The sequence below is a fragment of the Tiliqua scincoides genome, chromosome 4, assembly GCF_035046505.1.
Source record: "Tiliqua scincoides isolate rTilSci1 chromosome 4, rTilSci1.hap2, whole genome shotgun sequence".
NCBI lineage: Eukaryota > Metazoa > Chordata > Lepidosauria > Squamata > Scincidae > Tiliqua > Tiliqua scincoides.
Window position 1 is genome coordinate 25,119,589 of NC_089824.1, and position 120,009 is coordinate 25,239,597.

The following is a 120,009-nucleotide window of genomic DNA, read 5'->3' on the forward strand; positions in this document are numbered from 1 at the left end:
AATACTGCTCTGGTGGGAATGTCAAATGAGAAGATGGTGCTGAATTTTTGTGTATTCAGGTTTGTCAACATTTTTTTTTTAAGGATTTCTGCATGCCTAGTAGTGATCAAAGATGTCATTAGATGGCTGGGCACAGGGTTCTGTTGCTCCACCATGTTGGAAGAACTTTCTAATCTCCAGTTTAAACCTGTTCAATTGCATTTTTAGTTATCTGTCTCAGGGCAGACCTCAAATAACTTTTGTTGCTACTCTTTGGATTATTTGCAGCGTTCGTCCTGTAGTGACCCAGAAGTGAACCTAATACTCCAACAGTCATCTTCACCAATGCCAAATAGAGCAGGAAGACAACCTCCTTTGGATTGGCTGCAATTTCCCTATTTGCAGTGATCTGCCACTGCTAGCTTTGTATCCAGCTTTTCCTAATCCATGAACTTCAAGTCTCTTTCCTACAAAGTATTCCACATGCTTCAGCAGGAAAACGTCACTGTTTTCCATGTGTTCTCTTCTATAGTATCTCTCCTGTGATGTTTCCTAGTGAAGCATGGAAAATAATTGGAACAGCGGCAGGAGGGGGAGATTGCAGAGAAGACGCAACAGGTCAACAGGGAAAAAAATAACACACATTTCTCCATGCAGCTGCTCCCCTACAACTGCCCTGTCCAATTTGCACTTCAGTGACAAACGTGGGGTTAGGAGTCCCATGCTTATTACTCCATGCTTATTACTCCATAAGAGTTAGCCAGGTTGTTCTGATAAACCTCCCCAGTGTTATCTGTTGTGGTGGACCAGCTTTTACAGGTCTTACGAGGAGTCAAGAATCTGCAAAAAATGGTTAGATCCATGCAGCGGATTGATCTGCATGGAGCATATTTGATCTGGAGTGAGCAGCAAGCACTGATAACACCTTGTCTCTTATTAACACCTTGTCTATATTGTGGTTACATAGGGACCCCAACCTTCAATTGCTTGGTGGGGGACTAAGGCAATGAGAGATGACAATTTATATGGTTGCTGTCCTATTGAAACCATCTCCACCTTTGGAAGAAGTAATAAAAGCAGGTTGGTAGATACATGGCAAATGGCACTTCCTTCAGCATATATGGGTACTGTGGAGAGCCCTGCTCTATACAGACATGCCCGGTATCCAAAGGGGTTCCATTTCAGAACACCCCTGCTGCTAACTGAAATGGAGGATACCAGGGAATGCCCCCCCACCCTCCAGAGGCAAGGAGAGCTCTGGTCCCCTCTCTTCCAGAGGGTCCTCTGAGCCCAACAGAGGCCATGCATGTCCATCCACGGTCTCTGTCAGGCTCTGACTTAACAAAGTCACTTCTGTTTTTCTCTGTAAAACTGGAAGTTACTTTTTAAATGCCTTATAAGCTCACTGAGGGCTTCCCTGGGCCTTCTAATGCTATAAGGCAGTGGTTCTCACTCCTTTAGCACTGGGACCCACTTTTTAGAAAGAATTTGTCGGGACCCACCGAAAGTGATGTCATGACCGGAAGTGACATCAAGCAAGAGCATTTTTAACAATTCTAGGCTGCAATCCTACCCGCACTTACTCAGGAGTAAGTCTCATTTGCTGTCATTATTAAAAGAATATACATAGTAGCTTGTCAAAAATACAGGTCTGTAACGTTTTCGCAAATGCAGTCACGTACCATGGTACCATCAAGTCTAAATGCTTCATGCTTCACTATCAATTCTAAAGATAAAATATTGAAATGAATGGCAACCCACCAGAAATTGGCTCGCAACCCTCAGTTTGAGAAAGGCATCTACATAAGGCATTAAAGACATCACTTCTGGTTTTACAAAAAAAACACCAAAGTGACTTTTTTACCTCTGCGGCTCAGTCTGAGCCCGGCAGAAGCCATAAACAGACAAGTGCAGCCTCTACTGGGCTCAGAATACCCTCTGGAGGAGAGAAGAGCTCTGCTCCCCTCAACTCCAGAGGACGGTACAGACCTGATCCAGGGATATGGGGGCCTCCAGTATTTCTTCAGTGATGCATTATGGCCATGCAAAAGAGAGGGAAACTGCATCTCAATCTGCTTTAGTTAAATGTAAACAGGATATGGTTCCTATTAATCCTGCAATAAAAGCCCAAGTATTTCTTTGAAGGGCTCCAGGTGCTTTTACTGCAGGTAGCAAAAGTGTTGCATTTGCCTAGCACAAGACGGCAATATTTCTGATACCAGAAAGTATACTCTCCCTAAGCTTGCTTGCTATCACATTCCTTCCAAAAGTATGGAATAGGTAGCTTTCACATAAGGGTGATCCAGTGTGCACTACCATACCATTTTGTAAGCTTAATAGGTATTTTCTATCAAGTTAAAGACCTAATCTTCCTGTCTACTGTTAGACAAAGGGAGCATTCGGATAGCCACTTATCATTTTTTTAAATTTGGTGGTAGTTTCCTTCCCCAGCAAGTTTTTGACTGTGGACATGGGTGGCATGAGCAGGTATCTTCATTTAGTTTTGTAAGACTACGTGCAGCTCCTGTCTTTAGGTGAGTACCTATCCTGATTTTTTTTAAAGTAGTGAATAAAGTGTATAATTATTATTAACTTTATTTATATCCTGCCTTTCTCCCTTCAGGGGCCCAAGGCGGCTTACAAAAATAGTTAAAAACATTAATTAAAAACATAATTTTAAAAAAAGTTGTTGCTAACTTGGCAAAACCACTTCCTGTTCTTTTTGTTACATGTTGAAAAGGGGGCTTGTATTTGTCTGAAGAGGTCTAAAACAGAACACAGCTATAACAACTGTTATAACTGCATCTTGCATGTGATAAAATTTGTGCAGGTTCAACTTCACATGGTCAGTAAAACAAACCAGCAGTTCAAATAGTGCAGGTCATCATTTCCTAAACTGTGGCTCACAACCTGATTTTTGGTGGATTGTGGTTCTGCTGAGGGCAGGACACTGAAGGTTAAATGGTGAACAGTCTGGAAATCATTTCTGGGTTGTCTGCCAATTTACCATGTAGTGCCCTGGTCTCAGTGGGCCCCAGATCTACCACAGACAACACAGCGGGTCACCAAGTAAGGTGTTTGGGAACCTTTGTGTAAGCAATTCAACCCACCATTTTACTTACTAAATAGAGGCCCTGGGGCAGCTTGAGATCGGAGAATGAAATTGCTGTTCCTGCCTATGTCTTGTCATTTTAAAAGAGGCAGTATGCATTGTCTGTGTGTCAGGGGTTTTTTGTTGCACTTTTGAGTACAGTGTACCTGATCCACAGCCTCCACATCAGTGGGTTTAATCAGATTGAAAATGTATTTTAAAAAATTCACATACCCTAGCGTAGCTTCATTTGCCTCACACCTACCCATTTCCACAAATTTTTTGTGTAAATTTTTGCAAACTCCCTAACTTACATAAATGGGTGGGTGCGAGACAAATGAAGCTAAAGCAGGGATAAGGAGATTTTGAACATCCACAGAATTTCTCATCTGCTCAGGGTTCTGGAACCAAATTCCAGCGAATAAGGAGGGCCCATATGTGATTTTGGCTTTACTTTCAATCTTCTGATCTTAACCTTTGCATACGATGTGAGCTGCCCATACTCTCTTTTTGACTATAATGTGAGAGAGGGGAATAGTGGATGTTGATTCAGTTGGCCATCGATTCTGGGAACAGTGCCATCAAACAACATTGGGGCTAGCAGGGAGTCTGCTAGGAAAAGTGTTGGGATAGAGCCTCTGGAAAGACTTTGAACTCTTGCTATTAAGAACATAAGAACAGCCCCACTGGATCAGGCCATAGGCCCATCTAGTCCAGCTTCCTGTATCTCACAGCGGCCCACCAAATGCCCCAGGGAGCACACCAGATAAAACTGCTGCTTATCACCAGATAAAAATAGCTGCACAACTGCTATTGTGGTTTTTGCCATTACAGTGCTGCAGTAATGGGGAAGTTCTGTCTTTCTTCGACTGTGCATCTAAAATAATGCAAAATCTTTTCCAGTCCATTTATAATGGGCTAGAGCAGGGCGTCTCAATCTGGGGCATTGTGACGACCCAACCAGAGGTCCCTGGCCTCTGCCCCCTTAAGTGTGGGGGCATGGAGGAGGCAGCGACGTGATCCCCAGGATTGCATCGCTAAGGGGGGGCGCAGGGACTGGACTCTTAGTGCAGGACTTAGTGCAGGACTCCCCGCAGGTTAAAAAGTGAAAGCGGAGCGATCACATTCCACTTTCGGTTTTGTGGAGGTGGAGTGCGATCGGTCCACTTTCACTTAAAGCTTCGGGGAGCCCTGTGGACAGTCTTGCAGGGCTCTCTGCACCCCCGGGAGGCTGCAGGAGGCTCTGATAAATCTGACCAAGCCCCTGCGCCCCTTCACAGCAATGCGATCCTGGCTATCGTGTCACCACCTTTCTCCCCCCCCCCCCACAAGGACTTACTGCAGGGCTCAAACTCTTGGAGTTTGAAAACTGCTGGGCTAGAGCCATTTCCACAGAAAATGCATTTTGGAGCTCAGTTGAGGAGCAGCATGTTTTAGGCATGCATTTGCATGGACTGAGATCCAATTACAAATTGTTATACAGCTTTTTTCATATGAATCCCTTCCCTGTTGTCACATCAGACAATTGGTAGTGGGGGGAGGGAATTGTGTTGGTTCACCAAATGATTGATTGAACAGTCACTGCCTTGTCCACCAATAAGACAAAGAGCAGTTTGGTAGTTGGATTATTTCATGTAACTAGGATCCATCTCTGAAATGCCAGTCTGTTTTGGGCAGATATTGAACTAACCATAATTGTTCAAGGAAAGAGTGGCCTTTTTGGTACACAGCTGCTCAAATTTCCTGATGCAGTCTGGCACCACTACACATAACCCAGTTTTTCAAACATTTTAAGAGCTGCTTCTGTTTGCCTCTTGAAGATGTGTACATATTTCAGAATCATGCCTGACTCTAGAAGACAAATTGCAGGCTCTTTAGAGGATTTCCCTATACTCTCTGAGCTGTACACAATTCATCTTTGCTGTTACACTTTGAAAAATGCAGATACAAGAATAGGCCCCAAAAGTGCATCCATGTACTGTATTTAAAAAGAGATGAGAAATGCAGCCATAATTCTTTTTTCTTCTTATGTCAGTTCACCCAACCACTACAAAGTCACCATTTTCAACTCATATATAGCACTATCAATGTAGTTATCGGGCCCTTTGTAAATGTGCAGTTTCCTTTAAGAAGGGCAGTTTAAACGTGATTTCCCACAGAAGGTCTGAAGTAGCACAGGCAAGAAAGGACAGTATCCCATGCTTCTGAGTTATGTGCATTCTTCAGAAGTATTGTAAAATGCTTTTTTCCTTTGTTGAATTTGGGGAGACGTTTTACTGTTAGTCTAGCAGAGAGTTGGGAAATTTTCATGTATTTTAATCTGTTTGGATCTTAATTTTTTCCTGTTTTAATTGGCTTGTTTATGTTTTGAAGCAATAATTAACTGATCTGGCTTTAAATAAGAAAAAAAGAGTCTAAATTCACTTGGTATTTTTCCCATCTCACTTTTGGATCTCTGCAATTCTCAAGTTTTTGAAATCTTTGTCTATATTGCATTCCCAGACTATTGGAATGAATGAGCTTGTACTGTTTGGGACTAGAGCTGCTTGAACATACACAAGGCTACCTTTATACTGAGGCAGATGATGGATCCAGCTAGGTCAGGACTGTCTGCACTAATTTGCAGTGGCTCTCCAGGGTTTCAGACAGGGGCCTTTCCCAGCCCTACCTGGAGATACCAGGGACTGAACCTGGGATCTTCTCCAGGCAAAGCAGATGCTCTGCCATTCAGATATGGTCCTTCCCCAAAACTAATATTCAGGACAACTAATTACTAAAACAAGAAAACCTCAAATGCCTTGATTTAAAAAACTGAACAAATGTTCACTGCTCTACTTGCACTAAACTAGTAGCTGGTGTTCAGTGCCTTCCAGCCATCAGAGTTACATAATTGTTCCTCAGTTATTGTTCCTCTGAGCAATTGCATGTTGCGGTATTTCCATTGAGCTTCACAGACATTCTGTTAGGTAATTCGACAAGGCTTGTCCAATCCCCTACATGTGCTTTGGAAACTATTAGTGATAAGTGAAGTTGGAGGGGAGAGACATGTGCATGGTCAGCCATAGTGGATTCCACAGTATTAGAAGGGCTGTAATTCAACCACCTTTTAACTGCAGAAGCTGAGAAGCATCATCTAATGTGATCTGATTCTTAGAATGATACACATGGTAAAACTATTCCTCTATTGTCCCCCTACATATTGTAGGTGGTGGGAGTCATATGATTGAATGCTCTGTCTAAACACTGCCAAGCACAGAAAAGCAGAAAAATGTTAATAAAGTTTTTCTCCAGTGTGCTGATTGTGTATGTGTCGGGAGTGTTTATTGTATGAAACAGTATTCAATTAAGCAATAGGAAAGCCCCATCTGAACGCTGAACTGGTACAGTCCAGGAACAGTTGTGTCACTGTAATACTTAGTATTTGCGTAGCTCTTTCTATGGAGTTCTGCCCCTGAGGGCTGACACCTCAACCATCGGTAATGGTAGTAGCACTTGATGTGCTAATAGGATAGACAAAGTGTTCCAGTGAAGGGCTTTGCCTGTAAGGTAACAGCCTTCGATCTATGTATGACTACTCATAAGTAAACCCTATTGAATTCAGTGGGACTTATACCTAGATAAGCATTTACAGGATTGCAGCCGAAGTATGATTATCCCATATTTCAGCTAATGCTGCAAGGGAGTTGCTTTCCTAAGACCACCTAATACGTTAATAGCAGAAGTCAAATTTGAACTGGGGACATTTGGGATTCATTATTCAGTATCTCAGCCACTATCGTACCTCAGCTTTTCTGAGTTTTGGGGAAAGGATTTGCCTCATTCAACTCTAGCTCCACTAGATGTTGAAAAAGAGGAATACAAACAAACCACTTTTGCTTGTATCAGCAGCTCAAAGTGAACCAGTTATTGTGGCTGAGCCATCAGTGATTAAAGTTCAGGAAAATTAACAAATGCTACTTTAGAGGTGTGGGGGCTTTACAGTTGCTGGGGGGAGCAGTCCTCCTTTTATGCTTAAAGAAGCACATTGGCCTTTGCTATGCTCTGCTTGCATATGTGTCCATAAAGCAAATATTCTAAAGACATTGTAAGTCTTGAGTACTCTCTCAGCCAAAGGGGAAAAAATCCCATGGCACTCATCTGGAACTTCTCACTACTTGGAGAAGTAGAGATCATACAATACAATAGGTAGGATAATTCATTGACTAGCTAGCCCATTATAGGCAAGTTGCTGGAGCTCTGGCAGAAAAAGAGTCTGAAGTAAACCAACTTGGGCAATGGGTTTTAGAACTTGTATTCTGCCATGCTCTAAGGCAGTGCTCCCCAAACTGTGCCTTGGCACCCGAGGGTTCCACACCAAACTCACAAGGGCACCACTGGATGTCCCCAGCAGCCTCTTCCAGCTCTCCTTGGCACCACTGTGACAGCCACCATGGCAGAAGGGGGCCATGACTGACATGAACAAGCAATCTTTTTCCCCCCTTGTGCAATCCTCTATCTCGCCACCACCCCAACTCTGAATCAGATATATCAGTGAAGACCAACTACAACCTCAGTTCAGCCTTTTCTCTTTCTGAACCAAATCAACCCAATGAGTAACATTTGAACAAAGTCCAAAATTGTATGGATATTCTGTGAAATCAGTTATATGCCTTGGAAGAAACAAGATAAGAACTTGATAGGTTCTTGACAGTTGTGGGTAAATGAGAACATTAGGAATACTTTTCCTTCAACTTCTGGCTTGTTTCCAAGAGTTAATATGATTAAGATCACTTAGCATGCTCCTGATACTCAGAGAGCTTTCAGATTTGTCAAGCAAATTGCTTTTTGGTTCTTTTATTCTGCAACCTGCATGCCTCATTACAGCTTCCAGTGCATGCCGTTTTGACAAAGCAAAGATAGTTTATTTTTTTAAAAATTGCGTTTCTATCTAGGTAAGAAAGCATCCAAATTATTATAGGCTTTTTAAAAAATTTTCACCCCCTTCCTTCCTTGCAGAATGAACAGGCTTTTTTGTCCTGAGTATTTCCTACCCCAAATCCACTGCTAAATTACAGCAGTTAGAAAGGCATCTACCAGTGTTATTCAGTCCTGACTCCATACTGTGACTGAACTATTTAACATTTCCATTTCTGGACACTGACGTGTGTGATTCTGCCGTTTGCAACCTCCCTGCTCCCAGATTTTCAAAGCTCTGCACATTTAGGCACATGGCTCCCATTAAAGAGAATCAACTGGAGCCAGAAAAATAAAATTCCATCTCCTCCACCCCTCCTTGGCTCAGGGAAGCCCACAGGGAGATAACAAGAAATTCTCCTTTCCCCACCAAAAACAGCACTGGTTGCCTTAACAGTCTTACCCTTTCATTGCTAGCTTGGATACATCATTGTGCTCTCTCCCTCCCGCCCCCCATTGGTCCCTTACCATTTTCTGATCTGACTACCACTACCACCAGATGTAGAAGTAATGGTGCACCAGGCACAGGGCCAAGCTTCCCATTAAAGTTGACTGAAAGGCTTGCTTTGAGTTAACAGCACATCTGTCCACTGCCCCTTCCAACTCCTACCACTGGAGGTGCTCTGATCTGCTTCTTGGAAATAAGCAGGAAGAAGATCTGAGCAGTGGCAGCCCTCTTCTTCCTCCAGTACAGCTAGAGGGAGGAAAAACCCAAAGCCTGTCACAGATGCCCCTCTCTCTCCCTGCCCACCTGGCTGCTTATGAAAGCAAGAGAAGGGAGGAGCTTCTGCCCACCTACAGCACCTCCTTTGGGCAGGTGTGTTCATTTGGATTCCCCTGGGGGCTGGGGATAAGAATAGGCCCTCAGTTTGGCTGTACTTGTCTGTAAGAGGCAACTAAACAGCCACCGGGTAGATGGGACTTGTTAGCCTGGGAAGGCAGAAACTCATCTGAGAGAAGGAAAACTCTGATCCCAAACCTCCACTGCCTTGTGTGGCTACATCCAGTTATGGAAAAGGCTTCAGGAGTCAACCTTGAGGAAATCATTCAAAAATGGCATTTTCCCCCCATCGTCAAAGATTACAGTCCACACTACTGCCTCATTCTGCTGCATGTGTGGATCAGGCCAGAGCCTAGCAGTGTGGCTCACTCATTGTTCTTCTAGTTTTAAAATATTTTCCTCTCCAGCCACCAGATTATGAGCCCTCCCTGGCCAACTTCTGAGAACTTCATTTGTTAAAATAGTAGTACAATGAATGTGTGGAGTATCACCCTAAGTTTAGTAGTGGCAAGAATACCACAAAATGATTTGTTTATTAAGTTAGTTTTTAAAAACACCACTTCGGGGTGAACTTTGTTCTCAGCATGCCATCAAGGGTGATGAGGCTGAACATAATGTTTAAGCAGAAACTGCCAGGGTTCAGGGCTGTGTGGGCCTTCCTGCTGCATACCATGGGACAGGCTGCAGGTACTCAGGGGTGGAAGGAAAGCACTCTGTACATGTTCACTATTTGATTATCTCTTGACAAGAAAAGGCATAGAGAAGGGTGGATGCTGGATGATGCTAACCAAGCACGGTGGAAAGACAAGTCCAAAGTCAGCCACAGGTGCAGGAGGTGCTTTCAGGAGTACCTTCAGCAACCTTATACTGAGTCCGCACACACTCAGTGCTGTTGGCAGCAGCTCTCCAGGGCACACTGGAGATGGAAACTGACCTTCTGCAAACCAAGCAGGGATGCTGCCACTGACCTACTGCCCCTCCCTAGTTTGCTTCCCTCACTGCTCAGAGCCTGCCAATTTAGCCTTTGCTATAGTGTTGCCTAGAATAGTGATTTTCAACCCTTTTCATTTCACAGCACACTGGCAAAGCACTAAAATGCTCAAGGCACACCATCAGGTTTTTTGTTTTTTTTTACAATAACAAACCACACTGTGTTGCCAATGGTGGGGGGACTCACATCCCCAATAGTCTTACTAATAAATGACCCTCTCTCAAATTCCCATGGCACATCAATGTGCCATGGCACAGTGGTTGAAAATGGCTAGCCTAGAACAACAGACTCTTTATCATAAACAAGTGTGTGGTTAAGGAGGTGACCCTCCCTTCTGCACTCCTGTTTCACCACACCCTTTATGATCCAATCAGCATCTTCCTCCCCCCCCCCCAACAAACCACAAACACATCCAGCTATGGAGGAGTGACCAGTGTCTCAGGAAGGATGTCATGGCTGGTGAACTTCCTGTCAGCTACATAGTCCTGTTTCTCACAACAAAATTCTTTTCCTCCAGAAACCTCAGCAGTCACTTCATTTCACATCTCTGAAAGCAGCTGCTGTTATTGTCAGCCTTGGTCACTGTGCAGATATTACCTTCCAGCACTCATGCAGCTGGTTATGTACTTGCTCCACTTGCTGTGACCTTCCAGCAGCAACACTACCTGGACATTACTTCCAAAGGGTGGGAGGAGCACAGTAGATAAGATTACTGGGAGATTATGGGCCCATCAACCTAACCTACCTCTCAGGGTTGTTATGAAGACAAAAGCAGGAAGGGGGAGGTGTGCTACGTGAAGAATGAGATGAATGGATGTGGTGTTTCTGTATATTTGGCTTCTTTCCAAGTGGACTGTCAGGTGGAGGCAAGCGGCATGTGGTCTCCCAGCAGGCAGCAGCTCTGCCACATCACATCCACATGTGGGTAACAACATGTGGGTAATCTGCCACATGTGGGTAATTTAACCCACATCTCTGTGGGTTAAATTACCAGGCTTGTGCAGCAATGTAATACTGGGGGCGTGCTATCGTCCTCCAGACCAGAAATCTGATGGGGACCTTGAAATGAGGAAACAGATCAGGGAGGTGACAAGGAGGGAAAGGGTTGTAATCATGGGGGATTTCAATTATCCTCATATTGACTGGGTCAATTTGTGTTCTGGTCACGATAAGGAAACCGGATTTCTTGACGTGCTAAATGACTGTGGCTTAGATCAGCTAGTCACGGAGCCCACCAGAGGACAGGTGACTCTGGATTTAATATTGTGCGGTACGCAGGACCTGGTTAGAGATGTAAACGTTACTGAGCCATTGGGGAACAGTGATCATGCTGCGATCCGTTTTGACGTGCACGTTGGGGGAAGAATACCAGGCAAATCTCTCACAAAAACCCTTGACTTCCGACGGGCGGACTTCCCTCAAATGAGGAGGCTGGTTAGAAGGAGGTTGAAAGGGAGGGTAAAAAGAGTCCAATCTCTCCAGAGTGCATGGAGGCTGCTTAAAACAACAGTAATAAAGGCCCAGCAGAGGTGTATACCGCAAAGAAAGAAGGGTTCCACTAAATCCAGGAGGGTGCCCGCATGGCTAACCAGCCAAGTTAGAGAGGCTGTGAAGGGCAAGGAAGCTTCCTTCCGTAAATGGAAGTCTTGCCCTAATGAGAATAAAAAGGAACATAAACTGTGGCAAAAGAAATGTAAGAAGGTGATACTGGAGGCCAAGCGAGACTATGAGGAACACATGGCCAGCAACATTAAGGGGAATAATAAAAGCTTCTTCAAATATGTTAGAAGCAGGAAACCCGCCAGAGAAGCGGTTGGCCCTCTGGATGGTGAGGGAGGGAAAGGGGAGATAAAAGGAGACTTAGAGATGGCAGAGAAATTAAATGAGTTCTTTGCATCTGTCTTCACGGCAGAAGACCTCGGGCAGATACCGCTGCCAGAACGGCCCCTCCTGACCGAGGAGTTAAGTCAGATAGAGATTAAAAGAGAAGATGTTTCAGACCTCATTGATAAATTAAAGATCAATAAGTCACCGGGCCCTGATGGCATCCACCCAAGAGTTATTAAGGAATTGAAGAATGAAGTTGCAGACCTCTTGACTAAGGTATGCAACTTGTCCCTCAAAACGGCCATGGTGCCAGAAGATTGGAGGATAGCAAATGTCACGCCTATTTTTAAAAAGGGAAAGAGGGGGGACCTGGGAAACTATAGGCCGGTCAGCCTAACATCCATACCGGGTAAGATGGTGGAATGCCTCATCAAAGATAGGATCTCAAAACACATAGACGAACAGGCCTTGCTGAGGGAGAGTCAGCATGGCTTCTGTAAGGGTAAGTCTTGCCTCACGAACCTTATAGAATTCTTTGAAAAGGTCAACAGGCATGTGGATGCGGGAGAACCCATAGACATTATATATCTGGACTTTCAGAAGGCGTTTGACACGGTCCCTCACCAAAGGCTACTGAAAAAACTCCACAGTCAGGGAATTAGAGGACAGGTCCTCTCGTGGATTGAGAACTGGTTGGAGGCCAGGAAGCAGAGAGTGGGTGTCAATGGGCAATTTTCACAATGGAGATTGGTGAAAAGCGGTGAGCCCCAAGGATCTGTCCTGGGACCGGTGCTTTTCAACCTCTTCATAAATGACCTGGAGACAGGGTTGAGCAGTGAAGTGGCTAAGTTTGCAGACGACACCAAACTTTTCCGAGTGGTGAAGACCAGAAGTAATTGTGAGGAGCTCCAGAAGGATCTCTCCAGACTGGCAGAATGGGCAGCAAAATGGCAGATGCGCTTCAATGTCAGTAAGTGTAAAGTCATGCACATTGGGGCAAAAAATCAAAACTTTAGATATAGGCTGATGGGTTCTGAGCTGTCTGTGACAGGAGAGAGATCTTGGGGTGGTGGTGGACAGGTCGATGAAAGTGTCGACCCAATGTGCGGCGGCAGTGAAGAAGGCCAATTCTATGCTTGGGATCATTAGGAAGGGTATTGAGAACAAAACAGCTAGTATTATAATGCCGTTGTACAAATCTATGGTAAGGCCACACCTGGAGTATTGTGTCCAGTTCTGGTCGCCACATCTCAAAAAAGACATAGTGGAAATGGAAAAGGTGCAAAAGAGAGCGACTAAGATGATTACGGGGCTGGGGCACCTTCCTTATGAGGAAAGGCTACGGCATTTGGGCCTCTTCAGCCTAGAAAAGAGACGCCTGAGGGGGGACATGATTGAGACATACAAAATTATGCAGGGGATGGAGAGAGTGGATAGGGAGATGCTCTTTACACTCTCACATAATACCAGAACCAGGGGACATCCACTAAAATTGAGTGTTGGGCGGGTTAGGACAGACAAAAGAAAATATTTCTTTACTCAGCGTGTGGTCGGTCTGTGGAACTCCTTGCCACAGGATGTGGTGCTGGCGTCTAGCCTAGACGCCTTTAAAAGGGGATTGGACAAGTTTCTGGAGGAAAAATCCATTATGGGGTACAAGCCATGATGTGTATGCGCAACCTCCTGATTTTAGAAATGGGTTGTGTCAGAATGCCAGATGCAAGGGAGGGCACCAGAATGAGGTCTCTTGTTATCTGGTGTGCTCCCTGGGGCATTTGGTGGGCCGCTGTGAGATACAGGAAGCTGGACTAGATGGGCCTATGGCCTGATCCAGTGGGGCTGTTCTTATGTTCTTATCCCTTGGGAGACACTCCTAAACCCCAACATGCCTTTGGGCCTTTCTATCATTCAGTTCACCAACTGCTGTTCCATCCCCTCCTACACACACAAACACCCTCCCTTGGCTGGAGGGTAGGAGGAATGTAAAGTGTCCCCCAAACTCTGATGGCTTCCCCCATGTGAAACATTCCAAAGACATCCCTGTACACAGTGCCTTCCTTAAAGAAACATCTACAGACCAATAAGGCACACATATGGGGGACAGACACAAAACTAGGAAACAAGGAAGCTGCCCTTTCATACTGTGGGGCAGCTGACTCCTCTAGAATAGGCTTGCACAACCTGCAACCCATCAAGCCACATGTAGCTTAGCACCCATGCAGCATGGCCCTCTGGGGTTTGTCTGCCCAGTATTGCAAAATGGGAGGTTGTCCAGCACTTAATGGGCCTCAGTACATGGCTGATAGAATGCATCTGACTTGTGAGTCACATGCTGCATTGGTACAACTTTCTGAATTCTTGTGAGCATTTGCCTCTTAGCAGCTACATCTGCAGAACACCAAAACTGCTCCTAAGGACCATCTAAGTGGGGTATGTGTTTATCTCACAGATTTGTTTCCAAACCCTCCTCAAAGAATCCATAGGCGACAAGTGGGCTGATCCTATCTTAGCCTCACAACAACCCTGTGTGCTGTTCTGAAGTAGGACAACTTGCTCAAGGCCATCTAGCAGGCATCCTAGTTGAGTGGGAATTTATACCTACATACACTTGCAGTACTCCATTCAGTACATCACCACAAAAAGAAATGTTCCAGAGTGCATTTGCATACATGTACCCTACTTTTCAACCTAGATAGGCTCGAAAAGCAGCTTATCATTTAAATGATTAATGACAATCTTGAGGTCAGGTCTTCATGGGAATCAAGCTGCAGGTGGTCTCAAGAGGGCTGGCTGATACAGCAGCTCCCAGAAGCAGCCCCCTGTAGCTCTGCAGCATCTTCTGGTGCCTGGCAAGGAGCTGCTTGAAAGAGAACATCAGGGATACTAACTATGCTTGTATCCGGCAAAAACAAAACTTGTGTAAAAGCAAAACTCTTACATATGCACTTCTCTTAGGACAGGTCCATGCATACGTCTTCATCACTTGACCACCAGGTCAAGCAATGTCTGAATTGTCTGGGCCATCCCAATCCCACAGACATAACCTACACCTCAGACAAAACACTTGTTAAAGGAGCACAGTCAGTTCTCTTTATACACAAATTTGCCCTGCACAAATCTGAGGGGCAGAATCGCCATCTAATTATTTGTGACTATGTTCTTGTTATCCACAAATACTGTGCTGGTGTGCTCAGGGCAAGGCACAGCTACAAGCAGGTAGGTAGGAGGAGGAGGAGGAGGAGTGACATTGGTCTCCTCTCAAGTTAAAGTCAGCACCAGTGCCATGTGGGGGGGGGGGGAGAGGAAGAGATGCCTAGGCAGAGGAGGAAGGGGTTGTAGTAATAGCATCAAGCCAATTGTACTCCTCGTTTTTTAGAAAGTTGTCTGGATTAGGTCAGTTTTCCACATCAAAGAGGCATTGGCCCATGGAGAATCATCTCACTCATTTGTGTGCACTTCCGCCATCTTGGGCACCATCTCAGGGACTCACATCTGAACCTTCACAACCCTGGCACTTATGAGAGGTTTCTGGAACCTCAGAGCTACCTGGGGGCTGCTCTGGGGCAAGTCCAGGGAAGGAGTCAAGAGACAGGTGGTGGTGAAGAATGGGTAAAGCAAGCCCCTTGCCGCTGCTGAGCTCTGAGGCCTCATTGTTGGGCCAGCATCCTTCAATGAGTTGAGGGATAGCCAGCACAGAAGAAATCACCATCGCCACAACCTTCATCAAGGGATAACCAGCATGGAGGAGGAAGCATCAGATGTTGAAGATGTTGATGAGCCCTTGATTGTCACCCAGCCCCACAGACTTGAGGTTAAGATTCAGGCCCATAAAGTTCAAGGAGTGGCTGCAAATCATCAACTTACTGTCCCTAGATGTGTACTGACCCAAAGTAGGTCATGATGCCACACTGCAGCCAGCATGTTCTGCATTTAGCACAGAGCCAACCCTGCTGTGTGACAGCTACAGGGTCACTGGAAATGTGATGTGTCCGGCCAGCCAAGGTGCATTTGGGACTCCTGGTTGCACTGTAGTTCACTTATTAAGTGCACACTAAGCATTAGGTCACAACAGTCCCTGCTTCCCCTTCCCTTCCCACTTATTTTATGTAAATTTAAGATCAGCATTACTTTTTCAACAAAAAGAAAGCCTTGCTTAGTATTACAGATTGGGAAACAATTACAAAGCAGTCCATTGGCTTGTGTGTGGGGGGAGGGGAAGGAATATTAGGTTTGCATAGCCAAACACTGATGTTATTATCTCATCAGCATGGCACAGGCTGAGGCAGAATTATAAATAGCAGCCACAGTAATGCCTGGGAGTTGCATCTTGGCAATGCTGGAGCCGCCCGGCCACTTCTTTCTGGCTCCAGCTCAAGCAGCTATGAAAAGAGCTGGGATCACTGCGGCCTGCGACGGAAAATACCCATCAGCTCATTCATTCTCTACTCCTGCCGGGGTGGAATGCAGGCCCCAGAGCATCACTCCTAGAATCAACAATCCTATTAATATCATCATGATCATTATTTGTTTTTTTAAATGCATGGTTAAAACCGGGCAAAACCATATCAAATCCCAAGGGGAAGTTGCTTCTGTGGATTTAAAATTCAACAAAAAAAGATACAACACACTTAATATTTTGTGCTTTTTTTAACTGAATTTTAATTGTTGCAGAGCTGCTTGGAGAGCCTATTTGAGCCGACAAGGTCAATTATGCCATGTTTTTAATCAGTTTCTGCATGCTATTTTTAAGCTGTTGTTTTTAGCATAGAAATGTTTTTCATTGCAGTATTTGCATTTTGAAATGTTCTGTTTTTACATTGTTAGTCATGTTGGGTTTGTAGACCCCAGGAAAGGCAGGATACTGTATAAATCCTTGAACAAACAAACAAATAAACAAATGCTGGGAATAAAGACAATAAGTAAGAAGCTATTTTATATTGTATAGCTGAGGATAAGCCTGTGTTGGCAGGGTATTCTAACTCTATGATTCCGAGGGCGCAATCCTAACCAATATTCCAGCACTAACCTAGCCACAATGCAGGCCCAAGGTAAGGTAACAAACATGCCCTTATCTTCAGGAGGCTCCCCTTGACTACCTCCCACTGCAGGATGCAGTGCACACCACATTGGCACAGCTATGTCAATGCTGGGAAGGTGGTTAGGATTGCACCCTATTACAGCAAGGTCAGTAAGGAAGTTTTACTTACCTCTCCTGGGCTGTCTCATTGCTGTCCCCATAGCATGCAGCATTTGTTCCATCAACAATGCTGCATGCTATAGGCTGGTGGGGAGAGGAGTGGGGCCTAAGGCTCAGTTCCTATGCAAACTGACTGACAGTACACTCCATTGCAATTGGTGAAACTGAGTAAACAAGCATTGGATTTTAGTTGTGCTGAAAAAGGCAAAGACTCTGGCTGCAATCCTAACCACACTTTCCTGAGAGTAAGCCCCATTGAACAAAACAGGACATACTTTGGAGTAGACGTGGTTAGGATTGTGCCCTCTGTTGAACTTGTTCACCCATTATTTATCATTACTATGCATTTCTGTATTGCTTCTAATGGGCAAAGTGTTTTATATTTCCTGTTTCTTTGCTTTGACACATTGCAGGCAGGGCTGGACCCCAGTCACAGCAATGTAACATCTTCCATGCTCTCTCTGTCTTCTTGTGTTCTGAACATCTAGCCCAATGGTTCCCACACTTTTTCTCTTTCCCCCCATTTTTTTATTTTATTAAACACAAATACAAACAAAAAAAATTAAAAATAAAGATATTACAGTTGTGTGGCAAATGTGGAAATCTCAAACGACATTTCTACATTGTTCTATTTTAAAATCATACAAAAGATTGGTTATCAGATCTTAAACAATCTCACTGTGTGAGACCGACACAGTGGTTAAGGTTGGATTCCCATTTCATACAGATTAGTTACTGCTTAGAATGTTTCCGACACAATGCTCACCATCACAGTGGTTAAAGGGACCATTAGATGGACCAGCCGGGAGAACTGTTTTGGGAGCACAATGGGAGAGGCAGCATAATAAAGACGTACCCCCACTCGGATGACAGAAACTTAGTATTGCTCAAATAGTTGGTCAAGATCCTAAGGTAAATAGGGTGACAAAATTGTGACATTTTTAAAAAAAAGAATTTCTCTCTGATGACCACCTGAGCTGTTTAATCTCCTTGTTCATGATTACACAAACACATCTCAGTATCACACAGTTCCTGCAATATCAACAAGGCCAGACACAGGCTGGTATGCAGCATTTTTACAAATGCTGCTGGAACGTCTTTTGCATATCCTTGCTCTGCATTGGACCTGTAAATCCTACACTGATCTGAGTGCAAGTTTTAATTTCCTGCATTGAGCAAGAGGTTTAATGGCCTATTGGACCCCCTTCAACTGTATGACTTTATCAGTGGTAAAAATGGGGAGGATTCCACTTTCTATCCCAATGTCAGCAAATTCACACTTCTATTCAAAAAGGCAGGGTTAGCCTGGCCCTCTAATAGGCGCAGGCCCTTCAGTGGACAGTGCCCAACCTAGTCCCACCTCTGCATACAAATAGCAGGAGAAAGGCTCACAGGTGCATTGAGTGATGTGTATGAAAATGCCATCTGGCTAGTAAACTCCAACAGAGGGCCTGGAAGATGTCTTTGAGTTTCGTCATCACATCTGAGCTTTCTTACACAACCCACAGACACATATCTTTGGGCATTTCCTGGTCACTTCCCTGTATGTATTATAAAAGGCGAATGGAGAACTGAAAAGTCAGAAGCTGATCCTTACCTTTTAAGGCTTCAAACCACCTGCTACAGTCCCATACTAAAAAAATTCTCAGCAACCATGAGGATTCACGTGGGCTAGAAGCTATTACTAGCAGTGCTTTAAAAACTCATAACAGGTACGCACAGGGAAAAATAATGTGCCGTGATCCTGTGTGGAGGCCAATAGCACAGCTGTATATTTCGGCAGGGAAAGAAAAATTGAGGTGAGGGTGAAAGGTGCAAAAAGAATTTATTTTAGTGCCCAAAAGCAAAAATTGGGGCCTAGCTAAATTAAGTCCAGTTGTTTTGCCCAAACAGTTGTTTTGCCCAAATTTTTGCCCAGACTTTGTCCCGAGGACATGGCTGTGGTCCAAATATGCTTCTCCATCACAATCTAGAGCTGGAAAGCTTTATCAGAATTTTGAAGGTGTGAAAACTCTATTTGAATTTAAGGAGTAAACAAGTCCCCATTCAAATTTGGAGCACTGAACTCCATAGATCAATTAGCAGGCGTGATTACATGGTTCAATCTAAAGTATGGCCTTTGACTTGCCATTCTGCAAATAGCCACATTACTGGCCCGACCTTTGCTCTCCAGTAAAGCACTTAGCACCAAGTACATGTGCTCAAATACCTGTCTCTTGCATACCTTGAATTAGAAGGAAATAAAGAGAGATAAAATATTGACTGTGCAACAAACTTTTTTTTTACCTAGAAGACAGGCAGTAGAATGTTTGTATTATTTGATCTAGCACCCCAATACTAAACTGGGTGCCACCAAGAAGTTCCAGATGTGCAGCTAGAAATACCCTCTTCAATTAAGAGCTCCTCCAAGTCCAAAGTAACAACCCATAGAAGAAGTCGCCCGCAGCATGGCTCAGTTCCTTAGTCCTATAATCAGTCTCCTTTGAGAGCAGGTAACTCCGTGTTGCTCTTGCACTGGATACACATTTGGAGGGTGTAAGAGTGAGGAACATCTTCCATCTTAGGACCCAATCCTATTCAATTTTCCAGTGCTGGTACTGTTATGCCAATGGGGTACGCAGTGCTTCCTATGTTGGGGAGGCAGTCACATAGGCTTCCTCAAGGTATGGGATCATTTGATCCCTTACCTTGGGGCTGCGTTGTGGCTGCACTGGTGCTGGAAAGTTGGATAGGCCCTTAATAAAAAAGAAAAAAAAAAGAGTGAATCCTCGGCTATCAGAAATGAAGGAATGCTGCCTGGATGCTGTTATGGTCTGCAAGCTATGTACTCCTTGCTTGAAACCAGCGTCAAAATGAAAGCCACCCCAGTGAATCAATGACTCCAGAAATAGCCATTGGCTTGAAATGCAGCAGTTAACTTTGGCAGGTAAAGAAAAACAGAGTCCAATAGAAAGAATATTTTACAGTCCATCTAGAGCAGGGGTGCTCACACTTTTTTGGCTCGAGAGCTACTTTGAAACCCAGCAAGGCCCGGAGATCTACCAGGGGGGAAGGAAGCGTCTGACAGACACCCCCTTTAATGTATGGAGCCCCTGCTGGAGTCTAGTCAGTTTCGTCAGTTTTGTTGCTGCATGCCTGAAGAGCAGCTAAAGTGTCAGTTTCAGTGTCAGTTTAGTGTCAGCTAAATATGTCAGTTTCGTCTAGTCACTAGACGAAACTGACATATTAACAGTTTGGAGAGACAGGGCTCCGCGATCTACTCATTTTGCCTCGCGATCTACCGGTAGATCGCGATCCACCTATTGAGCACCCCTGATCTAGAGGTTGTGTTTCAAAAAATGCAAGCTGAAAACCTTTGACCTTTTAACATGCAGCATCAAGAAGAGGAAAAAGGCGTGTGGACATTGCAGAGATGGTAATAGATGATGGAAAAGGTAGCCAGTTAATCAAATAAGAGGTGCAAGTGATATTCTTCTGTTCTGGAAAGCACAAGTCCAGAGGCCTATTTACCTCTAGAGCCCAATGGATGTGAAATGTGAGAGGCAGCGTTTATACAGAATGTTTTAATGCAAAGACATTACCCAGTGAATCACATAGTCTCTCCCCCCTCCCCCGCCGCCTCCTGTGGGACTGACAACAAGAAAACAGTCTGAAAATCCTAGGAATGACATTTTATTTTGCTGATTTTCTTCTTTTTGTTCATCAGCTTGGAATTGAAGGACTGCTCTCTGGTGGTGAAGCGACAATGGTGCAACTGAACTAACGCTAGTTGCACATTGGAGCGTCCTCATCAGGGAGGTTGTTTTGTTTCTCACTTCCTCATTCTCTTCCCAGTTGCAACACCACAAAAACTAGCACCCTGCACCCAACGTCTGAGTTTGTTTGTGACCTCAGATAAATATGTGAACCTAATTACCTTTGCGGAGCCTGACAATGTCTCTTCTCTCAGATTCTTCCCATTGACCTCGCCTTCTTCTCATTCCTCTTAGTCCTCCTTTCCCAAGCATATACTGCATTCCTTTCCCTGTTGTCTTTTTTACCTCCTCCTTTCCTTTCACTTCTTCTGTACTGCTTTCCCCTGGCCCTCATTCCTTCTTCACCCCTCTGTGCTACCAAGACAGCTCAGCCAATTTCTATCTGATTCACGGCCACAGCAAAATACCTGAATGTAAATATGGAACAATGTACTTCACCCCTGTGGGTGGCTGTGAAAAACAGAAAACACCTCCAAAAGTTTAGTGCCTCCAGAATGAAACACATTTTAGTTCTATCAGATCTAGTCAGTCCCAAGGGAACTGATCTCTCTGCTCTCCATCACTGTTAGAACAGTTCGAGTTTTGTCTCTGTGCTTCCAGGTTATATACTGTTAGTTCTCATTTGTTTGCTTTGCACCTGCTTCTGCTTCTAGCCATCTCACCATCCAAAGAGCAGAAGGGACTTTTTTTACAGTATTCATCATTGATATGGCACCTTAAGGTGATACGGTACCTTACAGGGGAGTCAGTGACAGTAACTTCAGTTTCCACAAGTCTTGGAAAATGCATGTTTTTGTGATTTGATTCAAGTCTGTTAGTCACGAGCAGCCATCCCTGCACTGCACCACTGTATACCACTATCACCTACCTAGTACATATTTAAATCAATTATATTTTATAATTATAATGTATAAAAATGAATTCTTGGAATAAAAACACATAACAATGATTTCTGCACTTTTCCTCCTTGGGGAAAAAACAAAATCTGCAAAAAATAAATATTTAAGAACACCTCTCTTTATGGACTTTACAAGACTAGCTGTGTATTTCTCAGACCCTTGTAGTCATTACCCTTTAAATTTGTCTCACACAACCCCTCAAAATCATGGAGATCTACAAAGCATGATGGAAAGATTTGAATGATATCTACTGACTTGTCAATATTTACGTTTCTGAATGATTATCAGCTCCCTTCACAATCCCTAGAACTCCTGCAGCCTTACAAAAGCCAGATTACTGCCAAAGGCACAAACAGTTCAGGAGTGAGAGGTACACTAAACTTTTTTCTACTCCTAATGCAGTTCAAAAGATAATGGAAAAAGCATTCACATTTAAGTAAGCATGTTGGCTCTTCTTTCTTTCCTTCTGCATCACCTGCAAGCAAGGCCCATTTATGAGCTGCTAACATCTGCACACACCCAAGCTGTTAACACGTCACCCTGGCAAAGTGGAGCAGAGTTACTGAGTAGTGCAAAGGTGAATTGTGCAATTTAGGGTGCGATTCTAACCCCTTATGTCAGTGCTTTCCAGCACTGGCATAGCAGTGCCAATGGAATGTGTGCTGCATCCTGCAGTTGGGTGTCACTCACCGAGGCCTCCTCGAAGTAAGGGAATGTTTGTTCCCTTACCCCAGAGCTGTATTGCCCTTATGTCAGTGCTGGAAAGCACTGACATAAGGGGTTAGGATTGCGCCCTAAGTTTTTGTTCCTTTCCTACAAAAAAATTGATCAAATAGCACAAAGAAAGTGAACAAATAGCACAAAGAAATATTCAGGATTATCAAATTGAATCAATAGACAGTAGATTCCCTTTTGTTGCAAAGTCTGTGTATGTGGCATGTAGCCTCCTTGGTCTATGCTATTTGAAATGAACAAGTGTAGGGGACCCTGAGAACCAGGGGTGTCACTGGTGGCAGTGGCATTTGGGGTGGTGACACTATGACATCATGTGATGCCAAGATGTCATTCCAGATTCGGAGGAGGGTGGCAGCAGCTTCACCATGTGGCCCGTTCCTTGTCCAGCAGCTTCCCAACCAACTTTTGACTTCTGCCGAACCACTGCCTCCCTTGGAGGTTTGTAGCAGCTTAGCAGAAGCTAAACCAGGAAACTGCTGCTCAGTGGCACCCTCCTTCACTGTAACTCAGTGGCACCGCTGCTGGGAGCCCAGAATACCCAGCTTATGCTCATTGCAAGCAAAAGAGGGGCAGAGCAGGGAGGATGCATGCAGCGATCTTCATGAGTGCAGGGAAGGGGTGGACAGGGTCCAAATAGCCTTTCCCTGATGACTTGGTGCATCATAAGCACAAACTAGTGAGGAAAATTATTTGGAGCAGTGGCATCTTTTTTTTCTACTTTGTCCTTCAGTAGTGTGGGAGGGAGAAGGAGGCTGCTGCTGTGACCTTCTTCCAACTTGCTCCCAGCAAGTCTGAAGAAAATCAAACAACCCAGTGGAGCAACAGGCTGGAGAGAGCAGTGGACAGTGCGGTACTCATCTGTTGACCACCCCTCCAAGGGTGACACTCCCCACAAACACTTTATGGGTTCAATCCTATCCAACTTTCCAGCAATGATGCAGCCATGCCAATGGGGCAAACTGCATCCAGCGGGGTGGGGGGCAGTCATAGAGGCCTCCTCAAGGCAAAGGACCATTTGTTCCCTTCAGGACTGCATTGCGGCTGCACTGGTACTGGAAAGTTGGATAGGATTGGACCCTGAGTAGCCTCATGCAAAAGTGGATTAAACAAATCCATGGAGGAAAAATCAACATCTACAAATTACGATGGCTGCATGAAACCTTCAGGTTCAGAGGCCCCATGCTGCTGAACACTGATGGCTGAGGAGCATCAATAGGAGGAGGCCAACTGCCCACATGTCTGCTTCTGAGCTTCCTGGAGGCATCTGGTTGGCCACCATGGAAGCTGGACCCGATGGATCTCTGGGTTGCATCAGCGGGGCTCTTATTATTTTGTGTTCCTTTCCAACCAAGCACAGTCATTGCTTAACTCTCCCCCCAGGAATGTTCCAATTAAAGAAACAGCAGGGAAATGGGATGTGGAGGTGCTTGGGGGAGTCAGGCTAGTTGTCCTTCACTGCTCCAAAGGATGTCAAGATGTGTAACTTAAGACTCTGCCAGATCAGTAACTAGAGGCAGAATCAGCATGGCTCTGCAATAGCTGTGGGATCCGTCATGTTGTGACACTGCAATAATAATTCAGATACTGATGCAATGCTTTGGATGGCGCATAGGTGAACATTAGGATTTGTCCACACCCAGATGAGCACACGAAGTTGCTTCATATCAGTTCAGGCTCTTGTTTCATCTAGCCCTGTATTAGCTGCTCTCCACATGCTGTGTTCCCCAGTGTCCCCAGCAGAGGGTCTTTTCTTTTCCGGCCCTGACACCCAAGATCCTTTAACTGCTCATAGCAGGAACTGATTCTGTGACTTCATTTCTCTAAAATATTTACAATATATCCTATTTTTCCCTGTTCAATGGAGGCATCCAAGACAGCTCACAACAATAAATAAGAAGAGTTTAAAATACAAAAAGAACCATCCATTAAAAATAGTCACACAAAGAGCAAACAGCAGCCAGCAATGAAATACCAAACAAAAACCCAGTAGCCCAGGAGAGAATGGGGGAAAACAAATCTCCTCAAACCTGTGTAAAAGGACGAAGATCTTAAAGTGTTATCAAAATACCTGCAAGGGAAGGGCTGACCTATGTTCAAGGGGGAGGGGATTCCACATAAATCCCAGCACTACTGAGGATGCCCCCCTCCATTGCTGCCAGCCTAGCTTCTGACAACAGTGGCAGACATAAGAGGGTTTCTCCAGATCACCTTAAGGAGAGGACCATTTCATCTGGGGGGAGGCAGTCCTTCTTGACCACAGAACAATGCCCCCTCTACCTAGTTTATTCAAGCAGGCAGAGTTAATGCTGCTAAATTTCTCTTAGCATTCATAAACCAGGACATGGCTAGCCCAGCTATGAAGCAACCTGACATGTCACTGACAGATGGAGGGAGCGAGGGGGCAGTGGATTCAGGGTGCCCCTTACCCCAAATCTGAAACCACCTCTGCTTCCTTCCAGCCTGCCATGGATGCAAGCCACACTGATCTACTACCCACAACTGGTTAGACATGAATGACAAACAGATCACCTGCTTCCCTCCCTGCACCCCCTCCTCTCATGGGGTTTAAAGGTTAAGAAAAATGAGTCCCTTAAAACCAGATGTCTCCAAACTTTTTAGAATGAGGGCCACATCGAATATTTAACACATTTTTACAGGCCAAAAGAAATCGGTTTCATAAATGAATGAATGAAATTTGAATGAATATATGAATAAGTTTTACTTGGATCTTTTTTGTAATCAGCATAATATGATTCAGAACAAAAGAGAAATGTGACAAACAAACAATTCTGTGCTTACACTGAGAAATGACATAATGAGTAAAAATATCAAACGTTAAACAACCAAACAAAACCAAATTGCTGCAGGCCAGTTAAAATCTTGTGGTGGGCCAGTTGTGGCCCCCAGGTCATAGTATGGAGACCCATGCTTTAAACATTAACATTGATGCATAGATGGAGTTCAGTGAGTAGGTATATACTTTGAACACTGCCCCAATAAAACAAACAAAAACAAAAATATCTGGAACATAAAAATTTTATCTCCACACCATTTGCCAGCCCTGTTGGTTTTCTATATGCAGGTTTTTCTATATTTAAAATAAAGAACTCCCAACCCTCCTAAGCAGTTGCTGATCTGTTAAAAAAATTCCCCCGAACACTGCAATCCTATCTAGACTTACCTGGGAGTAAGCCCCATTGATTACGCAGGCCTACAAAATTGAGGGTCAGAAAAGGTTTTCCCAGACTTTATGGTGGTTTGATATGAATTTGGGGTGCTGATTCAAAAACTGGCATCCATTTTGCCCTATCACCTCTAGTTTTGGAGATATAGTATAGCCTCATTAGTGAATGGTTCAAGCAGCTTCCTCATGAGGAAGCCATGGTGTAGGCTTCCTCATGAGGAAGCTGCCTGAACCATTCAAACCCACTGTTTGAGAAACGCTGCACTAGAGGGGAGCATTAAAACATGACATGGTGTAATCCATTCTCTTGCCTCAGTATTCTGCTACCTTGTTCTGCTGCATGCATAGACAGCCAGTTCCAAAGTGGGGTCCAATTGCATCAACATCTTCACTGCCTCCCAAGTGCTGTCTAGGCAGCGAGTGTATATTTAATCTACCCCCAGTAGGAATGGCTGTTTGTCTGCACTCATGCAAAACATGGGATCTGGGCCAAAGCCCAAGGGGCAGCATCAAGCAGGCTGCAGCTAAGGATTGCCATATTGGTGACTGGAGAATCAAGGAGGCAAGATATTTGCCTTGCCACTCTCTTCTTTCGAGTTGGCAGAAGCAGTGAGAGAGCTAGAGGCCTGGCAGCGGCCCACACACCAGCACAAGCTGCCAGGGCTTCCACAGAATGAACAGAGCAGTGAAGGATTTAACTGCCAGGGCGACTGAATGGCCAGCAAGAACGAGCTGAAGCGTGATGGCATCACCTGGAGGAGCCAAGGGGTCCCACAGCAATACGTGAGCTTCATTGTAACTCAGACCTCTGCACCCATGGGTGCACCCATGATCTCCCATGCTCCACAATGTAATGTTTTTCCTATAAATGCAGACACAATGTGAGGAACACTAACCCTTCCATTAAATTACAATACTTGGACATTTCAACAAAGATCATTGCTTGAGGACTCACTTAACAATGAATGGCTGTGAAGTACTCTCAAAAACACTTCAAGGGGGATTTCTTTTCAACAGGAAAGTACAAAATGAAAAGAGACAACAAATGATCAAAACATTTTATCTGCACAACCTGTTTGCAACTTTGAGAGGGTCGAGATATCAGTATATCTCCAAGTGCATTTGTGCTTTGCAGAAGAGAATTTCACAGTCACATGATTTAAGCACCACACCCCACAGCAAAAGCAGTTGTTGCTGAGAAAAGACCTGTTGGAAATGGTTTACTGCAGTGTTTCCCAAACTGGGTTGCAACCCTCCAGTGGATCCCAACCTGATTGTTGGTGGGTTGTGAAACTGACAAGGAAAATGTATTTTCCTTCTTCCACATTCTCTTCCCTGTCAGGTGGGGCAACCAACATGGTAAACAGCATTCCTAATGCAGCTGACCCAGAGATTTACATAAAGGTGCAGCAGACTGTGTGGTCAGTGTGGGAGAAGGGAAAACCACAAGTTACTTTTTTAGAGCAGTATACAGTATATTCTTATTAACAACAACAGTAACTAGAGTATTCATATACATGTGAAATGCCCAAATGATTGGTCATTTTCTCTTCTATATTGTGAGCAACTGGGAGTCAGGTGATGTTCCCTAGTTAATGTGTAAATTCTGAGACAGTTCAATAAAACTGCTGGAACACACTATCTGTTTACAACCCTCAACCCTCAGCATAAATCCAACCTTAGCCTCCCCCTCTTCCCCCTTCCTTTCACAGCATCACCATCTTGGAGTGGGCTAGGTTGGGCATGGCCAAAAGTCAAAGCCAGGTTAGGCCAGCCTCTGAACCTACCGGCTATTGGTGAGAGTGATAGTACCCAACCACCATCATGGGACTCAAGGAGGCTCAGTACAGAGCTTTGTCCCAGAGCCCCTAGCAACCTCGCACCAACACTGATCACCACAAAGGTCAACAAAATTATCAACACCACCACAGATTGCCATAAGGGTCAACCCCATTGGTCAACAACATGAGTTGAAGTTGTTCCAATACATTTTCCTCCTTGCTAGTGATAGTTCTGGCCAAGCAGAGGCTAGGAGTGGCTCTGTCTTCTTTCTCACCTCCTTGTACTGGATGGCTGCTGCATGATTACGTTCTTTTTGTTTTACGTACCATTACAAATCCACTACTTTACATAACATTTACTCAAAGGACCAGGATGGGAATTTGCCCATTGTGTATTTACTGAAAATGGCTTCCTTCAGCTCTGCTGAAGAACGGGAAACACACATCCCCATATATCTCATCACAATGGCACAGCATGTTTACCCCTGGCCATTTACAAAAGCAAGAGAATTCAGACTATGTGCATTGCTTTAGAATTTTCTCCTTTACAACATTACTTGGAATTGGCAATGCCAAAAGAGATCACCACAGAACAGTGTGTCCAACCTGAGTAAACTGGAGAGAACACTCTATATCAGTTGAAAGATGCTGGCACTCCCCTAGGAAAGCGACATGTGCCTTCCTTATCTTGCTGGCACAGATCTTCAGCCTTTTAACCTCCACAATAGCATTGGAGTGTATGGCAGAATACAGAGGATAATTTAAAAAAGCAGGGGGGAAGAAAACAGAGGATGAAGAATTGTGCAGCACTGGAGCTATGAACATGACAATTTTGTTGAAAGCTACTTAAAGGGCAGCACAGGAGAAAAAAAGTTCCCTAGTGAGAAACACAATCATAGAAGGCACCTTGGAGCCCAAGCTCCTGTTCAGTGTAGACAGCTAATAGGTGGCCATCCAGTCTCTGGTTCAAACCCCCCATACAAAAGATCCCACTACTGCATGAGACCAACTATTCTAGTCAAAGACAACCTGTACAGTTAAGAAATGCTTCCTCCTGTCTACCCTAAATTTACTTTCTTGTAGTTTCAACCCATTGGTTCTAGTTCTGCCCTGAGGGGCCACAGGGAGTAAGTCCTCCCCTTCTTTTAGAGTGAAATTCTTTTAGAAAGCTTTTAGAGTGAAATTCTAAAATTGCACCGAGCCAGCATAGCACAGCACAGCCCCTGCACTGACTCGGGAGTTGGGTGGGTCAGCACAGAGGCCTGCGCTGGCTCTCCCAGGCTGAATCCTGCAGCTGCATTGGCCAGAAAAGGTGTGTTTGTGCCAGGTAGTGCAGGGGATGGGAGAGGATGGAGGGAGGGTGTTCCTGGGATGGGGATGGGACATTTCTGGGCAGAGGGAGGGTGGAACAGGAGGAAGATCTGGCCCAGGAGGGGGTGGGATCAGTAGCAGCAGCGCCTGTTGAATCCTAACCCCCATCCTCGGCCAAGGCAATCTTACATGGGCTACTTGGATTTGCGCCAGCTAAATAGCTGGTGCAGATCTGAGTAGCCTATAGAGCAAGTTGGGGCTTGACATGGGGTAAGAGGAAAAATACCCCCTACCCCGAGGTGACCTCCAATCTGCTCCTAACCTGCATAGGATATAGTGCAAGCCAAGCAGCCTGTTCCGGTGCAGGTTAGGATTGGGCTGCCTCATACCTCATGGGACTTAGGCTGCAATCCTATACACTCTTTCCTGGAAGTAAGCCACATTGAATACAATGGGATTTACTTTTGAGTTGACGGGCATAGGATTGTGCTGTTAGTTGCCAGACCCCTCAACTTCTCTGTTGCCCTCCTCTGAACCTACTCTAGCTTTTCCATCTTAAATGTAGTGCCCAGAAGTAGATACAGAATTCCAAGTGAGCTCTGACCAATGTAGAATAGAATGGAGTGATTACTATTTTGGATCTGGACTCTAGGCCTCTTTTCATGAAGCCCAGTGTTGCATTAGCTTTTTTGCAGTTGCATCAGACTGCTGGTTCATGTTCAGCTTGTGGTCCACTAAGGTGCCCACATCTTTTTCATATGTGCCAGGCAGGCAAGGTCTCCCCCATCCTGTACTTGTGGAGGTGCAAAAAATAAGAGGTACAGCTATTAGCATACCTTGTATATTTTCAAAGGATTGCCAAAACCAGAACGTTGCAATGTCTGGTCAACATATGTCTTTTAAAATTTCAAAATAAGGTTTAAGAAGAAGATTCACCGCATAACTCAGAATGGGTTCAGATATTTTAGAAACAAGGAATGTGATTTCAGGACACATGGCTAAATGAAATCAAATGTATAGAATGGTGTACTGCACAAATAGGTCCATTACTCTTGGAGTACACAGGAAACATTATTGCTGTGTTCATTCAGGGAAGAGACTATAATCACAATCCAATATGATAATCATTACTCTATATCAGCAAGCACCAAACCCTAGCCAATGGGCCAGATCTAGCAACCGCCGCAATCCTTCCCCTGAGTGAACGAAGCTTACCATTCCATCCAGGGTCCTCTCCATTCTGCCACATATCACCCCCCCCCCAACCTTTGTAGCAGCCAGCCATGCATGCCTAGAAATCCAGGTGCAAATCCTGCAGGATGAGCAGAACCCAGAAGTGGCTGGCCACCACAAAGATCAGGGGCAATCTGCAGCAGAATGGAGAGGCCCCCGGGTGGAATGGTAAGCTCCGTCCACGCTTGGGATGCCTTTCTGGATGCACAGAGGTCTCCACTTTGGAGACTGCTGCTCTATATTGCCATTGTGCTTCCAGGAAGTAGAACAGTGATCACATTATTCACATGATAGCCTGGCAGTCTGAAGCTTTCATCAAACAGTGGCCTGGTTCAGATGGTCACTGGGCAATGGGATCGTGTCCTGCAAGAGCTTAAAGACCCTTACTGACTCCTGGTCCATTGCTGAGTACATCACAGTGCTTACCTTTCAAGCCCTATGGGGCCTAGGACCTGGGCACTGGAAGAATGTTCTTCCCCCAGATCAACCTGTCTAGCCACTCTGCTCATTATCAGAGTGAGGCCCTTCAAGTGGCCCTACAGGAAAAAGTACCATTTTTGTTACAGCATCTCATCTATGGAACTCTCTCCTTTGTGAAGAATATTTAAAGCTTACACCAATGCATTTATTTTCAATGAAATCTTTATTTTTCCATCTGTTACCCTGCACATGCCTGATCTCATCTGATCTTGGAAGCTAAGCAGGGTCAGGCCTGGTCAGTACTTGGATAGGAGACCGCCTGGGAATACTGGGTGCTGTAGGCTTATACCATAGTCTTTCGAGACTGAAGGTTGCCAACCATCTTTGTAATGCTGTTTTTGTATGTCCGAGTGTATATTTTACTTTACTGTGTTGTTTGTTGTGAAATCCACCTGAAAATCTTTACTTAAGGATGGGATGGTGTTGTGCTTCTGGTGTTGGACTTTGACTTGGAAGATCCATGTTCATATCCCCACTCAGCCATGAAGCTTCCTGGGTGACCTTGAGCCAGTCACTACCTGTCAACCTAATCTACCCCACAGGGTTGTTGAGAAGAAAAAAGCTGGGAAGGAAGCATGTACACTACCCTGAGCTCCTTGGAGGAAGGGCCATAGAAAAATGTGAAAAATAAACAAGTCTAAACTGGTTTAGAAGCAGGGGTGCAGCCAAGGGGGAACAGAGTTCTGGGACTACTCTTACCACCGGAGTGGTGATGTCATCAGCAGGGGTGCCCAGATGCTGGCTTTGAAATGTCTTTGCGGAGAAGCATCAGGCTTAGCAGGAAGCAGACCTTTCCTTAGGGGCATATATTAATGTCTAGGATATTGTCTTCCCCATGAGGGGGGAGGGGAGTTATATTAAGCTCCTGTATCTTAAAATCTACCACTACATCACTGTTTAGAAGATTATGAATAAGCCAGGCAAGCCTTGGACACCTGTGTTCCCCTCTCCCCCTTCTTCGCACATAAGGAGAAGAGATGGACAAGTTCCCCTTTCATTTTAGCATAACTGCAGTTTCCCATTATGCTCAAAATTCAGTAAAATATATTTCTGTGATTAATTAAGAAGCCAAGATATCAAACTGTACTTTGATCCTGATTTAACTAACCACAACTTGCCTCTAACTAACTGGGCTAAGAGGTACTTTGTAGGTGATGGTTCTCTCATATTTAGCAGGGAGAGAACAAGAGGATAGTATCTTTTCAGAGGCATTTTGCTGGTGTTTATCTCCCCCCCCCCCCGACTGAGCTCCTTTAGGGCAAAGAGCAATTTTTTTCATTTATTTTGCTATATAAATCATTCTGCGAGCTTTTATTGTTGTTGAAAAGTGGTATAAAAATATTCTAAATAATAACAGTTTTCCAGTTGTGGTTAACTAAAACAAACCCCGGCAGTATGTTCATTATAATCTAGGCCACGTTTCATCTGAACTGGGACCTGTGACTCAACATGAGATAGTTGTATTGGCCAACTGATGGATAACATCTCCTCTTATCCATCTGTTGGCTAATACAACTATCTCATGTTGAGTCATAAGGCCCAGTTCAGGCAAACTTCTGAAACATGGCTTTGATTATGGATCTTGCCAAGTATACTTCCTTCTTATTTAATTTTTATATTAACAATGTGGTCATGAACTGCCAGGGTCTTTCATTTTCCTCCACTATTGATACCAAACAACATCGTACACCCCAAATGATCTAATCATGTAAGCCTATGCACATTTGCTCAGAAATACATCTCATTTTGTTCAGTGCTGCTTACTCCCAGGTAAGTGTGTATACAGCTGCAGCCTAAGATGTGTAATGAAGAGCCGGGATTGTGCAGTGGTTTGGGAGGTGGATTTAGACTTGGAAGATCCAGGTTCAATTCCCCCCTCAGTCGTGAAGTTTCCTTAATTACCTTGCGCCAGTCACTTTCTCTCAGCCTCACTTACCTTACAGGGTTGTTGTGAGGAAAAAAGGAGGGGAGCAGCTGTATACACTGCCCTGAGCTTTTGGAGGAAGGGCAGTATAAAAATTTGAAAAATTAAATAAATGAAGGACTTCTGCTTAATCTGCATTACACAACACTTTATTAAAACTCTCAGAAAACAAAAAGCTGACTCTTAACACCTTTAAGCTTATATTTTACCTATTGAACATGTGGTCAAATCAGAGTTCAAAGTGAGTTTAGTATGGTTATCCCAGGATCAATCTGTACATGATTTTTGAAATTGCTTAACACAAGGTCAGTCTAACTTAGCAGTAACAAAGAAGGACAACAGGAGGGAAGTGGGTGGTGGAGGACCATGCGAGAGAATACATTGTGAGCCTGTGTGGGAGTGTGTGCCTGAGTACCCACTTATGTAGCTGTATATGTATATGTGTACATGTATCTGTGTATGCCATATGGGGGTGGATGCAGCTGGCAATGAGGTCCACCCCTGGAGCAAGAAATCACAATTGGAACAAACATTTTCACCCATGACAGAAAAGAAATAAGCACCCTCCTGACACTACTGTGAATACAATTGCATCTTGCCTCAGCAAATTCCAAGAAAATTCAGGGATAATTGCAGTCTGCAGCACTTGGAGACAGAAGGGAGGAGCTCTGCTTTAAAATTCTTTGCCCAAAATATTGTACATATATTTCCCTGGAAAGCCCATTCGTAAAAACTTCAGGACAAAGTATCTGAACTTCTCAGTTTGGCCAGCTTTTTACACTGCATCCAATGCAGCTCAGGAGATAGCTAGAGGTCTCCTAGGGATAAGGGGATTTATTTCTCCTTAACCCCAAGTAAAGCCTCAGTCATCCTTATGGGGATGACTCGGATCTGCACCAGCTATTTAGCTGGCACAAATCCAGGAAGTCCAGTGTAATGCTGGGCGGGCCGGGGGGGGGTTAGGATACGATGGAGGCCTGCTCTGCCCCCCCTTCCAGGTTTGATCTGTCCTCCTCCTGCCCGCCAAAAACTCCTCCCCACCTCCAAAATGCCTTCCTGCTACCCTTTCTCAGCCCCAAGTAACCTTACCTTACCTGTGCCAACCAGCACTGCTTCAAGATGCAGTGCCAATAGACTGGCACAGCCAGTTTACAAGTAGCAGCAAGCATGCTTCACAATGAATCTGCAACACTTGGAGCAACACAGGGAGCTACACTGGCTCAACCGGGAGACAGGACTACACCATAAGTCTCAAAATGGCATTATTTGTATGACATTTTTGTGTGGCGAACACAAGAACTGACTTATTTTCAGTAAAAATGGTCTGAAATGTTTCTGTTCAATTGCTACCCACATAACACACTTATACATTTTGAAAAGGAATCTAAACTCCTACTTTTCAAATATCCTCATTTTAGATGCAGAAGTCAGATAACAAGAGCAAGCAACATTATCATATTGCCCACAGCACGATCTGTGCAAGATGTTCAAACCAATTCCTCCTTCCTACCACCTGCCCCCAAACTAATTTGTTCTTTACTTGCCATAGTATCATGGTGGAATACAAAAACTAAAGAAGTAGCAGGATTTTTGAAAGTGACACAGAATGGCTCTTGAACCCACATCTTCAGTACTTTCAGAATAACAGTAAATGGTGATAATGAGAATTCTGTTCTTTGAACACAACATTCAACACCAGATTGATTAACTAAGTAGACTGAAGAGTGTGTCCAAAAAATAAAGTGTGATACTGCAGAACCTTTGATGATAGAATAAAAATCTACATGTTTTGGCAGCAGATTCATTTCTTCTTCTTTTAAGGTTTCTGAAAAAAATGAAGCTGTTGCCAAATTACTTAAACTCTAGAGACTGTTCAGGCAAGAAAATGGGCTCAAAAAGAAAAATCTATAGCCCGTAATTAGTCAAAATAACAATTCACTTTATTCTGAACAGCTTCATTGAATATGAGCACCAGGCCAGGCAAATAAATATTTGAGCCTAATTTTATCATCTGCATGTGAACAGTCTGACTTCCCTCAGACTATTACAATCCAACAGTTTGTGCTTTTACAAGGCTTTACCTGTGTTACAAAACAGAAGAGTTGGATACTCAGAGGGGCAAGTGGACTAGAACAGGGTCATAGATTGTAGGTTCTGTCCTGGCAGCTGCCACAGTGCACAAGGCTGTGGCAAGCCTACCACGCATCCTGACTTCCAGAGGTTTCCAAGTCATCTTCAAGTCCCTCCTGACAGCAACGCAACAAAGGTTGCATTATCTAGAACAGGGCTGCCCAAACCCCGGCCCTGGGGCCACTTGCGGCCCTCAAGAACTCCCAATCCGGCCCTCAGCACAGCCCCAGTCTCCAATGAGCCTATGCCCCCCCTGGAGACTTGCTGGAGCTGGCGCTGGCCTGACGCCTGACAGCCAACTGTTCAACCTCTCGCGTGAGCTGTGGGACAAGGACTTCCTCCACTGCTTGCTGTTTCACATTTGTGATACAGCAGCAGCAGCAAAGGAAGGCTGGCCTTGCTTTGTGCAAGGCCTTTCATACGCCATGAGCTATTGCAAGACCTTCATTCATTCATATAAGTTCCGTATCTAATATATTCATTTATGTAAATTTATTCAAATTTGAAATGTAAATTAATTCTTTTTTTCCCAGCCCCTGACACAGTGTCCGAGAGATGATGTGGCCCTCCTGCCAAAAAGTTTGGACACCCCTAATCTAGAAGACAGTCATGATCTTGCATAAGTTTTGTGTCCCACTGGAAAGTGATAGAATTCATCCCCCTTATGCAATCACTCAGAAACAGCAGGCAGTCTCAGTGTGCTGCAAAACTTTGAATCTGACAAGAGAGAAAGAAAAAAGTCCTGAGGCCAACACTGTTAGGCCAGGTAAGTTAGGCACCTAAATAAGTGGCCTAGTTTTCAGAGGTGCTGGGAACTGGAGATGTTCAGTGTCTTTCAAAAACAGGCCATCAAAATGTACCATGTTATAAACACTACCACTGTAGTAATTTTGATCTCAAAATATAGATACATTTTTAAGCTTAAAAGAAACTAGAGCCATGCAGACCACTGCTCGGTTCAGCTGATGTTCTGGGATCCAAACTAATTCAGGCCTGTTAATTTAAATGGGACTGGGAGTTCTAAACTCATGTATATAAGCAGTGGCATAGCTAGCGGGGGCGGAGGAGGAGGTCTGCCCCGGTACCACCCTTGGGGGAGGTGTAACACCACAAATGCCCCAACATTGCTAACATCGCAGAGGTTACGAGAAACCCCATCATGTTATATACTGTTGGATGTGGAATTTCCAGCGGAATGCAATGCAAAAACCCAGATTTAATTATCTCCTTTCCATCAAAAGTTATAGCCAAAAACCCAGAAACCAATAAATGCATGGAACCCTATGGAAAATGAAACTGATCCATATTGCATGTTTACTCGTGAGTAGGCGGACATGCCATAGTTTGTCAGAAAGGGTAGGCTGAGAGGAATCCAATGACACCAGAATGGTTCCTATCCAATGAAAGCAGCCCCCAAAAAGCACCCAAGAAAGAAGTCCCTCCCTCCAAGCAGATGAATGTATTGAGCCCTATGGAAAGCGAAAGTAAGCCACAGGGTCGCATTTACTCGTGAGTAAGCAAATGTGCCTTGGCTCCTGGTCAAGTCAGGCACAGCGGAATGCAAGGCTAGCTGCATGGTCCCAATCTGATGAAAGTGGAGCTCAACAAGTGCTCCAGAAGGCAGCACCCCGCCAAAGAATAAAACAGAGGCTTGAGTTGGTAAGGTGGGCACTGGGGAGGGCTGAAAATCTCACTGATTTATTTGTGTGTGGGGGGGGTGTTACTGCAGGCAGCAACCCCCCCCCAAAAGAATAAAACAGAGGCTTGAGTTGGTAAGGTGGGCACTGCAGAGGTCTGAAAATCTCACTGATTTATTTGTGGGGGGGGGGTGTTATTGCAGGCAGGCTACAGAGGAAATTCACTCGGTGAAACAGGGCTGGCTTCCCCTTATTTATCTGTCTTTCTTTAATTTAATTATTTATAATTATTTTATTTTGCTTAATTATGTCACTTCCAGCCATGACATCACTCCTGGTGGGTCCTGGACAGATTGTCATTCTAAAAAGTAGGTCCCAGTGTTAAAAGTTTGAGAACCACTGCCTTAACTCAAAACAGGCCAATGAGACATCGGGGGGGGGGGGTGACACCCTAGTGACCAAAATTCTGGAAATTGTGGCTTTTAGGAATAATACCATCATGTTACATATACCATTTGATGTAGAATTTCATCCATTGGTTGTGGGGAAATATTCACTGCATTTAAGTTCTGGCCATTATTATTATTCATTCCATGTCATGACTATTACTATCTCTGCCACACCTACCTCACAGGGTTGTTGTGAGGACAAAAGAAGGGGAGGAACCATGTACACCACCCTGAGCTGCTTAGAGGAAGGGTGGTATAAAAATGTTAATGAATTAACCAATATAATAATTAATAATTATATAGGGCATGAGGTCTGGTCTAGAGGGTAGAGCCTCTGTTAGCCGGAACGTAACATCAGAAGGTTGCCAGTTCGAGGACACCGGCAGCTCCCTGAATGGCTGAGAATGGCGAGCCCTTGAAGCAGCTGACAAGCCGAGCTGAGTGATTCCACCTGCTCTTGGTGTGAGCAAGAAGCGTCTTGGTTGCCTTCCATGTGAGAGATGGAGCTGCTTGCCAGCCTGTGTGGTTAGAAGTGAGACCAAACCAGGAAGATCCAATCTGAAACGTTGTTGGTTCTTGAAAGAGAGAACCTCTATGATTGTAAAAATCCCCTTGAGGGATTTAGAAACGCCTGCCTATGCAAACCGCCTTGAATAAAGTCAGAGGAGTAATCTGATGACCAGAAAGGCAGTATATAAATATCTAGTTATTATTAATTAAATTAATTAATTAATTATGTCATATGGGTGACAAAAATTTATGGGCTCCAGGTGTCAAATGACCTAGCTACACCTCTGTATATAAACTGAACTGGTTTGTGAATCATATGCAATTAGCACTGCTAAGTTAATTGTTCTTTTCCTGCATCCATTCTAAACTGCACTTCCCTTTCACGAGTCAACTTGATTTGCAGGCGTTAATGCTACATGATTATTTTTCTGTGCACATTCAGCGCATGGGCATTCAATCTGCAGAAAGGGTGCCTGAAGCAGCCCCAGCAGGAGGAATTTGTGGAATGCAAGGTCAAGAGCAGGAAGGCCCCTGGCTGCCTATGACCTACAGACCAGCCTGCCCTCCTGCTTGCCTTTTCTACATTGCTGCTGGTAACCCAGCTCACACACAAAAACCACATCAAGGCCTGGGAGGGAAAGGCTGCCAGCCAGGTAACTGCAGAATGAACCACAGAGGCACGCCTTATACTTTGGACTTAATATGGCCTGCTTGTTTAAAATGCAGGTCATTGCTACCTTAGTGCTTGTTTCACACAATTAGAAAACTTCTAGAAAAAAAGAAACATTCTTCCCATGTTTTGAAAACAAATGGCATAAAGGAACACAAGATGGAATCAGTGTGGTCTAGTAGGTAGGGCACTGTACTAGGGAAATCCAGGTTCAAACCTCCCCTCACCAAGAAACTCAAAGAGTGGCCTTGGGTGGATCAGTGGTATATTCTCAGCCTACTTCACACGGAGTTTGTGAGGATAATGGGGGAGGAAGAACAAGTTGTGTTGCTTTGAGCTTCTATTACCTTTTTCCTATCACACTTCCTTCATAGAGGTCAATACTTCATCAAAATTTCTCTCTCTCTCTCTCTCGCTCTCTCTCTCAGGTCTTTCTTTGAGATTCTGGAGGTCTTTCCCAGCCCTCTATGCAGTGTCTAATTATTGCCGGGGTTACACACAGGCCTACACACATTTTGCTGTCTTAAAAGTTAGACCTATTCTTGGGTATATTCAGGTTGCTGAATCCAAAAAATGGCATCAGTTTTGCCTGATTGGCTCTAGTTTTGGGGGGTACAGCATAGTCACCTTCAACGCTGTTTCAAGCAGCTTCCCCATGAAGAAGCTGGGGGGAAGCTTCCCCATGAGGAAGCTGCTTGAATCAGCATATAAGGTGGCTATGCCTTGCCCCCCAAAACTAGAGTCAATCAGGCAAAAAGGATGCTATATTTTGATTCAAAAATATCCTAAATTTGTTCAAACATCCTTGGCAGCTAAAAAAAAAGATTTTTTGGTAGGCCTGTGTAATGAATATTATTTGAAATTATAAACATTTCTAGGGCAGTGGTTTTCAAACTCTCAGGGAGAGTTTGAGCCTTGCCAACACACAAGTGCTTGCAGGGAGGCAGCGGGAGGCGAGTGGAAGGCAGCAGCACGATCCCCAGGATCACACCGCTCAGGGGGCTGCAGGAGCTTGGGTGCACTTACCCAAGCCTCCTGCAGCCTCCCCGGAGTACAGGGAGCCTGGTGCGACCTTTGGCAGGGCTCCCCACAGCAGTGAAAGTGAAAGCAGAGCAATCGCATCCCACCTCCGCTAAAGAGGAAGTGGAGTGCAATCGCTCCGCTTTCACTTTCACTGCTGCGGGGAGCCCTGCCAAAGGTCGCACCAGGCTCCCTGCACTCCGGGGAGGCTGCAGGAGGCTTGGGTAAGTGCACCCAAGCTCCTGCAGCCCCCTGAGCAGAGGGATCCTGGGGATCGTGCCACTGCCTCCTCCCTGCCTCCAGGCTGCCCCCGCCCCTTAAGGGGGCAGAGCCCTGGGCCCACAGGCTGGGGCGTTGCAACGCCCCAGTTTGAAAAGCCCTGTTCTAGGGAATTCAAACAATTCCCTAGATTATCTACAGAAAGAACGTGTCTTTGCTATCCAAGGTGTCTTGTATTCCAATGTTGGTTTCATTCTTCTTTCTACTAGATCAGTGTTCTACAACCTTGGGGTTGTGACCTCAATGGGACACAAAGCCTCTGCTGTGGAGTTGCAGCAATGTACAGGAATGAAAAAGGTTGAACACCACTGGAGTAGAGTATCACCAGGTAAAGGGGGAGGCATCTGGTGTACCTCGTCAGGTACCAGGGGATGGTGTCCCACTCCTACTCAAATGCTTAGCAATTGTGCTATAATAGCTTTTGTCTGCCAGGTTTCACTGTAACTTTTTCTGTTCTCTCTAAGAATATTTTGTTACAGTGAACAGTGCTGGGAGGGTATAATGGGGGGCCAGGGAGTGGGTAGATAGGGAACAGGGGGGATTGACAGTGGGTCCCCAGTTGCATACATTTATTTATCTATTTGGGTCATGGCATGAAAAAGGTTGACTACTGTACTAGACAGATCTCCTGTTATTTGTGGTATAGGATTACACCCTTATTCTGCAATTCAGATTCTGTAGTTTGGACTTCCTGACAAACCAAGGGCTGTAAAAAACGATCCACAGCACCAGCACCTACCACTTTTCTTGTTTCTACTTATAAATCCCACTAAAAACAGCTACAAGCTTATAATTTTCCTTCTGTTAATTTTCTGGAGCATGAATTGCCAGTTGCCATGGAGAAGTCATATCATCATTAGCAGAGACAGTGTGACAGGGCTTGCTAAGATGCGAAAAACTTGGGAGTTCTGCTGTTTTGCTAAACAGGATCTATACCAATAATTTTCAAAAACCCATTGCTGGTTCTTATATTTGAAAAATGCAAATGAAAGGGAAACCGTTTTTCTGAGCATGTGGTAGTAGTACCTTAGGGAAGTGAGCTGACACAGTGATCTACAGCACCATCTTATTTGGACGCTGTGCCAATGGCACACTGATGTCGGGCAATGACTATTATATCCAAAGCTGGCGTTTTCCAAACTGGTGGGTTGCAACTCATCAGGGAACCGCAAAGGGGCCATTCCCCTTTAAGGGGAATGGGCCATAAATCAGCAGCAAAGCTATCACTACAATTGCATTGCATTTGGGCAGGGAGCAGATTTTTCACTTACCTGGAGGTTGCTATGGCTCTCTGGAGGGTCTGGAAAGCCTGTGACCGCCTCCACAGCCCTTCCTAAAGCCTCAAAAAAAGAAAAACACCCACTTTCTACATAAGGGTTCAGACAGGGTTGCAGGCTCTCCAGACAGCCATAGCAGCCCCTTGGTAAGTGCCCTCCCTGCCTGGCAGCATCATCATCATACCGATCACATTGCTGCCCTCCCACCACGCAAAGACTTACAGGGTTCCAAAAGTCCAAGTAGGACTTTGGGAACCACTGTCCCAAGACTGTCCAGGCAGTGACATGCAGGTGCAACCCCCCAATTACACTGGTGCAGCCCTTCGTAGTGAAGCTCCTAGCATCCATAGAAACCCTGACACAGTCTGTTAGCCATGGAATAAAGTCCTGATATCAGTTCAACATTCAAGAAGCCAATCGCTGTGCCCACCCAGCCCTAATGCTGGCAACCAGGTAAGCACCACCAGAGGAAACTGGACAGGGGATGGGGGTAGATACAAGGCCAATAAGTGTACACAGGGGCTGGTGGGATGCATCACCCTAGGAACAAACCGCACATCAACAGTCACCCCTGCCAACAATGGAAAGATGCCTCCAAGACACCACACACACACACACACACACAGAGAGAGAGAGAGAGCACTACTGTGGTAGAAGGAGCAAATGGGCAAAAACAAAGAAGCCTAGAAACTCCAGCACCGAGCACCAACCCCCATGTCATTTACACAAACATGCACATCAAAGAAATATCTTTTTGACCATAGCAAAGGAAAGGTAGAAAGATAGCTCCCTTGGAAGAGGGCAGTCAAATGAAACAAACACACTCTCTCTGATAAAGGTTTGTGTCCCTGTGGGGCTGTTTATCAGCTAGAAGGAATCTTTTTATCAAAGGAGGGTCTGGGATGAGTCACAAGGGGAGCCTGAACAGCACTCAGGCAAAGCAGGGTGCTAGTAACTCACTGCACAAAGACGCAGGCTGGGATCCAAGCAAGACAAGTGCAAGACTAGATGTGGGACTGACCTCACCCAGCGTTTGTATAAGTGGCCGGAAACACCCACGGCAGGGACAGAAGAGGGGGAGGCTGGTCCAGAAATCACATTGCCCTCCACAAAGTTGCTCTCTAACTCTAGCAAGAGCAGAAGACAGGTAAAACCATCCCATGGGCATTTAACACCTTGCATCACAGGCAAATCTGGCTGGGAGCCTCTAGATAGGGGTGGGCAAACTTTCAACTTTAGGGATCCTGAACTTTTAACAATTGTATAGAAGAGAGAATTTCAGAAGGTGCAGTTTGTCATCTCATGACAAGCTGAACCTCCTGAAATTCTCTCTCCTGCACAATTGTTAAAGGTCCAGGATCCCTAAAGGCCAAGGATCCCAGGACTGAAAGTTTGCCCACCCCTGCTCTAACACATAGACCTATTAGTGGGACCATTGGCCATAGTGGGACCATTGGCATAGGCCAATAATTGGGCTGCATGTGACACAGGCACCTATCTCAATGACCCACCCATCTAGCCACTTCCACACACTCCCATACCCTTTGCAGTGTGGCTGCTGGTATGCTATCCTCCCCATTCCCCTGCAATTGTCATGACCACAGAGAATGATTCCTCCACCACTGAAGCCGAAGGAGTCAGAGAGCTAAGATACTACATACCCTGAGAGCTGAGAGGCCCTTTCCCCCTACCTTGAGGCCAGCTGAGATAAGAAACAACTCAGGGGGGAAGAAGAGATGCCTATCTGTAAACAGACAACAGGTGTGATAAGGTTAAAGTTTTTACTGTCAGCAATAGAACAACATCTGAAAGAGGAACACAGGCCTAGGGGCCCCACTGGACTAGCAGCATGTCATTTTTTGTTGTTGTTGCTGAAGCACTGTTACCTGTGTTACCCATATGGATATATATTTATCCATATTTATACATATGCATATGTACTACTGTCTAGAACCTAACATACCAGAGTCAGGCTCTCAGTAGCAGTGGGGTGAAAGATTGAAGTGCTGGAAAGGCCACATGTGAGTAGGCAGGCATGCCGCAGCTCTTATCAAAAGGTGAAGGGGGATGCAAGGCCACCAGAACACTCAAAACCTGATGAACATGGAGCACAACAAATGCTCTGGAAGGAGTCCCCCAACATACTAAAAAGGATAAAAACAGAGGCTTGAGCAGCTGGCAAAGTGAAATTATTATTATTATTTATTCTCACAAAGCTAGGTGGGTTCCAACAGAACGCTGCTTTGGGAAGTGGGTCCTGAAGCTAAAAAGCTGGGAAACCACTGATCTAGGGCAAGATGATAATGAGATCACCCCCCTTTATATAATAGCAGTTAGTCGGATAAGCCTCTTTTCTTATCTAAGACCCCAATCCTATGCATCTCTACTCAGAAGTAAGCCCCATAATAGTCAATGGGGCTTACTCCCAGGTAAGTGTGGACAGGATTGCAGCCTGGATTCCCGTGCAGCTGAGCAGCCTTTCCAGGAACACGTGCCTGACTTCCTGACATCATCACGTCCTCGCAGCAAATTCCCATCAAAAGCGTGCTTAGCCGACACAGACTACTGTTCGCGCATGCGCCCTGCAGCAACCGAACGCTTTGAGAGCCGGAAGCCAAGCGCGCATGCGCCTTTCCTTCCGCTGACAGCTGACTTGCCTCCCTCCCCTGCAGCATTCCGTCCTCGCGATTGCCCAAGAAGGGCACCCGGCCTCATTACGCCGAGCGTGACGTCAGACGCGCCCCGCCCCGCCCCCTGGCCGGCCATTTTCTAAGGCGGCGCGTGCGCGGCAGAGCCGCTCAGTGCGTGGCGTGCGCGACGGTTGGAGGCGGTTGGGGGCGGGGCGGGTATATATAGTGCGCGGCCGGGGCGGCGGCCTCCCCCTTGTCCCCCGGCCGCTGACGGTGCAGTGTGCGCAGTGAGTGTGCTCCGGCCCTCCCCGGACGCACCGGCTCCGCCGCACCATTTATTACTAAAAGCAAAAAAAAAAAAAAAAACCTTTAAAAATCCAAAAAAATCTTAAAACCCCAGAAAATTTAAAAAAAACGGCCTTCGCCGACACCCCGAAACCGGCCGGTTTGGTATAAAAGAACCGGTGAAGCGAAGCGCGCAGCCCGGACCTCCAGCAGCAGCAGCCGCCTCAGCGCAACCGTCGCCACCCGCCACCCGGCGGCAGCATGAACCCCAGCGCCCCCAGCTACCCCATGGCCTCGCTCTACGTGGGCGACCTGCACCCCGACGTCACCGAGGCCATGCTCTACGAGAAGTTCAGCCCCGCCGGGCCCATCCTCTCCATCCGCGTCTGCAGGGACATGATCACCCGCCGCTCGCTCGGCTACGCCTACGTCAACTTCCAGCAGCCCGCCGACGGTGAGCGCCGCCGGCAAGGGGAAAGCGTGGGCGGGGGCCCCCGGCCAGGCCTCACGGCCCTGCTCCTTCCCGCGGGGACTGGGGAGGCGGGGGAGCCGGCCTCCTCCAGGCTGTCCCGGGAGGTGCGGGTGTGTGGCCCCGGCCCTGCGTGCCTACATGGCAGCCTGGCCCACGCGGGCGGGAGAGGCCTCGTGGCGCGGAGGCGCCTCCGCCCCGGCCGAGGGGGGAAGGAGGAAGGCCTCGTCAGCGAGCCGCCAGGCCTGCCTGGCCCACGCCGGCCTCCGAGGCGGGCACGAACTCCCCGGCAAGGGCGTGTCGCGCGCGCCCTTCCGAGGCTGGCTCGGGCCGGGTGAGCCCAGGCGCGCCCGGGAGGACGTGCCGGCATCGTTCCGGCAGGCCCCGAGAGTGGGGCGCAGGGCAGCGCCGCGCCTTTGGGGACAGGGCGGGTCTGCTTTCCTCTCTGCCGGGAGCCTTGTCAGGGTAGTAGCAGCCGGCCCAGGAAGCGGCAGCACCTTTGCTTTCCTGGAAGAGGGTGGGGGAAACAGGCCCCTGTGCTGCCAACCTGCTCGGGACTCGGCAACCGGAGGGGCCTGGAAGGACAAGGCTCCTCCCCGCCCCGCCGCCAGTCCTGAGCAGGCAGTTCTGGAGGGAGCGGCTCTGACCACGTGTTGGCCAGTTCCAGCTCTCACGGAACGCGGTGCAGTCCTGATCAGCTTCAGTCGCCGGAATTGGTGCCACAGATGAGCCCAGCAGAGAACAGAAGAGTCAGAAGCTTTATTGGGCTTAACTTGTGCGTGTCCTCCCAATACTCAGGGAAGGAAGAACGTGAGGTCCTTTGGTTGTGCTTCACAAGAAGAAGCCCACTCAAATACCTGCCCCTGAATGATGGGCAGGAATTCAGTGTGGACTCTGGACTTGGGCTTTTGCTGTTTTCTGCTGTTTTTCCTCTGCTTAAATCTCTTTTCACCAGACAAATTAGTTTTCAGCTGGTGATTCATTTTGTTGGAGCTCTTGTGGACTCTGTGTAGGAAGCACTTGGGTAGTGGTTAGTAACTTAATAACTATCCCAGAAAGACCAGTCACTAAGCTGGTTAACTAGTCAGCATGTGTACTGCCACTGGTCTTGAAAGTGAAGGAATTCAGTGTGTTTAATTTGAAACCTTGAAAGTTGAGGCTCTGTGGCCAGCCTTTGTACTTTTGTACCTAGGGCATTGTCCATAGAGGTGGAGGGGTGTTATCCTGTCTTCATACTGAGCCTGGCACACAGAGTGAATGAAAACAATTATTTGGCAGCAGTTCAAACAATTTGAAGAATTATTTCCATGATAAACATGCTTCACAGTTTATAGAACACTTGTATAAGCAATACATGGCTTTATTTGAAGGGAAGAGCTCTTCAACTTCATTCAGTCACTTTGAACTTGTTGTTACCAAGAAAAGAGCACAACATTTTCCTTCATTTTATTAGTATTCAGTCCCTTGAGTAAGCACTGCAGTGCAAAAACAATTTTAGCCTTTGTTGGAAAGCCTACAGATACATTAGTGTTACATTTAGGAACATGCAGGTTGATTACCCATGCTTACTTTTCCCTGTCTAAGCCCTGCCCTGTCCTTCTCCATACTGACCAATTTTTGTAGGGATGGAAGGCGTCTGAACTGCAGCAGTGTTGTGCTGATGACAGCTTCTGCAGTGTGAACTGTAACTGGAAAGAGCCAGGCAGCGCTGTTGTCTCAGTGTATAGCATTGTGCAATAAATTACAGAACAGAGACAGAGCTTTGACTGACTTCGTATCTTCAGATTGAGGGAGATTGGCAGGTTTCTTCCAGTCTGACTAGAAACACTGCTCTGAATGGAGCATTGGGTGGATGGGGAGGCTCCACTCTAGTAGTAATAAAAGGTGCAACCTGGAAGGAAAAGCCCTTCCATCTGTCGTTTTCTTGCCCCTTCCTCAAAAAATAATTGGTCCAGAGGAGGAGAAATGCATCTAATGTACAGCAGGGGTGCCCAAACCCTGACCGGGGGCCACTTGCAGCCCTCCAGAGACTTGCTGGAGCCCGTGCTGGCCCAGTGCAACTGTTCTTAGCATGAGGACAACTGCTCAATCTCTCACCTGAGCTGTGGGAGGAGGGCTTCCTCTACTACTTGCTGTTTTATGTCTGTGATGCAGCAGTGGCAGCGAATAAAAGGGTGGTCTTGCTTTATGCAAGACCTTTTATAAGCCTTGAGCAACTGCAAGACCTTCATTCATTCATATAAGTTCCATCTCTAATGTATTCATTTATGTAAATTTATTTAAATCTTAAATGTAAATTAATTCATTTTTTCCAGCCCCTAACACAGTGTCAGGGAGATGATGTGGCCCTCCTGCCAAAATGTTTGGACACCCCTGATATACAGTATTGCCCTCACCATTGCTTCTACTTTGTGCCTCCTGTGTGACATGGCATTGCATGCCAGCTGCCCTCTCACCATTGGTCAGAGTACTATGATGTCACAGGATTTTCACTCAAATAGTCAAGGAAAACAGGCTGCATCATTTAGGATTGGGGAAAGTATTTCACAGAACCTGAAGTATTGGGGGACTGTGCCTGTGGGGAAAAATTGCAGAGGGCCTTGGCAAGGGAAAGGAAGATTTAATGAACTCTGTGCTAAAATGATAAGTAGGGCTGGAATTCACATTTATTTGAAATATTAGGAAATTATAGTTTTTACAATTGTCTTACTTGTGAGTTTCAGTTTACTTCTCTTTATGATTCTATAGTGCAGAAGGAATACTTTGTTACATGGTGTTTTTTGAGTTAAAGAGTAATTTTGAAGGATAATTGCATTGTGGGAGAAGAGTAACCTCTTAGGCTTTGAGAGACATAACTTTCAACTTGTGTGACTTAAGACTTTGAATTTTATTCTGCGCACTACACCAATTCAATAAATAGTGTCTCCTTTTAATGAACAGTTTAATATTCTAGAGGTGCATATAAAGAAATTGCAGCGGAGATTCTTGAAGACAATTTTATATCTGCCATAATGTTATATTGTTTAAATAAGGGATGTCAAACATAAGGCCTATGAGCTGGATGTGGTCCCCAGAAGGTCTTTATTCGACCCTGAGGCTCTCCCAGCGCCACTAACAGCTGCTTGCAGCTGCTGAGCTGTGCTGAGTTGTCAACTGCTGAAAGGCAGCCTGCATGATAACTGGGCTGTCTCATATCTTGAAAATATGATCAAGACTTGTGTGTTTTTTCTTCTGTCATTTGCAGCTAATGAGTTCCTAAATTAGCAAAAGTGCTTATTTCTGGTTGTGACTTCTTAATGACATCACTTCCGGCCCATAGCAGGCATCATGAATGCTGTTGTACCCGCTGTATGAAACAAGTTTAATACCCCTCATTTAAATACACTTACAAGTTTCTGTTTTCCAGTGTTCCTGCTGATTGGCATCTCATAATCATGAATTCCTACACAGGTTTTTTTAAAGGATGGGAGCAACAGAAATGGAAGACTTGCAAAAACTTTATGGCCTTTTCACGGCTTTGCAAGAATTTATGAAATTTAACTAGTATAAAATATCCATGCAGCTAATTAAAGTTGTCTTCTATTTTGGATACTTATCCTTGATCCAGTAAACTCTGTGTCAGTTTGTCTTTGGTGTTCATCATCTCAAAAACTTTGAATTTTGTGGAGTTCAGGAAGCCGAAAGTAAACTGGAATTTTGTAGATTGTAATGACAAAGGCTAGACCAGTTAATTTTCCTTAGGTAAAATGTCAAGATTTGATTTGCCTTAATTTAATGATGACAATAATTTAACACTAATCAATTTGTTTTGTAGCTGAGCGAGCATTAGATACCATGAATTTTGATGTCATTAAAGGAAAGCCTGTGCGTATCATGTGGTCTCAGCGTGATCCATCTCTACGTAAAAGTGGTGTTGGAAACATCTTTATTAAAAATTTGGATAAATCAATTGATAATAAAGCTTTGTATGATACATTTTCTGCTTTTGGAAACATCCTCTCTTGTAAGGTGAGTTGAAAGGAACACTAACGTAGAACAATAATTTAGCTTTAACTTAATGGTGTTCAGGAGTTCTCACTATCTTCAGTGCTTTTCATAGGTTGTATGTGATGAAAATGGTTCCAAAGGCTATGGGTTTGTACACTTTGAGACCCAAGAAGCTGCAGAAAGAGCTATTGAAAAAATGAATGGAATGCTGCTTAATGATCGCAAAGTGTGAGTACACAAATATGCGTGTGGAGTTTTTAAAATTCGCAATTGAAATTTTGTATAGAAAAGGCTTCTTCTGTCTATCTGTAGATGGGGGCTTTGATTGCAGCCTTGGTCTAAATCATTGGAAATGTATGGGCATAAAATGGGAGGAGGGTTGATCTCATTCATTTTACAGCAATTATGAGATAAACCATGTGTCACAATTGGGAATAATCATAGCACATTGCAGTGTTTCCCTGGTTGGGGAAGCAGAGCAGAGTAATATGACTGCTTCATTCTGAACAATCTGTCTCAAGACAGGCAGCATTCTGTCTGGCAGCAAATACTCTGCTGAGTAGGGGAATATCGCAGTATGTTATGACGACCGTTCACAGGCAAGCAGCGTATGGGTGATCATGATTTTACTGCAGAAGAAAGTGATAGCTTGTCAGTTTTGTCAAGATTTCTAAATATTTGTTCATTTTTTAAACTAGATTTGTTGGAAGGTTTAAATCTCGTAAAGAACGTGAAGCAGAACTTGGAGCCCGTGCTAAGGAATTCACAAATGTTTACATCAAGAATTTTGGGGAAGATATGGATGATGAAAGACTTAAGGAACTCTTTGGCAAGTTTGGTAATGTTAACATCCTCTTTTTCATATATATGAAGATTGTACTGTGCTGACTAGTTTTCTACCATCATCACAGGAAGATGGAATGCCAAGAATGGAACCTGGGGCCATCAATGTAAAAAGCCTGTGGGATACCATTGAGCTCTGGAGCACAAATTCCCACCACAGACCTTAACATAATTTAGTGCTATTAAGTATAAGACCCATCACTTACAAGGGGTTTAAAACTATCTTCTAAGCTACATTGAGATTTTTGTTAGCCTTAACTGTGTTAATGTTGCTACTGATTATAACATAACTGTGGTTAAGGCCAGTGACAGGAATTTGTACTCCAGAAGGTGATGCGTGTGTTCCTTCAACCTACTTTCAGTTGCTCAACTATTGTGAATAAATTAGCATTACTAAATGTTACATTAAAAGTAACATGTCATTTCACAATGCAGGGCAGCTACCCTATTTTAAGCATTCAGGTCTACACTGAAATAACCAGGTAGTTTAACATAGGGCAAAATAAAATCAATGAACAAGCATTATAGTATAATAAGCATAACACCTAAAGTAACTTGCGTTAGCAATAATTCAAATTGTAATCTTTCTAGTCCATGATTGTAATGCACTACATCCCATACTTTAAGTATTGTTTAGGTTCTAGGGGTCTGTAAAGAAGAAACATACTTAAGTTGAAATATTTAGTTCTTCCTGGCTCAGTGCTGTCGTGCCTGCATGAAAGCACCACCCAAGGACTCATTGCATCTATGTGAAAGTGCCAGCACAACCACCTGTAAGTTGGATGTTGGGGAGCCAGTATAATTCCAAAGACTTGTTTGTGAGCAAATTTACAACTGGGTCAAAGGAATTTCAACATAGATTGATGTAGTCATAAGAATGATCCCTTGGTCTTAATTGTTAGTCACATTCATGATTAAATTATAAGATTTACACTGTAATATTTTCTCAGTGTTTGCATTTTAAAGAGAATAGATGACAGCTATAGATGCCTTGGTCAAATACAAATTTAACCTTCATCTCCCTACTTTCCTGCTTCTCTATTTGGGTCCTACTTTTCCTCATACTATTCCGCATTTTAATGTTCCCATGTGCCTCACAGTATCTCATATCCATGTGCCCTGTGTTTACCCATGGTCTCTGCTTCCTTCATTCTCTCCCTCTCTTCTGCCTGCAGGAATCCACAATGTTACTGAGCTGTTTTTACCATTGCTACAGCAAGGGGTTACTATTTTCAAAGTTATTGAGCAGCTCCAGTTGTCTTCAAGCAGCTTCTGTTTTGCTGATGTCTTCACAACAGAACCTGCTTCAAAGACCTGACCAAATCCGTTTGTAACTTGAACTCCTGTAAGTCAGGGACCTTCTGTATTCATTTTGAAGTGTGAATTAATATTAGAAGTCCAGGAGTTTCCCGTAAGTGCAGTCTTGCAAGACAAACCAAGAGTAGTATATAGGAATTTCATGTTATAATTGTTAGCTAGTTAGAATATTAGTCTCCTAAATGGGACACTGTCTTGCTTGTAGACGTTTCTACCAAGGGCCTAAGCAGTTAATAGTTAGTGCTGACCTCTGTGTGCATCTATAGAGTACATCTCAAAATACAAGAAAATGGACAATGCAACAAAGCTTTGCACTTTGTTTATTAAAAATTAAACGTCTTTCAACTTTGTAAACTAACTTTCTGAGAATGTATGTAACAAATCTTGTGTACTGTTTAGGGCCTGCCTTAAGTGTGAAAGTTATGACGGATGAGAGTGGGAAATCCAAAGGCTTTGGCTTTGTCAGTTTTGAAAGGCATGAAGATGCTCAGAAAGTAAGTCACAAGTTTTCTATTACATTTGTGAAACATTGCGTTGATTACAAATTAAATTTGTGTTTCTGGAACATTTAATTTTGTGTGTTAAGAACATAAGAACAGCCCCACTGGATCAGGCCATAGGCCCATCTAGTCCAGCTTCCTGTATCTCACAGTGGCCCACCAAATGCCCCAGGGAGCACACCAGATAACAAGAGACCTCATCCTGGTGCCCTCCCTTGCATCTGGCATTCTGAGACATAGCCCATTTCTAAAATCAGGAGGTTGTACATGCACATCATGGCTCGTAACCCATAATGGATTTTTCCTCCAGAAACTTGTCCTATCCCCTTTTAAAGGCGTCCAGGCTAGATGCCATTACCACATCCTGTGGCAAGGAGTTCCACAGACCAACCACATGCTGAGTAAAGAAATATTTTCTTTTGTCTGTTCTAACTCTCCCAACACTCAATTTTAGCGGATGTCCCCTGGTTCTGGTGTTATGTGAGAGTGTAAAGAGCATCTCTCTATCCACTCTGTCCATCCCCTGCATAATTTTGTATGTCTCAATCATGTCTCCCCTCAGGTGCTTCTTTTCTAGGCTGAAGAGGCCCAGTCGCCATAGCCTTTCCTCATAAGGAAGGTGCCCCAGCCCCGTAATCATCTTAGTTACTCTCTTTTGCACCTTTTCCATTTCCACTGTGTCTTTTTTGAGATGCAGCAACCAGAACTGGACACAATACTCCAGGTGTGGCCTTACCATCAATTTGTACAACAGCATTATAATATTAGCCGTTTTGTTCTCAATACCTTTTCTAATGATCCCAAGCATAGAATTGGCCTTCTTTATTGCCGCCGCACATTGAGTCGACACTTTCATCGACCTGTCCACCAACAACAACATCAACAACAGTATTTATATACCACTTTTCAACAAAAAGTTCACAAAGCGGTTTACAGAGAAAATCAAATATCTAATGGCTCCCTGTCCCAAAAGGGCTCACAATCTAAAAAGATGCAACACCAGCAGATAGCCACTAGAAAAGACACTGCTGGGGTGAGGTGGGCCAGTTACTCTCCCCCTGCTAAATAAAAGAGGAGCACCCACTTGAAAAAGTGCCTCTTAACCAGTTAGCAGGGGTACACCACCATAAGAACATAAGAACAACCCCACTGGATCAAGCCATAGGCCCATCTAGTCCAGCTTCCTGTATCTCACAGCGGCCCACCAAATGCACCACCCCAAGATCTCTCTCCTGATCTGTCACAGATAGCTCAGAACCCATCAGCCTATATGTGAAGTTTTGATTTTTTGCCCCAATGTGCATGACTTTACACTTACTGACATTGAAGCGCATCTGCCATTTTGCTGCCCATTCTGCCAGTCTGGAGAGATCCTTCTGGAGCTCCTCACAATCACTTCTGGTCTTCACCGCTCGGAAAAGTTTGGTGTCGTCTGCAAACTTAGCCACCTCACTGCTCAGCCCTGTCTCCAGGTCATTTATGAAGAGGTTGAAGAGCACCGGTCCCAGGATAGATCCTTGGGGCACACTGCTTTTCACTTCTCTCCATTGTGAAAATTGCCCATTGACAACCACTCTCTGTTTCCTGGCCTCCAACCAGTTCTCAATCCATGAGAGGACCTGTCCTCTAATTCCCTGACTGTGGAGTTTTTTTAGTAGCCTTTGGTGAGGGACCGTGTTGAACGCCTTCTGAAAGTCCAGATATATAATGCCTACAGGTTCTCCCGCATCCACGTGCCTGTTGACCTTTTCAAAGAATTCTATAAGGTTCGTGAGGCAAGACTTGGCCTTGCTGAAGCCATGCTGATTCTCCCTCAGCAAGGCTTGTTCATCTATGTGTTTTGAGATCCTATCTTTGAGGCATTCCACCATCTTACCTGGTATAGATGTTAGGCTGACCGGCCTATAGTTTCCCAGGTCCCCCCTCTTTCCCTTTTTAAAAATCGGTGTGACATTTGCTATCCTCCAATCTTCTTGCACTGTGGCCGTTTTGAGGGACAAGTTACATATCTTAGTCAAGAGATCAGCAACTTCATTCTTCAATTCCTTAATAACTCTTGGGTGGATGCCATCAGGGCCCAGTGACTTATTGATCTTTAATTTATCAATGAGGACTGAAACATCTTCTCTTTTAACCTCTATCTGACTTAATTCCTCGTTCAGGAGGGGCCGTTCGGGCAGTGGTATCTGCCCGAGGTCTTCTGCCGTGAAGACAGATGCAAAGAACTCATTTAATTTCTCTGCCTTCTCTAAGTCTCCTTTTATCTCCCCTTTCCCTCCCTCACCATCCAGAGGGCCAACCGCTTCTCTGGCGGGTTTCCTGCTTCTAACATATTTGAAGAAGCTTTTATTATTCACCTTAATGTTGCTGGCCATGCGTTCCTCATGGTCTCACTTGGCCTCCCATATCACCTTCTTACATTTCTTTTGCCACAGTTTGTTCCTTTTTATTCTCCTCATTAGGGCAAGACTTCCATTTACGGAAGGAATCTTCCTTGCCCTTTACAGCCTCTCTAACTTGGCTCGTTAGCCATGCGGGCACCCTCTTGGATTTAGTGGAGCCCTTCTTTCTTTGTGGTATACACCTCTGCAGGGCCTCTATTACCGTGGTTTTAAGCAGCCTCCATGCACTCTGGAGAGATTGGACTCCTTTTACCTTCCCTTTCAGCCTCCTTTTAACTAGTCTCCTCATTTGAGGGAAGTCCGCCTGTCGGAAGTCAAGGGTTTTTGTGAGAGATTTGTCTGGTATTTTCCCCCCGACGTGCACGTCGAAACGGGTTGCAGCATGATCACTGTTCCCCAACGGCTCCGTAACATTGACATCTCTAACCAGGTCCTGTGTACCGCACAATATTAAATCCAGAGTCACCTGTCCTCTGGTGGGCTCCATGACTAGCTGTTCTAAGGCACAGTCATTTCGCATGTCAAGGAATCAGGTCTCCTTTTCGTGACCAGAACACAAATTGACCCAGTCAATATGAGGATAATTGAAGTCCCCCATGATTACAACCCTGTTCCTCCTTGTCACCTCCCTGATCTGTTTCCTCATTTCAAGGTCCCCTTCCGATTTCTGGTCTGGAGGACGATAGTACGCCCCCAGTATTACATCGCTGCACAAGCCTGGTAATTTAACCCACAGAGATTCTACAGTGGAGTCGGACCTGCCTTCAGTCTTTACTTTGCTGGATTCTATCCCTTCCTTAACATAAATGGCCACCCCACCTCCAACACGCCCCTGCCTGTCCCTCCTGTAGAGTTTATAGCCCAGGATTGCAGTATCCTACTGATTCTCCGCATTCCACCAGGTTTCCGTTATGCCCATTATGTCAGTGTTTTCCCTAGTCACCAGACATTCCAGTTCTCCCATTTTTGCTCGGAGACTTCGGGTATTTGCATAAAAGCATTTGTACATGGAATGCCCCAGGGTGGGCTGCTTATTCGCTCCTTTGTCCTCACGTCCTCTCACTGTGCCAAACTGTCTATCACATCCCATCACACTACCATTCCCAATTTCTTCTCCTAATCTGCCTGTTAAAAAGATAAATCAACATGTTAATATGCATTTCAGATGGAAAGTCTCCCCTTGTTCAGAAGTTTGTGTTTTGCATGGGCTCCTTCCCTTGTACCTGGAGGATGGAAGTGTACTGTCAACATAGCCTGTGTGTGCTTAGGTTCCTTAGTATTTCAGCAGACTGTTACCTTGTTGGACTTGACTAAAACCATGTGGAACCAAGTATGACAAATGTACCTTTTAATTTGTGTAGGCTGTAGATGAGATGAATGGAAAGGAACTAAATGGAAAACAAATATATGTTGGCCGAGCTCAGAAAAAAGTAGAAAGACAAACAGAACTCAAACGCAAATTTGAACAAATGAAGCAAGATAGGATCACCAGATACCAGGTAGAACTTTTACTGAATAAAAGCTTTACTAGGCTGTGTTATAAAAACTGATCAATTCATAGACTCTAATTTAATTTTTCAGGGCGTAAACCTTTATGTGAAAAATCTAGATGATGGAATTGATGATGAGCGTTTACGCAAAGAATTTTCACCATTTGGTACAATCACTAGTGCAAAGGTAATAGTTGCATTTTAAACAGATCTTGTAGATTATGAGGGAGAACAGTTCTCAGCCAAAAACAACTAGTTAGTTATGCAAATGGACTTGCAATATATTCAAAAATAGCTTCGTTTTGAATAAAGTATTTTTACAATATCTTATATTTGTGTCTTGCTGGACAAAATTTGCATGCTGCTTTTATGTTAAGAGCTGAGCAGTTCTTTAAAATTCTAGGGAAATTAGTGTACTGATTTATAGATATTATGTTTGATGTAATATCTAGCTGGCACTATGTATGAAACCTTTCAACCAGCCTGCTTACCTGGGTAATCAATGATGAATAATTTCAGTTTTACCTAGATGTTAGGGGCTGTTTAGTCACCAGCAGGAGTAGGATTTGTATACATAGAAACTGCAAGTTAATTAACTATAAGTACAGAAAGATATAGCAGACATTTCCTAGACTTACAAAGTGTATTTGAATAATTTACTGTCATGTTTTTGTGTTTGAAAGTTCTCTGCTGCATTTCTAAGACTGCATTTTTATTTTGACAGGTCATGATGGAAGGAGGCCGCAGTAAAGGGTTTGGGTTTGTCTGCTTTTCCTCACCAGAAGAAGCAACCAAAGCAGTTACAGAAATGAATGGTAGAATTGTGGCCACCAAGCCATTATATGTAGCCTTAGCTCAGCGTAAGGAAGAACGCCAAGCTCACCTCACCAACCAGTACATGCAGAGAATGGCAAGTGTGAGAGCAGTGCCCAATCCAGTTATCAACCCTTACCAGCCAGCACCTCCTTCAGGTTACTTCATGGCAGCTATCCCACAGGTAAGAGTTGCAGTACATTCCCTGTTACTTTCCATGTGTTGAAAAGTAGTCAGCAGTTGTTAACTGTACTAAAAGGCACCTTTTAAGTGATGATTCTCTTACATTTGGCAGAAGTTAGGGATAGCAACTGTCCTTACTGTATTTATATTAACTTCTCCAGTGGCTCTCTTTTGGTATCCCTCTTGCCTCCTTCTATGATTGTGAGCCCTTTTGGGACAAAGAACCATATTCATTTACTTGTTATGTAAACTACTCATAACTATTTGTTGAAAAGCAGTTTGTGTGTTTATATATATTTAATAATAGTTGCAGTAGATCAGTGGCATACCGTTGGGGGGGTCAGCAGATGCAAGCTGCTCTTGGTGGCACAGCATACCCCCAACAGTGCTGTCTACCCCGGTCACATCTGGAGGTCTTCTGAAGGCTGGAAAGTGTGCGTGCAACCTTTTGGCCCTCAGAAGGCTGCTGTTGTTGGCATCCTTCAGTCTCGGAAGACTATGATGTCACGCTCTGAATGGTGGCTCTGGAACAGAGTGTCCTCTCCAGTGCACGAAGCCTGGGTAAAGTAGGTATGGAGGATAGGCTGTTACCCATGCAGCAAATCCCCCCTCTCCACGTCGCTGAAATGGTCCAATGGAAAGGCAGAGGCCAATATGGTTGGTTCCAGCGTCCTCAGAAAAGCCTTAGAACAGTACTTCCAGTTTGGGGGGGGGGGATTGGAGGTACTTTTCTAAGGCCTTCTGAAGGTTGAAGAGGTTGCACGCAGCCTTTCCAATCCTCAGAAGACCTCCGGACATGACCAGTTGGGAGAGTGGCCTTTCCAGGCTCACCCTGGGACAGCACAGGGGCGAGAACTGCCACTGCACTAAACTAGTAGATACAAATGTTATGTTTTATAGTTACTTTAACAAAGTGCTTCAGAAAATTCAAAAACTTAGATATCTGAATAATTTAGTGTGAATGGAAAAGTATGTTCCTTTTTATAAAGCAAACGTTTTTCTCCTATGGCAAAGTGCTAAATATTGTACTGATGAAACATGAATACTGTTTTTGTTTGACAGACACAAAACCGTGCTGCATACTATCCTACAAGCCAACTTGCTCAGCTCAGACCAAGTCCTCGCTGGACTGCTCAGGGTGCCAGACCTCATCGTAAGTTGCTTCATTTTTAAGGAGTTAGAATTTTGATGCAGTCTCAGTTTATATAGGGAACACTCATTATAGTTCCAAAAATTATATTAATCTAATATTAATAATAATATTTAATATTCTCTTAAATACAGCTTTCCAGAACATGTCAGGTGCCATCCGCCCTGCAGCTCCCAGACCACCATTCAGCACTATGAGGCCAACTTCATCACAGGTTCCACGAGTAATGTCAACACAGCGTGTTGGTGAGTTTGGAGTTATTTGCATTGGCTTAGTTCCATTAGGTGCATGCAATTCACTTGTGCCTGGAAAGTTGAATCAAGTGCATTCCCAAAAGAGTTGGAAGGCAATTGAATTATACCTTCTAAAAAACTTTCCACTTAATTCACAATCATTCCTTTTTTCAGCAAACACATCAACACAAACTATGGGTCCGCGTCCAGCTGCAGCAGCAGCAGCAGCTACTCCAGCTGTGCGCACTGTTCCACAGTACAAATATGCTGCGGGTGTTCGTAATCCTCAGCAGCACCTTAATACACAGCCTCAGGTTGCTATGCAGCAGGTAAGTGTGACATTACAGCAGCATTTTTAAGCAATTCAAAACTATTAACTTGATCCTATGTAGAATTAAGGCTCATCTAAGCCCACTGAAATTAGTGGGCTTAGGTTTAACTCTGTGTACCTGCAAGTCCATTTTTACTGAACTGAGATGGAAGTTAAAATTCTCATTCGAATTAGAATAGAGAACATAAAAAGTAATCTTACTGACTTGATACAGAAGTTGGTTCTCTTACCTATGGCTAGGTCTTTGTCCCAAAGTTAGAAACTAATATTTTAACGGTTTTATTTTATTTAGAATACTTATTTTGCTGCATTTCTTTCCCATTAAAGGGGCCACCAAGGTGTGGCTTTCAGACTGAAATTTAAAAAAAAATTACCAAATTCTGCTGTGAAACTTTCCCATAACTTAACCTTGTAAAATGTTTCAAATTCTAGCCTGCAGTCCATGTACAAGGTCAGGAACCTTTGACTGCTTCCATGTTGGCTTCTGCTCCTCCTCAAGAACAAAAGCAGATGTTGGGTAAGTTGTTGTTTTACTGCAGGTAGGACTTACTTGAAGAATGGGACAGCAGTATCTTGGGAATGGGAGAGCACAAAATTTGGTGTGTCTGAAAGGTGCATACAAAATGGCATCTCTGGATCTGGAACTTCTGAGTCAGGATTTCTGGAAATATAGGTGGCAACTCCCACTTGGATTCCTAAAAGGTGTATAGGAACTGGGTGGGTGAACTCCATGAGGCTTTTTGTTTGGAATATGAGGAGGAGGGTATGAAAAGTCACGTAAAGAGTATGTGCTCTCATAGTCCAAGTCATTATATTGATTACAGCGTATCAGCCATTATTTTAAAAAGCTATAGGGTATGTGTTTAAGATGCAGAGCCATTTGGTACTAAAAACACTTCAGGCTGATTATAATAGTTTTCCAGTTTTAGTAACTGTAACTTGAGTTGACACTCTTAAATGAACTCCTGCTGTGCTGTAAAGGGTAAGTACTTGCAGTATGCAGTGGCCGATACAGTCAATCCCACTCAGAATAGTTGAATAAAACTTTCAAGAGGCATGTGTAAATCTTGCAAACTTGTCGATTATTTTCTAGGAGAACGGCTGTTCCCTCTTATTCAAGCCATGCACCCTACTCTGGCAGGTAAAATCACTGGTATGTTGCTAGAGATTGACAACTCTGAACTCCTCCATATGCTGGAGTCTCCTGAATCTCTTCGTTCAAAGGTAGGTGGATTTTTTGAGTCCATGGTTCTTAAGTGCAATTTAGCTGTTAAACATAGCTTGCCTTTACAGAAACTTGGATGAACTTGTGTTCATTTTAATTAGGTTGATGAAGCTGTAGCTGTACTGCAAGCCCACCAAGCTAAAGAAGCTGCTCAAAAAGCAGTTAACAACCCAGCAGGTGTTCCAAGCGTCTAATGTAAGTGTTCTGAGAAAAGGCTTTAAATTGTTATACATGGATTTTTTATACATGGATTTGATTCAACACGATGGCCACTGCAAATGAGAAGAAATGTGCTGATCCCTCTAGAAGGGGAAAAATCTATCCCTTTAAAATCACAGTTTAAAAAACTGCTTTTCTTACTGTTGAGAGATGCTCATGCAAGTGATTACAGGTATAACCTAATTATCCACAGATTCGTCACCTGTGGAAAAATCCACAAACTTTTCTATCTCAGTGTGACGAGAAGGGCCCTTTAAATTAAAGGAAAACAGCTGTTTAACAATATTTTGAGAGAGGATAGCTGGCTGACAATCCATCAGTCATTCTCTCTCCAAGCAGCTTCAGCTTCACTCCAAGGCACTGACTCCTCCTTTCCCTCTGAGTATGTAAAAGATAATGACTTTGCTGGCTCCAAGTGAAGCCTTTCTAAGCCCTTGGAGGGAGACTGACTGATGGATTGAGACTGAGTCTTATTGACTAACCTACATCACAAAGGTCAGCAAGGCTGTTTTTATATCACCTAGTAAACAGACATTGTATTTTTAAATGGATTTGCTTTTATGCAATTTTTGCCCTCCATGTGGGAAATAAAGAGACTCAACCTGTATATGCTAGTGTCAAATCTTTTGGATAGGGTTTGTATAGCCTTGCAAGTTGTAGGTTAACTGACCTGTTTTTGCTGCGGTGCACCTAACACTACTGGTCTTTTCTGTTAGGCACGAATGGAATTATGAGCAACATTCCTGCATGTGTTGCAATGTTTGCCACCTTGTACTGTGAGGATTACAAGTTTACACTCATGTCCTTTGGTGCATTACTGTTGTGTCCCCTGTTTGAACCCCCCAGAGTCAGATGGATGATTTTAGTTTAAAGTGTAGGGAAGCATCACTGCTTGGCAAGTAGGGTGGTTTGTAATTTCTTCTAGCTCTAGAAAGATCAGTATTCAACATACAGTGTTGAATTAAAACCAGATCCATGTATTAGCTGCAAGTACTAGAACTATTTTTTTAAAGCTACATTCTGATTTTTCTTCATTCAGTGTATTGGTCTTGTCAGAATCATAATATGTACCTGATTACACTGTTCTGGTGAAAAATTCCAAAGGTTGATATTTTCACTCATTTTTCAGAACAAGCTTGAGATGTGAATACACCCAGTTTGTTATTTATGAGGAAAAACAGCTGAAGGGCTATATTTATAGTTCTTGTTTCTTTGCACAGCTATCTGATAAATTATTTCTGTGGCCTGGTGCAGACAGATCAGTTCTTTCTGATAGAGGACACCCAGAAAACCCATAACATATTCCCAATATCTTAAAGCATTTGATAAAACAGACATTGTGTTTGTATCAGGTTGCAGTGTGTTAGTGGTTTAGCAAGAGCTATAGAATATAATATAGTTTTAATAAGTTACATTTCCATATTAATACCTGCATTTTCTTGATTGCAGAAGATCCGGGACTACGCATTATAACTTCGCTTCACCGAAGAAAAAAAATCTAAACATGGAAAAACTACTAAATTGAGAAAAACATTGCAAAATATAAAATAAATAAAAAAAGGAAAGGAAACTTTGAAGCTTATGTACACAACAAATGCCAGGACTAGCAGCACTGTTAGTCCTAGATTACCTATTGATTAAAATACAAAAAAATAGCAAAAGGAAAAAACAAATTAATGTTTTATAAACCCGGGGAAAATTTTCAGCACAGTACAAAAAATTTAAAGCATTCCTTTCTTTAATTTTGTAATTTACTGTGGAAAAGCTCAGAATATCGCTACTGTTATAGTTAACAGTAAGAATGATAGCTGAGCAAAGAACCATAATTTGGATTATAAAATTCTTGCTTTAATAAAAATTCCTTAAACACTGATCTATTTGTATCTTGTTTGTATTCTTTTTGTGAGATGTCAGTCTAAAGTATGATGCTAGAATGCCATATACCATCAACTCAAGTTTCAGATGAGATTAACCTACATTTAGCCACCTGTTAATGGTGTATCTGTGTAAACACCAAAATGAATTGAACAGCTGGATTTATCTATGGGCTTAAATTTCTCGTGTTTTCTAGAGCTGAAATTGCACACGCTCATTTGATTTCTAACTGACTTGGCATTTATTGTGAGTGAAGTGTAAATATTAATATTCTGGTTCCATTGCATATAACTTGCAGTGAGGACTCACTGAAAGTTTGCAGTATAGGTTTGAATTCATTCTAGTTGTAGGCTTCAGTTCTTGTTCCAAAAGACCATTGTAAAAGGCTGCTAAGTTTGCAACTTCAAATAGGTTTTTCATAACCGCAGCTGGTCTCTCAAATGGGAGTGTATAGTAGATGGCGCACCAGACCAGGCATGTTAACAGTGATCAATAATAGAGTGAACACTTCTAGAGTTTGCAAATTTGTGTTCCAGCTGTCATATGGCTCTTGTCCATTCTCAGTGACTGATAGTTTATGGGGAAAAAATAGTCGGCAAACATTAACAGCAGGTTCCAAAATAAGCTGTTATATGATTCATCAGTTCCAGTTTGCTGAACTAAGATTAGTAAAACAAAAAGCCAATCTGCATTTGATCAGACAGACCTGTCTGAAAATGGATATTTCAGCTATATGTGGTGGTTGTAGCAGGGAACTTACTTCAGAGTATGACTTTAGCAAATCTTAACATGCACATTGACCCAATAACTATGTTAGGGACAGGTGTGCTGCCTCACAGTTCAAAATCCTACATCAGAAGACAATGTTAATACACAACAAAATGCCAGTGCATTGGTCAACAGATATGTTTGTAACACACAGTTTGTCCTTTTAACAGGTTTTGCAATGCCTTTTATCTACAAAATCCATTTGGAACAAAGGCATTTTAAATTTTCATTTTCCAATGATTTGAAATGCATTTTTTCCTGTGATTTCTTACTTTGTGTCCATTTCTGAGTGGGTTCTTGTCTCAGTCCAGTGGAGCATTGCATTTGGATTGACAGCAGATCTCCTTGTTCTAGCTTTTTGGTCAAGATTCTGTTCTTGATCTGCAGCCAAATTCCTAGTTTACATTTATCATTAAAGAATTACTGTGTTGTAAACACTGAATTTCACATTCCTGAGTTCTGAAGGATATAGAGCAATAAGACCAAAACAAGTCAGCCGAAAGTTTGGGTGCAAGTGCATGATCTCAGATCTCTTGCCTCCTTGACTTGATTTCAGATTCCAGCTAAACCAGCGGTCTCCAAACTGGGGGCCACTGCATCCCGGAGAAACCCTCCCCATCCCAGCTGGTGCTTAACATTCTGCTGTAGTGCCATGTCTTCTCACCCTCTATTGTTCTACAGCAGTGGTTCCCAATGATTTTTCAGTTGTGTATCCCTTAGCAGCCCATTTCCATAAATTGTTAGCAATTATATTGCTATGTTGCTTTCATATTAGCAAAATACTTGTATTTAATATCATCCTTATTTCAAATGTGTGTTTTCAACTACTGATTCATATCTGATAACATCCAAATTGATGAGCAGAAACTAGCAGTTGCTGGGATTTTCACTAGCTGCCTTCCTTCCTGCCTTCCTGACCCCACAAAGCATTCTATACAGGCCTGCCTTTTCCCACTATTATTCAGTTCTTTTTCAAGTACCTCAGAGAACCAGGCAAGTACCCCTAGGGATACATGTACCCCATGTTGGGAACCACTTTTCTGCAGGGATGCTCTGGGCAATTACATCTATTGCCCAGTGTCCCAGCAGGATGTCCAGGCAGATGCGATTGCCCAGAGCATTCTTTTAGAACAATAGAGGACAATAAGAAGCAGCGCTGTGGCAGAATGGTAAGTGCCACTCACGGGGGGGGGGGGGAATTAAGCAGGGCGCCAGATTCAGCCCATGGATCGGAGTCTGGAGAGCCCTGAGCTCAACCATGAAGCGCTTCCAATGCTTTTAGGATTCATATAAACCTGAAGGAATACTACAAGAAGAATGTTAGCACCTCTTGACATGATGGTCTTTGTGTCAAGCACGCATCCACCCTACAAATTAATATTTTATTTCTGCACTATTGCAAAAGTGGGATTGCACTGTACTGTGGGTATACTTTCTCCTTTCCTGTTTCCCCAATCAATATACAAAAGTATTGGGGTGAGTGACAAATGACAGCTCTCCAAATGGTTTTTGGGATAGTGCAGAGGACCCTTGGGCCAAGAAGGAAGGGAAGTGGTACTCATACATCCCCCTGAGGATATAACTCAAATCTGTAACATTGTAACTACTTGTGGAGCTGTCTGAAATGTATTCTTAAATAATTCCATGTAGATGTAACTGGGGCACAGCAGATGCTATGGTATATTTTTTTTGTTGGAAAACACTGCATCTGGATTGCTGTGCTCAAAAGGTTTTATGCAGAACTAAATTGCTGAATTTTAAAGGTTCTGCAAAATTTGTTGTTCTGTTTAGCTGAGTTTGAGCTTCAAAGACTGATACTTGACATTTCATGCAGGTGCAACATATGAAGGCATATGTGTATGCCACTGGGTGGTGCTGTAATTACAGAAGTAGTTTCCAGATTGAAGGTATAATCTCATTAAAATACCAGTGAGACACACCCTTCCCAATTTTTGGTGAATGTAGCTGCTGCTGTGTAACCTCTTTACCATTCTACTTGGTACACAGTTTGAATGTCGGTGATGAGTTGTAGACAGCAGCAAAGCTTTTAAGGAATGTGGTTTGTATGTTCTAGGTTTTTTTAACTTCCTCATCTCTGCATTGAGCATGACCCTTACACGGGGGGGGGGGGAGTGAATTGTGTGTAGTTCCACAGTTCTTTAGCTATTTAACAGCAAAATGCAGGAGCAGGTGGGCAAGAGAATGCCCTGATAATTTCACAGGAATTCTATAAGCAAAAATGTTACAAGAGGTTGTCACCTCTTGACAAGATGGTCTTTGTGTCAAGCACATATACTTGCATACACATGCTCTATAAATGTCTCACTGTTGCAAAGAAGGAGATTGCACCTTGCTGTGGGTATCCTTTGTCCCTTTCTCCTCTTTGTTTCCTTTCCCCAGTCTCCGAATACAAGAGTGTTGCGGTGGGTGAAGAATGATGTACACTTGTTCCAAGCACAGTTGTCAGTTCCAAGCCTGCTGATCTGGTTTGGCAGAGAAAATTCAAATAAATGGTTTGTGCCAAGAGCTGGCTGGGAGCCATGCATTGCTTGCAAGGCAGAGAACTGCATCCAAAGAACTGTATGCTTAAGAGAAACAACCACTGGCACTTTCTAGAAATTCTTGTACAAGAGATAGTGGAATAGTTCAGGCAGTGCTAATAGGTCCTGTAGTGGTTTGCCTGCTTCCACTTGCATCAAGCTCTTGTGTAAATTGAGGCATATTTGTTGAGATTTAGTTTCACTTTTCTCGCACAATACTGTTTGGTGTAAAACATCAAGTGGAAGACATCTTTGATGTACAAGGGCAATGTTGGAACCCCAACCCACAGTGTTTCTTACATGTTCAGTACATAAATCCTGCCAAGATAGAAATGAGTCAATTAGGTATTTCTTTTCTGCAACATCAGGTTTTTAAACTGGGAGGCCTGGGATTTCCTAGGTATGCACACTTCAGCAGCATAAGCTCTGTTCACTCATAATCAGACCTTTATTGGCATAAAATAACAGGACCAGAACAGGGAGATTTCTTTCAGTATTTACAAATATATCTGCCCACTATGCACCATGTGACCAGTCCAAATGTGCGTGCAGATTCAAAAGAGAAAAAGGTTGATGGGTATTTTAAAAGGGTCCTTGGGGTCCTTTCAGGTCTGTCCACCCAGTCTCTTCCACTGCTTTGGAGGGGGGCAGCATGTTTCTAGGCAGGACATCCAGTCTAAAAAAGGGGGAATCATGTTCTGGAATTTGCTGTGAGAAGATCCAACTCCTTCCATCAGGATTTTTTCTTTCGTCTCCAGAAATCTATTAACTTCTATGCATCACTGACAAATCTCTGCTTGCAGCCTCCCACCCTCACTAGTAGTCTTTAGTAGTACTTAGTAGTACTAGTAGTACTAGTAGTAGTAGTACTAGTACTAGTAGTACTAGTAGTAGTAGTACTAGTAGTAATAAGCATATTCTTTTCTGCTTATTAACCGGCTTATTCAGCAGTTGTTCCCTTTATAACTCGCATCTTACCAGCAAGAGGCTTGTGGTAGCTCTGCTGCACCTGAACAGAAAACGGAAAAACACCCATCACAGTCCCATGAGCTAGCAGGCTACCACAATGTTTCCTGAATTGTCTAATGTTCATTTCTTTGGCCTATGTGCTTTGTTTTTGACAGATACTGAATCTAAAGCATGCCTGAATCTCACCCCCCCCCCACCTCGCTTTTCTCCCTGATCCTAGATGGTTTGACTTAGTTGGTGTTATTCAATGAAGAGGCTGGTATATGCTCAAAGGGACTCTACTACATCACATAGTTAAAACTGAAAATGAATGTTGGGCCTTAGTCCCTGTCTATCTTGTTTAATCTTAAACCCTGCTTTATTTTCCTTTCACATGCAATATTGATGGGGAGGTGATGCATTCAACTAAAGCTAAATTGCCTAAATATCATGGTCAAAATCCAGTTTCTGAACCAGAAGTGGAACCCAGACCCAGTACAAATCCTACTCAGTCTCTTGGAAACTCAGACGTTGCCTACATGATTTCAAGCCTAAAGGTACAAGCCATAAAAAGCTTGCATTTTAACAATAAATGCTGAACAGAAGTTAACATGCTGACTTCAGCAACACTATCGCATTATGTGTTTTCCATGTGTTTGCATGGAAATGTAGAATATTCCTAGTGGGATGAATAAACAGAATACCTGTGCTCTGTCAGCCATTTCAAATTATAACCGCATTTCAGATTTCATCCATATGCTTTCCTCTTTCGTTCAGTTTCATCCAACTTTCCATGACATTCATGGAGGTTCTTATTTATCTTTTATTTCATTTTACTTAGGTTTATGCATGTGCTAGTTATGCTTTTCACCAGCCAAAATTAACTGGAAAGCTAAATAAGGCTGTGCTTTTGACATTCATCCATTTTTGACTTTCGTCCATGCTCTAAGACAGGGGTGCCCAAACCCTGGCCCGGGGGCCACTTGCGGCCCTCAAGGCCTCTCAATGCGGCCCTCAGGGAGCCCTCAGTCTCCAATGAGCCTCTGGCCCTCCGCAGATTTGTTAAAGCCCGCACTGGCCCAATGCAACTGCTCTCAGCGTGAGGGTGACTGTTTGACCTCTCGTGTGAGCTGTAGATGAGAGCTCCCTCCACTGCTTGCTCTTTCACATCTGTGATGCAGCAGTGGCAGCAAAGGAAAGGCCAGCCTTGCTTTGTGCAAGGCCTTTTATAGGCATTGAGCTATTGCAAGACCTTAATTCATTCATACAAGTTCATCTTTAATATATTCATTTATGTTAACGTATGTAAATTTATTCAAATTAAAAATGTAAATTAATTCTTTTTTCCTCTGGCCCCCAACACAGTGTCAGAGAGCTGATGTGGCCCTCCTGTCAAACTTTGGACACCCCTGCTCTAAGCAGACGAAAGTGCTGTAAATTTTTAACAGAAAACAAAAAGCCAACAAAATTCAGAAAAAAATATAAGGAATTCAGAGATCACAAAAGCATGCCTAAGTGTTCCCTGTTATGATGCTTGTGTACTCAACCACACAAACCTGCATTACGCCTTGTGATCACACTAGAAGGGAATTGGGGAGTGTACAACTTCCAAACCACTTAAATAAAAAACTTCAGAAAATGGCATAGCGAGTTTGTGCAAGCAATGGAATGTGGCTGGGCAAGAGGAAAGAGTTCTGACACTCTTGACCTAAACCTAATACATACTGTATTTGTGGCCATAATACTCATGCAACCATAATCCATCCTGCAATTACAAAGGTTATGACTGTCCTGGCTGGGACACACTGCTTTCTAGAGTGTCTTTTTCCCCCCTTTTGACTGGGGGGGGGCATGCTTAAATAGATGCAAGTCTAAATAATTTAGACTTATTTTCATATTTTAGATTGTTTCTCACTGAAGCAAGGGAAGCTTATATAAGGAAACATTTGAAAAGAAAAGCTCTAGTAAAGGATAGAGTTCTATCCTTATCCATTTTCACATATTTAAGTATATAGTGTATACCACTGGATGTATATTCCTCAAAGAGACTTTTAAAAAAGGAAAAGCAACAACTGTGTAGAAGGAGGAGTTTGAGCAGTTGCAGTTTCTCTCACCCCTACAGTACATGCTGAAATCCCTTCCTCATAAGAACAGCCCCACTGGATCAGGGCATAGGCCCATCTAGTCCAGCTTCCTGTCTCACAGTGGCCCACCAAATGCCCCAGGGAGCACACCAGATAACAAGAGACCTGCATCCTGGTGCCTTCCCTTGCATCTGATATAGCCCATTTCTAAAATCAGGAGGTTGCACATGCACATCATGTCTTGTAACCCGTAATGGATTTTTCCTCCAGAAACTTGTCCAATCTTTTAAAGGCATCTAGGCCAGATGCTGTCACCACATCCTGTGGCAAGGAGTTCCACAGACCAACCACACGCTGAGTAAATAAATATTTTCTTTTGTCCTAACCCTTCCAACACTCAATTTAAGTGGATGTCCCCTGGTTCTGGTGTTATGTGAGAGTGTAAAGGGCATCTATCAACTTTATCCTTCCCTTGCATAATTTTGTATGTCTAAATCATGTCCCCCCTGAGGTGTCTCTTTTGTAGGCTGAAGAGGCCCAAATGCCATAGCCTTTCTCATAAGGAAGGTGCCCCAGCCCAGTAATCATCTTAGTCACTCACCTTTGCACCTTTTCCATTTCCACTATACCCTTTTTGAGATGTGGTGACCAGAACTGGACACAATACTCCAGGTGTGGCCTTACCATCGATTTGTACAACAGCATTATAATATTAGCCGTTTTGTTCTCAATACCTTTTCTAATGATCCCAAGCATAGAATTGGCCTTCTTCACTGCTGCCGCACATTGGGTCGACACTTTCATCGAGCTGTCCACCCCCCCCCCAAGATCTCTCTCCTGCTGTCACAGACAGCTCAGAACCCATTAGCCTATATGTGAAGTTTTGATTTTTTGCCCCAATGTGCATGACTTTACACTTACTTACATTGAAATGCATCTGCCATTTTGCTGCCCATTCTGCCAGTCTGGAGAGATCCTTCTGGAGCTCCTCACAATCACTTCTGGTCTTCACCACTTGGAAAAGTTTGGTGTCATCTGCAAACCTAGCCACCTCACTGCTCAACCCTGTCTCCAGGTCATTTATGAAGAGATTGAAGAGCACCGGTCCCAGGACAGATCCTTGGGGCACACCAGTTTTCACCTCGCTCCATTGTGAAAATTTCCCATTGACACCCACTCTCTGTTTCCTGGTCTTCAACCAGTTCCCAATCTATGAGAGGACCTGCCCTCCAATTCCCTGACTGTGGAGTTTTCTCAGTAGCCTTTGGTGAGGGACCGTGTCAAACCCCTTCTGAAAGTCCAGATATATAATGTCCACGGGCTTTCCCGCATTCACATGCCTGTTGACCTTTTCTAAGAATTCTAAAAGGTTTGTGAGGCAAGACTTACCCTTACAGAAGCCATGCTGATTCTCTCTCAGCAAGGCTTGTTCATCTATGTGATTTGAGATTCTATCTTTGATGAGGCATTCCACCATCTTACCTGGTATAGATGTTAGGCTGACCAGCCTATAGTTTCCTGGGTCCCCCCTCCTTCCCTTTTTAAAAATCAGTGTGACATTTGCTATCCACCAATCCTCTGGCACAGTGGCCGTTTTGAGGGACAAGTTGCATATTTTAGTCAAGAGATCAGCATTCTTCAATTCCTTAATAACTCTTGGGTGGATGCCATCAGGGCCTGGTGACTTATTGATCTTTAATTTATCAATTAGGTCTGAAATATCTTCTCCTTTAACCTCTATCTGACTTAATTCCTTGGTCAGGAGGTTGATCCTGGGTGGTCTTTGGTCCTTCCATGTTAGGCATGTGTTAAGGTACAACAGCTTTCTCCTCTTTGTGGTTCCAAACTTTCTCAACTTTTGGCTCCTACTCAGCCACTGGCTACTGCTCCCCATTAGGGCTACAATGCTATGCATTATATAGGGTGGTGGGTTTTTCAAGCCAGTGTAGTACCTGCAGCTGTGGCTCCCCAGAGAGCAACAGCTCACAGTTTGGGAACCACTGTTCTTGGTTATTCAAAAGCTGAGATGGCAAAACCTACTCATAAAGGTTCATAATACCCAGCCAGGAGAAGACCTGCAGATTGTCTTGAGCCACTTCACCCACCCAAGGAATTCAAGACAACAAAAGCTGCACCGGCTGAATTTCTGTCATGCAGGATTCTGAAGAAAAACGAAAGGTGAGGAGACCCTACATGAAGACTTTGCCAGGTCTGGAATGCAGACTCTGGATTGCAGGGATTGTAAATAATGAAGCAGTGCATGGTGAACCTGTGAAAGTTCCATCTGAAGGAAACTTTATTATTTAGCCCAAATATAATGCAATAGACCAGCCATTTTCAACCACTGTGCCATGGCACACTGGTGTGCCACAAGTGGTCCTCAGGTGCCACAGGAATTTGGGGAAAGGTCATTTATTAATAGGGCTAATGGGAGATGTGAACACCCACTGGCAGCATGTCAATTGTCTAAAAGCTAGTGGTGTGCCTTGACCATTTTAGTGCCTTGTCAGTGTGCCGTGAGAGAAAAAAGGTTGAAAATTGCTGCAATAGACTTACAGCACCTGGTAACTAAACAATCAATCCCCACCCGAAGGCTTACAGTCCAAAAGAGTGGTTCCCAAACTGTGGGCCTGATTTTTGGTGGGTCCCTAAAGGGTGATGGAAAGATCAGATAACTAATTGCCTCAAGCCCTGAGGCTGTTCAAAAATCAGATACTGTACAGTAGCTGCTAATTACCCTGCAAAGAGTTCAGTTCCTGTAGCTTGCAAGCTTGTGTAAACATAGATAAATGTTTGAGGGTCTTTTTTCTGGTTATTATTACTTATTTTATTTTTTTAATTTATTTATATCTCTTTTTAGATCTCTTTTTAAAAGTCTGGTAAACTTAGGTGTTCCTAAGTGGGTCTTGATAAGAGTGTTTTAAAAAGTGGGTCCTGGTGCTAAAAAGTTGGGAAACTACTGATTTAAAACAAAAAAAGCAGCTGCAGGTGGTTTTAGGAGACTGGCAGCCCAATCCTGTCCACACTTTCCTGGGAGTAAGCCCCACTAACTCTAATGGGACTTACTTCAGAGTAGACATGCATAGGATTGGGCTGTGGGAAAGGCTGCATTACGAAGTGCTGCAAAGGCCCCAGAGAATGGTTTCTCTCCCTCTCTCTTGTATTATTATTCTTATTGGCGCTGGTTCTTGCTACGCTCCCCCCTTCCTCCTTGGAAAAGCCAACTTTGGGCTTTCCGCTGCCTGACAAGTGCTGGAGGCCGCGCAGACTGGAGGGGCCCAGTGGCGTAGCTGGGGGGGCAAAGCACTAAGTTTGGCAGGGAGCCTCACCGCAGCGTGCAAGGGGCCCGTCCCCCTCGGAGCCATCCCATGCACGGGGAGCAAAACGGCGTGGCTCTGAAGGGGAGCCCCTGCACTCTGCGGTGAGGCTCCCTGCCAAACTTAGTGCTTTGCCCCCCCAGCTACGCCACTGGATGGGTCCCCGCCGCCGCCTCCCGGAGCCAGCCCAGGCGGGCTTTCCCGGGCGCAGCCAGCCCACCTCCACCTGCTCCCTCCCCCTGCAGGGAGGAGGCCGCCCGGGCGCTCCATCACGTGGGGAAAACAAGCGCTCCCGCGGGCGGAGACGGCTGTGGCTCTGCTGCGCTGGAGGAGGCACCATGAAGATGCACTTCAGCATCCCCCTTTCCGAGGAGCCGCTGGAGAAGTTCGGCGGCCGCTACGTGGTAAGGACCGTCGCCTCCCCGCGCCGGGGGCCCGGGCGAGCTGGCTTCGGGGCGCGGGCTGAGCGCACCACAAAGGGCTGGCTCCGCGCCACGTGCCCCGCTCCGCGCCCAGGCGCGCCTTGCAGCAGCCTCCGGGAGGCGGAGGGCTCCCAGCGGGCGCTTTGTCTGGCCAGGGGGGCTCCACCTGTCGCGTTGGGGGGCGGGGGGAAGTCCGATGGGGGCCCTAAGACTGGGTGGCGTAGGGAGGGAGGGTGGAGCGCGCAGTCAGCCTGTGCTTGGGGCGGGGGGGCATGGGAGGGACCTGCCAAGACTGGCAGTGTGTCTGTGGGCTTGGCTTAGGACGGATCTATGGCTGGGGGCAGGTGTGTCTGGGTGTGGTGTTGGAGCACTTCCAAATAAGCCCCTCTCGTAATACTCCCCCCCCACACACACACACACAGGAAAGATCTTTGGCTGGGCGCTTGTGGGCTTAAGGGGGGAAGGTGTGTCTTTGTGTGGTGTTGGGGCACTTTCATATATACCCCACTTGTAATTGTCTTTCCCCCCCCCCCACACATACAGAGCTTAGGAAAGATCTTTGGCTGGGCACTTGTAAGAGTCTGGGCTGGGGGGGGCAAGATGGTGTGTCTTTGTGTAGTGTTGGAACACTTCCAAATAAACCCCTCTTGTAATACCCTCACTCACACATGTCGTTGTTTGCCCACTTGAATTTGCGTGTTGACTCATGATGTATCTTCTTTCCACACTGTGGTTGATTAGAAAGTTTCTGGGTCACATTAAGCTGATCACCCATATGCTCCCCCCCCCCAATTTCTATTGTGGTCCTTTGTATCTGGCATGTGTCTCTCAGGAAAAAAAAGACAACAGTCCACACACCTGTTTTGTTTTGTTTTTAAGTTCCAGTTTTCCATATTAATAAATGGTGATTTAAGTGCCATTAAATGGTGATTTGAGTAGGTCCCAGAAAGAAGAGACAAAGACCAAATGTTTTTCTGAGAGCCCTCACAAGTGATTGGTGAAAATTCACAAACCATTTTATTTTTGAAAAGGTGACATAAAAGAAAAATAAGGGACATGTTATGATGATCAAAACAATGGGCACTATACTGATCTGGAATTAGGGACACTCCTTTAAAGGATTTTTGCTGGCATGTCAGGGCTGCCCAGAGGGCGTGTGCACACATTGAGAACACACACGTTTTTGTGCCAGGGAATCAGGGGTGACCTATAATCTGTGTACAAAGAGGATGAGATGTGGGAGAATGTCAAATATGGGTTCAAAAGGGTACTTTGGTCTAGAGTGGGGGTGTCAAACATAAGGCCCAGGGACCGGATGCGGCCTGCATAAGCTTTTTATCTGGCCCTCAGGCTCTCAGCTGCTGAGCAATACTAAGGAGTTACTGCTAAAAGGGCAGCCCACATGAAAATTGGGCTGTCCCATACCTTGAAATATTATCAAGATTTGCTTATTTTCCTCTTCTGTCATTTGCAACAAATGAGTTCCTAAGTAAGAAAAAGTGCTTATTTTTGTTATGACCTTTTTAATATCATCACTTCCTGCCTAATGACATAGCTTCCGGCCCTTAGCAGGCATCATGAATGCTATTCGGCCCTCTGCATGAAACGGGTTTGACACCCCTGGTCTAGAGGTTGTTGACTCTACATGAGTCAGAAGAATTATGGAATTATACAAGGGTGAGGCATGAATGAAGGCAATACAAAGTTGTGTGTTCCTCAAGCTCTCTGAAGAGGATTTATTTGAAGATTGCATGTATTTTCAGCTGTATTCTGTGTATTTGGAAGGCTTCCTTTTCTGCAAAGTGCGTTACAGTCAGCTGCATCACTGGAATGAACAGGTAAGATATTATTTTTCATTATACTTCATCTCTTTCCAGTGGCACAGCTGGTACCTGGGCAGACTGCTCCTGCTGCCTCACCTTTGGTTGCTGAAAGCCATGGATAGACCTGACCTCTACTTGGAGATACCCCCAGTGGAGGCCATGTCTACACGGCATTCAAAGTTGCAGGTAGACCTGGTCTCTATCTCAAGATCCGCACTGGGGAGGCCAGGTATAACTGGCATTTGAAGTGGTGGGTAGACCTGATTTCTGCTTTGAGATCCACCTTCTCCACACTGGAGGCCAAATCTGCCCAGCATTTCCATACCCAGACCCATCATGGACGCCTCTGCTCCTGAGCACATTGTGACCAGATGGGGGCAGCAGTATTGGGCTCCTAGAACTATCAGTTTTTTTTACGTGGGCACCCCCTTCCTTATTCATGTACGCCACATTAACATGTGTTTAAAAGTACACACGGGAACTGTAGCCATAGTTCCTACTGATTTATACCATTTAATTTATGAGAATACAGAGACCTGACAACTAAACACACATAGAATGAATGAACCAAAGCCAGATATCTTTTCCCTTAGGGATTCATGGATGAGTGTCATCGTTAGAATATTGTATTAGAATATTGTTGTCTTGTAACATTGTTGGCCTATAAAAATACAAGGACTAATTGGTACCACTGTTGTTGTTTAACTGTCTTTTCAGTTAAGGCGGGTCTTTGGGAGAGGTCTGCCGTCGTTTCCTCCAAAGTTCTACCTTGCAATGACCAAGTCAATGACTGATGAAAGGAGGGCTCAGCTAGAACAATATCTTCAGAATGGTATAGTGTGTGTCTTTACTTTGTCTTTAAAAAAAAATCAGGCCATGGCTTTGAATGATATGTTAAATTTGTAGATGCTATGATTTCACAGAGCTGTCAGCTGCTAGAAGTATCTCATCCGTTCCCTTGCGCTGAGCGGAATTAATTGGCTCCCAGACTATTTCTTGATTGGTTTAGCTTGTTCTTGAGAAACCACCACTGAATAAGATTCCATATACTGTTATTTCTTCTGTTGGCCAGTAAATGCAGCTTTCCAAAAAACCACAGCAACACTTGAGATAAATTGATACATTGTACAAATCTATGGTAAGGCCACACCTGGAGTATTGTGTCCAGTTCTGGTTGCCGCATCTCAAAAAAGACATAATGGAAAAGGTGCAAAAGAGAGCGACTAAGATGATTACGGGGCTGGGGCACCTTCCTTACAAGGAAAGGCTACGGCGTTTGGGCCTCTTCAGCCTAGAAAAGAGGCGCCTGAGGGGGGACATGATTGAGACATACAAAATTATGCAGGGGATGGACAGAGTGGATAGGGAGATGCTCTTTACACTCTCACATAACACCAGAACCAGGGGATATCCACTAAAATTGAGTGTTGGGAGAGTTAGAACAGACAAGAGAAAATATTTCTTTACTCAGCGCGTGGTTGGTCTGTGGAACTCCTTGCCACAGGATGTGGTGACGGCATCTAGCCTGGATGCCTTTAAAAGGGGATTGGACAAGTTTCTGGAGGAAAAATCTATTATGGGTTACAAGCCATGATGTGTATGTGCAACCTCCTGATTTTAGAAATGGGCTATGTAAGATGCAAGGGAGGGCACCAGGATGAGGTCTCTTGTTATCTGGTGTGCTCCCTGGGGCATTTGGTGGGCTGCTGTGAGATACAGGAAGCTGGACTAGATGGGCGTATGGCCTGATCCAGTGGGGCTGTTCTTATGTTCTTATGAGATTACAATGCCTTCTATAAACACAAAACCTAAACTTAATCTGCTTTTGTATTTTTATTATTAATGTTTATGGCACCATCCAAATACACGATGCTTTCCATGGAGTGAAAAGGCGCATGCCTATCCCAAAGACATCCAAACTAAAAGGGACACCAGGAAGACTACAGAAGAAGAGAAGGAAGTGGATGCTGGGAAGGACTGAGGCTGCATTTCTATGCATGCTTTCCTAGAAGTAAGCGCTGTTTAACACAGTGGGACTTACTTCTGTGAAATCATGTATATTCTTCCTCACAGCACAATCCTATGCAATTCTTTCTCATGAACATTTACTTACTTAGGCTTCGTTGCAGGATAGTATGAGTGCTATAGAGTTGGGCTGCAGGTTTCATAGAAATGGCAGGATTTGAGGAGTGATTTTTAGGAAATAAGGAAGGTAGCATCACGAAGGCATTGTGGAAAGCGGTTCCAGGCATAATGGAAAGCAAGGGAGTACAGGCAGAGGCATTTGAGGGAAACGTGTGGACAGCTGAGCATGGTGGGGGTAGAGATCACTTCTCCATCAGGGGTTTATTTTGTCTTATTCATTTGCAGGTTGTGCCTCATTATCCATGGGGGTTCCATTCCAGAACCCCTAGTGGATTTAAAAAAAATCAGTGGAAAAATAGCTTTAAAGACCCACTTCCAGGTTTCTTGCTCCTCCATTGTCACCCTAGAATGCATCTGTATAGACCAGGGGTGTCCAAATTCTTTGGCAGGAGGGCCACATCATCTCTCTGTCACTGTGTCAGGAGCCAGAGAAAAAATAATTAATTTATATTTAAAATTTGAATAAATTTGCATAAATGAATATATTAGAATTGGAACTTATATGAATGAAGGTCTTGCAATAGCTCATGGTCTATAAAAGACTGTTAAGGTTATGTTTGTGAATGGGATGGTTGGTGTAGGATCCCTGTTTTGTCCCAATGTGAGCAGGTTGCAAGAAAAACAGCAAATACAGCAGAGTACTTTCAGCAGATGTATTGAGCAAGGGATATCACAAGTAGAGTAGTCAGTAAACAGTCCAAGAATCAGCACAAAGAGCAGTCAGTCCAAGTATAACAAATCCAAATCAGTTTCCAACAATACACAGTCAAAGGTTCAGTCCATAAGTCAGTAATAACATATACATACAGTATCCAGCCTCCTCAGTCACTGGCAGCAGTTCCACAGTTATCTCCTACTGCTGCCCTGGAAGCTCCAGCAGACTAACCTTATGTAGTTAGCTTAGCCAATCAGTGCTGGCTTGGTCACACCCAGGGTGTGTCAGTCCCAGGTGCCTGCTGATTCTGCTGACTCAGCAATCTACACCTGCTCCCTGAACCAACTTGTAAGCTGTGGTTCTGCTTCCCTCGGAACTCAAAGCTAACAAAGACTTTGCACAAAGCAAGGCTGGTCTTTCCTTCACTGCCACTGCTGCACCACAGACGTGAAACAGCAAGCAATGGAGGTAACCCTTGGCCCACAGCTCTCGTGAGAGGACAAACAGTCGCCCTCTTGCTGACAGCAGTTGTGTCAGGCCAGCATGGCTCCAGCAAGTCTCCAGAGGACCTGAGGCTCACTGGAGACTGGGGGCTCCCCGCGGGCTGGATTGGGAGTCCCTGCAGGCTGCGAATGGCCCCCGGGCCGGGGTTTGGGCACCCCTGGTATAGACACTATACCGTATACAACCGCTAGATGGAATGAATAATGGAATCTTATTGTTGGCAACCTTCAGTCTCGAAAGACTATGGTATCGCGCTCTGAAAGGTGGTTCTGGAACAGCGTCTAGTGTGGCTGAAAAGGCCAATTCGGGATTGACAATCCCTTCCACACTGGGAGCAAGTGCAGTCTGTCCCTGGTCTGTCTCCCTGGCTATGGGCCTGCCTCTTAGTCTCAGACTGTTGGCCAAGTGTCTCTTCAAACTGGGAAAGGCCATGCTGCACAGCCTGTCTCCAAGCGGACCGCTCAGAGGCCAGGGTTTCCCACTTGTTGAGGTCCACTCCTAAGGCCTTCAGATCCCTCTTGCAGATGTCCTTGTATCACAGCTGTGGTCTACCTGTAGGGTGCTTTCCTTGCACGAGTTCTCCATAGAGGAGATCCTTTGGGATCCAGCCATTATCCATTCTCACGACATGACCGAGCCAACGCAGGCGTCTCTGTTTCAGCAGTGCATACATGCTAGGGATTCCAGCACGTTCCAGGACTGTGTGGTTTGGAACTTTGTCCTGCCAGGTGATGCCAAGAATGTGTCGGAGGCAGCGCATGTGAAAAGCGTTCAGTTTCCTCTCCTGTTGTGAGTGAAGAGTCCATGACTCGCTGCAGTACAGAAGTGTACTCAGGACGCAAGCTCTGTAGACCTGGATCTTGGTATGTTCCGTCAGCTTTTTGTTGGACCAGACTCTCTTTGTGAGTCTGGAAAACGTGGTAGCTGCTTTACCGATGCGTTTGTTTAGCTCGGTATCGAGAGAGAGTGTCAGAGGTCGTTGAGCCAAGGTACACAATGTCATGGACAACCTCCAGTTCATGTGCAGAGATTGTAATGCAGGGAGGTGAGTCCACATCCTGAACCATGACCTGTGTTTTCTTAGGGCTGATCGTCAGTCCAAAATCTTGGCAGGCCTTGCTAAAACGATCCATGAGCTGCTGGAGATCTTTGGCAGAGTGGGTAGTGACAGCTGCATCGTCGGCAAAGAGGAAGTCACACAGACATTTCAGCTGGACTTTGGACTTTGCTCTCAGTCTAGAGAGGTTGAAGAGCTTTCCATCTGATCTGGTCCGGAGATAGATGCCTTCTGTTGCAGTTCCAAAGGCCTGCTTCAGCAGAACAGCAAAGAAAATTCCAAACAAGGTTGGTGCAAGAACACAGCCCTGCTTCACACCACTTCGGATGTCAAAGGGGTCTGATGTGGAGCCATCGAAGACAACAGTGCCCTTCATGTCCTTGTGGAAGGATCTGATGATGCTGAGGAGCCTGGGTGGACATCCAATCTTGGGGAGAATCTTGAAGAGGCCATCCCTGCTGAGCAGGTGGAAGGCCTTCGTGAGATCTATGAAGGCTATAAAGAGTGGCTGTCGTCGTTCCCTGCATTTCACCTGCAGTTGTCTAAGCAACTGTTACCCTGCACATGCTGGATCTCGTCTGATCTCAGAAGCTAAGCAGGGTCAGGCCTGGTTAGTACTTGGATGGGAGACCGCTTGGGAATACAGGGTGCTGTAGGCTTATACCATAGTCTTTTGAGACTGAAGGTTGCCAACCAATGGAATCTAATGGAATGAAATTATAATTATTTAACAGGACAAAGGTAGGAAATTGGATTTTGGTGCTTTTTTGGTGCTTGTTACTAGGCATTTAAAAGTGGACTTTGGTATCAGTGGTGAGTCAAATCGTTGATACGAAATTAGCAGATACCGAGGTTCCACCTGTATTTGTTTATGAGGGCATTTATGGTCTCACCTTTCTGCTTATAAGAATACCCAAGGCAGCTAGCAATAAAGTTTTTTAAAAATTAATTAAAAGCAGTCAGAAACAACTCAGTAAAATACTTCAGAACAGAGAGCGACAACTGGTAAAATAATTCCAAACCAGCAGAATAAACAGTGATCCAAATTAAATGCCCCTGGCATGGCCCAGTAGAACTTGCGCTGTGAGTGGGACGTAAGATGAGTAAAATCAGCTTGCATACCCCCTTCTTGCCCCTTTCCTCCTCCAGACTTGCCCACTGCCACCAAGTGAGTATTCTTTATGTTGTTGTATCTACGAAAATAGCTCTCTGCCTTGGGAAGCCCACTACTTATAATCCAGCCACTGCATCAGAACTGGGCAGAGTGGGAAAACCCAGAAATTGAGGTAGATTAGCAGGAATTTATTAGAGATTTTTAAAATGCAAAGTTTCAATAAGCAAACATATTCAAGGAAAAAAAAAACTGTTTTAAAGCAGTTAAAAATACAAAAAGTCAAAAAGGCATGTGGGGGGATAAGTGCATTCAGCTTATTCAGCACCCTAATTAGACTAGTCCCCTATTGAGGCTGGGTTCCAGACTGAGGCAGTGTTCATTCAGCTTTCAGTTCAAATTCTTATCCGTTGGCATTAGCCTTCTTGGTGACAGCTCTCTGTACTGGCGCTCTTTTTTTCTATACAGTAGCCACTCCTATGCTTTGGCTCAGTCAATTTATACAAGAAGTCACTGTTCCATTCTACAAGATTTTACTCGTTCAAACGACCAGTTGACATTTTATTTCTCTATACTAGTGTTTTGTTTTTATCAACTTTTGGACCGATACTTACAATTTCAGTTTCCTAGGCTGTCCTTTTAATCCCTGTGTCTAGAGCTAACCTGCAGCTAACAAGAACATTTTTCTCCTTCAGGCAACCGCTTCACAACACAATGCAGAACATATCACAAATGCAAAATGGAGGAAGCAATTGCATTCCTTCCCAGGGTGCTTACATGAAAAGGCAATAAGAAGAGAGCTGGTGAATTCTTTGACGAGGGGGTTTCACAGTCTAAGCACTGCTGCAGGAGTGGCTCTCTCCTGGTTTCACACCAAATGTGCCCCACGTAGAAAACCCTCCCAGTGATCTCCATGGATGGGCAGATTTGTTTGTGATGTAGTGAACATCAGTCCTGAATACCGTTCTATATAGTCTGGATTCTTCATTGTAAGGCTAATTATATTAATACATGCATATCTTTTATTCTCAACCACATTCACTTTGCAGGTAAGTAGATTTTTCTCTTTGCAAAAAAAGGGAAAAATTGTCATGTTCACTATCGATCACAAAATGTTCAGATAGTAGCATATGTTCATTTTCAGACATAGATTTCTCCCTGCCTTTATTTAATGATTTTTGTCCTTTTGCATTTCAGTGTCAAGTGATCCAAACATTACACACAGTGAGGTCTTTATTAGTTTCTTCAGGAAATTACAGCAGGTAAGTTTGATTGTTTCACAGCAAGCTGTTTTGAAAAACCATTTGCCTTTAGTTTTTTGATCAGGATATGCCTTTTTGTGTTTTAATTCATCTAAACTTTAGCGTTGCTTGCACTTCTTGCAATATATCCTAGCTATTGTCCTTGTCTTATTAGAAGATATGCAAGTGTATCAGTTACAAATAAATATTTCACTGTATTAGCTGCCAGAGTCTGGAGATTTGTTCCTTTATATCAAGGGTGCCCAAAACCGACCCAGGGGCCACTTGCAGCCCTCAGGGGCTCCCAGTCTGACCCTCAGGGAGCTCCAGTCTCCAATGAGCCTCTAGGCCTCCAGACACTTACTGAGCCCATGCTGGCCCAATGCAGCTGCTCTCAGCATGAGGACCACTGTTTGACCTCTCACCTGAGTTGTGGGACAAGGGCTCCATCCACTACTTGCTGTTTCACATCTTGATGCAACAGTGGCAGCGAAGGAAAGGCTGGCCTTGCTTTGTGCAAGGCCTTTTATAGGCCTTGAGCTATTGCAAGACCTTCATTCATTCATATGAGTTCCATCTCTAAAATATTCATTTATTTAAATTTATTCAAATTTGAAATGTAAATTAATTCCCCCCCCCCTGACCCCAGACACAGTGTCAGAGAGATGATGTGGCCCTCCTGCCAAAATGTTTGTTTTATATCAAGGGGTAGAAACCTATGGCCTGTGTGGCCAAAATGGTGCACAAAAAAAGTTTTGTGCTTACTAAATGCAAGCGGGAGTTGGATAATCCCCTTCCCTCTCCGTGCTCCATACCTGTGTGGTGTTTAAAGGGTCATGTTCCCTTTAAACCCCACATGAGACTGGAGTGCAGTGAGGTGGTAAGGAACTTGATTCTTCTTCCAGTGGTGTGGGGAGACGATAACTGCCATACTCCAGTTGACCTCTGGTTTGGAATTTGCCCCTCATCCCTTTAGTTTATTTATGAGAAGCATGACCACCAGATTGTCTGATCCCCATACCACTGGTATGACACAGTAGCCGAGTAGGCGGGAACCAAACCAGTTTCAAACAGAAGTGGCATGAGCCAGGCAGCCTGCAGATGCTGCTCCTGGTAAGTAAAAGGATGGGTGCGTACAAATGTTAAATTTTAAGAATGGTTTTAAGCATTTTGTTCTTTCTCCGCACAAAATTTATAAAATACAAATATAAATGATACTCTACTGCTCAAGCTTACCATGGGCACGTGAGAGCATTTTTTTAAGAAGACTATTGTCAATTTGGGCACACTTTTTCAAAAAGTGCACCACCTCTTGCTTTATATACTAAAATGTACAAATTTTGCTGAAGACTTGCTGAGAGACATACTAAACATTTAAAAACTAAAATAATGATGATAATAAGCATATAAAGGTGCTGTGACAAAAAGAAGAGAATTCCCTGCAGTCTTCTGCTCTAATGTGTCTCCACTTAGAGTCTTCCTATCCCTAATGTGTTTTTCTTTGTATGAGGATACCATAAGAAGGGTTTTTGTCTGCATTGTCATGATAAAAGATGTGATGTCTGTTTGGGTCCTTGCATGGTTTCCTGAAAACTTTGTGAGACTCTTGTTTAAAAGATGAGTGCTACTTTGGATTTGGCCTGAAGTGAATGACTCTGGGCTGTGTCTGAACATGGAGCGATAAGTGTGTTGACTTGCAAATGTCAACATTTGTCTATCTTTGGAATGGTGCTGACAGCTACAACCTAGCACGTAGCTAGAGTGTTGCAACTTGAACTTCCGAATTCTTTTTTTCTATTCCTCACTATAATAAAGTTTGAGTGGGGTGTGGTTGAGAAGGAAGTGGTAGATCCTAAGATAAAGGATGTAGTGAAAATGAAAAAAGTGCAGAAGAGAGCAACCAAAATCATTACTGGGCTGAGGCAGCTCCCTTATGAGGAAAGGCTTCAGCGTTTGGGGCTCTTCAGTCTAGAAAAAAAGGTGCCGGGGGGGGGCATGATTGAGACATACAAAGTTATGCAGGGGATGGATGGAGGGATGTTCTTTTCCCTCTCACGCAACATCAGAACTGGGGGCATCCACTAAAATTGAGTGTCAGGAGAGTTAGGACAGAAAAAAGAAAATATTTCTTTACCCAGTGTATAATTGGTCTGTGGAACTCATTGCCACAGGATGTGGTGATTATGTCCAACCTAGATGCCTTTAAAAGTGTATTGGACAGATTTTTGGAGAAAAATTCCATGTCAACAAAGGAGCCTGGTCTCTCAAATAAAACTGAGAGTCCCACACTTTCAGGTTTGTGGAAACCTGCACAGGAGCACAGTAAAGAGGCAGATTTGCTTTTAGTGGGTAGAAAATGGATTGATGTGGCTGGCGTCTGTGGCGCAATGGAGGGAGATGGTGGCAGTGGCAGGCTTGGGGCAAAGCGTGCTTCGAATCCACAAATCCACCCTCCCCTGCAATTTGCCACTGATACATCCCGCATTGCCTCATGGAAAAGATGTCCCTGATGCTTCCAAATAAGCTTACTCAATACTGCTTTTTCGCTTCTCCATATAGATTTTGATTACTGGTATTCCAAATATTTCAGTGTATTTGTTGTGGAGAAAGAAGTAAACTTCTCTCAATCCACTGTTGTAAGACTTGTGCTTAAGGTTCTCCAGTGAATGATTAGTAGGCAGCAAATGAACATGTTCCAATCCCATGTCTTACAGGATACATTTAAAGTTCAAAACCAACAAGCCTTTCTGGATGTTTACCTTCCTGATGGGAGGTACCTGAGAATTGATATTCAGACCTCTGATACAGCTGAAAGAGTTCTAGAGGTAAGTGGTTTTGCAAACGCACTCGACTTTTTCCATGGGAAATACTCATAAACATATTAAGCAATGCTGGAGACAGTGTTGATCATGATGTCTGGCCAGATAACTTAAGAAGAGATGATGATGATGATGATGATGATTAATACACTTTATTTATACCCCGCCCTTCTCCCCAAAGGGAGCCGGGGCGGCTTACAACATATTAAAAACAGATAAAAACATAATTTTTTGTTGGCAACCTTCAGTCTCGGAAGACTATGGTATCGTGCTCTGGATGGTGGTTCTGGCACAGCATCTAGTGTGGCTGAAAAGGCCGATTCGGGAGTGACAATCCCTTCCACACTGGGAGCAAGTGTAGTGTGTCCCTGGTCTGTCTCCCTGGCTATGGGCCTTCCTTCTTTGCCTCTTTGCCTCAGACTGTTGGCCAAGTGTCTCTTCAAACTGGGAAAGGCCATGCTGCACAGCCTGCCTCCAAGCGGGCCGCTCAGAGGCCAGGGTTTCCCACCTGTTGAGGTCCACTCCTAAGGCCTTCAGATCCCTCTTGCAGATGTCCTTGTATCGCAGCTGTTGTCTACCTGTAGGGCGCTTTCCTTGCACGAGTTCTCCATAGAGGAGATCCTTTGGGATCCGGCCATCATCCATTCTCACAACATGACCAAGCCAACGCAGGCATCTCTGTTTCAGCAGTGCATACATGCTAGGGATTCCAGCTCGTTCCAGGACTGTGTTGTTTGGAACTTTGTCCTGCCAAGTGATGCCGAGGATGCGTCGGAGGCAGTGCATGTGGAATGCGTTCAGTTTCCTCTCCTGTTGTGAGTGAAGAGTCCATGACTCGCTGCAGTACAGAAGTGCACTCAGGACACAAGCTATAAAAACATATTAAAACACATTAACAAAGAGATGGTGGGGAAGTACCTGCTGATTTAAGATATTAGTGATAAAACCTGGAATGCTTCCTGATGACTTTGTCCAAGATACAATTTGAATTATACTAATAATTGTTAGGGGAAAGGGGCCAGGTCAGGCTTACCCCTGAAGGGGTTTCAGTGTTTAGACTCCTCTTAGATTGTGAACTGGTATCTATTTTCCCCTCTTCCCCAGGTTGTGTCATACAAGATTGGACTTTCAAGAGAGCTAATAGGATATTTCAGCTTATTTCTTATTCAAGATCACAATCATGGAAAGCTCTCTGGTAAGAAGCATATCATGAACTTTGCTTTGCATTTGTACCAGGTGGTAAACCTCTCAGGTATGACTGGTGTTTAGGAGAGTAGCCTTTTGTCTAGTTTCTGAGTTTTCGTTTCAAATGTAACTGGCTAAATTCTAAAGCAAAATTTATCTTACATTTTAATAGAGAGAGAGATCTCTGATCATGTCCTATAACATATTGTATATTTTCATGTTCTTTCACTGATATTCATTTTCCCTTTTTTGCTCTTGTAAATTCATTACAGCGACTTCCTATGTTTTGGTTTTGGAGGGAGACAAGTGCATGTTTCACAACGTGTATATGTGCAAATGCCACGGTGCCAGAATTGGTTTGGGCATCCTCTTGCCTGTTATGTACGTTCTCAAAAACATTCTATGACCTTTTGTGATGTGACACAGCAAACAAAGATTGGGCATTTGGGCTCCTGAGTATTTCAACTTTCACCTCTGAAAAATCTAGCCATTATGTCTGCAAAGATATGCCTGAAGGAGTGTAGGCAGTAAAAGCCCTAGGGCCCAATTGTATCCAGTTTTCCAGGGCTGGTTCAGCTATGCCAGTGAGGCGTGTGCTGCATCCTTTGGTGGGGAGGCAGTCACAGAGGCCGCCTTTAGTGTTAGGGAACATTTATTCCCTTCCCTCTGGGCTGCGTTGTGGCTGCACTGGAAATTTGGATAGGATTGGGCCCCTAGTGTCATCTTGGGAAGCCAAAGGGCAGTGGAATAAAATTTTCAGTAATTAGTGGAAAGGTGTTAAGGCCTTGCATAGTTCTTACCACTCCTCATAACTACCAAAGCAAAATAAATTATGCAGAATTCAACTTTTCTTGGCACGAGATTTGGATTGCTGCACAAATTTGTGTATGGAGCATGCATAGTCCTGTATGTAGCATGAAAAATTTAATGTATTTTAAAAATTGCCTCCTTTAATTACTCATTCCCTCTTCCCTTTTTTACCTGTAGTATTGAAAAAACTGACAGAATTTGAACTTCCCTATGTGAGCCTTCAGAGTATGAAAGAATCGCCTTGCAAGATTGGAATCAGGAAGTGGTGAGCAGGAAGATGAAGTGAAATTGGCAAGATGTATTGAAAACAATAATCATGCTGAGGAGTGGTAGAAAATCCCTTTACTATGTTTTTAAATAGGTTGAGCACCAATCGCCAGCATTTATTATTTTTAGATGACGGTGGTTCTTTAATGTACATCTTTTTGAGCTATTTGTGCAGTCTCAGAACCTGTATTTATTCTATTGCCAGATGAACTGGGGCCATTTTCATGAACTGCTAATAGAGTGTCCATTTATAAAGAAACTATTTAATACTTCAGAGCAATTTGATCACAGTCCAACCTTGGAGTACTTCTGAGTGCTCCTGATGTTCACTTGAAGAAAAGTCAAGGTGTCCTTAGTAGGTTTATTGAATTTACCTGCTTCAGTTGAGTTTCTGTCTGCATACTTGTCATGGGATTAGTGGCTTTGTCTTGTGTGCATTTTCAATTTTCTCTTCCATGTTGGGCAGGTACATGGACCCTTCCCTTGATAAAGTGCTTCTGGATTGTAGAACTTCAGTAAACTTGCTTTATATGCAGGTAGGTTCTAAAAGCAAATTCATTTTTTCCTTTGAAAACATATGAACCTAACCTTTTCAATCACTTGATGTGTTTTTTCATGAAATACTTAAAACCTGCTACATTACATTACATCTGTGGCATAGGAGTTGAACAGGTGATATACCCAGGATGTGGAAGTGCTTAACTAGGCTTAATGGTGGCAGATTTCTGAGTATAAGCTGAACAGCCATCTGACTTACCATTACTTTGGGGGTATAGTGTAAATTCAGGGATAGGGCTCCTGTTGTCCTGATGATTATTAAGCATGATGGTTAATGTAGTGCCTGGAGCTGAAGTGTCAAAAGCAATGAAACTTATTCTGCATACAAGGCATGACCACCCCCCATGGAATTAACAAGGATAGAAGTTAGAAGTGTTCATAGCCCACAGTCCACAAAATCCTGCATCTTGGTTACTTGAAACTTATTTAAAAATAATATCAAATTTGAGGGTTTTAATAGACAATGATGGTATAGTTGTTGCCTTGGGATTTTTTTCTTTTTATTTAAAGGTTGTACAGGAAATGGAGAAGAATTGGATTAAACCCACTGATGTACAGATGCAGAAACTTCAAATGCTACAAAAAGCACCAAACAAAATGAAGGTACATAGGTTTTTAATGGTTTTGCTCTGTTCAGGGTGAAGATTCCTGAGAGTGCTTCTGGCTGTTTCCTTCAAACTGGCTTTCACAAACGTCTCATAGCTATACTGTACACTTCCAAATACCTACGGGGGATTGGCAATAGAAAGGAAACAAGTATGGAAAGTATAAAGGTAAACAATACAATTAATAAAATAAAATATTAATAAAAATTAATAAAATAGTATTGTATGCAGATAATAAAGCCTTTTTACTGAGGCTACATCAATCTACATCAATCCCTCAGTAAGAATCACCCACGGTATTGGAAAAATAACAAGCTACAAAATAATCTAAATTCCTATAGACTTTTGGGAAAAAATAACTTTTTAAAACTTTCTTGAATAACATTTAAATGAAAAAGATTGAAATTAAGTTGGCATACAAATACTTGTTCCAAGATGCTCTTTTTCAGATTACAAGTCATTTAGGAACTGAAAAGAGGCACTCTCTAGAATAGAGTATTGGGCATAATCGGGTACATCCTTGGGAGTGTGTGTGGTGTTCTTGCAACTTAAATTTTATCTACAAAATAATTAATTAGGATTATAACCTGGTTATGGGCTTAAACAGTCCCAAATGATGATGAGGAAGTGTCGTCTTCATGACGAATGGAGATACATCATGATGCCTTGCAAAAAATGAACTAGGTACTAGGAGGTGCCCATCCAATGTTTGGATGAAGATATTTTCTTCCCTTTCTCCCTCCTTCCCAAAGCATGGTATAGGGTGACAGAAAGCAGTTTGTCCTTTCCTTCCTCTCTGTCACCTGTTGCAAAACTAGATGTACTTCTACCCAGCCCCAGGAGTGCTCCTCTTTTTTTTTTTTCATTCTTGGGGGGGGGGGGGTAGGAGTAAAAGAGAAAAGCTATGGTTGACCTTATGGAGAGGTATGTTCCAGAGAACTGGGCCCACCCCACTGCCTTTGCTCATGCAGTTCTAGCAGACTTTGAGTTAGTGCTTCCAATTCTGTGGGCACTTCCAGACAGGGTGTCTTGTCTGGGATTGGCACACTAGGTTAATAATCCACTCAAGTGGATGGCAAAAACTATAGCAAATCACTATAGCAAATCAATTTAAAAAACAAAGTCTCTTTCCTCCTGTGATTTAAAACAGCCTTGCTGACATTTGTAATGCACACAGAGTCAATCAGTCTCTCTCCAGTAGCTTAGGCTTCACTAAGAGGCAGCAATCCCTCCCTTCACCCAGAGCCCCAGCAAAGAATAGAGAAGGTGATAATCACTGCCATTTAGCCTTCTTTCATGTGCTCAGGGGGAAGGGAGGAGTGAAGCTGAAGAGAGAATGATTGATGGATTGTCAGCTGGCTGCCCTCTCTGGCATTATTATTGTTTTCCTTTAAAGGGCCCTTCTCATCAGCTTTGAGATAGAAAAATCTGTGGATACTTAGGTTATACCTGTAATAACTTGTATGACTGTCTCTCTGCAACACTAAGAAGGAGTTTTTTAAACTGTGATTTTCAAGGGGTGCATTTTTCCCCTTCTCCAGGAATCAGCACATTCCTTCTCATTGCAGGGGCCACTCATGTTGAGTCAAATCAGTGTATAAAAAATCCGTGTATAACAAGACTGGACCTGTATATCAAACCCTGCTCTGTTTTATAAAGATCTGTACAGTGCAATTGTGGTTGAAATGCAGCTTAAAATGGTAATTGAATATTAGGCAAAAGTGGCAGCAGATCCATGACCATTGAAACTATTGCTACTTTAATACTGACATTCTTGTAAACAGATGTGTGTGGTTCCCCCCATTGGAATGATGGCATTCCTTCAAACAGTACTCGGTATGGTACTTAATTGTTTGATGGTGAGAAATTATAACTCAGTGTGAGCAGAAAAGACAGGTAACAAAAAGATATGTTAATTTTTACAAGAACTAACTGAAGTACTCTTACACCACTGGTTCCCAACCTGTGGTCTGTGGACCCACAGGGGGCCTGCAAGACCCTGAGAAGTGCACTGCGTTAGTAGCTAAGCAAATAAAATGCACACCACTGAACTGATACTGGAGTTTTGCCATGTGCATTTTTCTGAACTTATTAATCATTCCCACTTGATATGGGCATTTATTTTATGTGATTTAAGTGATGAGTGGTCATTTTAGTAAGCTGAATTTGGTAAGCTTGTCTTAATAAGTATGGCATCCTTGACTTCTTGTCCTTACTGAAGTTCCCAACCCTCACCACCCCATTTTATCAGGTTGTCATTTAAGCATGCTGTTATCTTTCATTTTCCATTTCTCTTGCAGTTTTTAGAGCTGGTTCGGGAGGTGCGGCACTATGGATACACTCAGCTCGATCCTTGCTCCTGTGACTATCCAGAAGTGGGCTGTACTGCTGCTATTCATGTGGGAAATAATGAGATTAGCTGCTGCATAAAGTTGCCTAGTAACCAGATCAGAGAGGTCAGCTTCAAGATCAACAAGGTGAGGTGCTGGCAAGTCACATTCTTGGTAAGTACCTTGTGAACCATTTCTCATCTTCCACATATGTACACTACAGTATTGTTTAATGCTAACTTTCTTAGCTTGATTTTTTTTCTTCTTCCATAGTAGGGAGTTACATTACATACAAGTGACTTCCATGTAGGAAGTAACACATAACTCTTCCATAGATGGTCTTCAAGAAAACTTCTTGCTGTATGTACTTATGCAACTAAGCGACTATTCTGCTGTGGCTTCCCAATATGTGTACATACAGGAAAAAATTTGTATACATGTCTTTGTACAAAAATTTGTATACATGATTGTGCATGTTGTGATCTACTATGCATGAAGAAAAGTCCTCCATATAGGATTTTTGCCACCTGATGTCAGACAGTCCTAAGAGTTGTTGGGTTGAGAGGTGGGTGCTGAGGTGGTGGTTTTGTCCACTCTTGGATTTGGCAAGATAGTCCACAACCAGGACAGCAAAAAGTGTTCTAGAGAAAGGCAGGAGCTGCCTTTCTCAAGGATTGCTTTTGTGATCAGTACAGAAAGAAATGCAACCTGCACAGCTGACACAGGTCCTGTCCCAGTCCTAGGGCAAGCATGTCCATGAGGCCACACATCAAAATGTCTATACAGGCGTGCCCCCTTATAAGGCATTGAAAACATCACTTCTGCTTTCATGGAGAAACCAGAAGTTGCTTTTTAAAACATCTGCCTATGGCCTCTGCTGGGCTCAGAAGACCCTTTGGAAGACCCTCTTCCAGAGGGGCACGGTGGGGGGGACCTGTGGGCCCAATCCACGGATAAGTGAATCCATAGATATGGGGGTCCCCCCTATATTATTACTTATAGTATTCTGATATGTTTTAAATTAATATATTTCAGATGTTTATGCTCTGTGCACATCTTTCTAAAAAATTACACTATGTAACAAAATTTGAACAATTATATCTTTATCTTAAGAACATAAGAACAGCTCCACTGAGTCAGGCCATAGGCCCATCTTAATTTTGGTGCGAGGATTTAAAAAATACAGTTAATTTTGGCATAGCATCAATAGCCACAATTTTATACTATGCATTTATTTTGTGCATTACAGTGCATTAGGCAATAGGATAGATACAAATACAAATTTTAAGAACTAGAGAAATTTTTAATACAAAAAACCCAAGATTATGAGTAAAATCAGCTCTCTAAATTGTATAAGAAACATTAAAACTCAGCAAACAATTTTTATGTTACAGTATTATACAGTATTTAACTGTGATCGATAGAGACTTATTTCACATACGAGTCGTCACAAATGTTTTCAAACACCATTTGAATTGGCTGCCGATTTATGTGCAATGTTGCATGCTTCAGTCTCTGGAAATGTACATTATGTACATGTGTAGTAACTGCTCAGATATGCTACCGCACTAGAGTGAACAAGTTCTGACCATTGGGAAATGCATATCTATTTAAAGCACCTCCAGTGTTTTCAAACTCTTCACTGTGACTGTATGCAGTACCATATTGTTTCTTGGAATGGTAGGTTCATTTATGGATGTGTTTTGGGGGTTGGTTTTATGCAGCCAACTTCTGTGCTAAATCACTTGGTTTCGTGCAACATAATACAGACACAAAATATGCAGGCTTCTTGACTCCCAGACTGTCATAATCTTAACATTTCTTTTCTTTTTTAAAAAAAACCACTCAGGGATCTGCTACAGGCCAAGGACTTGACCAGTTCTTGGAGCTCAGGTTTGAGTACAATGATTCAGATACATGGAGGTGGATTGCCTTTAACACAAAACAGGTTGGTCCAGGTGCATTAAAAAAAGATGCATATATGTGTGTTTGTAAGTGAGACACATTGAAAACTGCTCTGGGAAAGTGGCATAAGTGACAACCAATCATACAGACAACTCTGCATCTGCCATTGGGACATGATGTCTGGAAAAGACATATTTATATATAGTTTTCAGTAAATGAAAATGGAGTATGTTGGGAAGCCAGGATTCAAGCTGGAACATCTTGCATGTAAAGTATTCCTTGTCCCCAAGTCGGACAAATCTGTTTTAGTGTTGTCTGCAGTGACTGGCAATGAATTACTAGGGCTTCAGACAATAGTCTTTCCCAGTCCTACCTGGAGATAGCAGGGATTGAACCCAGTACTTCTGCATGGAAAATGTTGCTCTATTGCCGAGCAGTGACCCCTCCCCAAATGAATTCTCCCCAAATGAATTCTTAGCATCTCCATTCATTTCAGGACAGGCTTAGGTAGGCTTCCTGTCCAACGTAAAGCTTATGTCAATCAGTAGAGTGTGAACAATAGATGATCAAGCTTCAAGTGGAATTTTAAAAAGCATGGAAGTTGTACACGAATGCTAACATAGTCAAGAAAGTAGAAATTCAGGGGGAAAAGTTGCTTTCCTTTTTACAAAAAAATAACATGCAACATTCTGTTTCTAGGCATTTCTCCTAAGCAGTTGCTTAAAAAAGATAATATCAGAGCAGCTGCTGACGACAGGCAAAGGTGATCGAGAAATGGTAAGTTTAAGAAATTAACTTGTTAGCTGTTGCCTCAGCCCTCAGGAGGTGCTTCATCTTGTGTATAAAATTGGATTTCATTATAACTTTGGTTTGAGTAACTCACTTTTCTAAGAGCTAGGATAGATAAGGTTTTCTTTTCATATGTTGTCACAGCAACACTGGTTTCAAATCCTGTGAACATTTAGGAACCAGTCTCATTGAGCCATACTTCCCAGTAGATATGCATAGGTTCTAGAGATATGTTCCTCACATTTTATTAAGCTGTTCGGACAGAATTCATCATGGTGATCCAAAAAGTTAATAAGAACATAAGAACAGCCCCACTGGATCAGGCCATAGGCTCATCTAGTCCAGCTTCCTGTATCTCACAGCGGCCCACCAAATGCCCCAGGGAGCACACCAGATAACAAGAGAGCTCATCCTGGTGCCCTCCCTTGCATCTGGCATTCTGACATAACCCATTTCTAAAATCAGGAGGTTGCGCATACACATCATGGCTTGTACCCCATAATGGATTTTTCCTCCAGAAACTTGTCCAATCCCCTTTTAAAGGCGTCCAGGCTAGACGCCATCACCACATCCTGTGGCAAGGAGTTCCACAGACCAACCACACGCTGAGTAAATAAACATTTTCTTTTGTCTGTTCTAACTCTCCCAACACTCAATTTTAGCGGATGTCCCCTGGTTCTGGTGTTATGTGAGAGTGTAAAGAGCATCTCTCTATCCACTCTGTCCATCCCCTGCATAATTTTGTATGTCTCAATCATGTCTCCCCTCAGGTGCTTCTTTTCTAGGCTGAAGAGGCCCAAACACCGTAGCCTTTCCTCATAAGGAAGGTGCCCCAGTTGAATCTAAGTTCATACTTAGATTCAAAATAATTTTCTGGATTGCCCTAATGGATTCATATTGGCTTTCTGTAATGCCACATCCTTTTATTCATAACTCTAATTGAGAGTAACTTTAATCACTTTTTCCCCAGTACTGTTGTCTATATCAAAAGAGTCTGAGCTCATTACAGAAATGAGTCCATTCTTTTACAGAAACAAAAAAATTGGGTTCACCCTCTCAAATATATAAATACCATTGGTACCAAAGGTGATTGCATCAGTGAAGACCATGGGTTAGATTCAAAAGTTCCTTGTGCATTCAGAAGGACCTTTCTGATTATGTATGGACAACTACCTGTAGTTCTGCCAGATGTCTCCTTACAACCCTCTGCATCATATTCCATGCAATTTTGGATGGCCCTGATCCTCAAGAGTGGTTTTCCAGATGATTCAGGAGGCTGCAGAGTAGATGAGAGGGTGAGATACCCCACTGCACAAAAGTCTATCTTCACTTGTGCTTATTTGCATCTGCTCATAGATGTGGGCAAGATTGATAATCCTGTAGCTTCCCAATGTTTTTACTGGAAATAAGCTTTAGTTAGTGCAGGTTACCTGTGTGTTTACAGATCTTTCTGTAGAACAATAATTTGTACATTTAACCAACCAATTTTAATTTTGGCAGATTGAGCTACCAGAGTTGGGTAAAGCAAAGAAACCAAACATTCATCCAAGTCAGGTTTGCGAATTAAATTATATAAATTGGGTGAAGATGGGAGGGAGTGGGATGGGATAGTAAGGAGATGGATGGATGAGCTGTTCTGAAAGGTCCTTTATTTAGGTTGGAGCTGTTTGCTATAATCCTACATGCCTGATAACAGGAGGATTGCTAGAATGAAGTTGTACAGAAATTGTACAGACAGACAACATAACCAAAACTGTTTGAATGCTAGTGTAGTGGCTGAGCTGTGAAACAGGAAGTTGCAGGATCCAGATTTTGCCTCTGTCATAAGCTCATGAAGGGACCTTAAGCCAAGCCTCTGTTCTCTCAGCTATAGCATTTCATACAGTGTGTAGAGCCCTACTGGATAAAATCAAAGGCTAGGGTTACCAATGCTCCAGGATTGACCTGGAGTCTCCCAGAATCAGCATCAGACTCCAGGTGACTACTTAAAAGCAGTCCTGGAGATTTTAAAAAGGGCTCATGGAATTTCTAACATTACATTATGTGTGGGGGAGGGATTTCCAGGACTAGCTTCAGTCAGAGTTGGCCTTTCTACCAAAGGCCTGTCTGTTCCAGCGACCTGTTTCTCACAGTGGCTTCATGCCTGGCTTGTGAATTCCCAGAGGCAATAGCTTTCCCAGCAATTGGCATTCTGTCTCTGAAAATGAAGGTTTCCCTGTAAGTCATACATGGTGATGATCTGCCTTACAAAGGAGAGGTAATGAGTCCCAAGATGGTGTTTTGAAACACTAGAATGTTTCACACTTTTGAAATATTAGAGTGCTACCTAAAAACTGATGATCATCACATAGAGCTATTTTCTGTACTAGTATAGCTGATCGTGCATTAATCCTTCTTATTAAGCTGTTGGCTTTGGCTTTGTATTTGATGCCCTCTAATAGTGTGGTTTTCAGTTATTTGTAGATAGCATTTTTTGTCATTTGATAAATATATTGTTTCTTTCTAATATGTTTTGGTTCTGTACAGAAATTTCATTCAAATTTTAAGTTGCGAAAAAGTGTATCAAGTAGATCAAACGAGGATGACTGTGTGTTTGAGAAGATAAGAGAAGAAGATTTGTGATCCATGCTGTAAGCTGCAGCTGCTGTTGAATTTTTCAATAAGGATATGAAGAGCAGTCTATAAAAATTGTGTTTACAAAGTATCCTTTTGGTACATAGTTCTCAGCTGAATGGCACTTGACATTTTTTTAACCTCTTGGACCTATAAAACATCTGATGTTCTGAAACATCAGGGAGCCATAACTGGCGACAACTTGAAGGAGCTGTGTAAATATTTTGTATAGACTTGTTTTTATTTTTAAAAAATGTATAGGACCTTGAAAATAGAAAACTCTCACAATGTTACTTTGATCCAAGATGCATGTCGCCTTTTTTAATTGTTTGAAAGTGTTGGAGAAAATGTGGCACTGCAGAGTTCCTGCTTTCCTTTGAAATGCTTCCATCGGTTCCATTCTGAGGTATAGAAATCTGAAAGCCAGCAGCATTCCACTAGATGTCAAATTGCGTATTGCATCAAATCCTTGCAGGTCTTCCTATATGCAGACAAAAATTCTTTATGTCTTAGCCTTATGCATTTGAATTCTACCTGAAAAAAGTGTTGTCATGATCCCCAATTTCAATCACAACTCAAGCAGTGGATGATTTGCCTATTTAGGAATCTCTTTTGTATAGTTCTGAGACTCCCTTGTTGGGTGAAAATCTACAGCCTATTGTTTTGGGCATCTGTGTTCCCCTTTACTATGTTTGCAGCATTTACTGTAACAGATTACCCTCAGGGCTGTTGGAATGTTTTGTAAGTTTTACTTCTAAAACAATAAAACCTTGATGTGTCTTTCTTTTGGTTTTAATATAACCCTTATACAAAATATATGAGGTTAAAAGATAAATATTCTAGAGGCTGTGTGTGTTCTGGGGTGATAAATAGTGTCTGTGATAAAAATTTTGATGGCCATGGATCTGCAAGGAAAACGCAGCTTTGAGAGATGCCAGAGGCGGTCTAAACACCTGGGCAGGCACAAAGCACAGTGGTCCTGCTATGTGTTCTTGTTCTATCCTCCCATTAGGTGTAGCTGTGACCCTCCACTTTGAGCTATTAGTTCCTCTGTCCTGTGTTTTTTTTTACCCATTTTCTCCTGAAGTGCCCCCCCCCTCAGCCCTTCCTTTCCCCCTACTCCACATTTTTTAGCCTACCACCAAACTGGATCCTGGTGGAGGTTCTGCTTGCTTGCAAGACTGCTGCCACTTCACCTGAAGGTGTTTTAGAAAAGCTGTTGAGCCCTGGCCAGCCTCAAAGCACTTTTTCAAAGTTGTGAAGGATGGGGTTCTGATTTTTATACCAGTCTTTAAAGAACCTTGAGCAGTTTATTTGACGAGGGGAAGCAGGCACATGCTTTGTATTTATTTTAAAAGAAAAACTGAAACATAGTTACTCAAGGAGGAACTGGATAGTTCAGTTTAGAGCAGTGTTTCTTAACAATTATCTTCCACCATACCACTTCACATGGTCCACCTATTCAAAGTACCACTGGAAGTAACTAGTAATGACATCACCAGTTATTTTTGGGTTAGGAGGTCAGATGCAAGGCGACAAACACCAGTAAGAGGTTCAGGGTGGACAGGAGGGCTTTTTCGAGAGTGGGAAAGCATGCCTTGGAACTCTGCCTGCTGAGCTGAGCCTCCTACCACTCTTTGTTGTGTCATGTTCCTGGTCTCATGGCAGGGGTCCCATGAGTACCACCAAAGTACCCCTGGTGGTACCTGTACCACTAGTTGAGAAATACTGGTCTAAGCAGGGGTGTCAAATATAAGGACTGCTTAAGATCTGCACATTTCCTTTCTTTCATGTGCAGCTAATGAGTTTCTGTGTGAGAATAAAGTGCTTGTTTCTGGCAACAATCTACTTAATGACATCACTTTCTGCTTAATGATGTCACTTCCAGTCCTCAGGAGCTTCTGGGAATGCTATTTGGTCCACTATATGAAACGAGTTTGACATTCCTGGTCTAGAGGACATAGCTTTCTGTAACAAGTTAGATTTTTATTTTTAAAAATGGTGGAGGATCATGGTAAAATCTGGTTATTGTTGCTCTTAGAACCTCCTCTGCCTAAAATATACCCAGTGCTTGTCTCCTATGATTTACTCCCAAAAGAAGAGTGTAAAACGTAGAACAGTGTTTCCCAAAATGTGGCCCAGGACCCACTGGTGGGTTGTGACCTGACTTTTGGTAGGTCACCAAAGGGTGATGGAAAGATCAGATGATAACTAATTGCCTCAAGCCCTGAGCCTATTGAAAAATCAGATACTGTAACTGCTAATTACCCTGCAAAGAGCTCAGCTTCTGCAGTTTGCAAGATAGCTTACGAAATGACCTGCAAGGAACTGAGTTCCTACAGTTTGTAAGCATAGAGAAAGAAAGTTTGAGGGTCTTTCTTTCTGGTTATTATTATAAATAAATAAAACATTTCTTTCAAGATCTTTAAGTCTGGTAAACCTAGGTGGGTCCTGTTAAGAGTGTTTTAAAAAGTGGGCCCTGATGCCAAAAAGTTTGGGAACCACTGTCGAAGAAGTGTTATGCTGCAGCTGCTCCAACGACCTCCAGGTGGCGCTGGAGGTACGTGCCGGTGGCATTTCACGGGGCCAGAGCCGCCTGGAGGACGTTGGAGCAACTGCAGCATGGCAGTGCTCAAGTAAACATAGGTTGCTTCAGCAAGACGGTGCAGAAACTCATAGGGGGCGCAGTCTCCAGGGTTTTGCAGCGACAGCAGCGGTTCCAGAGCGAAGTGTTTGAAATCCACTCCCTACAAGAATGGACAAGAGTGGTGGAGTCCAAAGAGGGAGGGTTAGAGGAGCAAAAAGACTCCTTTTCCTTGCAGTTCTTCGCAGAACCAGGGGACATCCACTAAAATTGAGTGTTGGGAGAGTTAGGACAGACAAAAGAAAATATTTCTTTACTCAGCGTGTGGTTGGTCTGTGGAAGTCCTTGCCACAGGATGTGGTGATGGCATCTGGCCTGGATGACTTTAAAAGGGGATTGGACAAGTTTCTGGAGGAAAAATCCATTACTGGTTACAAGCCATGATGTGTATGTGCAACCTCCTGATTTTAGAAATGGGCTATGTCAGATGCAAGGGAGAGCACCAGGATGCAGGTCTCTTATCAGGTGTGGTCCCGGGGCATTTGGTGGGGCTGCTGTGAGATGCAGGAAGCTGGATTAGATGGGCCTTTGGCCTGATCCAGTGGGGCTGTTCTTATGTTCAAATAAGCAGGCTCCCTCTGCACCCCCCCCAGTGGAAGGCAGGATGAGCCTCTGTTTCTTGCATCCTAGGCATGTCTCCTCAGAAGGAAGTCCTATGATGCTCAGTGGGCCTTACCCCCAGGAAAGTGTGTGCATTGGATTGCAGGCTCTGCTCCTGCAAAAGCCCCAGGAGAGGCAGGCTAAATGAAGGCTGAGCCTGTCTGCTTTCTGCAGGGGTGACACCTTTTGGGGCTCAATCCTATACAAATCTACTCAGAAGTAAGTCCTATGATGTTCAGTGGGCCTTACTCTCAGGAGAGCGGGTGGATAGGATTGCAGCCTTTGGCGGGCTCTGCTCCTTCGAAAGCCCCAGGAGAGGCAGGCTAAGCAAGGCTAACCCTCATGTTTTTACATAGAGCCCAAGCCTATGCATGTCTATTCAGAAGTAAATCGCATTGTAGTCAATGGGGCTTTCAGGAAAGTGTGGATAGGACTGCAGCCTCAGAGCCCCATCCTATGCATGTCTACTCAGAAGTAAATCCCACTGTAGTCAAGGGGCTTACTCCCAGGAAAGTAGACAGACTGCAGCCTCCCCCCTTCCTGCCTGGCAGGCTCTGCTACACAGCCCCGGGAGAGCCGCCAGAGCCTTCCCCGCCCTGCCTGCAGCTCCAAGGGGGGCCGCGAGGGGCGCCCTTCTCTCCTCCGCCACTCACGACCCGCCCTGTGGCTGGGAGGACCGAAGTGGCTGCGACCGGGAACCGGAAGTGCGGGCTGCGCAGAGGCGCTTTGTGTTTCTTTGGCGCAGCCGGGCCTGGTTCGTGAGGCTTGGTTGCTGTTGTCGGGGGAAAGGTACGGGGGGCAGGAGGGTGAGGCCGGAGCGGTGTCGACGGGGAGACACGCGTCGTGTCACGTCAGAATGACGTACGCGTGTCGGGGCAGGGGCTGCGCTCGGGGAAGCTGGATGTTGTGGGAGTGAATGAGGCGTCTCCACTTCAGGAGCGGACGTGGGGGGGCTGCTGTCCACTCTGTCACCAGATCCTGTGGCTGGGAGTTCCACAGACACTCCGTTTCATTGGCTGCCCCTGGTGCTGGTGTTGTGGGGGGGGGGAAGAGCATCCCCCACCCACTCTATCACCATACCCTGTGGTAAGGAGTTCCACAGTCACTCCATTCCAGTGGCTGCCCCTGCTGCTGGTGTGTGGGAGGGAAAAGAGCACCCCCCACCACCATATCCTGTGGCAAGGAGTTCCACAGACACTCCATTTCAGTGGCTGCCCTCTGGTGTTGGTGTTGTGTGGGAGGGAAAAGAGCATCCCCCACCCACTCTATCACCATATCCTGTGGCAAGGAGTTCCACAGACACTCCATTTCAATGACTGCCCCCTGGTGCTGGTGTTATGTTAGAGTGGGTGAAGGATGCTCTTTTCACTATCACCATATCCTGTGGCAAGGAGTTCCACAGACACTCCATTTCAGTGGCTGCCCACTGGTGCTGGTGTTGTGCGAGAGGGAAAAGAACATCCCCCACCCAGTCTATCACCATATCCTGTGACAAGGGGTTCCACAGCAGTTGGTGCCAAGGAAAAGCAAAGCATTCCCTCTTGTGCAATCCAGGAATATAACTACACCATGCTTTAGGGAAGTAGGGGAAGTATTGAGTGAAGTAATTTTAATTTTTATTCTTTAAAAGTTATTGGTTGAGATTTGGAGGAATAATAATTTATTTGAGATTTGGTTATTTGAGTTATTGGTTGAGATTTGGAGGAATAATAATTTACAGTGTAATTCTTTCCCATTCCCAACAGAAACTATATGCACATAACCATTTTTTACATTTATTTATTGCTCTTTCTCCAAGCAGCTCAGGGTGGCACTCTTCTGATCCTCACAACAACCTTGTGAGGTAGGTTCATTAAAACATCAGTTCCCAAACTGGTGGGTTGCAACCCACCAAGGGAACCAGGCCATTCCCCCTTAAGGGAAATGACCCAGGAATGGGTGCCCCAGCGATCTAGGGGATCCAGGCCATTTCACCATATCTTGGAGGTGGGTCATGAAGCCTCCCGGAGGCTTGCAGCCCCTTCTGAGAACCTCCAACCGCAAACCAGAAGTGAGCTTCAGTCAGTGATCAGAGCTCACTGCTGCAGGGGGGAGGCTTGCAGAGGGGGCTGTGGGACTCCAGGACCTTCCAGGAGGCTTCACAACCCCCCTTCCCCACAAGGTATGTTGAAATGACCCTGGGTCCTCACGATGCTGCAGTAGCTGCAGCGCTGTTGGGGCACATCTCCTGCCCTTTCCCATCAAGATTTAGAGCTGTCCCAATTCCCTTGCAGGAGTTTGGGAAACTCTACAGTAAGAGAAAGCGATTCTCTTGAGGTCACCAAATAAACCATGACTGTGGGGATTTGAGCCCTAGGGGTTTTGGGGGGGGAAGGGCAAGTCCAGCCCTTTAAACCACTATTATATACTGATCTAACCATATCTGTTCATAATGTGGCTGTTATAACAATGGTGTTCTACAGTTCTGTACGTTAACATTTGTTTATTGGTTACTGATATGGGAGCAACACTGAAGGTGTGTAATCTGGATGATCCTCAAATATAGGTTCATTACAGTATTACTTTCAAATGGAATATTTCAGCACCCTGATGAATAGAGATGGGGTTTTTGGGTGGGGGGATAACAAAATAAAAACACAACACAACTTTCTGCACTTCTCATTTTTGTAAAAAAAAACCTCAAAATCTGCAAAAAAATTAAAACGTTCTCTAACACCTCTACATGCCCATGGCTGCGTCTGCTGACACTATACCACCTATCTAGTACACTTTTAAAGCCATTATAATTTATAAAAACGCACCCTTGTAATTAATACCCATAACACTGCTTCTGCGCTTCTCATTTTTGTCACAAAAACAACATCTGCAAAAAAATGAAACTGGAAAGCACATGTCTACTGATGAGTTATTGCTTCCACACTCCAAATACAGCATACAATGCACAGATGAGGTCTGCTAGAAAGCGTGTGCCTGAAGAATGCCCTGTTACTAGCGAGTCTTGAACTGGTGTTTTGATAAAACTTTTTCCTATTTATAAATTCATTCTGTATTGGATTAGAACAGTGTTTCTCAAACTGGTTGCATTGAATTGAATCCCCACCTTTGTTATGGTTTCTCTGCTTCAGCTATTTTCTCCAATGTACAGTTACTGCTCTAGAGGGCACTGCTGCCTTGTAAATCTCATCTTAGTCTCAAAATGTTTCTTTTTGCTGTTCTAGGTGGCTGGAAAAGTAGACCTGATGAAGCCTGTAAACCAGTGTTTCTCAACCAGAGGTACACGTACCACCAGTGGTACCTGAGGTGGTGTTTGGTGGTACTTGTGGGACCCCTGGACACCCGCCACCCAGCAGCGAATCAAAGAACACAACGCAACAAATAGCAGTAGGAGGCTCAGCTCGGCAGGAGGAGTGTCAAAGCATGCTTTCCCACACTCAAAAAAGCCCTCCCGTAGTCCCTGAGCCTCTTACCGGTGTTTGTCGTGTCACATCTGGCCTCCTACTTCAAGAGTAACTGGTGATGACATCATTGCCAATTATTTCCAATGGTACTTCAAATAGGTGGACAATTTGAAGTGGTACAGTGGAGGACAAATGTTGGTAAATACTCCTGCAAACTGTTTCTGTATGTAAGCATCTCTTGCACAATTTAAACATCCTGTTGACCTACATGTTGGATCAATAAATACCTTAGGCAATGCTTTCCAATTCTTCCAGTTCAGCATTCAGTATCTAAAAATGCTTTGTCAAGATTATTTCTAGTTCTGAAACTTATCCAATTACAAAATGCCGAGTAGTAGTTAAAAATCAGTTTGCTGGAAAATATCAGGTGTCAGCTCCATGCTATGATTTGACATGCATTATACGATCTAGGCAACATACTCAAAAGCCTTATGAGTATAGAGCACTTAATTTTTAAATGGTGTCTGACATTGGTTAAACTGGCAGATCAAGCCTGTGGGTTACAGCCATTGAATTGCCACTTTTTTTTCACCCGTTAAGAAACAGAGCACCCAGAAATAGGGGGAGGGGAAGGCACCCCCCTGTACCTTTCAATAGTTGTGTAGAAGGTATCTTAAGTGGTGCTGCTTTTTTTACCTCTCTGCATTACCAGCTGTATTGACCAAAATTCCATCTGTTATTAAAAGTACAAGAAGTCTGCTCAAATCTCATAGTTTCCTTAGCCCTGAGAAGCTGCCTAACAGTATGTAGGATTGTGGTTATTGTAAACTTCAGCCATTTCTGCCCAACATTGCATATACGCAACAGGGACCAAATGTGTACACCTATGGGCTGGGCAGAAATGGGTTAAACTCTTGGAGGTATCCTAAATCTGTCTTTGTTACTGGTTATAGTGACTGTTTACAAAAATTGAGGGCACTTTGCCTGCTGCTGCACTTACTTTTCTGGTGCTCAGTTTAGGATATGCAGAGGCCATAGATACATGGGGATATGTGAAGGCCCAGTTTAGGAGAGGGTGAGGCCATTGAATGCTGGTGCACAGCCTCTATTAATTTCAGTTTCCCTGCATGATTTGCTTCTGAAAGAATTGAAGTGGCAGTCGCAGTGCATAACGGTTTGTGTTTTGCATCCCTTTCTCTATATTTGCTGTTTGTGAGTTGGGTAAAAAGTGTTGCATAAATAAAAACTTATAGAAATAAAAGTGATAAAAATGTTGAGAATATCAGATTGATGGACTGCAGAAAGAATAATCTTTTCAGCAGCAACTAGTCACCATGACTTGCTTGCTGAAGTTCAAATGTAAATAAGGAACAGATAAATGAGAGACCAAATCCAATTAAGAGTGTTTTTATTTATAGCAAGTATAAGAATGTCTGATCTGTGTTATTATATCTGTTCCCTTGAATAGGGGATATAGCGTATATCCAGGGGTCTAGCATATATCTCTGCACATGTTTTCCATTGGAGAAAAGTATCTTTTCTTCCCCCCGCTTGTTTTTCAAATCTGTACACCCTTTATATTCTGAAATTAAGCTGCAGAGGTCAGGGTGATCTGTTCTTGGGAAGGATTTGCCAACTGTCTGAAATTCATAGCAGTGGCCTGAATCAACCCACAAAATGAGAGATTTATCCATCTTTGTACCAACAGAACTTAGTGTTCTTGTGTTAGAGAAAAATGGAGAACAGTGTGTATTCTTTAACTGAAATTTTTCATGCAACAATAATAATGATGCAATAATTCCTTGAACATAGAAAAGGCGAGGTACAAATATTTTAACTAAATAAATAAATGAGGAGGGAGAATTGCTGCTTGTTCACTGAGTGGGGCTCACCATTTGTTTTGTTTCATTTTCAGTTACAGCCTTGCTTCATCTCCCAGATCTGAACAATCATGTCCTATGTATTTGTCAATGATTCCTCGCAGACAAATGTTCCTCTGCTGCAGGCTTGCATTGATGGAGATTTTAACTACTCCAAGAGGCTGTTAGAGAGTGGCTTTGACCCAAACATTCGTGACAGTCGTGGCCGAACAGGTCTGCACCTGGCGGCTGCTAGAGGGAACGTCGACATCTGTCAGTTGCTGCACAAATTTGGTGCTGATCTTCTGGCTACTGATTATCAAGGCAACACAGCCCTTCACCTGTGCGGACATGTGGATACCATTCAATTCCTCGTTTCCAATGGACTCAAAATAGATATCTGGTAAGCCTGCCACGTGATTTAAAACTTCTCGAATATGTTTTCAGCATTTTATAAGGTTACTTGTTGCCCAATAGGATTACTATAATAGAATAATTGAGTTTATAGAACATAGCATGTGAGTTAGTTGAGTCAATCCAATTTTTCCTGTAGTATTGAAATTGGGCAAGAGGAGTTCTGTGTAGTTCTGGACTTGTAGCCAGCTGGTGAACCATCAGGAGCAGCTCTCTTTGCAGACTTAGCTGCACACTCCCCTTTGTCACAACAAGAGAGCTAGAAAGAGTGCCCATGTGATGCCTTTCCCACACCAAGTGCTGTAAAATGCAAAAAAAAATACACTTTCAGTTTCATGATGAAAACCAGAAGTGGTTTTTCTTTTTGCTTTTTACAGCATTTTGGAGGCATGGGGAGGCTTGCAGAGAGGGTCATGGGCTCCCCAGACCCTCCAGAGAGCCATAGCAACTCCCAGGTAAGTTTTAAAAAACCCTCCCCCCCCACCCCACAGCAGCATGGTTGTGGCAGTCACATCACCTCTCCCTCCCTCCACAAACATCAGTTTCCAAACTCTCCCTGAGAGTTTGGGAACCACCGCTGTAATGTCTAGCACCAGCAGTCATACAGTCTTTTCAGACTAAGAACTGCTTCCACATCAGCTTCTTTTTCTTGGTAGCTGTCACCACCATTGTGAATCCCTTCCATGCAAGATGGAATACTTTATGATAGATGTTGCTACAGGAAAAAATAAACGTTGAACAGGCTGTTTCCAACCTCTCCCATGTGAGATAATGTGTAGACTGGTACTCGCTCACTTGGTACAATCGCATTATCTGGGGTACCAAGAACAGGGATGATTCTCCTGTTCTTGTTTGTTTTCCAGCCTGAAGTTGATGGAAGGGGACATCTCAAAATGCCGTTCCCCCCCCCCATCACCCGGGTGATTCTTGTATAATGCATTTCTGTGTTCCCTGTTTTAGAGGAAAAATGATTCACCAGTTCTTTTCCATTTCTTTGTTAACACTGTTTCCTAGTGCTTGCCCCACCTGCTTCCAGAGCTTGTGACTCAAGCATTCTCTGAAATATTGCATATTCACTCTACCCAGCTCTCAGCATCTGTCATATGCCAGTGCCCAGACAAAAGCACTTAGTGTACTGAATAAATAACTGTTTGACAAACACAATTAACAGTCCTCCCAGAATGGCTTCTTGTTTGTGCTCTCTTCTATCCTAATGGTTTAAAACTTCCAATCAGCCCTAAAAGAGGGTGTTTATTATTTCTTTTTATTATTATCAGCATTCTTATTTTTCAGTTATATAGTTGGCCTGTAGTTGATGACTACGCAAGAGAAGTAAGCTTTGTGAAGTTGATCTGTACTTCCTATGAATTCTAGAATGGTCATCATGATTAACTTTGGGGGTAGATCTCTTGACAATGCAACAGAAAATGTTGAAAAGGTTGAGTGATGCACATACAATTAAGGTCTGCTTAAAGGTAAATTCAGCCTCTCTGTGGCCAGCTCCAAACATATCTTTTGTGTGGTTTAACACTGAAAAGTTGCTTTCCATGTACTTCACCTGACTAAGTTGAAAGATTCTCTCTTGCTAGTGCTGTGTAGTCCTGATTGACTTCTGGTGCTGGTGTAGTGAGTATCTGCATTATTAGTCTGAAAAACATAGAAAATGATTTTAATTGCTGCAACCCCCTTATATAGTGCCCCTTAGTAGACCAAAGCACTTGACTTCAAGAAGCAGTTCTGCAGTTTCATAGATGAAACCAACATGCTTTGAACGTAATTATCTTTTATTTCATGTTATATCAGGCCCGTTTTGTGAATACAGCTACATTAACGCGGGCATTTTGAGTTTAAGTTCTACAAGGAAATTGCGCAGGCTGCAGTTGTTTTGAAAACCAGCCTGTGTACTGAATTTTGCATACAGTGAACATTTATCTTCGATTCAAGTCAGTGCAGTTACCCAAACCCTCATTTCACTCTCTGTGGGTTTAACGTAGCAATCACCAAGGTGCGACACCTCTTGTCCTGGCAAAACGAAGAGGAGTCAATAAAGATGTGATCCGATTGCTGGAATCTTTGGAGGAGCAGGAAGTGAAGGGATTCAACCGAGGAACTCACTCAAAGCTGGAAACTATGCAGACGGCTGAAAGTGAAAGGTATTGCCAGAAACTGTGTTGATACTACTTTACTGGCTTAGCATAGCTGAGCGAGTTGTCATATTTGGCATTTGTTCTGTATAATGGAAAAGGTCAAGGCTCCTTGTCAGACAAGTTTTCACAGAACTTGTATTTGGTGAAAATGTTTGGGCTTCAGTCTTTAATTTGATTTTCAGGGGAAGGAGTTTTTTATGGTCGAGGCTTCTGTGTGGCCTCTAGACTTCAACAGTCACCTAAAATCAGGTAGACCGTGTTCTCACTAAAGCTGTAAACCTCCATGTGGGCTGTACCCCTTCAGCCTGCATGTGGGGGCTCACATGATTGAATGTTTCTTCATCCATCTGTAACCCCTTAACACGCTTACATTCCTACCCTTGGAAACCGAGCTCTTGGGAAGAAAGTTTCTGACCTGACTTTTTCACTAAAAAAACCTGTTTTGTGTGTGCCTAGGCGTAAGCTCCTACTACCTTCAGTCTGAATGGACCTTTGTAACTGCATTGTAATGCCCTGGTATCCACAGGGATTCCATTCTGGAACGAACACACACACACACCACGATTAACTGAAACTGTGTATACCAGGGAATGCCACCCCCTCTGGACGCAAGGGGAGCTGAGTACCCCTTGTCACTGGGGAGGCACACGCAGGGAGAGCGCATGGGGGGCCCTTGTGGACCCGATCCACGGATAAGTGAATCAGATACAGGGCCTTCCTGTATGCTTTTAAAAATACTGAAGAAATCCTCTTGCTTTCCCTCATCTTCACTATAGAACTTACATAACCTTATATAGCTATAGCTTTCTAAACAGTGCACCAGCCAGCAATATTTTAAGGATCAGAGCTTTGCGTGACAACAGCAGGCATACCTAGCACTCAAACACATACTTTTTTGTATGTCTTGTAGCTGACTAGTGTAATATAAATGGGAGACTGCTGCTAGGGTCTTATATCTTGCTAAACGTTCTTTTTCCGGAGACTCAAGATTTCTCCTATTTTCTTTGGTTCTCCTCTGCCCATCAGATTAATTGCTACTTGCAGTTCTTCTAGCAGCAAAAGTTTCTAAAGAAGTGGGCAAATGTGGCTCCTTTCTCTGGTTAAGTGAACATATGGGTCTATATGGGGTGTGATTGTAGGTGCTGGAACCTTGAGGGTGTTCCCTGCTTATGTACATAGCCTCAGAGAGAGCTAAAACTGATGGCCAGCCACTGTGTTGGTAGCAACATTTCACAAAAATGCAGCCTGTTTTTCTTAGCAGCAGTAATAACATCTGGGATTTATTTCTCTTCCAAGTTCTTCCAAAATAGCCAGTATTCAGGCGTATGCTACCATTTTAGTGTCAGTAACTTCATTTGGCTTCAGTGGAAAATAACACAGGTGGTTTCTTGGGGGGGGGGGGAACTTTTTCTGTTTTCAAACGAAACAAGCCTAGTTTGTTTTCAGTAACCATGTGACCTTTCAATTTAGATTACATTGTACCTTATTTAACCTCTATAGCAGTTACAGATTAACTGGCTGATTCTTAATTTGTGAACATTCCTGTTGTGCACCAATGGATACCTGTTTTAAAAAGCGCCCTAGTTTGTTTGGGGAGTTAATGAGAAGGATGAGATGATGGGATTCTGTCCTAGTGAATAAACAAAACAGATTTTCAGAGACGTAAATGTTTTGAAAACCAAATGTAAGGACTCGCATCTCAAAAAAGACATAGTGGAAATGGAAAAGGTGCAAAAGAGAGCAACTAAGATGATTATGGGGCTGAGGCACCTTCCTTACGAGGAAAGGCTACGGCGTTTGGGCCTCTTCAGCCTAGAAAAGAGACGCTTGAGGGGGGACATGATTGAGACATACAAAATTATGCAGGGGATGGACAGAGTGGATAGGGAGATGCTCTTTACACTCTCACATTACACCAGAACCAGGGGACATCCACTAAAATTGAGTGTTGGGAGAGTTAGAACGGACAAGAGAAAATATTTCTTTACACAGCGTGTGGTTGGTCTGTGGAACTCCTTGCCACAGGATGTGGTGACGGCATCTGGCCTGGATGCCTTTAAAAAGGGATTGGACAAGTTTCTGGAGGAAAAATCCATTACGGGGTACAAGCCATGATGTGTACGCGCAACCTCCTGATTTTAGAAATGGGCTATGTCAGAAGGCCAGATGCAAGGGAGGGCACCAGGATGAGGTCTCTTGTTATCTGGTGTGCTCCCTGGGGCATTTGGTGGGCTGCTGTGAGATACAGGAAGCTGGACTAGATGGGCCTATGGCCTGATCCAGTGGGGCTGTTCTTATGTTCTTATGACTCTTTATTCTGAATACCAGACCCTTTTTGCATGTTGCTCCTCTTTTTCTGACAGCCTGAATTTACATTTAGCACTAGTGTAGCATAGAGGGCCATAGCCTTACATCTCCAGAATCCTGAATGAAAACTTAAACTTTATTGAATTAAACAAAACATCTCTAACACACTTGCTTGTAGAGTCATAAGGCAAAACACGCAGGCAACATCTGATCCGGTTGCTCAGTAAGAAGTGAATATTCTCCTGCCTTCCAGACTTCTTGTCAGTGAATTTTTAATTGGGTTGTGCCAAATATTCTCATCCAAACATTTTTAGTGCAAAAATAGCACATTCAAGAGGCACAAGTGTAGCCTTTTCCTGGCTGTTGGCAGCCATCATTCCCCCTCTCTGCTATTCCTTTCTTGTAATTTTGAGTGACTCTTTACCATGTGATCCTCACCAGTTGTGAATTACATAGCAAGGTTGATGTCACAGGTCTACATAACAAATCAGATTGGCCACATGCCTTAATCACAAAGGCAGTTATAATTGAGTGCAGGAAGCATTATCCTCCTCTTGAATGGGGCAAACATTTTTGCCTGTTTGCAACTTCTTTCCCTATGAAAAATTACCGAAAGGGAATGCTTTTCCTAAGAGGAATCCCTTTTATGAAAAATTCAGCACTCGTATTTTGTCTTGGCCCTAGTGCAAAGCCTTTTGGGATGATTGACAAGCACATGGCACTAAAAAAATCTATTGTACTTTTCAACTTGAATTACTTTCATCATAAGGAGTGATGAATTGGGTTATTTAAGAGGAAGGGATTTTCCCTCCTAAGCTTTGTATAGCATAATAATAAGTGTTGAGAGCATAAATGTGGCAGTTGTGTTGGCCACCTGTACAATAGTGTCACCCCTCGAATGCCTGAAGCAAACCTAAGGTCAGGCAATTGCTAGGGAGCTGTGAGCCCATCAAGACCTCCTGGTGTATGTCCCTGAGTGGGTTAGGGATTTCTTGTTTTTGTTTTGTAAAACTATTTTTACAATGATCTTCTGAGTTCTTTGAACTGAGTTGTAACACTGATATGATCATAGTAAAGATGATTGCCTCATAAAGTGTGAAGAGGCTTGGAAACTTGAATCTGTCTCTTCCATGTCCAAATGCAACCCTAATCTCTGCCCCCTTGCACAATTATTAGCAAGTATCAGGTTGCATCTGTATGTGTGCGCTGAACTTATTTATACCTTTTAATTCTTTTTAGTGCAATGGAAAGCCACTCGCTTCTCAATCCAAACCTCCAACAAGGCGAAGGAGTTCTCTCCAGTTTCCGAACAACCTGGCAAGAGTTTGTGGAAGATCTTGGCTTCTGGCGGGTGCTGCTCTTGATCTTTGTCATCGCCTTGCTCTCCCTGGGGATTGCATACTATGTCAGTGGAGTGCTTCCTTTTGTAGAAAACCAGCCTGAACTGGTTCACTAAGGGCAGTGTAAACAGTATCTTTACATTATTTTTAGCTTCTTGGTTTGTTTTCCTCAGTGCAACAGTGTATGTACTGTTGGCGTTTATATATGTTCCTGTGTATAGAAGTAGCCCTTTTAAAAGAGAGATGCGTTAATTTCAACTAGACAGTGCTAAATTTTAAAGCTACCTCTGACAAGTTTTGGCTTTGAAATGGAATTTGTCTCTACTAATAATGTACTGTGATGTAAAAGGCCCTGAAACGCATGTTCTTGAGAAGGAAGATGTCTGAATATGGGACCATGGAGTCAAAACTAATTGCTATATTGCTAGGGCATGTCTGTCCTTGTAGATATCTTATGGTGATAAGACAGAAATGTAACAGTATAATTCTACAAAAGCATTCAGTGTTTCATTTTTGTTAACATACATGTTTTTATGAAGTAGCACTACATAAACTTTTTGCTTCCTTTAAATTTCACTTTAAATTGTTGGTCCTTTGTGTATTAGTTTAAGATAACTGCATAATTGTATCTAAATTCACTTGGCAAAACTAATAAATCCTGTGAAATTGCTTTTGCTTTAACATTTGTGGAAGAAAACATTGAATGGCATCTTGACTAGTAGTTCCACCATCAGAAGCTTTCTTTATTAATAGGAGGAGCATTCCATTTGTGTAACAGATCCTTGTACAAGTGGAATGTACCTTTCATTGATGGAGCAAGCTTCTCTTGGTGCAGTGAGCTCCTGAGAAAGGAAAAGATGCCACCTGAAACTTCAAAATGCCTTTTTTTTAATTGGGCGAAACGAACTTTTCTAAACTTGACAAAAAGCAGTCTAGCCATTTGAAAAACTCATGCAAGGTGTTCTGAAAATTTATCTCTGAAAAATGTCTTTGGGTAGTATAATAGGAGCTAGTAAAGAATACTTATCCCATTGAAGTACCTTTAGAAGGCTTGTTGGTGAAAAGAGATCTACTGCTCTGACTTCCAAATCCTTCAGAAAGCACTTAAAAGAAACTTAAGGGTGCACTAACTTAAGGAAGTACAGAATGTCCTACCATCTTAATATACGAGATGACTGTACACTAATAGCCCAATCCTGAGCTCTGCACACCGGCTTATCACTGGCGCACACTGTCACAAATGTGCCATAAGACATGTTTGCAAGGTTTAGCACCAGCTCAGTGCCAGAGCTAGCCCAGTGCAAGCTTGTACTGGGTTAGAGCTGGTGGAAAGCTGATGCTCCGCTACTCAGCGGTTGCCCAAACCGCAGGTCAGTGAAGAGATAGGTGGGGGTGTGTAGCGAAGTGGGAAGGAGGCATTCCGAGGTGGGAGAGGGTGGGGAGGAGGCATGCTGGGAGGGAGCGGATGGAAGGACGGGACAAGTGGAGCTAGGGGACGAGCGTCCCCTTCCCCCAAGGAGTCGCCGGTGGCTCCCATCTGCACGCAGGATGCCACCGCAGCCGTTTTTAGCACCGTGGCAGCCCTGCACTCCAGGCAGCTCAGGATTGGGCTGTTAGTCCCCTACTTATGGAGAGGTGGGGTTTCAGAGGTCTGTTTGTAACTTGAAACCAGAATAGGTGGCACCTGTTGCACCTGCATGAAAGACCAGCAAAGGATGTACTGTGCCTATGTGAAAGCACCAACGCTGATATCCATAACTTCAGTGTCTGTAATTTGTGAAGCATGTGTATATGTAAACTGAAATCAGCACCACTACTACAGATGTATTGTCCTTTAAATTTTCACTGTGACTTTAGGATCTGATTAGTACAGTATAATGTGGGCAGGTCAGATGTTTTAATGATGCATGAGGATCAATCCGGCAATGGTTTCTTCCTGTACAGGTTTGTACATTTGTCTCTCCTGTTAAACTAAATCCTGGCAAGAGAACTAATTGTGGTCTCATTCTGCCTGCAACTGCAACAGACATGGATCCAAATGAGTAACACAAAGTAAGCATTTTTTACTTGAAAACTGAAGCATGTAATTGAGCATACTGTAGTTGGTGAAAGTAGGCCCTTCCTATTTATTGTTTTGACAGTAATCTGGAGATAAAAATTTGGGGGGGTTCAGGGTAAGTTTCTGTTCTAAACTGAAAAACAAAATAATTCAAGAAGCAATCAGCAACTTAAAAAACAATCTCTACTGTTCACTTACACCTGTTTTGGAGTCCTCTTAATATGTTGTATATCATATGAAATGGATCCAGCCAAAGTTAAGCCAGTGATTTCAAGATAAATTTTAGCATGTGCTTAAGTTTAGCTGAATCATTTTTGGACCATGTACAGTATATCAGACTGATCCCAAGACTGGAATACAAATGAACTTCTTGTGATCATTAATTTGGTATAAGCAAGTTTTAACTGGGGAATTATAAGCTAATTATAGAAGTTAATATAGATATTTCTTTTGAAAAGCAAGTATCTATATTTGTTTCATTAATGATTTTCTTTTCTATTTTGTGCTTCTGTAATTTTCATGGCATTCTAAGCATGAATAAAAGTGTTCAAGATGGTTATGTCTCTTGTGTGTGTGTGTGTGTGTGGCTGGCCCAGAACTATGCACTCTGTAATTCTAATGACATCTTGCAGTGGCTATTCTGAAATATTTCAGAAGGAAGTATCTCTTCCCTCTCTGATTGAAGCACTTGTAACTTTTTGTTACATAGCCTCTATGCCTGAATGTGGTTATTTTGGATTCTTATGAGGCTTTCTTATAGATTTATTATTTAATAATAATAGACAGAGGCTCTCCTGGTTCGGAAATCCTCAATGCAGGTGCTGGATTATCGGCTTGCTCTGAATGGGGTTGCACTCCCTCTGAAGGAGCAGGTTCGCAGCTTGGGAGTCCTCCTGGACTCGCAGCTGCTCCTGGATTCCCAGGTGGCGGCTGTGGCTGGGGGGCCTTCGCTCAGCTTCGGCTGGTGCGCCAGTTGCGGCCGTACTTGGATCGTGCAGACCTGGCCACGGTGATCCATGCCACGGTGACATCGAGGTTAGATTATTGTAACGCGCTCTATGTGGGGCTGCCCCTGAAGACGGTTTGGAAACTGCAATTAGTGCAGAATGCGGCAGCCTGTGTGGTCACTGGAGCTAGGCGGTTTGACTCTGTCAGTCCGCTTCTCCGGGGGCAACATTGGCTGCCCATTAGTTTCCGGGCCCAATTCAAGGTGCTGGTTTTGACCTTTAAAGCCCTATACTGCTCTGGGCCAGGATATCTTAGAGACCGCCTACTCCCGTACAATCCGGCTCACCCTCTCAGGTCATCAGAGAAGGCCTTTTTACAAGTGCCGCCACCCAAGGAGGTCCGGGGGGGCGGCTGCAAGAAATAGGGCCTTCTCGGTAGTGGCACCAACATTATGGAACTCCCTTCCCCTTGACTTGAGAATGGCTCCCTCTCTTGAGAGTTTCCGGCGAGGCCTGAAGACACTGCTGTTTACACAAGCCTTCTGATTCTTTGGCCTTTTAAACATTTTTTACACATTTTGTAGTTTTTACAGGCCTGATTCCTCTGTAACTTGCTCTTTTGTACTCTTTTTATTCTGTCTTTTAATCTGACTACTGTTTTTTAAGGTCGCTGTTAATGTGTTTTTAATGTTTTTATCTGCTATTTGTCTTAATTTATGTTTTTAAATGTGTTTTTTATATGTTGTTAGCCGCCCTGGGTCCCTTTAGGGAGAAGGGCGGGATATAAATAAAGTTTATTATTATTATTATTATTATTATTATTATTATTATTATTTTAAAGTGTACAGTAGTTAGAAATTAATATAGTGGCTTTCAGTGGGAAGCAATCTATATAACACTTCCCGTGTTTCAGTATGTATTAAATGCTACTGAAATGAGACCAGCTGGCCCATGCTATTGGCAGAATTAAACCAGGCAAATCCTAAGGATGAAGTGACTTGTTTTAATATGTCAGTTTCAGTATTTTATACCCATATGGGGGATGTGATAGAGGGGAGTCTTGTTTTCCTTCAATCTTTTATTCCAGTAAACATAAAATTCCAAAGTAAGTGACTTTAGTTTGGTGACAACTTTTTGGAAGGTTTATTTCCATTTCTTAAATATGTAGATTTCACAGAGTCATTGAATAACACTGTATTGCACACCCACTCTGCTTTTCAGCAGAAGTTCACACATTGGTTTACCCAGCAAAATAAATAAAAAAATGATTCCCTGTCAGAAAAGGTTTTGCAATTTTAAGAGATTCAAAAGTGACTTGGCAGAGGAGGTTGCAGGACATGAGGATGCTGGTTGGGGCTATTGAGGCCAATCAGTGCATGATGGGTGTGTTCATGAAGAGGCATACTGCTCTCATGGACTGTCCAAGCCTCCACTGCCACAAGCTGAGGAAGGGGGAAGCACTAGCAGGTTGCTGCATTGAGAATCCTCCCGTCCTCCCCTGCCCTGTGCACTTTGCCACATATCAACCAACCCATTTGCTGGCACTTGTTTTGTGTGTATTTGTAATTATCTGTTATGTAGAAATGCAGTGCTTGTTTTGTGTGCATGTGTTAATAGCTGATGGAACGCAGTAATCAGACAGATTTATTTTGGAATGTTTATTAACAGGTGACTTGGCAGTAAACGTTTTTAAAAATAAACCTTTGTTCCAAAAAAAACCCTCCTGTCTGTATTTGAACCACTAATTAATCCAGCCCCTCAGTTCTAAAGTAGCTGCAGAGCTTGTCTCTGACCTTTTAAGCAGATTCCAGTTCTGACCCATTACTGCAGGATTTGGGAAAGGGGGCTTCTCCACCTGCTTGATATAATGACTGCAATATCTGGCTTCCCCACCCTCCCAAACAGAATAGTTGTTAGACCAGGAGGTGTGCTGATCTCAGAAGGTCAACCTTCATACATGCTAGCACATGCACCCCCAAAAGGTTGGAGGAGGAGGCCCCCAGGTCCCTGGGGAAGGCCTGGGACTTGTTTCTCCCAAACAAAAAAAAGTGTGGTTTTTACACCACTCTCCTCCCTTTGCCTGTTCCCCATTGAGAAGTTTCCTGTCCTTGTTCTTTCCTGTTTCAGTTCCCATAACTAGAAGTATGGGGAGGCAAAGCTGAGGTATGCTTGACTGGCCTCACTGAATATGCATGAATTGACTAATTGAATAAACCCCCCAGATTGAACATGAGTTGTAAATTCCATGTGAGTTGAAACTCAAGGATGTGGTCATAGATATAATTTCCCATGTAGTAACTGCACTTCTGCTATGGGCCTAAGGATTAAGCAACTTGGTAATATATTGGCTTTAATCTTTCCATGGAATGAAAACAACAAGAGCTGTTGATTTTGGATGCTACCCTTATAATTACCCTTGGGTTTAAGACACTATTTAAGTTGCTTTGGAAAACCTTACTCATCCTTGTCCTTTTTTTCCCCAAAATGCTATTTGAGGTGAAGTTTTGTCTCTTTCCTATTTGTGAGAAACTATTCTTGTGGCTGCATTCATCACCTGTTTGTTGCACAATATCCAAGGAAACTGTAGTGTGTTGCTTCTCTAGTTTAGTAGCACTATCCATACCATATATGCTTACATGAGACAGGAACAATCTCATTTCACACATACCATTTCATTTACATACGAACCAGAACACATGCACATGTTATGCTGGTGGCTCTCAATGGAGAGAAGCATTCAAAAAGAGGCATGGACAGGGGAGTTGCATGTTGCTTCCTCACTCCTTGTTATTTCTTATTTGAACAAGGAAATGGAATGCCATAAAGTTAAAGCACATGTATTATTTTGCTGCATCAGACCAAAGATCCAAACCACTCCAAAAGTGGGCAGTCCCTGAGAAGCCTCAAGCAAGAACATGATGAAAATAGCTTTGCCCCTTGTTCTAAATATGTAATAATGGTTTATTACATAGAATCCTAATCTTTCTTCCATTCTATAGAATTCCCAGGTAATCTATGTACTACTATTGTAATAAAAAACATAGGTCAGTGGGTGGAGCAAAGGTATTTTACAGCACAATCCTAGGTGTGCCTACTCAGAAGTATGCTCCATTCTGTTCATTGGGATTGCTCCCAAGTATGTATGTATGTATTTATTTATTTATTTATTTGTAATTTGCCTTTCTCCCCGGAGGGCACCCAAGGCCCTCCCACACCCAAGTAAGTATGTTTTGGATTGCAGCCTTAACGACTGCTCTTCCACATACCTTTGTTAGTTTTAAGCAAACAAAATCTTTCTTTTTGTTTCTATCTCCCCACACAAACTCCTGCTTTGAATCAAAGGACACAGTGCCACTTTTCTCTTGGCAGGTTTTTTTTCTAATCTAGTTAGTAGTCCTTATCAGAGAAGCATCTCCATCACTGTATTGCTTGGTGAACATTTCCATGCTGTTAAACAAAAACTGAGGACTGGATAAGTTAACATCTTTGGCACAGTCCATCTCTGGATTACTTTTCTCCAGGATGACTTCTTAACAGCTGACCTGTCTGCTGATTTTTCATTATGAAATGTTTTCAGAACACACATACACACACCCATAAATTTTAGAGTTCTATAAAGCAGACGCCTTGCTTGGGACCAGACAAAAGGTTAGTAAAATTGTTTACAGGAATTGGAGAGGACAATGAAAAGCACAGTTTGACCATACTTTTTATGTGGGCGATTCCATTTTGCCAGTCTTATTGCTTTTAGGACTCCTAATCCTTTTCCCATTTATGGTGTTTGGGATGAACCCTTGAAGCAGCAGATGGATAACAGTGCTTTTAAATTGACAGCCTGTTTCTGAGCTGGTACGAATTGTGGTTAGAATCAAAGTCTTATGGGTTTTATTTTTTGACTTACAGCCTCAAAACTGTTAAGAGCTGCTGCTTCACTGGGATGATGTCCAAGAGTGTAGCAAATGGAAAGCATACCACTACAATAATCTCCATGGAGATCCTGTTCAGGCCAATCCTTTTTCTGCCTGCCTTTTCCATGAGGACCATTGCAAAGCTTTACATTGAGGCACAGTTGACTTCTCTGACACATCAATGACAAAAAGTGAGAACTCCATAATCAACCTGCATGGCTTGACCTGGCTTGAAAAGAGGCTGTGCACAAGCCCTTTTTGTTCCTAGCATAAACATCCATTAACTCAAGGATTAGAACGAGAGACCCATACTTCTATCCTGACATCAGAGCACAACTCCTAGAGGTAATTTTGACTAATCACAGGTGTCCTGGTATATGGTTAATTAATAAGAACAACCACATAGGAGGAGCTTGGATCAAACAAAAGTCCATCTAGTCCAGTATCCTGTTTCTCACAATGACCAACCAGGTTCCTTTTGGAAGCCCACAAACAGGACATGAAGTCAGTAGCCCTTCCCTGCAACTATTCTCTCATAACTGGTAGTCAGATGTATACCATATCTGAGTGTGGAGGTTCTGTTTGAGCATCATGACTAATAGCCAGAGAGACCCATCTGCCTCCATGAATTTACAGGAATCTGCTTTTCAGTCACACTCCCTGACGCTGTCCATGATTCATACCACATGGGTGATGTACAGATTTATAATAATAAGCAGTTGTATGCTTCTAGGGGAATCCCCATTTGGAGGGATTTTGGCTGTTGTTTAAATACATGTTAAGCTTAATTGTTCTAGCTAGCCCAAACCAGAATGGGGCTGTTGGGTATGGTGTCTTATAAATGTGTCAAATATTAAGGATAATTTGAATCTGTCCTTTTTAGCAGTACGTAGTTTGACCTGGACTGTGAACCATCCACTATATCATACCTTTGGATTCTTCCTGCATTTATGTTCTGGGAACAGCTACAGTTGCTGTATTTCCGCTCCTCATTCCAGCAGTAGACTAGTACTGAAAATAAAGCCAGGCTTTTCAAGCATTCTACTTCAAATTTGAAAACCACCTGAACGTTTCTATGAATATAGTGCTGGCATCAGGCCCTGGGACTCCCAGAGCACCCCTCCCCAATGGAGCATTGGGCACTGTCTCTGAGGGTGTGGGATTGACCTGGCCTGGTGCACTTTCCGATGGGTCTGCAGGCAGTGCCCAACCCGGCTGATTTCTGACACCATCCCCGAGTGAATATAATAAAACAGTTGTTGCCCATCCCTCTCCCTGGGCTGAACTGTTGTGATGTCACAGGATGTTAACGAGCATTCCAACTGCTAAACTGTTCATAGTAATGTTGGCAAACAGTCTGTGAGGAAAGGAACAGGGGACAGTTTAGGCTATTGACAGAAGCAACAAGTCAGGGACTTTAGAAAGTGTGCAACTGAACCATAAAACCGGAGAAGCGGGGGGGGGGGGATGAACTTTATGTTTTGGTTTGAGTAAAAATGTGCAGACTCCATTTTCAACATTAATGTTTTGAACGGACTCCTATGTGCACATCACTTTAGCCCTTGCAGATCTTGGCCTGGTTTGGAGGATACATTACCCATTCAACTACCCCACATGCTAAAAGAAGCACACAGGAGTTACAGCGTGTGCACATCCTGGCACCTTTCATTGCATCTGGGAGGATTTGGGCCACTACATTTAATCAAATAGTGTGGCAGCTGTTCACTGTACTTTAAAAGTAGATTCGTCAGTGCACATAGAGAGTCCCCTTGAACCAGCCAAACACATGCATAAAGGAAATTCCCCCAGGTGCAAAGGGAGGGGGTCAGGACACGATTACATATGTTTCTTGAGGACTTTCAGACAGGTAAAGTATTGCCTAAACTGGCTCATTAACTAATGCGACTTTTCCAAATTGCAAGGATGTTCCTTCTATATGGAGAATTTTTGCTTCTTCTGACACATGCTTTCCTTGGGGGTGGGGCAGAATTATGAGTGTGTCTGTGGCAGGGGCAGGGCTTGGTGCTGAGCTCATGATGTCTTGGCCTTGGAAAATCTCCCCTGTTCGATGATGCCTGCAGAGGACCACAGGTCTCATCACTGCATGACTATCAGAAGAATGTGTGTACTGCTTCCGTTTAAAGAACTTGAACTTGAAGGCTATGTCAGGTGGAAGAAATGGCATCTCAACTGCTTGACTTCTGGTTGCCATGCTTGGTGAATCTATTTGGCTTGAAATTAAATCAGCACTGGGATTAGCTGATCTGAAATTAGTTTAGGGATGATCAAATACATTTATCTCTGTCTGCATCCGTGCATGACCAGTTTATACGGTGGATTCTCCTGGAATAATGACTTCATATTCAGCTCTGGTTTGTGGAGAGGTTTGAAGGTAGAGTTCAAACATGCAGGTTCATTGCTTTATAAACTGCACCCACACATGATGAATTCAGAATTGCATATGTGAAACGGCCATCATGGATCCAGAACCTCAAAAGCATTGCCTATTTGCACTGTGTTTTTCCATGCAAAAAGCTACAGCTAAGATTCATAGAGTAGTATACTGTGAGGGGTGCCCCACGAAGGGGGTCTCTGGGGGTCACCCAGCAGGGTGCCAAGGGTCAGCTGGTTGGTCTCTTGGGGTTTCCTGGGTTGGTGTGTCCACCTCCCTGGGTTTCCCTGCAGGGGAAGCCTCAGACCAAGCCAGGGGGAGGGAGTTCATGACACCTTTGTCCTCCTCCCTGGAGGCAGGACCTGAGGCCCTTGGTCTTCAGGCACAGGCTCCAGCTCCTGCCTTCCCTCTCCAGAACTGCCTGTCATCACAGACAGGCTTTTATCCTCCCCAGCCACACCCTCTGCTACTCCTCTTCCTCCCTCTTTAGGCTTAAAGGGGCCCCAACCCTTGCCTGCTTTCCTTCTTTCTGGTGGTTAATGGTGATCCTACCCTGCTCACTGCTTCAGTCAGGTGAGCTCTGGGGGAACTCTCCCACCCAGCCATCCTATGTCTTGCTGGCGAGGCAGCGGTGGCTCTGTGACCAGGCAGTTCTGTCCCTGGCCCGCAGCCAGGTAAGGCAGGGGTTGGCCAAGGGCTTGACCCCTGACACATACTTAGAATGATGGGTATGAGTCAAGTTAAATAACGCTAAAAGAATGACTAAATCTTGCTAAACAAGTGGAAGTGTGCGAAGGTCAAGCACTAGCAGTTCCCCAAGAAACCACAAATGTCCCATATAAGAATGCAGGAGAAGGTCTGATCAGGAACTGGTCAGCTGAGTTCTTGAGAAGTCTCATTGTCAGATCTCGTTCTCAGGCCTCAAAAGTTTAACTTACTGTTATTCCTGTGTAACCCAGATGTTGTGAGATTCATAGCAGCAACAAAAGGAGTCGAGTTCAAAGTTTGAAATGTAGTTTGGTTGGTCTATGTTTTGAACCAACATACACTTCAATGGGAATAATTTTATAAAGTTGAATTCTTATAAATATTGAACAAATAAATAGTTTTCTTACCATTAATTCCAATAATATTAGCTTATGCAAACATAACCAGTCACTCTCTCTGAGCCTCATTTACCACCACCAAGCTGTTGCAAAGATGAAATGGGGGTGACCACCCGGAGTTCCTTGGAGGCAGGGCAGAATTCAAAATAAATAAAACTTGAAAATGTTGATATTTGTCTTGGATACAGTGTTAGGTAAGTGACTACTGACTGCATCCAATTCCCTTACATTGGTAAGGAGTGGAGTGTTTTCAAATTCATACCCAGAAATCTAAATAGAGTCTCTCACTCTTTCTTCCTAACAAAAGACTTGATGTGGGCAGGGTCACTATCTAGACACTATCTAAACTAGAAGAAGGGGTAGAGCTTACTATTGGGGCCTAGCAATTCTGAGAATTGAACTGGGTGACCTACTGGACTTCTGGGACCTAGTAGTTCTGGTCTGAAAGTGTAACTTTTACTTTCCCATAATAATAATAATAATAATAATAATAATAATAATAATAATAATAATAATAATAATAATAATAATAATAATAAAATAAATAAATAAATAAACTTTATTTATATGCCGCCCTTCTCCCCGAAGGGACCCAGGGCGGCTCACAACATATTAAAAACAGATTAAAAACATAATTTAACCACGAATAAAGACATAATAAAAACACATTAACATATACCCATAAAAACCATAGTCAGATAAAAAGTCAGATAAAAAGAGCAAAACGTAGCAAATCAGAGGAATCAGGCCTGTAAAAATACTAAAAAGATACAGAAAAGATGTTTAAAAAGGCCATGTACTCAGAAGGCTTCTTTAAACAAAAATGTCTTCAGGCCTCGCCGAAAAGTCTCAAGAGAGGGAGCCGTTCTCAAGTCAAGGGGAAGGGAGTTCCATAATGTTGGTGCCACTACTGAGAAGGCCCTATTTCTTGCCACCGACCCATGTACCTCCTTAGGCGGCGGCACTTGTAAAAAGGCCTTCTCTGATGACCTAAGAGGACGAGCCAGATTGTACAGAAGTAGGCGATCTCTGAGATACCCTGGCCCAGAGCAGTATAGAATTGTACTAATACAGATTGATGCTTATACATGGCTGCATTTCCACTACAGCTTTAAGCCACTTTCAATGTACTTCTGTTCCCCCAATACATTCTGGAGACTGTGTGTTAGAGTTTGCTCTAAACAGCTCTCAGATTCCTTAACAAACTATAGTCCTCACAGAGTGCATTGTGGCAATAGAAGTGCATTGAAAGTGGATTAAAGCTGTAGTGGAAATGCAACCCTGGATAGACTGAGATTGAGGTACCCAAATTTATTTTGTAATAAATTTATTTTGTATTGTATAATTTGTTTGGCATGGCTTGGGCCCCTGGAAGCTGGGGCACCTGTGATTTTGCCCCCCTTGCCCCTCTCTCTTCAGGCTTGGTTGTGGGATTGTATTGTGTGCTTCCTTTTTAACAGATCTTTTAAAATACTGTAATTCAAATGGGGTAAAAAAACAAAACACAACCCGGACATGGAAGCCAAAGATCTAGGAAAATGTACTCTAGGTCTTGGATGTTGCTAGGACAAGATGTTCATTGTATTAATAATCTATAATATCTCAATATGATTTTCCATTTTTAATGTTAATGTCCTTTTGGAACACAAACTGTCCTCCAAGATGTTTGATTTGAAATGATGCCAGTTCAGATGAGATCAACTGTTTCTTAAATTCTGCATTCACTGTTTTCTGATCCATGAAATCCTTTGAACTATTCTCTCTTTCCGTCAGCTGGATGGTCACTTGGGTTTGTCCACTAGACCAGATGTGAGGTCCGTTGTGCAAAGTAACAAGTGGATAGGTGCAGGTGAGAGAGCCCTTGAGCTTGTGCAGTGCTATGAACTATGGTGCTGCATCTGTGCAGCAAAACAGCTGGCTATTGTTGCGCCACTGAAGCCAACCAGGACTTGACAAGTGCTCTTTCGCTGAGGTTGACAGTGGTGATGTTTGAGAGAGCATTCTCTGTGGTAATGCCTTGTATGCAGAAGCAGAGCTGGGGGGGGGCGGAGCGGTAAGTATGGCACACTCCACAATGTGCTGTGTAAGCATCCCTCCCTCTCGGTGCTGGAGCGATTTGGGACAGTGACAGCAAAGTACCATCACTGCCATGAATGGTTCTGACACTGAGGGGGAGGGATGCTTACATGGTGCATTGTAGAGCATGTCGTGCTTACCACTCTGCCCCCCCCCAGTTCTGTTTCTGCTTGTATGTAGAACTTTCTGTCACTGGATGTTTGGTTAATGGGTAGTGTTCCTTCACCAGGTGAATATATTGTTGCTCTGATGAATCCTTAAGATGTGAATT

General features: G+C 43.7%; 3 protein-coding genes across 8 annotated transcripts; all 3 read left to right on the plus strand.

The window, feature by feature from the left end:
• Positions 1 to 42,959: 42,959 nt before the first annotated feature.
• Positions 42,960 to 60,043, plus strand: PABPC1 (poly(A) binding protein cytoplasmic 1). Of its 2 annotated transcripts, none has more exons than XM_066622922.1 (15): positions 42,960 to 43,462; positions 47,292 to 47,485; positions 47,577 to 47,692; positions 48,163 to 48,302; positions 50,024 to 50,118; positions 53,888 to 54,025; positions 54,108 to 54,203; positions 54,741 to 55,013; positions 56,075 to 56,165; positions 56,297 to 56,407; positions 56,570 to 56,724; positions 57,159 to 57,243; positions 57,820 to 57,950; positions 58,053 to 58,146; positions 59,620 to 60,043. In XM_066622922.1, exons 1-14 carry the CDS (start codon positions 43,270 to 43,272, stop codon positions 58,143 to 58,145), a joined length of 1,911 nt encoding a protein of 636 aa, XP_066479019.1. In that variant the 5' UTR covers positions 42,960 to 43,269; the 3' UTR covers position 58,146; positions 59,620 to 60,043. The 2 variants fall into 2 exon arrangements, with proteins under 2 accessions (XP_066479019.1, XP_066479020.1); XM_066622923.1 differs by having other exon boundaries at positions 48,163 to 48,293.
• Positions 60,044 to 70,040: 9,997 nt separating this feature from the next.
• SNX31 (sorting nexin 31) lies at positions 70,041 to 92,754 on the plus strand. Its single transcript, XM_066625967.1, has 14 exons — positions 70,041 to 70,106; positions 71,888 to 71,962; positions 72,665 to 72,779; positions 78,617 to 78,681; positions 81,375 to 81,485; positions 82,584 to 82,674; positions 83,652 to 83,739; positions 84,208 to 84,277; positions 84,810 to 84,902; positions 87,205 to 87,408; positions 89,084 to 89,182; positions 89,839 to 89,916; positions 91,429 to 91,482; positions 92,455 to 92,754. The coding sequence occupies exons 1-14, from the start codon at positions 70,041 to 70,043 to the stop codon at positions 92,548 to 92,550; spliced, it is 1,305 nt and encodes a 434-aa protein (XP_066482064.1). The 3' UTR covers positions 92,551 to 92,754.
• A 3,742-nt stretch (positions 92,755 to 96,496) lies between these two features.
• ANKRD46 (ankyrin repeat domain 46) lies at positions 96,497 to 109,864 on the plus strand. 5 transcript variants are annotated; one of them, XM_066624903.1, is made up of 6 exons: positions 96,516 to 96,574; positions 99,004 to 99,058; positions 101,099 to 101,445; positions 101,834 to 101,911; positions 103,451 to 103,609; positions 107,150 to 109,864. In XM_066624903.1, the coding sequence occupies exons 3-6, from the start codon at positions 101,135 to 101,137 to the stop codon at positions 107,364 to 107,366; spliced, it is 765 nt and encodes a 254-aa protein (XP_066481000.1). In that variant the 5' UTR covers positions 96,516 to 96,574; positions 99,004 to 99,058; positions 101,099 to 101,134; the 3' UTR covers positions 107,367 to 109,864. The 5 variants fall into 5 exon arrangements, with proteins under 5 accessions (XP_066481001.1, XP_066481000.1, XP_066481004.1 ...); XM_066624904.1 differs by lacking the exon at positions 99,004 to 99,058 and having other exon boundaries at positions 96,497 to 96,574; XM_066624907.1 differs by lacking the exon at positions 101,834 to 101,911.
• Positions 109,865 to 120,009: the final 10,145 nt, after the last annotated feature.

Excerpts from the sequence above, each read along its gene's own strand:
- PABPC1 (XM_066622922.1), top strand. The coding sequence starts at position 43,270 with ATGAACCCCAGCGCCCCCAGCTACCCCATGGCCTCGCTCTACGTGGGC. Across the intron at positions 54,026-54,107 it reads ATAGGATCACCAGATACCAG|GGCGTAAACCTTTATGTGAA; the intron begins GTAGAACTTTTA and ends TTAATTTTTCAG. Across the intron at positions 57,244-57,819 it reads AGAACAAAAGCAGATGTTGG|GAGAACGGCTGTTCCCTCTT; the intron begins GTAAGTTGTTGT and ends ATTATTTTCTAG.
- SNX31 (XM_066625967.1), top strand. The coding sequence starts at position 70,041 with ATGAAGATGCACTTCAGCATCCCCCTTTCCGAGGAGCCGCTGGAGAAG. Across the intron at positions 82,675-83,651 it reads CAATCATGGAAAGCTCTCTG|TATTGAAAAAACTGACAGAA; the intron begins GTAAGAAGCATA and ends TTTTACCTGTAG. Across the intron at positions 83,740-84,207 it reads AAGATTGGAATCAGGAAGTG|GTACATGGACCCTTCCCTTG; the intron begins GTGAGCAGGAAG and ends CATGTTGGGCAG.
- ANKRD46 (XM_066624904.1), top strand. The coding sequence starts at position 101,135 with ATGTCCTATGTATTTGTCAATGATTCCTCGCAGACAAATGTTCCTCTG. Across the intron at positions 101,446-101,833 it reads GGACTCAAAATAGATATCTG|CATTTTGGAGGCATGGGGAG; the intron begins GTAAGCCTGCCA and ends TGCTTTTTACAG. Across the intron at positions 103,610-107,149 it reads CAGACGGCTGAAAGTGAAAG|TGCAATGGAAAGCCACTCGC; the intron begins GTATTGCCAGAA and ends AATTCTTTTTAG.